This window comes from Paroedura picta, chromosome 6, assembly GCF_049243985.1.
Source record: "Paroedura picta isolate Pp20150507F chromosome 6, Ppicta_v3.0, whole genome shotgun sequence".
NCBI classification, from domain to species: domain Eukaryota; kingdom Metazoa; phylum Chordata; class Lepidosauria; order Squamata; family Gekkonidae; genus Paroedura; species Paroedura picta.
The window spans coordinates 83964550-84108728 of NC_135374.1; the positions used below are offsets into that span (position 1 = coordinate 83964550).

A 144179-nucleotide genomic window follows, 5' to 3' on the forward strand; every position below is an offset into this window, starting at 1 on the left:
AGAGTAAAAAAAATGGCAAGGAAAATATGGAAGTGTACATGGTCCGGAAGTTTTGGATGAACTTTCTACAAGATCCTCGAAGATTCCTGCACTGATGCACTTCAAGCCAATTGAAGAAGAGCTAATGTGTACAAATGCTTTCCATACTCAGAAGATGTTGACCTGAAAATTACTGATGAACTTTGGCACTTTCGCTGGCATGTGTGAGGGGCTTTACGCACCAGGATCTTTGTAGCAAATTGGTCACTGAATGAAAAATCGCCATTCAAAATAGTGGAATTCGTCGTTATGCATACCTGCCTTTGTAGTGGAATCCAGTTGCGTTTTGTAGCGTTTCCCACAGGCTTCCGGTCTCGGCAGAAATCGCTAGAAAGGAAGCGCTATTGCCGAGCTCGTCCCGCCCCTGGCCGTCAAGCAGCCAATGGGCAGCCGTTAGCATGCTCCCAAACAGCCCCTTTCCCTTTAAGGAAGGTTTTTTTAAAAAAAAAAACAGACCCATTGCAACGAATCTGTGTTAATTCGTTGCAATGGAGAGACCCATCCAACTGCCTGGTGTGTTTGAGCTGTCGTTTGATCGTTGCCACGCTCCCTCCGAGTGAAAAAAAAAATCCCCCCCCCCCTCACGGGCCCGATTTTCGGCTGAATGAATGTGTAAAAAATAAAGTGACTGCTTAGTAGTGTGCTTAGTGATTGAAGTGTGCTTAGTGACTGAAGGGGAGGGACTGAAGCCGGGGAAGCCTCTAAACTGAAAGAGGCTCGCTGGTGCGTTTATCCCCGCTCGCTCGGAGAAAAAAAAAATGGCGATCGCTTCGCCGGAAGATCAGAGAAGAGAGCCAGGGGGAGGGACTTTGTAGAAACCGCAACAATGTTCACGCACAGGTCTTTTTCGCTAGTGTTGCAGATTGGTTGCAGGACTGTATCGCTTTCCGGAGGGTGAATCCACTTTTGGGGATTTCCCTGAAAGCGCTACAAGGAAGCGCTTTTTGCAGATTGGTTTCAGGTGTGTGGCAGATTGTCGACGACGTTGTGCAAAACAGCAAATCAGTAGCGTTTTCAATTGGCAACCATTGTGCTATTTTGAAGGCGTGCAAAAAGCCCCTGAGAGAGGTATAGGCCTATAAAGCCTCACTCACTGTCTCATACAGACCTTTATGAAATGATATACAAGGAAAAAATTCAGATGGCCTTCCCTAATGTGGAAGCAATCGCGTGGCTGTTTCTTAGCTTAATGGTCACTAACTGAGGTCTTTTTCAAGAGGCAAAAGAATTAAAAATTAATTAAGGGTTACAGTGTCTCAAGGGAGATTGTTTGTACTGAGCATTCTGTACACTGAAAGTGACAAAGTTAGACAAAGACATTTTGATGAACTTTTAGAAGATGTTGCTATGAGGAAGGCTAAAAAACTTTCTTAGTCTTAGTGTATTTGATTATTGTACTTTTTTCTTAATTTGTATTTTAAAACTGACTTTTTAATGAAAACATAATGTAGGATCTTTGTCACACTCTCCCTGCCAGGATCATCTTGCTAACACTTCCCATGCTATACAATTTGTAAGCTCAATGGTTTTTTTTTGTTTTTAAAAAGAAAATAGCAGGAAATGTACAATTTCATGTTCCTAAAAATTCCTGCTTATTCCACAAAACTTTTGGTAATTACAAAAGTGTAATTTTAACATTTATGCTTTTTTCAATCATGGTGTTAACTATAAAATCTTATGTATTTTAAAGGAGGAATTGTGAATTATGGAATTTTACACATCCGTCATCATCCAGTGTGGCATAGTGGTTAAGAGAGGTGGCTTCTAATCTGGCGAGCCAGGTTTGATTCTGCGCTCCCCCACATGCAGCCAGCAGGGTGACCTTGGGCTCGCCACAGCACCGATAAAGCTGTTCTGTCTGAGCAGTGATATCAGGGCTCTCTCAGACCGTTTATGCATTGGGCACTTCACTGCCCCGGCTCTCGTGCAGGAGCACTGGGCGAAATGCTCCCCCATGTGGGTGCAGGAAGAGGTGGGGCAACCTGCCTTGACTAAAACTCTAGCCTGCAGCCCAGCATGAAACCTCCAGTGCGTAAACGGTCTCAGCCTCACCCACCTCATAGGATGCTTGTTGTGGAGAGAGGAAAGGGAAGATGCTTTGAGACTCCTGGTAGAGAAAAGCAGCATATAAAAACCAATTCTTCTTCTCATCTTTGTTCAGTTTTGTTTTAAATACTTTTGACTCTTCCATCTTCCTTTAGTTATGAGGGCTGGCAGATGTGGGGGGGCTCATGAGTGAAATAGCCTAGAGCCTCTCTTCATCTAAATCTGGCACTGGACATAGTTACCCATATTGTTATATTCCACGCAGTCACATGTTTTCCTATATTTTACTGGCTTGCCATAAATAAGATACAGAAACCCAAACGCAGCATGCTAACATCTCAAAGGCCTTGTTGTCAATGCCACCTTTTTGCCTGCTCGTTCCTGACAACTGCTGATTAACATAAGCAAGCGTAAAGGCTGAAGTGAGTTAGGAGGTGATTTCTGATTGCTTAGCAACGTTTTCAGAAACTTCAAGCCCTCCCCCAATTCCTCCACCCTTTTTTTCTGCTTTAAATACTGTTTAGGTAACTGGAAGTGAACATATGGGATGATTTGCGTACTGTACTCCCCGTTTGCCCACAGCTGCAGCCTTATCACATTATCCTTTATAAACTTGGCTCCAAGTCCAGAGGGACTCCGGCCTGCTTAATATTCAGTTAATTTCTGTTTTGATTGGAAAGGGGGGAAAGTAAACCATTCGCAAATGGATTCATCATTTCAAACCACATCACGGGCTTTATTGAAATGCCGTCTGTAACATTCTGGAGTCAGCCTCATCACAGAGCACAGGGACTTATCTTAATTATGGTTGGTTGTAATACTGTACTTATATTAATAATGTTCTTATGTTAAAGAGAATTTTTTGACCTTTCGGAGTGCAGAAATCAATAAGAAGTTGATAAAGCCAAGTTCATTGCTGCCTAAAGTAAAGCAAGCCTGATTTGTTTACTTACCTAAGCCTTCATCTGTCAGGGCCATTCGGAGATGATTTATAGACCTCTACCCAATGAAATCATTTAAAGTAGATTAGATTCAGGGAACAATCACCTCTAATATGACAAGCTGATGGAGGCTGACAGGTAACCAAGTTGCTCTCGATGGCAAACAAGTTCCTGAAATTCTGATTAAATTAAAATATTAATGGTACCACTGGGAAAATAAGATTGAATCATGTAAGGGGAATTCAACATTAGAACCAAAATGCAAATACAGAGCAGTGTGAAGGAAGCCAGCAGAGGTACCAGGGGAAGTTACCTCCAGTAAACTGGAGAGCAAGGAGTGAATTCAAATGAAAAAGCCTCCTGTCTAGGGATCACCTTCACCTCCCTGAGGTCTCCATGAGAACAAGGCCTAACAGGGTCCAGGGTTCATTTGAACACATTTGAGGGGTTACATATTTATTTGGACTCGCAGCCTAGCGCTAATGAACAATGCTTGCTTTCCTGGGGTGAGAGGGTTAGCCTTTGAAGCACTGTTTCTTTTTCCTTTTCATATTGGTGTAGCTTATGCTTTCAGTCCTGTATGCTAAGCGACACTGACTGCACTGTAATTGCTATATAACGAAGCTTATTTAGGCTGTCTGCTTCAGGACTAGTTCTAAATGTGATGTTCACAGTAATTAAACGTGCTGTTATTCTCACATGCATGAAAGGACAGCAGATCCTAAAACTAAAATCTTCACACCAGCAGCTCAAGAGTGATGACCATCATGGTAAACTGGTAGAACATATGAATGCCTATCATGGTGGCCGATAGCAGACACCACAGAAAGAGAAATATCATGACCTACAAGGAGTTCAGCCCACCGTCAAATGGCATGCGAAGGAACACAGCTTCACTCATGAATCCTAATAAAATCAGAGTCCAGTAGCACCTTTAAGACCAACAAAGGTTTATTCAAGGCATGAGCTTTCGAGTGCAAGTACTCTTCATCAGACTAAGAAATGACCATCATAACAGTAGGAATATATAAGCAAAAGTTAATCTTGTTACATTAGTAAACTGTGTCATAGCATCCAAACACAGCCACATGATAATTCCCTGCCAAACCAGCCAATCAAACTCCTTGAACCCATTTGTAGTTCACAAGGACATATTAGAAATAAAACTGTCAAAGCCAGTGATCCACGGCTCACACCCTACTATTTACTGCCGGGCCCCATCTGTCTCCATACCAGTGTGAAACTTTCTTACAAGTAGAAGCTAAGCTGGCAGCTATCTTGTCCTGGGACCAGAAAGTAGAATTCAAAATTACATTACATATTACTAACAGTCACATAATCCCAATTAAAATAAATTGTGAGGAATGTGGATACAAAAGTTATATAAAGTTAGCATGCATAGTGAGATAAAAAAAACCTTTGTCCTTGTTGAGTCCAGGGTATGTCAAAGTATTGAATGTTGTAATAACTTGTATTTCTGCAATCTCCTTTTCTAGCCTGTTCTTGCAAGTTATTACAACACTCAATATTGTGGCATAGCAGGGTGCCTATTTAAGGTGCCACGTGTAGGAGCTCACCCTCTTCCACCTCTGTGAACTGCCGAGACAGCTTCCCACCCACCCACCCTGTCATTATGGTTCTTGATTCTGTTTGTTTTGTCACAGCTGCAGAATAAAGGGGCACAAGGTGGAGTATTTTGGTCAGGGACCAGTCTGTAAACTGGGACCCTGGGGTACGAGGTCTCTTACTTGGCTGGGAAGGTCAGGAGCTTGGAGCCCGGAGAAAGGGATGGTTGGATGAGGTGGACGCCCAGTAACCATTTAACTGGCCTCCTTCCTGGGGAGGGTATCGAGGAGCAAGGGACCCACCCTCCTGTCTGGGAGAGAGGGGGACCCAGGGTGCCCCTCGAACCCATATCAGCAGCCAAATGGCTGTGTGGGGATTTACTCTACACCTCATGCTAGGCCAACCCTCAGTTCTTGTGAGTGAAATAAAAGATGTGGCCTTTCTGTTGCCAAAAGAAAAGAAATGACTTGCATCTTTATTGGCCAGATATCACACTGCCAGCCAAGATAACTGTATGAATTCTTGCTCAAGAGTTTGCAAAACTACATTAGAAAATATACTTTCTGCTCTTGGAATCCAATCCAAAGAAAGCCATTGAATTATGCACACTTGACTCTCTGCTGGATGGTGGCCCATAATAATTCACATATAGGTACATTTTGGTAACTCACATATAGGTACATTTTGATCACAGAATTAGACAGCAATATAGTATAACCCACCTCCTTTATACACAGTACTGCCATTCATCATCTCACAATAACATAGAATACCACTATAAGAGGACACATGCACAGTAATGTTGAATAAAAATCTGAACAAATTTGATTTTTACCCAATATTTTAAATCAAGGATTCCCAACCAGATGTCTGTGGGAGCTCCAGAGGGGGGTCTGCAGCCTTTCCCCTCCTGCTTTAAAGGACTTGGTCAGAAGCTAGGGAACTGTCCACCTCCACCTGGAGGGCTCAGTGGGCAGGCTGTGGGTATAAAAATCAAAGGGGGGAGTCAGTTTTGGCATGGTATGGGAGGTCCAGGCTTCTTTCCAACCTACATGAGGCACAACCACCATAATAACAGTAAAAGCGGGGGAGGGAGGAAAGGAATCGAAGGGCACTTGGGATTATGTCACTTCCAGGAGTGCGGCAGGGAGGCATGGCCAACTGACATCACTTCCCAGGGTCCTCAAAGCCTGAAAATTCTTTTCAGAGGTTCCTCCATGGTCAATAGGTTGAAAAGGGCTGTTTTAAATTCTAGAATTGACATTTGATTTAAAATTTTAATTCCAATTATCTTTTAAAATGCAAAATGTAACATTTAATCTCCCATAAGAATTAAATTTGTTTGTTCAAAACCTTTCCCCTTTGGTCATCAGTAAGTCTCAGTAAAGTAAAGCTCAAGTGAGCCTCAAGGGGAAGGGTGCTCCAGAGACAAGATGCCACCATTGGAAATGCCCTGTCTTTGGTTGCCACCTGCCTGACTTCTGAAGACTAGGGCACTAAGAACAGGGCTTGAGAGGCAGATCTTAATGGGTTAACTGTGTAGTAAGGGAGGAAATGGTCCTTCAGGTACCCTGACCTCAATCTCTTTAGGGCCTTACAGATAAGACCCAGAATTTTGAACTGTGTCCAGAAGCGGTGCCTTGATTTACTGTAAACTAGGAATGCTATCTAAATTATTTGAGATGAAACCCACATTTCAGATGCCAGCAAGTTTCTCAAAGTCCAGCCTACCTATATTCCATTGTCCTTCCTGACCCACAAAAAAAGACTCTGGGCACAAACTTTGGAGCCATAAATAAGGTTACCAATCTCCAGGTGGGGCTGAACATCTACTGGAGTTACAACTGATCTCCACACAACAGAGATCAGTTCTCCTAGAGCAAATAGTTGCTTTGGAGGGTGAACCCCATGTCATTATACCCTGCTAAGGTGCCTCTCCTCCCCAAACGCTGTTCTTTCAATGCTCTACCCCCAAATCTCTAGGGAATTAATAATGTGGAGTGGGCAACCCTAGTCAGAGGACAACTAGTAGGAAAAGCAGCTCATTTGCCTTCTGCCTGCCCTCAGCACCAGTTTCTTCTGCTGAAACTATGGTATGAATATGGAACATGATAGGTAGTAGCAATATTTGTTTAAAAAAAAAACGTTTTACTGCATTTTCCTCTTACATGTTGGGGAAGCTAGATTATATTAGGTAAATTTGTCCTATGTGAAAAATACACCCACTCAAAGAAGTCACAATGCAAACAGCAATGTCTGTAAAGGCAAAAGCCCCTTTCTCATCTCGGGCAAGGAGTCCCTCGGCCCAAGCCCATTCCCCTCTTTGAATAAAATTATTTAAAAAATCAAATTAATCTGGGTGAAAAACTGTAGTAGATCAATTCACTGAGATCTGCCTCTGGCTTTACAGTGTGCCTGGCTCTATGTGTGCTTGTGTTTGTGTGTGCTTGTGTGTGTGTGTGGGCTGGAGGTGATTACTTCAGAGTGGAATTGAAGGCCCAACTGGTGCTAAGCAATAGGAAAATGAGAATAGTATTTCTAACAAGAGCAATTTATCAGAAAGACAGGTGGCCTGGAGGTTGAAAGCTCTGTTACATGCACTGGACTATTTGTTGTAAATTTGCAGGCATTTAAATGTAATTTTAGAAGCAAATGTAGGGGCACTTTCACTTCTCATCCTTTTCAATACTCGGGTAAAGTAGTTGAACAGACTGCCAGCATATACATTACTCTAATGAGCAAATTCCTCAGTGCTTTTCTTTTCTCAATTGTGAGTCAAAGCAATGAAAACATATAAACCAAGGTTTCTCTAGCCAGGTCAGTACAGTATTGCTGTAATGAATTATGCGTTCAATGCATACCGTTGGGCTCCAAGGATTTTTGCCCTTCAAATTCTGAATGAAATTATATTCTAAATGATATGCTTCCTGACATAAACTGCAAGATCCTAGCAGTTTCTCCTAATCTCCCCAACACTTTTAATGATCTTAATATTCTTGAGAGAATTAAGTTAAAACATGCTCTTGTAAAATGCTTCTTACCAACATATTTGCCTGCCTTGCAGTATTGTGAATGAGACAGCCTGATTTTCCCACCTCAGATTCCACTCCAATATTATATTCCAAATCAAAAGGTAATCTGCTATAGCCAATTGACATGGTAGTTTTCAAACAACTGTATACAGTACTAACTACAGTACCATAATGACAGATGTTCCCCTTATAATCCTTGTGCAAAACCCAGAGCTAACTTGATGTATGTATGTATGTATGTATGTATGTATGTATGTATGTATGTATGTATGTATGTATGTATGTATGTATGTATGTATGTATGTATGTATGTAGCATTATTATTTGTTTGTTTGTTTGTCTGTTTGATTTATAAAACCACCACTCCCACACAGTGGCTTGTGACAACATTATACGAGTAATAAAAAAAACCTGTAAAATAGCAGGGGGGACATAAGGAATAGGTGGTCCCACAGATATATGGGATCCACACGGTGGATGGCCTTAAAGATTAGCACCAGAACCTTGAACTTGATCCAGGCTGCAACTGGGAGCCAATGCAGCTGCCTCAGCACAGGCTGGATATGGGCCCTCCAAGATGTTCCTGTAAAGTCTCTGGAATTCTGCACAAGTTGCAGTTTCTGGCCCAGAGACAAAGGTAGAATGAGTTGTAGAAATCCATTCTGGAGGTGACCATTGCATGGATCACTGTAGCCATCAATTTGAGGATAGGACACTAGTAGCCTCGCTTGGCAAAGATGGAAAATGCCAAGCAGGTTTGCTCCAGTGATCTGGGCCTTCATTAACAAGGAGGCATCCAGGATCACTCCCAGATTCCTGGCTGAGCATGAGATGTCAAGATGCACCCCAACCAGGGTGGATATGTGCACTTCCACATCTGTCACTTTCCTGCCCAGCCACAGGACCTCTGTCTTGGAGGGGTTGAATTTCAGGTGACTCTGCCCTAATCATAGAACTATGGCTTCCAAACATCTGGCAAATGAATCTTGGGGGGATTTGGGTGCCCATCCATCAGGAGAAAGATCTAGGTGGTTAGGAGCATTGACTTCTAATCTCATGAGCCGAGTTAGATTCCCTGTTCCTCCCCTACATGGAACCAGCTGGGTGACCTTTGGCTCAGCCTGATAGGGCTGTTCTGACCAAACAGTAATATCAGGGCTCTCTCAGCCTCACCTACCTCACAGGATGGCTGTTGTGGGGAGAGGAAAAGAAAAGTGATTGTAAGCCGCTTTGAGACTCCTTCTGGTAGACAAAAGTGGCATTTAAGGACCAATTCTTCTTCTATTTCAGGATTGTAAAAAAATGTTGTATCTGTTCATGGGTTCAGTCCCTCAATTTTAGTATCATCAGATCAGGCAGTGTTGGATGTTAGAGTATAGATTACTAGAAATGAGCACAAGAAACTGTTGCCTGTTTCTAGACTCTTGAGAAAAGGGCAGTTTCAGTACATCTTATGAATAAGCTAATGGAGGGGTAGTCAACCTGTAGTCCTCCAGATGTCCATGGACTACAATTACCATGAGTCCCTGCCAGTGCTGGCAGCGGCTCATGGGAATTGTAGTCCATGGACATCTGAAGGACCACAGGTTGACTACCCTGGGCTAAAGTATTAATTGAACTCAAGACTCCAACTTGAAGTGTGGACTAGGATTCCACCTGGAGGAAAGGGGCACTTAGGTGGTTCTAATGATTGGTTGCTTGCATAATGCACAAATAACAATCAACCAGTGTCAATAAATAAGAGACAGCTCAATGCTGATCTTGTGCCAATTTGGAATCATGGCCCAAATTAAGATAATTTATGTGAAAATAAGAGCCATCCCCCAATTCATTTCAGACTGTTTAGATACTTACAACCCTGTTCCTTGGAACGTTTGCAAGAAGTAGCACTTATTCATCAGCAAAGAAATCTTAAGATAACACAATGGGTCAAATTCAAATACCTTTTCCTTTCCTTGTTTTGAGAATTTAAATTAATAACCCTACATCTGATCTCTTGCTCTTAATTGTATGCATTTCAAAGGACTCAAAACACATTGCAAGGACGATTACATTTCCACTTGAACAAAACGAAAAATTCATCACCAAAACATATTAAAAAGGTAAGATCTTCCATTTAGCGCCCATGGTGCTAAAGTTTTAGACTAGTTTCAAACGGTGGTGGCTTTAATGAAAATTATACAGTGCACTTTGCTTCCAGCATCCTTTACAGTATTAAAAACTGGGGGAATAAAACAATTAGTGTTATTAATGTCTGCTTTCGAAAAGTATATCTACAGAATGTTTTTTTTCCCTCATATACTAGAGAACTTTTAAATTGGCATGCTGTTGGGAAGTCTAATAAATTGGCTGTGCACTTTTGTTTCCTTAACATTTCCCAAATATTCTAAATAAAGTTGGTGAGCTTCTCTAACTTCAGTAATTTTTTCTATTGGTCTTACATTGTATAAAATTAACATTAGAGCAATTTGTAAATTATTTTATTATTATTGTTATTATTACTTATTAAATTAGTTTTCATTGCTATTGGAAACCGTCTCCCAGTGGGTTAGAATCATAGAGCATAAAACCCCCAACATAACATAACCCCCCAATTAAAACCCACAGTTAATAAAACCTGCTGGCAGCATAAAACTCTCCTTTTCCCCTCACCCCCCAACCCTCACACACTCAGTGCCTCAAGGGTGGTCTCGGGTGCCTGACACACATGAACTGACATATATGTGGGTGTATGGAGGGGCCCTCTGACCTTCCATGCCCTGGCCTTAACCAAAGACATGGCAGAAGAGCTCCAATTTACAGGCCTTGAAGAACCCAGAGAGTTCCTGCAGGGCCCTCAGCTCTTCCAGGAGCTCATTCCACCAGGTCAGAGTCAGGGCCAGGACCAAAAATGCCCTGGCCCTGGTTGAGGCCAGGTGAACCTCCTGTGGGACAGGACCCACCAACCTCTTTGCACCTGCAAAGTGTAAGATGCTGTGGGGAATAGCATGCTCTAGGTTGGGGAATTCCTGGAGCTTTCAGGGAAAGAGGCTGGGGGGGGGGGCAAGGCTGGGTGTGTAAGGAATCTCTACAGAATGTAATAGCTTCCCCCGCTCCCCTTCCGCCCAAGTCCCTGGCTTCAGCGCGGGGCTCAGAGCAGCCCCGCCGCGTATTGTATGCAGTGGGGCTGTTCTGAGCCCTGTGCTGAAGCCTCCCCCGACTGCCCCCCTCTCGCCCGAGTCCCTGGTTTCAGCGTGAGGCTCGGAGCAGCCCTGCTGCTTCCAAGACACAGCAGGGCTGCTCCAAGCCCCATGCTAAAGCCTCCCCTGGTCGCCCACCTCCCACCCTGGCTTCAGCATGGGGCTTGGAACAGCCCCTCCGCATCTTGGACATGGTGGGGCTGCTCTGAGCCCTATGCTGAAGCCTCCCCCGGCCACCCCCGGCCACCCCCACTTGCCCAAGTCCCTAGCTTTGGGGGCAAAGGAGCACGCCTGCTCCTTTGGCCGCCCTGAAGCCTTTCCCCCTGCCCTCTGCCTCCCGAGACCCTGGCTGCTGTGTAGAAGGGATGATAAAAATGTTACTGTGTCAACAATAAGACATTGTTTCTGGGAGGAACCTAGAAATTACTTCACTCAACTCTAGGATTCCATAGGGACTGCTTCCACTGAATCTTAGAGCGGTATGACTGCACTTCTGGGTTCTCCCTGGAAATGACATCACACCATTGATGAAATGGCATCCCCCATGGTTCGCTCTCCCAAGTCTCCTGTCAGTTGTGTGGTGCTGGCTCGAGATCCTAGACGTTAAGTAGCTAAGGCTAAGGACTAGATGCTTGCAGTGCCCCCCCCCCCCGCCAGTACCAAGCCTACTTCACTGGTTGGTTGTTGGAGGACAGGAGTATGTAGTATGTGTCCCTGAACTCTTGTTTAGAGTCAGTTGCGTGGAAACAAAAGAGGTGTGGGGTACCCTCTCCTTGACTTTTGCACAGTGTCCTAAAATTGTTTCCACCACCCCTGAGGAGAAAAACCAATCATATTTGCAAGGGCCATCTCTTTTTATGTAAACCCACACAGCTAGAGCAAGTGTGGAGGAAGACTCATGATGAGGCAGCAAGGACATCTCACCACATGCTTATGAAAGTGTATGAGATGGCAGTGAAAATAGTGAAGCATGACTTCTTCTCTGCAGAAATCACATCCATGAACTCTCACCCAGCACAATTATTTAGAATAGCTAGATCTCTTACCGCCCTCGAGGAAGCATGCCCAAACTCTAGTCAATTGGATTTACACTGTAAGGCATTAGCAAGCTATCTCACAGAAAGTCTTCTTGCTCTGCCAGGATCTGCCCCACACAATTGATATAGAATGTGAACTGGGAGTTGCATGGCTGTCATGGGGAATAACATTTAATGGCTTCAGACAGTTCTTGTTAACTGAAGTGGACAAGTTGCTGGGGTCAGTAAGAGCAACTACTTGCTCCATAGATCCCTGTCCATCTTGGTTGACCAGTGGATAGGAGGCCCTCTGAGGGAGATTTTGAACCTCTCCTTAACATCCAGAGAGTTCCCCAAAGGCCTTAAGGAGGCACTGGTATGTCCTCTCCTGAAAAAAAACATTGCTGAATCCTCAGGACCCCACCAGCTACTGCCGGTTTCGCATCTTGTATTTCTGGGAAAGGTAGTTGAATGGGCCATGGTAGATCAGCTTCTAGCATTCTTGAAGGAAACTTCGGCCCTAGATCCATACCAGTCTGGGTTCCATCCTGGCCATGGGGTGGAGACCGCACTGGTCACTCTGACAGATAATATCCAGCACCAGCTGGACCAAGTTGGTTTGGCCATCCTCATGTTTTTAGATCTGTGAGCCGCATTTGATGTGGTCAACCATCAACTGTTAACCCTCTGCCTTGCCAGAACTGGGATTAGGGAGACTGCAGTGCAATAGCTGGTCTCCTTTCTCCTGAACTGGACAGTAGGGGAGGAGTTGTAGTGGGGGAGGAGTTATTGGAGCACTTTGGGCTCCCACAAGGAGTACCAAAAGGACCATACTTACTTAATCATGTTTTTAATCCTCCTTTCCAATATCTGCTTATTCTTTTCTATACTTCATTTCTATCAGGTTGCCATGAATGAATGTTGAATGCTCTTGTGTTACTTCTGCATGAAGCATCTCTGGCATTCAGGCATCCCAAGTGCTTTTCCATTCGTACAACCCCCTGGCTGTATTGTTATAAGCTCTACTTCTAATTTTGGACAATGGTCTGATGATCTCACTGTTTTTCCCCATCCTGTGTGCTGTTTGTGTTTCCTCTGGGCTCGTGAAACTCATTCTACCCAACCATACCAAGTCTGAATCTGTTACGAGATTCAGACCTTTCACTGTGTGACTTTCCAAGTAGTGTTTTCACAGGTCTGCTGAGCAGTTGATTAAAACCCATCTCATGTGTCTAACAAGCTCTTAATATTTCATTCTGCTAGCAAACTCAAGAAATAATGTTAAAGATACAATTGATTCTCATAATATGACTTATGAACACACTGTTACCCTAGTTTGGGTAACTGTTCTTGCTACACTTTGCTTAATAGACCTTATATTTTATGTTTTCAATGAACAACACATACAGGGTTGAGCCAAAGGCTTAATCACTCTTAATACAATAAAGCAGCACTTTAAAATATTATTAACCTCATCTGTCTAGATTTGGAACTAATAGACCATTGTGTGTGCATTGTCTTTATCCCTGCCAGTTATGTACATATTTATTAATCCACTCTTCCAGAGGAAAAAATTTCTAAAGGAAAACCAACAGTAACCTTCAAGTAAGCGGGCACAGGTTAGAAGGGCACTAATTAAATGTCAGACTTGACAGATTAAAATTATGAAATTTAAAATCACTGTGGAGCTCTTTGTCATTGTCAAATTAGGAGTCAGTGTGATGAGGAGAAGAGAAGTGAATGGTTTAATGGATTGAATGGGAATGTGGCTTAGCAGCAAGCTTTTCTGGAATTCAGATCAGCGGGTAGTTCAGATCAAAGGCTGCTCGTTCAATTTCACATTCAAAAAGAGTGGTAGCTTACCTGCATCAGTAATCAATGTGTGTATATGCACCTTTTTCTTTTAAAAAAGGACAGAGGGGAGGGAAATAAAATATATGTATGGAGGCAAAATAATCTCACTTTAGTCCACTGATCGGATGGCAATCATAATATTGCTTCTTAAGTATTGTAGGGATTTGATATTAGGTTTTTGAAGAGTGGTTTCAATATATTTACCTTTTATTTTAAAAAATCTCTTCCCTGCGTGATTTTTGGAAGTACTGGACTTAAAGCAGATTGGGGGAAATGGGGCATTATGGGAAAGGGAGTTAACCTTTCCCTTTCACCCAGTGTCATGGCCATGATCCAAGTTGTCCTTTCACAATTGCTTTTCAGGACCAAACAATACATGTATAATATTTGAATTCCAGCATATGTTACAGATTTTGTATTGCCCTTCACTACCATTTATCTCACTAAGAGATCCCAAGCTTTAATTCAGCCTGTGATACATTCTGGAAATGTTCTGGGCTTCTATTTCTAGAGGGTCTCTTAGCCCCACCTGCCTCACAGGGTGTCTGTTGTGGGGAGAGGAAGGGAAGGCAATTGTAAGCCTGACTCCTTCAGGCAGTGAAAAGAGGGGTATAAAAGCCAACTCTTCTTTTTCTTAACTAACCTACGGTGAAGCCACTACTTGCATGGATGGGTATTTATGACTATATCCCAATCAAGACAGCTGAGCAGGTTTTCCTTTCAGTTTTCAATGGAGATGCTGTGTACCAGCAATACAGTAAATCCAGAAACAGACCTTTATTAATCTAACAGTCTGAAGAACAAGATTGTTGTAGAAACATGAGGGAGTAGGGAGAAAGAACTACAATTGATTTAGTTCATATTTATATCCCACCTTATTTCTATAGACTCAGGATTGCAAAAAAATCATAGAAACATAGAGTTGGAAGGGGCCACACAGGCCATCTAGTCCAACCCCCTGCTCAACGCAGGATCAGTCCAAGGCATCCTAAAGCATCCAAGAAAAGTGTGTATCTAACCTTTGCTTGAAGACTGCCAGTGAGGGGGAGCTCACCACCTCCTTAGGCAGCCTATTCCGCTGCTGAACTACTCTGACTGTGAATTTTTTTTCCCTGATATCTAGCCTATACCGTTGTACTTGAAGTTTAAACCCATTACTGCGTGTCCTCTCCTCTGCAGCCAACAGAAACAGCATCCTGCCCTCCTCCAAGTGACAACCTTTCAAATACTTCAAGAGGGCTATCATGTCCCCTCTCAACCTCCTTTTCTCCAGGCTGAACATTCCCAAGTCCCTCAACCAATCTTCATAGGGCTTGGTCCCTTGGCCCCAGAACATCCTCGTCGTTCTCCTCTGTACCCTTTCAATTTTATCCACATCCTTCTTGAAGTGAGGCCTCCAGAACTGCACACAGTACTCCAGGTGCAGTCTGACCAGTGCCGTATACAATGGGACTATGACATCTTGTGATTTTGATGTGATGCCCCTGTTGATACAGCCCAAAATGGCATTTGCCTTTTTTACCGCTGCATCACACTGCCTGCTCATGTTTAGCTTATAATCCACAAGAACCCCAAGGTCTCGTTCACACACAGTATTACCTAGAAGCGTATCCCCCATCCTGTAGGCATGCTTTTCATTTTTCTGACCCAGATGTAGAATACCCCCCTGGGGTGTGAGTAGTATACTGAGTCATCTTGACCTCCTTCCAATCCCCTCTGGTAGTGGGGATGGGGTTCCTGCCATGTTCTGTGATTATAAAACATTCTTTATTGAGGTACATCAATTAATTGACAGATATTTTTGCCACATTCTAATTTATTCTGTAAACTTCTAAAGACTGCAGTCCTAAAAACACTTTTATGAGAGTAAGCACCATTAAATAAAATGGGACTTACTTGCTTAGGATTATTCCATAGAGGTCCAAAAGCCACTGTTTTCACTTGCAAAAGTTTTGTTAATTTAGAGGGGGGAACATTTAAACATTCTAAAACAAATTAATTACTTTTCAGCAGCACCTTGTCATGGGTATATATTTCAGGTACTGGGCAACTGTGTGTTTCATTCATTATCTAGCAGGTTTTATGGTTTCTTCAAGACTTAAGGATGTGTCAGTGACATGGTTTGGCTTGGTATTTATACCATGACTCACACATAGGAAGTTTTTGTTCTCTTTTGAAAACTAATTTTGATGAAGTGTGTATGGTGTCAACTGCGCAATGAGTTGTGTGCTTTGTGGTCCTGACCAAGACAGCATCTGAACCTAACTTGCTCCCCAGCTAAAAAATCTCATCCAGTACTGTAGATATATGATCCCATTCTTATATTCCAGCCAAGACAGCTATAGACATGTGTGTATCATATGGGCTAGTTGGCACCAAACTCCATTTTAGATATCCATCTGAGTACTGGTAGGAAGATATTCTTGACAGATAAGCTGTTGCTAATAACGGGCACAGTCTAGTTCTTCCACAAATAGTCTGGGACATACAGGAGCACTGCAATGTCTCAAACCCCACTGTCATCCCTCCAGGGTAATCTGTGCAAGAAATGAGCCTCTACCAAGAAGCCCAAATTTGACAAGGTTAGACAGTTAGGCCGGTCTCTCTCCTCTCCTCCTACAACACTTGCTTTTCTTCTCAATGAAACTATTTTATTATTTTAAGCAGCTGGTGCTATACTCTCTTGCTTATTTAAACTCTGCCAACAATGTTATACAACAGGCAGGAAAGATCTGTCCCAGGTCTAGAGGAGGAAGGGTTGGCAAAGCTGAATTGGGAAATTTCTAGAGATTTGGGGGTGGGGCCTGCAAAGGGCAAATTTGGGAGAGAGGTGATTGCTTAGCAGCAATGGAATGCCATAAAATCTAGTTTCCAATATTACGGTTTTCTCTGGAGAGGTGATATCCATAGTCTGGAGACCAGTTATAATTCCTAGCAAACCCCAGGCCCCACTTGAATAACTCTAGGAACAGTGCAGCAGGCTCTAGACTCTGCCATGCTTCAGAAGCTGTCTTTAGATACTTGCCACCAAGGCCTAGAGAATTTTAGACTTTTGAAAAAATGCTATTTCAGACAATGTGGTCATCAGGGCAGTATCTGTAAGGTGATCATTAAATAATCCAGACCTAAGACAATACCTGGAAATATGTCATTTTTTTTCTGAGGTGAGCTGTGTCATAGAGATGTCCAAATCTTGGCGGGAGTAGAGTATGCCCTGCTCCACTTCTAGGTTTACTATAGAGTTCCCAGTGATTCCTAGAGCTAACTTTATCTCTTCCAAGTATCTCCAGTAATTGCCAGTAACTCTATGGTAAGAACTATAGTACGATGCAGATGAGATATTTTTTAAATTATCCTGGGATGCTGTCACCCCTCCCCCTCTCCCCCCCCCCACACACAACCTGCCGTCCCCCTCACACACACACACACACACACACACTCCTGCTGGTTGTCTCATGTCAGAGAAAGCAAGCATGCTGCCATCACATCTAGCATATTACCCCTGAAGCCTGGATGCATCAAATGTGTCCAAATGGTTTAAATTGGAAGTTAAACCAGAGAAGATCATTGCCAATTAGCATTGATGACATTGGCAGTTATCTAATAGCTTTTTTATGGTTCCTCTGTTTGATATCACAGACAGCTTGCTTCTTCATCTACATTTGAATCTCACTTCTTTTTTTCAGATTCTGAGCATGTGCAGATGAAGTAAAGAAAGCAAATTACCTCTGACCCCTGGAGACAGTGATCCTTCCAAATCCAGACTGTGGCTATTGGTAAGGCAGTACATATCCGTTTGCACAGATGACTACTTGCTCCCTGTTTGACCCAAGTTTGAATACTGCAGTTTGCATGCTCCCAAGCATCTTCCTTGTTCTGTATGCCCTGACATAATATAATTCTGTATAGGTCCTCACAAAATAGCAATAAGAATAGGCATTGAAGTATTCATATATGAAGTCATAAACTTATTCCTTGATTACATGTAAAGAAAAGAAAGGAACATACCCCCCCCCCTGCTTTGCATGGAATTCATTTCCATCCCTTTTTGTTTGTTATGGCCAACATGGTTCAAAGCCCTCTACAAATACAAGGTCCCACTTTATTATAGGACAGTGAGGTTCTGCGCACAGCTTGCAATAAAGAAATTAGCAAAATCAGAAGCTCCAATTCTATGGAAACACTCAAAAACGAAAAGGATTTAAAGTGACAAGATCCAATTAAATTTAATTACCCAAGCTGTATTTTCATTTTAACTGACACTTTTTATTAAGGAGCCACATGTACGAAAGCTAGGAACCTGGGCCAAATTGCATCCCACTAATACACTTATCTTATGCAAAATTCTGAGTATCTAATTTTCTACAATGAAATTAGAGACATGGGGTTTGTAAGAGGTCTGCTTTGTCTCTTACCATAAAATGTTGTTTGCAACACACTCACAGTACTCTGTTGCCTTCCAATTACACAAAATACTCAATAGCACACATGGTGGTGGTGGGGGGCTTGAAATAACCCTCAGTTTTCATATGCAGAGATAAATGTAGTAAAGGAATAAGAGCTAACATGAGAATGTTTATTGTGGCAGCATACATACCCATACGAGTGCTCTGGTGCATACACAGAGTTCATTTGAACTCTGACACAAAATCATCAACTATAGAAAATGAAATCTAAGTTATTGTGTCTGAAGATAGATGACCAAATTTGTAATGTTATTTCTATATTTTGCAGTGCTCTATGGAAAACCATGGTCACGTTTCTGGATATAGTATTGTTAGATAAACTGCTTAATTACATCCCAGTGACAAAAGGAACAGGAATAGATATCCGAATGATGGGAAAACATTAAATAACATTACTCTTAGGTATATCTTCCAACAAGATGCAATTATAAGAAAGAACAAGAAAAAAATAAACCTTGTCCCAGATTACCTTCATCATTCTATCTCAAGCTGGTCATGGCAGAAGAACAGGAAGTGTGTGTGTGTGTGTGTGTACGTATGCATAAGCACTCACATATGTATACATACACACACACACACACACATAAACTGCACTCTGAACAAAAATATCTTAAGGAAATATACAAAATAAACCAGTTAAAAGTAGCATAATCAATAATTTACAATTGAAAAACAAAATAAACCATCAGCATAATATTGAATTAAATAATTGGTGACAGAATAAAAGCATTGATAAAAAACAATTTTATCAGCAGTCAAAATAAACAAATGGCAGTATATTATGATTATATATAGCAATAAAATGATTGTGTGTAATCCCCTTTGGGGAATTAGAAGGGTTATCCAGGAGGGGGAACTGAATCCATATTGTTCCTCTTTCATAATTTGCTAAGGGGTAAGTGAGAGGAAAGTGGGCAGGACCAGTCACCCGGACAGACAAGAGCTCCAGCCAGTCAAGTGAGGAGCCAATCAGAAGGCATGAAGTGCCTTCCGATTGGCCCATCACACAACTGGCTGGAGTTCCCACCAGTCAGGAGGCACTTCATGCCTCCTGACCCACCCACCCCCACAGGGGAGCGTTGCGCTCTGACAAGCCTTGCCGTGCAGGCAGCAGGACTGTTGCCCACTGCCTCGCTCCTCGCCGCGGTCAAAGGGGACCCCCTGGCCTCTTTGATCAAGAGGATGGGGAAAAGCCCCCTCAACCAGGCCTAAGAACAGTTGCTAACTTCTCCAGAGGCAGAGCGGAAAAGCGGGATAAGGAGGACAGAGGCTGAAAGGCGGGGGGGGGCACTCCATTGGCAACGATTGCAGCAGGCAGAGAAAAAAGCAGCGGCAGGTCCCCTCCATTGCCAGGCCTAAGAACAGTCACTGACTTTTCCTGGGGCAGGGAGGGAAAGAGAGATAAGAAGGAGGGAGGTTGAAAGGTGGGGGGGTGCTCCATCGGCAACAATCAAGGCAGGCAGAGAAAAAAGCAGCGGCAAGTCCCCTCAGCACCAGCCACCCCATCGCCGCGGGCAGCCCGCTGGGGGGGTTCCCCGGTCCTGTGGAGCACCCCCGCCACCTTGCGGAGCCAGTGGGGCGCTCCACAGGCCCACGGGCCCAGCGGCCCCCTTTCAAAGCTCGCTCTTATGAGTGGGCTTTGAAGCCTAGTCTTACATAAAGTCATGACCGTATGGCAGAGGAACATCCCATCTGCCTGCTTGCCTGCCCTGTGTACTACCGCCACTGCCTCCACCTCCTGCCTGCCCCACCAATGAATGGGAGGCACTGCCAGTGCTACTTGAGTGAGCTTTGGCTGGTTACATCACATGCTTATTTGATTTATTTATTTAACTTTTATGCCACTGCTCCTATGTGCCCATGAGTGATGCTGGATATGTGTGGGGGGGGGGAGGGGACTGACTGGCTGGCTAGTCAAATTGCCATGTTCCCCCCCCTAGCCCCCCAAAAGGGATGGAGGACTCCCAGCTTCAGAATGGTGAACTCACCTGGAGGTTGGCATTCTCACTCACCCCCCCCCCCCCCACGTTACCAAGCCACCCACCTACCCACTCACTTAGCCCAGGCACCAAATAGACTAGATATGCCACTGCTTATAGTCATGGATTTTAATTATTCTGGATTTCTCAATTAACATATAGTACTAAGGATAATAAATTCAAAGCTGACGCAGACTGGGGAAAAAACTGGACCTGAAGAATTCTATGTAAGGATGAGTTAAATCTGGAATGCTTTCTGATTTGACTAGCTCCATTTGAATTTCATTTCCCTTTTGAGAAACAAAACTGAATTTGTGTTTGTTTTCCTTTTTCTCTTTCCTCATACTGTATTTATTCTGTTAAAATTAAGAACATACTCATTTAAAAAATATTTGCATTGTGTGCATATAAATGGTTTATAAATAACATAAGCAAAAGAAGAACCACAAAAATGACATGAACCAAAGCCAAAGACTATGCAAAGTCATTACAAAAACCCAAAAATGGATAATCACTAGTAGGGATGGGAACAAACTGGTTCATGACCCCAAATTCCTCATGAATGTGGCTTGTTCAGTAGAGGCACCCTCCCCAAACACTTCCTTGGCTTTTTGTTTGGTTGGGTTCGGACTTTAAACCTAGCAGTTAAACAGGGTAGTCTGTCTTTTTTGTCATTCCCCTCCCCCCACTCCAAATGAAGGGAAGTAAAACAGACGCCCAGAATGGCTGCGTGCTATATATGATGGTCAATGATGGTGGCAGTATTTGTCCACATGATCACAGAGATTCTAATGGTACAAATACATACCTGGAAACTACATATGTACAGGCTTTGTTTGTAAATTATGCCAAATTAGGGGCAAAGCCCGTTGTATCCAAAAATACAACGGGCGCTAGAGCTTGGCAATGGGAAGAGGAAGGGGAGGAGTTGTCCAGTCTGTAAGAGCATGGGGTTGAATGTGTGTTTTGTGTGGGAGGTTGTGGTGGCATGGTGGCAAATGAGGGCATGGGTGTGGAGATATGGGTGTCAAGAATCTGTGGTGTGAAATGTTCATTGAGTGTGGGAGAGGAATGACCTTTGGGAATTGTGGTATAGTGGTTAGAGATGAGCTTTCCAGAGCCATGTCTTCAGATATGTGAAGGGAAAATCAGACTGGAGATTCTTCTTAGATTACATGGCGACCAATTCCCCCCCCCCCCCCCAGTTCTGCGTTATTTCCCTTCTTGTGGGAATTAGGCCAAAGACACCGAAATGCCATTCTGCCCTAATACACATGGGGTAGACATATTTTACATAGGTGTCCACCCTGTTCCTTCTTCTTCATTTTTTCACTGTTGATAAAATGTTATATGCCCACATGCTTCTTTCATGGTTACTCCTTAGAAGAACGGATTTTTATACCCTGTTGTTTACTACCCAAAGGAGTCTCAAAGCAGTTTACAAACATCATTTCCATTCGTCTCCCCACAATACTCAACCTTTGAGGTATGTGGGGCTGTGAGAGGTCTGAGAGAACTGGGAATGGGCCGCAATGACCCAGCAGGCCTCAGGTGTCCCAAAGCATTTTCTAATCATCTTCCCTTCCTCTCACTATTTACAGTTTCAGGGTGTAAGTATTTATTTAGATCTTCCTGCACTTTCCAGACTCACAGGACTGATGCTAGTCTGCCTGTCTGCGCCCCAGAATACAAACAGTTGCTGGTAAGGGCTGGCCATAACCCCTAGGCCAGGAGGGACACACCTGCACCACTCCCTCCCAACAGCAGGCAAAAATGGCTCCTTTGAAGGCTGGACTCTGAGGCATTGTACAATTTTGAATTCCCACCTCCAAACCTCCAGGAATATTTCCAATCCAGGGGTAGCTAACCTCCATGTGGAGCCTGGAGAGCTCCTGGAGTTACAGCTCACCTGCAGAGTATAAAGATCTGCTCCCCAGGCAGAAAGGGCTACTTTGGAGAGGGTTGTGGTAGAGAAGAAACATTTAAGGCCTCCCACACAGGTTGTTGTTGTTGAATTGAAAGACTTGAGGCCTACTGCACAGGGCTGAAAGACTTGAGGCCTACTGCACAGGAGACAAAAAAACAGTTTCATCTGCAGAATAACGCAGTGCAGTGGCCTCAAATCTGCAGAGAGTTGCAAAGAAGAAAGAAACATGGCTTGGCTGTGTCTAACCCCCGGCCAGAGCAGTATTTTAAGTGAGAAGGGACTTTTCTGTGGCCTCCCTGTCAGGCAACTGTTTGGCAGATGGGGAAAGTCCCCCCCCCCATCAAAAGGAATGCCCTCAGGCTCCCCTGCGTTGCTCTTGGAAACTCCTCCCTCCCCTCAGTCAGGGTCTGTCAGAGGCAGACCTGAAGGGAGGGGGAGGGAGCACACTCTCCAGCCTCCTGCCAGCTCTGTCAGGGTTCTGAGGCAATTTACAGTTGGGCATGACAGTTAGGATAGCCTTGGGGCGAAAAGGGCTGGCACAGCCTGTCCAAGCCTCTGTTCCCATCCCCTTGGCAGCCCTACTGACCTCCTCTCCCTTTAGTGGTCAGGGGCAGACTGGCAGCCATTTCTCCTGATTGCCCCTGGCTGGATGGAATTTTGGTCTGTCCTGGTAAGGGGCCAATCGGAAGGTGCTTCGCACCTTCCGATTGGCCCCTCCGCTTGTCAGTCCAGGGCCATAGGACCAGTTGTTGCCCCTCCCCATCACGGACTAAGCCCACCCCAACACTCCTTACTGTTTTATTAAGAGGGAAAAGATTTGTGTAAGAGGTAGGCTGTGACCACTGAGATCCTGCTCCCCCTCCATATGTCACTTTTGGTTTTAGAGTTGCTGACCTCCATGGGGGGCCTAGAGATCTCCTAGAATTACAACTGATCTCCATTCTACAAGGATCACTTACCCTTGATAAAGCACTTGTGCCGGAGTAGAAATCTATGGCAATATACCCCACTGAAGCCCTCCTCGGGTCCATCCCCAAATCTCCAGGGGTCTCCCAACCCAGAGTGGGCAACCCTGTTAGGTCAAGCCCATTCATAAAACTGTACTGCAACTGGTCATCTGAGTGAAGAAAAATCTCAGTCACGAAAACTCTCCCTTTAGTTTATCAGTATTGACATTCTTAATTCATATCCATCTGCCCTGTGTGTTTTAAATCTGGCTGTGTTCTTGGCAATAACCCTATCACCTGACAGGGAAAGTCAATAGAACAAGTTGCTTTTTGCTCAGTCTGAATTTGTGTATTCATTTTGTCCATTCGCCTTAGGGTGTCTATGAAATAGTTTTTTTTAAAAGAGAGAGAGAGAGAGAGCAGGGAAACAATGTCATGGAAATCCAGTGTGGTCCTTTTGGGCTAGGCCAAGAGATCAATTCTCTGTTCACCCGTGCTCTCGATAGGTGGCCTTGGTTAAGTCACTAGTTCTTAAAGTAAGCTTGTTACCCTCATGAATAAGGTCTTGCGTTTACATAACCCTTTAGCCCCCCTCAGTCTTCTGTTATTTCTGTAACTTGTAATATTTTTCTTTCACCTTTAAATCCTTCTGAGATGGGAATAGTTTCAAACACATTGAACAACCAAAGAGGATCCCTCCCCCTTCTCTGCCAGTAAAGGAATGTTGTGATATGATCAAACAGTTCAGGCACAATAAACCTCAAGTTGGGTGGCAAGCCAGGAAAGGCAAGCCAACGTACAAACCATGGATATTTTTTTCCCATGTTAATTTTGTACCTTCCAATTATATGGTCAGAAATTGGAAAATAATATCTTTCCCTACTAGCATATTTAGAAATAGGAAAACCCAGTCTGCAGGCTGGATATTAAGTCTAGCTCACAATTAAAGGTTTTGTTTTTAATTATGAAGTGCTTCTGCCCTCAACAATACACAACAAATTGCTTGAAAGCAGACAACTGATCCTGCCTTTTCTCTTGGGGGCTGATTGCCTACCAATGCCTCCGCTGCCACTGTAAAGCTACACATCTTTGGTATCCAATTCAAACAAAGAATTCCAATGGAAGGACAAGGCCGTGGAGGAACATGAGGAGGAGCATCTTAAGCAATGCACTGGAGGAAGAATCTCCTCAAATCCCATTGTTCCCCTTGTTAAGCTTTACTGTTATCCGGTGTTCCCTCTTTTGTACTAATCTTCCCTCCATCTGCTGCATGGTTAGGCCAGACTCAAACAGCGGTGTCAATTCAAGGGTCACAAAGGTCAGCAGTGACACCAGACTTAAGTGTTATTTGCTCTGATGCCATGACAAGATGGATATAGCATAGCCCGACTAAAGTGATATATGTTAAATTTGTTGCAAATTACTGGCCTGATGGATCTATTGATGACCCATTGCAGCTGTCAGGATGTCTCTATCAGCTTTGGCTCTCTCCCCTCATTCTCAGCCACCATCCCCCTTCGCTATGAAGCACAGGTTTCTTTCACAAGCTCCAAGCAGGTCTCGATGGAATAAGAAAAGACATGGCGCAGTGCATGAAGCTGCAATACCAGAGAGGTAATTTTTTAAAAGTCTTTTTGCCGATACAAGAGTGAATTTCAGTAAGTATCATCAGGTCGGTGGGCAGCCATTTTGTGATTGATGTACAACACATTATGTCCTCATGAAATTATTTCTTGTAGATGTTAAGAAACTGACCTTAGTCACAAGTAGTAAGGGGGATTTTAAAAAGATTCTTAGGCCCTATCAAAGATTCTTTAGGCGTCAAGATAACATACATAGGTGTTAAGTATGAAATTACTATTACACTATGACATGGGTTAACCAAGTCATTATTAACCCTTGTGATGAAAATTCTCGGTCTCTGATATCCATATGTGTGCCCACCTTTCACCACATGGAGGCGCATTTATACAGAAAAATCACATAAGTTTCATTATTAGAATGTTCTAGATAAAATGAATAAGTTTATAGTATACAAAAGAGCCACTGAATCTATATTCTAAGGGCATACAACAAGCTAAAGCTTCCCTTTTACTGGTGTAAAAGGCAGCATTCAAAAACATATAGTAAGAGCATTTATTGATAAAAAGCAAACCTCTCTCAGGGTTGCAGGGTTAATAAATTATAATGTTTCATAATATTAACACCATTATGTGCTACTCTGTTTCTTGTTGCATTACTAATTGATTTTACTAATAGATCAGAAGGCTCAGCTTATGCCACAACAAAGTTCCAATTTTAATACAAATTGCTTTAAGTGCATTTATATTATTGGCTTTCCTATCATGTCCCGAGAACATGCATGTATTATATTCTCGTCAAATTATAATGGGAGCATTAGAAAGAAATGTGAGTCTAGATTTCCTAACTACACATCATGTTTTACTATAGCTTCCCCACCCTCCCGCTAGTAGTAGGTAAAACTCTCAGGGCGGTTCACATGAAACATAAAGATCTCAGGTATGTGCATGTCACTTCCTCAGGTTTTTGCACCATAGAACTCCCTCCTTCTCTGATGCTCTGCAAAGGCACCCATCACTAAACTCATAGATTATTTCTGCCTCAGTAGCTGAGCAAAGCCTTCCATGTCAGAGGGCATCAAAACCAAAGAGTTCAAAGGAGAAACTTTCCAAAAACACTAACAAAACCATGGAGCACTTTGGCCATGGCTAGAGATTTCACAATTTGGGTTGTTGCTAAATGATGACTGCATCTACAGAAATAATGGAGTAAATCTCATGCAACTTACTGCTGAGTCAACTTGTTAAGCTTTCCCACCACCCATCCATACAGGAATCTGCCCAGATGGTTTAGAGCAGTTTTCTCTTCTGTGTGTGTTACTGTGTAAACTAACATGGAGCTCATGAAAATAGGACCTTTGAAAGCCTTTGGTGAAGGCTGTCACTGATGACATAAACAATGGTTGTAGTATAATCCACCAAAACAATTATGATGATGAATAGTACATTTTTGATCAAAAGGAACCCCATGGCAATCAGAAAAAAAATACATGATGCAATGATGGGGGCTAATCAAGAGAATATTAGACATGACTGTTACTGTCTGTAAATTTTGCCATTTTATTTATTGCTTAACCTATCTCTCTGTGTCATGATCATGTCTTCAATTCCATGTAAAGGTGCACACATGAATATACTTTTAGGGCTTTCAACATGTGGCTCCAAGACAGACAACCTCAAAGACTTATCAACCCATTCCCAGTTTCTGGTCAGCATTCCCTTACAATTAATTGCAGCCAGTTTCTCATATGAGTACTTGTTTCTTTATTATGCAGCTGTTTCCTCTGACCCACTAATGCCAGTCTAATAGGCATTGGAGCTTTTTCTAGCTGTTCTATTTCAGACCTTTTTCTTTGGAAATTCGAGGATCTGAATTTGTAACCCCCCTACTCCCTACCTATAGAGAAACAGAGAGCAGAAACAAAGCCCTTATTTGCCAGACTAGGTATGGGCACAAACCAACTCACAAACTAAAGTCTGTGATGAAATTTGGACAGTTCATCATTCAGAATGTAAAGCTCATGGCAGGTCAACCAGCATGAATTTTCTAAGACTGTTTAAGCTGTTCATGGTGGTTCATGAATGGATCCATTTCCAAACAGACTGTCTCCACTCAATCTACCAAATTGAAAGTAATGGGGAGGGGGGTGGCTTGCAGGACATGTAGAGGAGCATCCAGGAGAGGTCACCAGTGACTTTGATGTCTGTGCCTGTCATTTCATCAGAAAGCACTTTCCTGGTGGCACCTTCTTTGAAGGGCCATAACTCAGACCCTGTAAATCCGATCTTCACCAAACCTGGAGAGCTGGTAGATGAGAGTCAGTCAGAAATCTCCTGTAAGGTTCGTGTCTGTGGATTGCACAGGGTCCATTATATACACTCATGAAACTCATAAACCTGCACATTTCATTTTCCTCAGAAAGCCCTTTCCTGGGGCACCTTATTTGGGGGGCAATAACTCAGACCCTGTAAATTCAATCCTTACCAAACTTGGAGGGCAGATAGAAGAGAGTCATTCAGAAATCTCCTGTAATTTTGATGTCTCTAACTTGCTGGATGAACATCTAACCACATCACAAGCCTCACAAATGGAACCAGTTCATTAGACAGTTAAAAGTTGGTAACAGTTTGTGGCTCATGTACTGAGCACATCTCAAACCATGAACCAAACCAAATCTTCCTGGTTCATGCCCATCACTATGTAGGACTGCTGTATCTGGACTCATATTTAATAGACAAAACCCCTCAAAACTTGGTGCAAGTATTTGCCCATTTAAAGTTCCAGATATCTCCAATAGGCATATTCAAGCTGGGCACCTCGACAAACCAATTCCAGCAAACTTTGATAGTTGACCTAGGGTTCACAGTAATCTCAGCAAGCTACCAATCACAGCACAGCAGTTCTCTCATGGACTGAAATGTCTTCCCCCCTGAGCCCCAAAATTAATTTTAAAAGGAGACACTTCTGGCTTGCTATGCTATAATGCCACATCACAGAAGCATTTTCAATAAAAAAATTAACACTTCTGACTTGCTATGGAGAAATGCCAGAATGATACAGCACCCCCCCCCTTGGGATTTGTGGTGTTTTGGACTCTCTTTATTTCTGGGTAGATTTGTGAGAGGCTGGAATTGGTAACTGGACCCTGAAGAGTGATTTTGTGTAAATAGTGGGCTTAAAAACATAGCAGACAGATGCCTGTTTGATAAAGACAGGGTTGTTTCATCACACATGCCCCCCCTTACTCCATTCCCCACTGCCAGAAAACACAAATGGGACTGTGTTTTGCCTGCCTGATCCCAAAAAGACCATGGAGATTTTACAGAATATTTTATTTTACCTTTGACAAAGTAGCTTTGCAGCCCTGTAGCAACACGGACTGTGCCTTTTTTTTTTAATTCTCAAAGCAGGAAATGGAGAGGGAAGTGTGGGGTGTGAGGACAGGACAATGCTACAGAGACTATTGCACCTTTCCCCCTCCATACAGGCTCGCCCCTGATTGTTTCCTGATGAGAAGTGTGATAGGAGGTGGCAACTCCAGTTTTGTCAATTTCCCTCATCCCAAAACAAATCTGTCCAAAACTTGAGCAGTCTTGGAATCCAGACTACTTAATGTGGTGGGAGCGCTAAATCCCACCAGCAACCGGAGGCTGTCCAGAGGCAGATTCTTTGTGTGGAAATAATTGAAGAAGTGACCCTTTTACTGAAGTGCTGTTGCCTATGTGATATCTTGTACCTGTAATACTGGTGATATTATATTATGTTACATTAAGACTATAATTGCAACTGAAGAAGCACTAGAAAGTGGGATTGAATATCTGGGACCCCGTTCTGGTTGCAAAATTATTCAGGATTGCATTTAATAAATTTCAAGAAGAACTTTTTGCCGTTTGGTTTCATTTGCTTTGGGTGTATTTCTACAAGAAACCAACAGTGTTTCTTCATATGGCCTGGAAATAATCTGGGACAAACAGGTAATGAAAATCTTCAAGAAGCCAGTGCTGCTATTAGGGCCAGTCTTTCGGATGGAAGGGCTGGGTCTCATAAGCTTAGTAGGTTAAATGGTTCCCAAAAGTCAGCACAAGTGTACAAGGGCCCCAGTATGGCCATTAGATAGCAATTAAAATTATACAGCAGAACCATTGCAGGCGCTGAAAAAGTTGAGTGAATCCATGTTCAGTAACCCAAATTCGAATGTTCCAAGCAAAAACATAATTTCGTGGCTGGTCCTTTTAAAAGGAATACTTTTTGAAACTCTCTCTCTCTCTCTCTCTCTCTCTCTCTCTCTCTCTCTCTCTCTCTCTCTCTCTCTCTCTCTCTCTCTCCCCTCCCTCCCTCCCTCCCTCTCTCTCTTCCCCTCTGCCCATCCATCTGGTCTCCTACATGTACAGCAACTTCTCCCCGGATAGTGGGTATAGTTAGTATTTTCATTTGCTGCCTAAGTAGCAAATTACCCTGTAAACAGCCCACAAGAGCTGTTCTGTAATTGAATTGTAACTGTTGACTTTGGACATTTGGTATATTTGCTGCAAGAAGTAAATTTTCAAAACTTCATCTTGATGCAGTCAGACAAAATGAAAGGTAATATTCTTTATCTGCCACAGACTGCTGCAGATGAACTGCTTTCATATGAGCTTAAATAAGATTTAGAGTTATTCCATCCTTCAGCCGGCCACAATTGAAAGTGATCAGGATCAATATTGCTGCCCCTGCATGCAGCTCAGCGCTGTGCATTACAATAGAGGGAGATGGGTGTATTAAAAAATTTTCCTGTGTCAAATTAATTTCCGTGTTATCCCCAAATTCAATTAGATGGGAACCCCGTGTAACTAAAAAAGTGTCCAACATCCCTTAGTGACAAATTATGGTGCTTAGTGTGCATATCATGGCGAAGTGTTGAGCCTTGCTAATCTTCTCACTAATTCTCAATTACCGTAAAATGAAGCCATAAATCACACAGACAAGGAATCGATGGGAATGTTGTTTTCAGGGTGATTGGCAGCTTCCCCAAAGGTTTCCTGTAAGTTGGTTTAAGGTTACCATTCACTGAGGGGGGGGAGGGAGCAGCTCGTCTTGCTCAATCTCTATGATATAGGCCCATTGGGCCTTTGGGGGAAAGTGTGGAGGGACAGCACCAATTTCTGCCCATCAGACATCCAATTTTTCTCCTTTTCATACCTGCTGTAGTAAATGAGAAACAAATTAAATTTCACTCCACTATCTCCACAGAAACCATTTAAATTTTTCATGGAAACTAAATTGTCCCTAGACAAATAGCCCCCTGATTCTATGAAAATATACTGGAGCGCAGGGGGGACAGAAATAAATTTGTGTCACTCTGGATATGCCATTCTCTGTAATGTCATTCACTGCCAACCAATAAATGAGTCCCTCCCGGAACACAATGGTGAAGGCCTGCACTCGGGTGGATTTGCATTGTTCCCCCACTCCGGAGCAGTCTAATATTCTCCCTGTTATTAATTTGCAGCCTGGGTTTTACATTCATGAGGCCAAGATTGAAATGTAAATGAGGCACAAAATAAGTAGTCAGCAGTAGCCCTGGTCGAGCCTGCCTGAGTCATAGACTCATGGACTTACATGAAAATAGTTATCACTCAGAGAGATTAGCAGCTCAGAACATCAATCACAGGTGCAAGGAAACAATGAATAAAATCGCCTGGACATGAGGAAGGAAATTACAAGAGCTTTAGAGTGGAAAGGGAATATGTAATAGTGCTACCTGTTGTCAAAGCTCTAAAATGGCCGTAATAAAAGAGGCCCTATACTCTCTCTCTCTCTCTCTCTCTCTCTCTCTCTCTCCACCTCCCTGTACTTGATCACTCATATTTAAATTGTACAATTTTTGTCATCTCTATTTATCACCTAAATGAGCTGCAGTTCCCGAGCTTGGAGGTATATGAGTCCTCCGTTTGTGCCACAGGAATTCCAGGCACCCATAGGAACAGATGAGAAATAAATGGATCTTTCAGTGGTAGTGTAAATAACGAGAGCCATACCCTGGCAATTGGAGGGACTAGACACTCAAGATCATGGGATCAGCTACAGAATATAAGAGCTTTATGAAGTCCTGTACATGGAACAGACAAGAAGTCCTCTTCAGTTGTCAAGTAGCTGTTTGTGTACATGTACACATCTGCATAACATGTCTTCACAAACAATTGGCAAAGCATTACATTTATTTCATTTTATTACTTATTTAAAAGCGCACATCAAGCCATTATTTACACCCTGTCAGATCTCCAAGGATGGTTACAACAAACTTAAAATCAATAACTGTCAACGATGTATAATATCTAAAATAATCATTCAGTTATTTCAAGATATAAAGGTGGTTTCCAATGCATTAAAATATTAGCAAACATCATACACCCAAAGTAGTTGCTGCAAAAAAATAAAAATTAAAAAATAAGGCATTCTACAATCTAAAGGCCAGTAAAAGGCCAGGGATTTTGTTATACTATCCAAAATGCCTTAAGTCAGTGTTAAAAATGATAATGGACAACCCCTACATATGACAAGCTGCCAACTGAAGCAGGAATCCTTCGGCAGCACCTTCTGAGACCTTTCCTGCATGCAAGGATGGAGCCACTCCAAATGGTGTCTCACATATCAGATCAAGTCAGGTAACCATGCTAATGGCATCAAAAGCTCCTGAGATATCTAGGTAAACCATCAGGCATATGATTTTATCCTGCAGAGGATATTCAAGAACATGATGTGGCAGGTCATTTCTGTCAATTCATCCTTCCTGCATCACAGTTCCAATTTCTTCCTCATGCTGGGGAGGGGGGTAATCTCCTGTTCCCCCCCGCACTTGCATTTGGGGAGCCCATTTGAAAGAGGGATGAGGTATTCACACTCCACAGTCGGAAATCCCTTCTCCCTGTAGAATTGCCAGCTGTTCACTTCTGCCCCTGCTGACCATCTCCTAGTGTAGGTCATCCAGCAAAGTGGCCAAAGCAATTGTTATTCCAAAACTTGAGCAACAACAGATTGGAACTGATCTAATTTTTTTTAAAAAATCCTCTGATCTGTGCCACATTACACTTTGTCCAATAAGAGGATATTAAAAGCTAGGTAGAAGTTAGAAGGATCAAGAGACTTTTTTCCCATAATAACCTCACATTCTTAAAATGGCTACATACCCAACCTTGCATTTAACATCTCCTAATCATCTATTTGGTCACCTTTACCCAGAAGGAGAAAAGCCAAGGAATTATTTTAGTTGCCAAAATGGGTTGAAATGGTATTATTTAGTGTGTGTAAAAGTGGACCAATTCACTTCAAGCTGGATGTAACACTTTTTACAGATGGCATTCAGCCGTGCTTATTGGAAACCTTTCAGTCTATTTAGAACAAGTTCTTTGGATACCTCTGTTTATGAGTACATTTTGCTGTGCATTGAAAGTGGATTGAAAGTGTGTAATTTAGTGTGAAAGTGGCCAATGTAACTTTGTCTGCATGCTGTCTGGCAATATCATTCCAGCAAGTGACCAAAAGCTCTTCTAACCATATGCATCATGATTTGGAACACTGCTAGCCAATGCCCCCCATTGTAAAACAGTTAAAGGTACAAAAACCCTATCTAGTTGATAGCCTGTCTAGTTGATAGACTCCTTTTCTATCCCACTCCCATCTTCTACACATAAGCATCCACGTAGTTTCACCCACAAAACTCAGCATTTTTGTGATGCTCCACTTGTAGCAGTATCTCATATCCCATAATACAGCTTTGGAAAATCCTGTGCCTAGTGTCAATTAAAACATGTACCATTATTTCTGCTTCTCATTTCTCCTTGACATTCTGCCACACCTACTGAGGTATCACTAACACTCCTTATTTATTTAGCAAAACTTATTTGCTGCCTCTCCAGAGAACTTATTTGCTTACAAAATAAGACATAATATACAGAACAACATAAAAGCTGTTAACTATTAATAAACTAAAAACCCAGCACAGGAAACCCAGACACAGCACAAAACTATGAGCAGCTTAATATGAGTCCCCTGAAAGGAGTTCTAGAAGGCTAGAAGCAGGCAATTAAAATGATGTTAAAAGATCAACAGCTTCATTAAAAGCAAATCTGCCCCCTTCCCTTGAAAACCTTGACTCTCCTTCCTGTCACTTGTCTTTTCTATCTCTTCTCGGTCATCAGCTTTCCACTGTGCCAAGGTCCTGTGGGATGTTGTCATCCCAGAGGCAGCTAAAGTTTTACTTTCACGCATAGAAGCTGAACCGCAAACATTTAGTACCCCACCACACATCTAGTTTAAGCAAGCGATTGATGGTGAAAGATTCACAAGTACAATATAGATAATCCATATGAATTTCATTTGTAGAATGTCTTTTCTAAAGCTGCCCTGAGAAAATTACTTTATGCCCTGAGAAAGTTGTTACAAGTAATATGCAATGATAATTGTAAGTATTTCTATCACCAGTTTTGCATTAATAAACCCTAATGTATGCAAATACCTGAAGGGAACCGGTTTCGTGTCTATGAATATCCAATGCAGTCATACTCTGAGGTTATCCTCCTTTCTTCCAGTTTTCTTCCACTCTACTGAGTGCCTTGCTAAAATAAAACTATTCTTCTGACCAGCCTCTAACTTGCATCTCTCATCCTGCATCCATTTTTTGACTCTGCCTCTTATCGACATTCAGAAGGATGCAAAGAGCCAGGGAAGAAAACCACAGAAGTCCCATGCTGCCATTTGAGCAAACTCATATTACGAACCTCAAAGAAGAGAGCAACTCTGGCAAAGCAAATGAGCCAAAAGGACACAAAGATATATAGACAGCTACCATTAGAATAGAGATCTAATCCTACACCACTTTCAATATCATTCCTCAAAGGAAAGGAAAATATTCTTCTGTCTGACAAGCTCTTATGCTTGTGCTTCCCTCATGTCCAATGTGTTGAGCCACTAAGAGGTTTAAAATCCCCAGTAATTAAGACTATTTATAAGCAAAGTTGTTTTTGTCCATTTTAATGTACATTACACAGTTGTTTTCGTGTTAGCAAAGATTCCCCCCCTGCAGAATTATCTGACAAAATCATCAGTTTTATTTGCATACTTGTGGAAATAGAGATAGTTAGGCTAAATGTCTGTTAAAGGAGCCGAGATGCCCAGGAAAGGTTGAAACTGTTACTTTGAAGACTTAATTACCTTCTGTGGCAAGCAGCCTTTTGTCTCCTTGTGGTGGACTTTAGTGCACTCTTCAGAGAGGGGGGTATGTGTCTCCAACTCTGGTCCTCATACAAGTGTAAGCATCCAAGTAGTCTCCTTCTTGGTATCCTGGCCATGATTTAAGATTGCAAAGTGGAACAGTGTTAACTACAGAACAAACTGTTCACTATGCCAAGTCATTATATCCTATGGGGCAGGTGAGAACCTTTATTCACTCATTTTATGGGTAGGGGTGGTGAAGAAACAGTGACTCTCCAAAGACATCCAGTGAGTTTATGGCTAAAATGAGATTAGAACTGAGAAGTGGCTAGCATACAAGCTGCGGTTTGAGTCATATGTTTGCAGTTTGACCAGCCCAAGGGCTCCTCAGTAATGAGTAATAACTGGCATTAACAAGCATGCCAAATTATGTTTATTAGGCATTGTAGGTGCCTAATAGCACAACATATTTTGGAATCTAACCATCTAAATAAGCATAAACCGGAGTAAACACCACTGAATAGATTTAGAGTTAGGAGTCCCCTGGTCCACATGCACCATTTCTGGAAGAAGTGTGGGATGCTGACAGACTAGGTTCTACTACAGAAGTTTTCTGAGGGCCATGGGCCAGCCTATTTCTCCCAGCCCAGCCTACCTCACAAGGTAGCTTTTGTAAGGACTAAATGGAGAACAACCACCTCGGCTATCACGATCTACCAAGAAAAGCAAAACAAGCCCATCAACATGCTTTTATGTGATTGTTGGGCAACTGATAAATTTAATTGCTGGTAGAATACAGACTTTCTCTTGTCTACCTAAAATTTGAGAGGAAAGATCCCCTAAGTAATATAATTCTTGGGAATTCTATGCCATTTGAGAAGACATTGGGAATTTTTTGAGATCTTCACCAAGAGAGGCTTGAGATTAGGTTAGGTCAGTTAAGTAGAGAGGATCGGCCGGAGGACAGAGAGAGCCCCTGAGATAGGCGGGATCTCGCCCTGCGATCGGACCCCTCTCGCTAGCTACTAGAATTGGTGGGTGGGGGGAGGTGGGGTTGGGTGGGATAGTGTAAGCGGGCTGGGCGGGCTAGGGTGGGATGTAGTTGTAGGGAGAAGGACCTAGCTTAGGTGTATTAGTGCCCTCTCTTGGGGGGGTAGGTGGGAGGAATTATGGAGGGGGAGTTCTGGTCAGGGGGGGGAGCATTTAGAGGGGCCGGGATCCCGACAATCACAGGCCAGGGGCACTATGGCTGGGGGAGGAGGTTGGACAAGAGAAGGGTTGGGAGCACTGGTGTCCCGTATAGGGCCCGGCTGTGGAAACACGACCGGCGCTCTGGGTGTGCTCGATCCCCTTCTAACCTCTGTCCCATCCCCAGGGATGTGAGGGTGGAGGCTAAGGGGAAAGTGGGTCCGACATTGGTCTTGTGCAATGCAAGGTCGATCAAGAACAAGGCTGCGACTCTGCAACACTTCTTTGCGGAGTCAAAGGCTGACCTTGTGTGCATAACGGAGACCTGGCTGAGAGATGGAGAGGAGGTGGCCTTGAGAGAACTGGCCCCAGCAGGATACTCCGTTCTTCACCAATCCCGGACCCACAAGAGAGGAGGGGGGGTGGCAATCTTGGTCCAGGAGGCTCTCTCCTACAGGGCTCTCCCGGGGCCGGAAATTGGTGGGGTGGAGTGTGTCGGTATTGAGTTGGGCTCGGTCGAGAGCTTGGCTATCTGGCTAGTATATAGTCCGCCCAAAGCCCAGCCAGATGCCCTGCCCCGCCTGCTGGAGGCGGCGGCCGCCTGGGCGTTGCAGTTCCCCAGGCTTCTAATCCTGGGTGACTTCAACGTCCACGCGGACGCGCCCTCTTCAGGACTTGGCGGGGACCTGGTGTCATCCATGGCGACACTAGGGCTCTTGCAATTTGTTGCTGGGCCCACCCATTACGCCGGCCACACGCTTGACTTGATTTTTGGCTCCGGGATAGAGGTGGATATGGATACAGCTTTGGCTGTGCCATGGTCAGACCACTATGCCCTGCGGGCCCGGCTCGAGATGCCACCCCCTCCCCAGTTGGGCGGCGGGCGTATTTTTGCCCGCCCGCGGAGACTCATGGATCCGCTCGGTTTCCAGAATGCTCTGCGGGACCCGATGCCTCCTGGCGACTCACTTGCGGCCATGGTGGGGGACTGGCAGTCCCGCCTGACGGCCGCCATAGATGACATCGCCCCTAAACGTCCTCTCTGCCCTCGACTCAAACGGGCCCCCTGGTACACGGGGGTGCTCCGGGAGAAGAAGAGGGAAGTGAGACGACTGGAGCGAGTGTGGTGGAAGACTCGTGACGAGGCTACAAGAACATCTTATCGCACGCTTATGAGGGCGTATGAGATGGCGGTGAAAGTGGCTAAACGTGAGTTTTTTGCCACGGAAATCGCGTCCGCAAGCTCTCGCCCGGCCCAATTATTCAGGATAGTTAGATCACTTACCGCCCTTGAGGGGCGCCAAAACACTAGAGAATTGGAAATCGGCTGCGAGGCATTTGCGAGCTATTTTGCGGATAAAGTCTTGTCACTCCGCCGTGACCTTCCCTCCACAATTAATACAGTGAATGAACTGGAGACCTGTTGGCCGCCATTGGTAGTGAGGTTTGATGGCTTCAGGCGGCTCTCTTCTTCTGAAGTGGACAAGTTGCTAGGTTCAGTCAGGGCGACCACCTGCCCCCTCGACCCCTGTCCTTCTTAGCTCCTCAAGGGAGGTGGCCAGAAGATAGGAGGCCAGCTCAGAGACATCATCAACTCCTCCCTGAGTACGGGAGAGTTTCCTGAGCGGCTCAAGGAGGCGGTGGTCCGCCCTCTCCTGAAGAAACCATCGCTGGACCCGCTGGACCCTGTTAACTACCGCCCAGTGTCGCATTTAGCGTTCCTGGGCAAAGTGGTGGAGAGGGCGGCAGTGGACCAGCTCCTGGCTTTCTTGGAGGAAACTTCAGCACTCGATCCATATCAGTCTGGCTTCCGCCCTGGCCACGGGGTGGAGACGGTTTTGGTCGCTCTGCTGGATGACCTCCGTCGCCAGCTGGATAGAGGTGGGTCAGCCGTGTTGGTCCTTTTAGACCTATCGGCGGCCGTTGACATCGTGGACCACGAACTGTTGGTCCATCGCCTGGCCGGTACGGGGATACGGGGCACAGCCTTGTGCTGGATACGCTCCATCCTCCAGAACCGGTCCCAGAGGGTTGCTGTGGGGGAAGAGCTCTCGCGGCCCTATAGACTCCCTTGCGGGGTCCCTCAGGGTGCGGTCCTCTCCCCCACATTGTTTAACATCTTTATGTGCCCTCTGGCCCAGCTGGTACGGAGCTTTGGGCTGGGTTGCCATCAGTACGCTGATGACACCCAGCTCTATCTCCTAATGGACGGTCACCCGAACTCCCCCCCGGAACCATTTGCCAGATGTTTGGAAGCAGTGACAGAATGGTTCGAGCAGAGTCGCTTGAAACTCAACCCCTCCAAGACGGAGGTCCTGTGGCTGGGGGGAAGGGGGCGGGAACAGATAGCGCGTTTACCCACCCTAGCAGGGGTGCAACTTACCATTGTGCCCCAAGCTAGGAATTTGGGGGTGACCATTGATGCCTCCCTGACTATGGAGGCTCAGGTCAAGAGAGTAGCGGGCCAGGCATTTTTCTACCTTCGCCAGGCCCGGCTACTAGCGCCCTACCTGTCCCCTGACCACTTGGCCACAGTGATCCATGCGACAGTCACCTCCAGAATAGATTTCTGTAACTCGCTCTACGCAGGCCTACCCTTGTCCCTGATCCGGAAACTACAGCTGGTACAAAATGCAGCTGCCAGGGTCCTCACTGGAACATCTTGGAGGGCCCACATCCAGCCGGTGCTGAGGCAGCTGCATTGGCTGCCAATTGCTGCCCGGATCCGGTTCAAGGTTTTGGTTTTAACTTTCAAGGCCATACGCGGGTTGGGACCCACATACCTGAGGTTCTATGCCCCCCGCAGGGCCTTACGCTCTGCGGGTGAGAACCTGTTGGTCGTCCCCAGCCCGAAGGAAGCGCGCCTAGCCTCGACCAGGGCCAGGGCTTTTTCAGTCCTGGCCCCTACCTGGTGGAATGAGCTCCCGGGTGATCTGCGGGCCCTGCGGGATTTGTCAGCTTTCCGCAGGGCTTGTAAAATGGAGCTCTTCCACCAGGTCTATGGTTGAGGCTGGGGTCAGCAAATCAGGGACATCGCTCCCCCCCTAGGAGTTGGAGTATACGCTACTCCCCTATCCTTTCCTCTTCACCTCTTAATAATTGGGGGAGGGATGGGATTTTTAGCCGCCATGTTAGTAGAGTGATGTTTTAATGGGAATTTTAATGGGATTAGTTGTTGTGACCCGCCTCGAGCCTATCGGGAGAGGCGGGAAATAAATCTAATAATAATAATAATAATAATAATAATAATAATAATAATAATAATAATTACGAAGGATGGGCACGAACTGAGAAATGTAGTTAGGTTTGTGGTTCGTAGCATGCCTGGTTTGCAATCCACAAACCATCGCAAACGTTTAAGGGTCAAATAAACGGGTTCCGTTTGTGACACAGTAAAACAGCTCCCCTGATGTGGTAGAGGCACCAAACTTTCAAGGGACATCTAGCTGACTCTCCTCTATCTGTCTTCCAGGTTTGGTAAGGACTGGATTTATGGGGTCTGAGTTATATCCCCAGAAAGCCCTTCTGAGGATATAAACAGTGAAGAAAATACATATGCCAATATTAGAGATTAACAGGCAGATATATTCTTAATTGTGGAATGCTGAGCATGATTAACTGAGACCCGCCATTACACTCAAATGGGCACAAGTTTCCACAAACAGCTTGAAGTTTGTGCTAGTTGCCCTGCCATGAACTTAACTTCCTGAACCACAAACCACCAAAAAATTGTCCAAAACTTTAGTTTGTGCCCATCCCTAGGAATTACATTCAGAAATATGTTTTCTATTGAAACCAATGGAAATCATTTGATTGCCTAATGCAACTAATTTTACTTTCAATATTTAAAAACCCACTGAATATCTTTTTAAATGACAAGAGATATTTTTTTCTCCTGCACACTCCTAGAGGCCAGAGGCTAAGCTTGAAGGGGTGAAGGAGCTGAATAAGTAAGTAGGTATAAAAGCAGCCTTCATAATGGCATATGCACTGAACTGAATCAGTATTGGAATTAGGGTTGTGGGGCTGCTTTGAACAAGTATGTGTCTCTCTCTGTGTGTATGCTATAAACATCAAGCAATTTCTCTTATTGCAGGCAAAGTTTCTGACCCTTAGGGAAAAATTCTGATTTCCCTTAAAAGTTCTGTTAGTCTGCTCACAATTCTGCTACCAACTATTCCTGAGGTAAAAGAAAATGTGTTCTTCTGGTCATCTGGAAATCCTTTGATGGCCCCACACACTTCCCCACACTGGAAAAAAAATATCCTCTAAAATAAAATGTTGTTCCCTCACAGACTGAGCTGTCCTTGCAGCATGGTTTCCTTGTTATAAAGTAAAGCTGTCTCTCCTGCCCTCTTATTGTTAGTTCTCTTGGCTTTACTCTGCCTGGGAACTTGATAGGAAGAAGAGAAGAGTTGATTCTTATATGCTGCTTTTCTCTAAATGAAGGAGTCTCAAAGGGACTTACATTCACCATCCCTTTTCACTCCCCACAACAGACACCCTATGAGGTTGGTGAGGCTGAGAAAGCCCTGATATCACTGCTTGGTCAGAACAGCTTTATCCATGCTGTGGTGAGCCCAAGGTCACCCAGCTGGTTCCATGTGGGATCAAGCCCGGCTCGCCAGATTACAAGTCCACACTCCTAACCACTACACCAAGCTGGAAGATGCTGAGCCCTCATTTCTTGCTCCCTTTATAAGAATGGGACATAGAGGGAATACAGTAGATAAAATGAATTCAATATTTGTTATACATATCAGTTATTTTACAGTTTAAAGTTCTTTGTTACAGGCTTTAGGAATGTTCATAGTCTTTTCTTTCAGATTTTAAGTTTTATTTTAAACTGGGAGGTTTCCTCACACACATCTGTTTTTCTTTTTTCTTTGTGCATTCCACTAAACTCCATAAAGAAGGTGTATACTCTTGGTTAGTACCACAACTTTTCCTTCCTAGGTGTTCCAATATTTCTCTGACTACAGAGGAGTCTGAAGCACTTTCTCTCACACAAATCTGAGGAAATCCTCACATCTGATTTCCCCTTTTCTAATTGAGCAGGGATCTTCCTTTCTTTAGAAGAATTATCTTTCTAATTTAGCCTGAATTAGGAGTTATCACATCACTGCCCAAATTCCCTCTGCCAAATATCTGCCCCAGTTCTCCAGACACTGTGTAGATTAGCTTTTAGTAAAAATTCAGTTATCTAAATAAAGTTTCTCCTCAGCGCTTATGGTCAGTTAAGGAACAGACAGGTTCTGAACCCTAAAGACTTGAATCAGATTGAATTCCCCCCAGCACACAGCTAATATATCAACTCCCTCTCAGCTGTTGCTGTTGAATCAGAGTGCTCAGAGCAGCCTATGGTCTGACTCCCTCTGCCTAGTGAAGATTTTTAACCCTTCACTTACTGTTGCTGTTACTTTAGCAGTTGAATCCTGACTTCCAAAGTGCTGTTCTTCATAGCAAGCTTGAATTGTAATTACCTAGCATAAGAGCAAGGGCTACAATATAGTGTGAAGAGCAGCAAGCTCTGTTACTCAAACAGAGACAACAACAAGGCTCCTAGTATTTATACTAGGGCTAGCCAATCCAGAAGCTGGCCAATCCATCAACTGATCCTCCTAGCTTTCCCTTCCCTTCAGCCACCATTACTGACCCTGTAATAGTAATAAGCTCATGGATAGCGAGACTGCAGTGGGGAGGGGAAAGGTAGAGATATTGCTTCTTCCTGACTCTTGCATGGGTGAAACTTTGCTGATGGGAGAGAAAGGAGTGATTCCACCCTCTTTCCTTCCCTATTTTGGCCTCCCAGACCACACAACAGTTACTCTCCATAGGTGCCACAATCCTTGAAATAAACTGTTCCAAGGTCAGAAATGACTGCTGGAGAGAGGACCCTGGAGATCTATGCACAGACCTCACATAGTCCTTGCATGGGGGGGGGCTAATGTTGCCACAGGGGGCTGATGTTGCCTGTCCCTATTTTCTAACCACAGGGGGCTGATGTCGCCTGTCCCTTTTTTCCTTCTGTGCTAGAGGTTCTTGAACCTGACTGTATTCCATTTCACATTCTTTTAGGCCATGCTTCCTCAACCAGGGTTTCCTGAGGGCCCTGGAAGGGTTTCCCAAATGGGTGGGAGTTAATTACTTTTTTACATATTTTATAAATTTGTTAAACATTTATCAGGTGATATAACTATATATGGTCATGTCGACCACATTTCCCCTCCAAAATTGGCCAATGATGGGTCAGGAGGGGGTGGGAAGTGGAGGGGCCCTGGGTGAGCATGCACACAGCTATGCTTCTCAACCATAATCTGCACAATTGCACCACTTCCAGGGAATCTCAAAGCCTGAAGAATGTTTCAAGGGTTTTTCAATGGTAAAAAAGTTAAGAAAGGCTGTTTTAGGCCATGAGATTTTTATTGCAGGGCACAGTCTGTGACACAAGACTATAAGGATTACTAAAACTACGTATGTACATGAAGCACTTTAAACACTTTAAGTGTGCTAAATAAATGCAAAACATATTTATTATGCTTAATGGACAATCTTTTTTACTTGTTTTAGAAAACAGTGCGGGTACAGAAAAGAAAAGGGAAAAATAAAAAAATGGTTATACAACATAATTACATTTGTCAAAGACAATCATGTAATCAATAAGGTATAGAACAGAGAATATTTTCCCTTTCATCCCATTCATTATAATTTTTAAGGCATTATACATAAAATAATTGGGGTGCAATTTTCAGTTTCAAACTTCATAACTAATCTGTTTTGACTATAACACTGGTTTCATTATTATATATTCAACATAACATATTTTCTCCACTTCTACATATTCATATAACTTTTAATAGATAAGTAGCATCTCATGGTGTAAAAGAAAGTCTATTATATATCTCATATAGAAAATCCATTTATATTCAGGATATTACATTGGAACAGATTTTAATTCTACTTCTATTTCATTGCCATATATTTGTATATGACATTTTCTCGCTTTAGGTTTGTCTCCTGCTAGCATAATCCACATAATACATACTCATCTTTCCTCAAATTTCATAATAGACCTGTTTCTCAAATAGGTTCTTAATTTTGCCATTACATTAATGGCCAATCTTGAAGCAGTTAACTGGAATGCCTCACAAAGTGTCCCATTTTTATATTCATTGGTTTTAAGCTATGAGGGTTAATGAATGAGTGCTTATAAGACACCTTGAATCATTTAATGGAAAAATGCCACAAAATGCAAGGGAGAATATTCAATGTTTCTCTGATATAAGAAAATTGGGTGCTTTGGCCAAATTGTCTCTCAGGAGTAAGGCTTCAGTGAGGCGCAAGAAGCATTATCGTGCCTGTACTATTGTGTGTTGACGAGAGCAGGAAATCTACTCTTGCTCACAATGAGGCTGTTGCCCTTTTGTTCCATTCGCATTGGTGGAGCACAATAAAATTACTTCCAGTGGAAATGAGATATCTGAAAATCGGTTCAGTTTAACCTCACCCTGAGTGTTTCTGCTGTGCATTACCAAGGACAATGCACACATCCCATAATTTTAAACAAAAAAAACTTTACAAAATGAAAAATATAATGCAGGAGCAAGGATTTAAATTTGCTTTACTTTAAATCACTCACATATTTGCAAAGCAAACTGAGTGCAATGCATGGTGGGACAATGGAAACATATATCCCAGCCTCACCATCACATGTTATTATTATTGTTAACAAAAGTTATATCCTGCCTTTCTGGACTTAAAAGGTGGCTGAAAATTTTAAACGTGCATACAATGACATTATAAAACCATTCAAAGCAGTCAGCATCCTGAACTTTTTTTTTGCCATCAAGTTGCAGCCAAGCTATGGCAACCCCAAAGGGTTTTCAAGACAAGACACCTTCAGAGGTGGTTTAGTACATAGAGACCCTGGTATTCCTTGGCAATCTCCCATTCAAGTACTAACTGGCACTGCTTAGTTTCCAAGATCTAATGATATCAGGGCAGCCTGGGCTATCCAGGGCTGAATCTGCACAGAGCTTTTATTCCAGTTTCAGGTCAATTCAATCCCTGCTGTCTACACTGAATGTGATTTCCATTTTGATTTTGGGCAATTTAAATGTTTCATCTGCAACAAGTATGATTGATCCAGAGTGACCCTACCTTTCCCCCATGATATCCTGGAGTGGATATAACCCTCAATATTTGAAAAATTGGCATGAGTAAGCGTGCAGCTGACTGATTCCCCTGAAATAACTTGCTGCGAATCTCCAGTGCTGTAGAAAAGCCCTAATTAGCCAGGGCATCAGTTCCCACATTGCAAGGCTTCTCTTAAAGGGGAAGCCTTAATTTCTTGGCAGAAGCTCCAGAAGCCCTAACTTCTCTCGGCAGAGATTTTCCTCTTGGATTTATTTCCCTCCTCTGCTGTCTCCAATCCTCTACCCCCCCCCCAAGTGTTCAAGAAAAGAAAGAAGCTCCTGCTGTGCTTGGCTCCACGCCTCCCTTCTGACATTCCCTAATCATGTGCAGAGCACTTTCTGTTTCAATGGGGTGAGGTGGGGTGGGGGGTATAGAGGAAGACCAGAGTTCAAATCAATCTGAATTCAGCAGGATCCACAATAAACAAAGTAAGTGCAGAATCAGCACAAGTCAGGGCCTCTCATATAAACCTCAATAAAACTATTTTTAAAGGGATTAAAATATTAAAATACATACAAAGCAGTTAACAAATTTATTATTTATTTATTTATTAGATTTATTTATTAATTAGATTTGTTTGTTTATTTATTAGATTTAAACATGCATAACATGAAAACATTATTTAGGAAGGAGGGATAATTGAGGGAACAATAAACAAAATAGAACTTTTTTACCTGCTGGTGGAAGATGGTAACAGAAGGGGCAAAAATAATCTCTCTGGGGGAAAGTTCCAGTTCTTTGATGCCATGACCAGGAAGGCCATCTCCGAGGTTACACCTTGCTGTCCTCAGAAGGCAGTGGCACCTGAAGCAGGGCCACGAAAGACAACCATAATTGTCAGGTGGGTTCATATCCTTCTATCCATCTCCCTCTATCCATCAAGTCATCTACAAGGGCAACCAAGACTGTTTCGGTCACATACCCAACTCTAAGTCAACCTGTGGTCCTCCAGACCACAAACGCTGGCAGGGACTCATGGGAATTGTAGTCCATGAACATCTGGAGGACCACAACTTGACTACCCCTGGTCTAAACAATTTTTCTCATCCAGGAAAACATCCATTCTGTATTTATGAATAGAATTTTATATGCATATATCCTGTTTTTATCATCTTTCAATCTTTCAATCCTATCCCATGTTGTATGATACTGAGCTACTTGCATGTAAATTGATATGCATATTGACCATTTAGACCAGGGGTAGTCAAACTGCATCCCTCCAGATGTCCATGGACTACATTTCCCATAATCCCCTACCAGCGAATGCTGGCAGGGGCTCCTGGGAATTGTAGTCCATTGACATCTGGAGGGCCGCAGTTTGACTACCCCTGATTTAGACATTACAACAAAGATAACAAAAGGAGTCTTGCAGCTCTTAAAGACATGAGCCCATAAAAACGTTTGCTTCATTAAATCCTTTTTGTTTTTGCTGGATCATTCACAAATGCAAGAGTACTCCCATCAGCAGAAGAGGGGGATAATTTCTACCAGTTCCTGTGAATCCCCTGGGCATTTTGGAGGACACAGGAGCTGACACCAGAAAAGATGGATGGGAAGCCATGCTCTGTGGGTAGAACTCCACCTTCAGGTCATGGGATCCAACCCATAGCCAGGGGATGAGCCTATGATCCACAAGCAATGGGATTATCAAGTTTTTCTAAAAGTATGACTAAGCCTTGCATTATTAGGATGCATTTTCATGCTGCCCTGTGACTGAAATCTGGTTTGTTGAAACTCTGTAAATAAAACCAACAGAATTACTAGGAGGAGGAATGGTGGAGAAAATCCTGAGCTGACATTGCTCCTGATCATGACATTTAGACTGTGGTGCCCACTAAAATTAGAAATCTGGGCTGGCAGCCACTAGATCCTCATGAAAGAAGGCATGTGGACCACAAGATCAGGAGTGAATCTCTAATCCTCAAGCAAACTATTTGTACAGGCTAGAATGAGAGGAAAATACGATAGACTTTTTTTCTATCTAGGATATGGAGGACAAAGACTTATCAAGGGATTTTAAAGACCTCCAGCAAAGCAGAATTGTTGTTGAGGGAATAGCCACAATGCAATCTAAATTCTGGACTGGGGATTTCTGCTCCCTTTCCCGCTCCCTGCCGTCCATTTCCCATTGTCTTTCCTCTTAGTGTCTGAGAATATCTTTTTAATTGCTTATCAAATGGATAGTTATTGTATCATAAAATCTTCAAAGCCATCTCCCAGTCCTGTTCAGTTGGAGGAGCTGAACTTTTAGACGATGATAGATCACAATGGATTATGCTAATCAGCCTGTTAATAGCTCTCACAGTGTTAACTCCGAACATTAAAACAAACTGGTCTTTACAACAGCTTGGGAAATGTTTTATAAGACATGTGAGCTATGAGCAGCCATGACAGGGCTAGTAAATAATGGTAGGAGCTGGGGAGACTAAACAAATACTTTGTTAAATTATTGATGCATTAATCAAAAATACAGTTGTTAAGCAATATCATTAGTTCAGTGCTAATTGTTTTATGGATTTGCGATGAATGACTTATCTGCATGCAGAATGAACCTTGTCTCTTCTGTCAGCTTGCGTTGCCATTGGATTTTATAAGTGCCCCCTTTATCCCCAACCTGTTATTTTTATTTGCAAGATTTAATTTAGGATTGATGTTTTAGATACAGTTAATTTCTTTGTGTACACTGAATAACCTACTGAATAAAACTGTAATAATTTGGGTTGTAAGAGATAATACGTGTATCAGAAATAATACCTGATTTCCTTCAAGTAATTAGTACAATTTCTAGAATTTTGAGGGATAGAGATATTTGAATTGATAACATCAGTCATTGTGGATATGGTTATTGCTGTTTGTGATCCTGACATGAAATATCATTTCAGACCTATTTCAGGGCCATTTACTTGACACATTTACCAGGTATTTTAATGATATATACTTTACATGAAAGGCAGGGAATTATTTTTTTTCCCTCGGGAATATCAAAGGACTATAGTCACATCTCTAAACTATATACTAAAATAGTCTTTTCTGTCTAACCTCACATAAGTATGCAGACAGGAAATCAGTCTGGTGTTATTCATATATACGTCTCTCCTTTTGGGAGGGAGACGTATATATGAATGTGGTCAGAAAATGGTTTCAGGCAGCATCCTAATCGTAAGTAAATCTGAAACTATTATGGAAAAGCCTGACAGGGGTTTTCAGATATGTACCTCAGATTTGCTTCTATTTCTGCAATATATGGTCCTGGTACAAAAGAGCTGGTCCCTTGTTTCTGGACTTCTCATTTGTACACATTTAAAATCAGGTATATGAAGAAGTCAGGATCAACCAATATACAAATGCATAGAGAATGACACCTTTCTGTCTTCAAGGCCCTTTCTATCTTGCAGGTTGCACAGCTGGAATCTGCTATACTATACAAATGACAGCATCATTTTCCTTCTCATGATGGGCAGGCTAGAAAAGTAATTAGAAAAACGTGGACATTCTCCTGCTACTTTTCCCAGACTAGTTAAGACTTTCCTGTTTAAAAAAGCCTTCGATTACTTTCACTGCTGTCTCGTTGGAATCTTGGATTGTTTCTATTGTGTTATTTAACATGTATTTAATTGTCTGTATATTTAATATATTTGATTATACTGTGCTTTGTAAACCACCTGATTAAGTATTGCAGACAGGAGCACAATTTCAGATTTGACAAGGGCAATATTCACAGCAATTCCTATTACTAAGTTAGGGGTGTTTATGAAAAAATTCAGAGTGAGATTGTCTGGCATTTAAAAACCTGAATTAATATTGCTTTAGGAAATCAATCTGATCATTGCTGTCATGGTTTCAATGAAACCACAACAACCAATTGAGATGAAATTTAAGCGCTCTGAGCCTTTGGGGAGGGTGGTATATAAATATGAATGAATGAATGAATGAATGAATGAATGAATGAATGAATGAATGAATGAATGAATGAATGAATGAATGAATGAATGAATAAGGGACTGTACCCCTCACCCAAGAAGGGTACAGTCCGTTAGAAATTTTCAGACAGGGGGAAAGTGCTTTTGCTTTTAGGATAATGAAAGTCTCATTTCTGTGGTAACGAAGGACTGTAACTTGGCATGGAAGTAAGTTTTTCCTTCTTTTCCCTCAAAAAAGGAATAAAGGTTCTCTTTCTTTACAAAAATAGAATTGGAGGTGATGATGGCTAAACGTTGTCTCCTCCCACACCTTACCTTGCTGCATTCCCTTCCTTTAAGCATTTTTTGCCCAGATCATCCCACTTTCTTTTGATACGAACTCAGGCAGGCCTCTTCTTTTAATCTGAATAAACAAACAAACAAAAAAAGTGTAGCACATACTAGAAAATAAGCCCACTGTAGTATAAATACAGCGGGCGCTAGCTGTTAGTCCTGGGCTCTCCCCCCTGCGCCACAGCCTACCTCAGGCAGTGGAGTCTGATCGGGTCTGTGGGCGGGTGGGGCGGTGAGGTGGTGGGGTGGCAGGCGCCGGCTCTGCCAGCCCTGCTGCCACCACCGCCTATCCTGGCTCTGCCACCACCGCCGATCGCGGCCCCGCCACTGCGCCGATCGCGGCACCTCCTCTGCTGCCACCGATCATGGCTCCGGCCTTGCCGGCGCCGATTGCGGCCCCGCAATTGGTCTCTTGCCACCGGACTGACAATCAAAGGACCCAATCGGCAGGCGCAAAGCACCTGCCGATCGGCCCCTTTGATTGTCAGTCCGGGGGAAGGGGCCCTTCCTCATCCTGGACAGGGCTCGCCCTCGGGGCCCTTACTGCTTTATTTAATCCGCTCCGCTAGGAGCGGTTAAAGATAGTCCTGGTACCAAGATCTATAGTCAGATTGTAAATGTAAAATAAACATAAATGTCATTAAATAAATTATAAACGGAAATCCAAATCAAACGATTATATTTCTTTAATATAATTTGCATAAAATAAATAATTTTATTGCAATAATTTCTGATATTCAGTAACAATCAGAAACATTCCAGCCCACCATTATTTTAGTACTCTCCTGTCTAAATTTCATGGGCATCTGTGAAACACTGTGGCATGACACAAAAACCAACCAAAAATATTTTTTAAAGGGTGGTGTGGCAACCTGCATTGTATGGATGCAACCGACTGGATCCATATAATGCAGGTTGCCATTGGAAACTAGAAATTTTGTCTGTGCTGATGTAAAATGCTGCGAAAAAGTGAAGGAATAAAAGAAGACAACTTTTATATGCATCCTTTAAAAATGTTTTTGGTTGGTTTGTGTGAGTCAAGCCACAATGTCTTTTGTTTCACTGATGTTGTAACCGTTTCCTATGGCTGCCTATAACTACTTGCTAAATTTCATGGGCAGCATGGAAAAGAATGATATAGCAGCTTTGTGGGTGACAGGAACAACATCCAATCAGAAGAGTTTGTCAATGGTGCCCCCAAATAGGATCATCCTGATTGGGCTTTCTGTATGCCACATTTCCCCTTTCTATCATTCATAGCATCCATATAGTAGCTTTGGCAAGACAGAAAGTCTTCAGATTCAGCTGCCCTCAGTGGGTGTTAAGTGATATTTAAGCCATGAGACACGCTCCTCCTCCAAGCCGTTACCAGAAATATATTATGTGGAACATATTAGGCTTTGTTTGCATGTGTTATTTCTAGAACTGTACCTGGTAGGCCAAGGTTTGTTATACTCCCTAACAAGCAAAGATATACATATTCCCAGCCCTAGGGAAGCGTGCCTAGCCTCAACCAGGGCCAGGGCCTTTTTGGTCTTGGCCCCTGCCTGGTGGAACTTCAGGCCCTGTGGGAGCTTTCAGTGTTCTGCAGGGCGTATAAAACGGAGCTCTTCCGCCAGGTCTATGGTTGAGGTTGGGATCGGCGAGGTAAATCTATTGCCCCCCTGAGCCTCCAGGCCTTCGGGCTCGGAACGAACATTGTTGGACCTCCTTCTCCACCCCCCCCCCTTAGTTATAGTTACAGTTAGAGGGGTGAGGAATGGGGTTTTCTGCCATGTTGGGAGTGTTTTAAAGTCTTTTAATGGGAGTTTTAATGGGGGGGCTTAGACATTGTGACCTGTCACGAGCCGTTTAGGGAGTGGCAGGAAAATAATAATAATAATAATAATAATAATAATAATAATAATAATAATAATAATAATAACAACAACAACAACAACAACAACAACAACAATAACAATAACAATAACAATAACAATAACAATAACAATAACAATAACAATAACAATAACAATAATAATAATATGCTCAAGAAGAGGCTTAAGCTTTGCAATTCCCCAAAGACAGGCAATGTGCCTATCATGCTTAGATGACAAAGGCAAAGGCTTGTTTATACTGGCCAGCAGTCAAGATTGTATAAATGGAAAGATTTGTGTACAAACTAAGGTTTTGCCCTTTGCCAACAGCACAAACACACACACACGCACATAAGCTTGCTCCACTGATGCAACTGATCAGTGACAGGAAGGGATAAAATTTCTCCCATGTGAAAGAGACAAGCTGATTCAGAATCACAGATGTTTTTGCATCTTTTATTTCCATATTTTCATCCACTCAGTATGCCATAATATGGATCTGGGGACTCCGGTTGAGATCCCTACTCTGCTATGGAAACTCAGTGGCTGATCTTGGACTAGTCACCTCAGCATAAAATACCTCATATGGTTGTTGTTGTGAGGATAAAGTAGAGGTGAGGGTCATTCATGCTTGGAGTCCCCATTCATGAGGAGAACAGAGCATAAATACCTATCTAAATAAATAAATGTATTTAAAAATGACAGCCCCTTAAACCCTGTTGATGATCCTTGAAAAGAGGAAGTAATCACACCAGCTCACATCTCCCTGGGCTTGCTGGGCAAGTGACCATTTTAATTTGAACGTATCTGCCTGTTTGCCTGAAATCTGGGAAGAAGGCTCCCTTGGGTGAGGGTTACACACCCTAGGAATCCATTCCAAATGTATGAAGAACAATATAATTTCTCAATGAAATCACTAAGGGTGAACAAAGAATATTTTTTAAAGGATCCCACAAGGATAATTATCATAAAAATACAAATAACTATTTCTATCACATTTTTCCCCAAGTATTTTTCCATCCAGCCATTCCTGATGCCACAGAATCTTTCCCAGCACCTGCTGCCTAAGATCCTTTTAATTAGAAATGCCAGAGGTTGAACCTGTAACCTGCCTGTGATATATATGGACCACTTTTGAACTCCCTTGTGAGACAGAAGTTGCATAGAAATTATAAAAAGCTGACAACAGCAGGAGGAAGAGGTATATCATGAGGAAGAGTGGGGTAGAATGAGTCAATGAATGGTACCTTGTAGAGGCACAATGATCTAAAAGCGCTGTAGGACTGGGTTTTTTTTAATGCTCCAAAAAATGAACTAAGCTATCACTTACTATTACAGTCTGGAGATGGAGCCTGTGATGTCTCTGGGAACTCAGTCTAAATAAGGCCCTATCCTCTCGTCTCTTTCACATTATGAATAAAAACATGAAATTAGTTTTATGTCAGAAGAACAACCCTTAAGACACTTGTAACTTATAATTATAATTTCTAAGCTGTTTGGCTTGTCAGTATCAAGGAATTCACAGCTTAAGACTTCCAGGGCTTTATAGGCTGTGACATGCTGTGCTGGCTCTGAAAATTAACTATGAATCGCTCATCTGCATCCTGATTTATTAACTACAATGAAAAACAGAAAGTTAGCAATGTACTGTACATTCATCTGGAGCGAGCGCAGAGGAAGCACTTAGTTATGCTCAGCAGCAAGTTGGTTGCTCAATGAATTAGGGTTTTTTTTCTTTTCTTTTTGGAAAGGAAAAAGAAATATAACTGGAAGGACGTCAACTTCACTGGGGACCGTTTTTCAACATTCAGTTTAAAATTGTACTTGGTCGGCAATGATTTCACAACCACTATTCATTTTTCAGGGCAAAAGTGAGGAAATGATAAATGAGCTTTAAAGGAATTTTTTAAAAGAATCATGTCATCTGCTTTAGCTTTCTAGGATGGCAACATATTTCTTTATTTAAAACCATTTATATCCTGCTGTTTAAAAACATTGATAATCACAATTTAAAAATTAAAAAAAAACTAACCCCTGCCTAAAAACATCATACTCAGACCCAACTCAGTGCATACAAGATTTACTATCCACATAGCCCTCAGAGTGGCTGAGTGGCATAACGCTACATATAATTGCACCTCCTCCTCACCTTTCCTGCTGTCTGGCTCTTCTCTGCCGCCATTTCATGCTTCTCCCCCTCCACAAGTGCTGCCGGAAATGGCAGAAGAGAGCAACACGATTTATACGCGACTCTCTTCCGCCTGTCAATCATGCCAGGCAGCCCTATCTCCATGCTTTGAAGGGCCTGCGATGGCCGCTAATTTAAAAAATATATATATATAGTTCTCCATTGAAATGCCTATGCATCTAAACATAAATGCATTATGCTTCTTTATTGCCACCGCTTATAGAATCATGATGCTTGCTTCTTTTTAAAATAAATCTCGTTCCTGGGGAAAAAATCTTTTTTGCCTTTGCCTGCGCGATTGGATGCCTATACGTTGCTGCAGGCATTTCACTTGGGGAAAAAACCTCCCTTCTGGTGCCGCTACCACCCCCCTCGCATGCACACACACACTACCCAGTGAGGGCTCACTGCCACTGCCTCCCCTCCCCTGAACACACATGTGTGTATGCACTCTGTGGAGTTTCCTTCCTGCGGGCGGCAAGGGCACCAGCCTGGGGGCTTTTCTCGCTGGCTGTCTCTTGCTGTGGGCTTGCAGCACTTCACCCTGCCTCCGCCCAGGAAAAAAAATGTTCTGCCATCGCCTGCAGGCTTGTCTACCTTTTCCTTCCTCCAAGATGTCAGACATTTTTTAAAAGACATTCCTGTCCCCAGAAGAGGGGGGCGGGAGCAAGGATGGGATGAGGCAGGTGCCTTTCATGCATTTGAGCCTCCGTACCTTTCTTTGGCTGGTGGGCTGCTAGCTGCTCTCCATTAGGTAGTGCTACAAATGTTGGTGAATCCACTTTTTGGGATTCACCAACTATCACTTTAAAATGGAGGATGTAGCTGGCTGGTTACTGCCCAGACACTGCATGTTGGCGACCTCATGTGGAGAGGCTACTAATGGTAAGCATTAAGGTAAAGGTAAAGGTATCCCCTGTGCAAGCACCGAGTCATGTCTGACCCTTGGGGTGACGCCCTCCAGCGTTTTCATGGCAGACTCAATACGGGGTGGTTTGCCAGTGCCTTCCCCAGTCATGACCGTTTACCCCCCAGCAAGCTGGGTACTCATTTTACCGACCTCGGAAGGATGGAAGGCTGAGTCAACCTTGAGCCAGCTGCTGGGATCGAACTCCCAGCCTCATGGGCAAAGCTTTCAGACGGCTGCCTTACCACTCTGCGCCACAAGAGGCTCTTATGGTAAGCATTACACTATATTTAAAGGGTATGGAAATGCTGTCAGGATTTGTCAAACAAATCAAGAATGCTCTGTAAATGCAGTGGAGCCACATGAAATGTCTGATCTCCCTCAGAAGCTCGTCATACAAATTGAGAGGCAGGTAATGGAAAGAAATTAATAGTACCCTACTGTTACTGCTATTGTTACAGCTCTTCAGTCAATGGTGTGTGCCCCCATCATGTGTTTGGCAAATCTGATTGGGGAGGATGCAAAACAAAATGGACACAACAGCCTCTCCAGAATTCTTGGAGCATTTTCCTCCAGTGGCCTGAATATTTTATGCAAGCTATGCAATGTACATTGGGGGATCTTGTGGTGGGAGATCAGCATGATGTAACATGTAGAGTGTCAGGTAAGAACTGCAAAGGCTTGGATTCAGATCTTCAGTCATGAATCTCACTGAATGACTTTTCAATGGTCACACTTTCAATGGTTTCATGCAAAGAACATGCACTGAAACAATAAAAATGTGAGATAATTTTTTAAAAAGCAGTTGTTTTAATGCCATTGCTGCAAAGATGATGAGAGAGGCTGATGTGCCCACCACAGGGACACTAATTTAGAGAAAGGTACCTGGACCCGAAGCAACTGGGGAATGAAGTAACAGTCTGAAAAGGCATGTGGGTTCCCAGAAGAATAAGTAGTAGCCAAAGCACTGTTTTAACAGAGGGATCAGGAAATGTGCAACAGTTAATCCAACTTTTCATCTAGAACTGCATTGTCAATTGCTAATTTGCAATCAATTTCTAAGTAATAAGATTTCTTTTAAGCAACTGTTGACAGTTTATAGTGTTTTTCCCTCTTACTTTCCCCAGCTTCCTCTCCGAAGTACCATTTCTAACACATGCACAGGTTGATAATGCTTCTAGTCATGCATGCAAAAAACATTGACATTTCCTGTTATCTTGCAGTGCCAAAAAATTAGTAATGCCTTCAACACTACCATGCCTCATGCATGTATCTTTCTCTTTCTGAGTGCACACACACACACACACACGCCTTCCCTCTAGAGAAACAGATGTTTGACTCGACTCATGTAAAAGACAAAAATTGAGTTACAGCTCCAGAGTGCAAGATCTGCAATGTTTGCTACAGTTTATTAATGTTAACCAAATAAAAATGACATTAGTGAAAAAGATCTACATGAGACTTCAGAACTCCCAAGATAAGGCCAGATGGTCACTTCTAACTGATCTAATCTTGTAAACTCTGTTGAGAGACAAGCTATTGATTGAATTTCTGACTTTAAATGCAGGCCCCATATCTACACATGTCCAAACTGATATCAGTTCTTTGAAATCCAATACAGAGGTGTAGATTGGGAGATGATGTTAGTTGCTCCCTATTAAAAATGTCAACCCCATCTGTTGTCTACCATCTTAACATGGTCTGTGTGGATTTTAAATAGATAAGTATCAAACTGAGATCTTATATTTGAAGATTTGTTTGAACTGAAGAATGAGGATAAATATAAAATTGTTCAACAAGAGAAAAACAAGATATAGGCCAATGGACAGGCAGGAGAACATACACCCAATACAAGGTTGCAAAATCAAACAGTTTTTTAACAACAAAGGACACTGAACATCTATGGTTCAATGAACCTGATATATTCTGAACTAAGATATTCCTATTGTATGAAATCCAGCTGAATCAAAATCAATAGGAGTCTTTCTATTGACTTAAATGGTATATGGGTGATACCATAATTAAGGTGGCTTGTGATCTTCCAAAATAAGGAAGAAGCCTTACATGCATCCTGGAAAATAAGGGACATCTGGCAGTAGATCAAAATTCACATCAAACGAGAGGCAAGTGCTACAGTACCAAATAACAGAGATATCAGACTTCCTTTTTTAAAAGATTGCTATTGAAACTCTCTGGAGCCCCAGCATCTGATGATTAAAATGTAAAGGTATTATTATCTCGCTATGCACATGGTTCATCTCTGGATACTCCTGTGACCCCCTGAACATCTGCCAAACTGCCACATTCTGATGACATTCCCTGAAGTCCTGCTTCAGATGGCAGATGACAGCCCCATCAAAGCAGCTATTCTGGGACTTGATACTCCTGAAAGACCACCAAGAACTTTGGTAAATATGGCTGCTCTTTAGCAACACATGGCCAAATGGCTGGTAGAAAGTGAACACTCTTTTGGTGTGTCCCTAGCAAAATAGACAGTTTTCTAAAGTCTGAAGCAGAGAGAGAAAGGGGGAAATAAAGAGGCTTTTCCAGAATAGCCAATTTGACACCAAACAGCTGTTGCTGTTTAAATTTCAGCAACAAAGGAAAGGGGCCATATGGACCAGTGCTTTTTCAGGAAATAGATAATGAAGAGGGCCGGGAACACTGAAAATCAAACATAAAAAGGAGATAGGTCCGTGTAATGTAAACTTTGAGAAATTAAAATATAACTACATCAGAATCTGTAGAGGTTGAGGAATGTTTTCATAAGACTCAGTACTATTGTCAGTAATGGTAATAAAGACATATCTACACTATAACAGTTTTATTCCTTTTTAATTATCCTTGTTTTTTTCCTCACAAGGAATTACTGGGTAGTGAGGGGGTTCAGAGTTCTTTTAAATCCCACCCCCTCTCCCTGCCTCACAGAGCTAGTTTCCGGAGATGAAGCACTGAACTAGTTTAAAGTATAGTGAGATGCTGAGACAGGGAACAGATGTTATACTATTAATAATTGGCATTTCACAGTATATTTTAAAGGCTCAAAATATTCATAAGTAGTGGTCTATGGTTGTCAATAGGCCAGAAGAAACATGTTATGTTCCAAGAAGAAGAATGACAACAACAACAACAACAACAGAGTTGGTTTTTATACTCCGCTTTTCACTACACAAAGAAGTCTCAAAGCCGCTTACAGTTGCTGTCCCTTCCTCTCCCCACAACAGACACCCTGTGGGGGTAGGTAGAGATGAGAGAGCTCTGACAGGTCTGCTCGGTGAGAACAGCACTACCAGGACTAGGGTTGCATGCTCTGGCATGCTCCGGCGTGTTTCGGCCACTTTGGCAAACACCGCAGCCCAAGGCAGCCAGCACCACAGTGCAGAGGAGAGTGGTGGCAGCGTTGCACCAGCTGGCACTCTCACACAGGTGCAGAGCTATGCACCTGCATGCGGGCACTTGCTGGTGCACTGACACTACCCCTCCCCCCCACACACACACACCACAGCACTGGCCACCTTGGGCTGCAGTGCTCGCCGTAGCGCGCCGGAGCACACAACCCTAATCAGGATAGTGACTAGCACACAAAGCCTTAATTCGTTTTAATGAGCAACTGAAACATCTAATCTCATGGAGGTAAATATAATATCTGGGCATGTGCTGCTAATAAAACTAATATTAGAGGGGAAGTTAGAGGAACCAGTTTGAAAATTTTGTACCCTTATAACCTGACAAGAGGCCTGTAAACTTGGACATTGGTATTCTCAGCAATGATACAGGTTAAGTAAGTTGCTAAAATAACATTTGAACCAGGGAACTTCCCAGCATATTATTTACACTTTTGCATATTATGTTAAACCAAAGTGGCTTCTTAATTTTTCCAAAGTAATTTTGAAACAAAAAAATAAGACTCCCAAATTATTACTGCTGTTAGTTACTCTTGTGCACAACTTAAAGTGAATTATTGCTACTTCAAGAGTAACTTCACAGCTCTCTAAGAATTTTCTAGGATATAAGTGCAGTCATGGAGACAGTAAACTTATTAATACTTTCCACTGTTTACCTGAAGCTATAGGCAAAAATAATAATTTGTAAAACCATATGCTATAGTCAAGAATGAAGAAATTAAATTTAGGGGATATAACCCAAGAACAGCTAGTTAAGACTAACCTCCATAAAACAAGAGAGTTTACTAGCAGCTTACATGTTCTGGTTTCTCTGAGATCTAGTCAAGATTAATTTGTGTTGGACTGAGTCCAATAACCAAATTTGTCAACTCATCCTTCTCATCTGGCTCACCTTGTAAGAAGTTAGATATTTTGGAGGTATTCCTAAGGAATCTCTGTGAAAACATGAAAATACAAAATCTCAAGCTTTCTGATAGTTCCGAAACTTATCTCTATTTGACCAGCGATGGAAGGGAGAGATAATGGATAATGTGTCACTATGATACTGTCAGAAACTTCAGGCCTGTGTACTTGTTGGGTTCACCCATTTCTGCCATTGAACTTGTATCACCTAAATGGAGTAAGCCAGAAAGCATTGGCAATGCCATTTCTGTAGAAGCACCTGGGCCATAAAGTTGAAATGAGTAGGTTTGGGATGCTATGGGAATATTTGGCCTCAGCACATAACAGTTTATCATTTTTCCAGACGGAGGACATCAAGATCCAGATTCCTAATTCCACATTTCAGCAGTATCATTAGATTCTTACATGAGATTTAAAGTAGATGTTGAGTATCTTTTCCTACATGAATGTCTTATCAACAATCATATGGAAGAAAAAAGAAATAAAGGGCAAAGGACATTTTTGACACATGTAGGCTTTTTCCTGATTTTAGAAACCAATTGAAACAGCTACAAATTTAGCCCCATTATGAAATTATAATATTTGTGTATATAATGAAGCTGCCAGTAAATAATTAGGCAGGATCAAAACATTCTTGAATTATCTATTGTAATTACTCCACTCCTGAATTGTACTGTCTGAACACGAAAATCCACACATTGAATAGCATTCGTGAAACACTGAATAGCATTCGTGAAATATCCAGCAACATGTGGATCCTCTCTTGATCTGCATGTTAACCCCATGACATATTTGAAGGAATGGTACAAAAGTTGGGGACACTTGAAAAAGAAATCTGATGCTCACAAGCAAGCCCTTGTTCTTGCATGCCAGACTGACATAATTGTTCCTACACCAGAGTATAGGCAATGGATGGTCTTATACTGTCTCTATGCATGCTAGAGTTTGGCAATTGCAGATATATGTGTTGTGTTGATGAATGTCTGTCATTTCACAGTATGCTGATCACAGTGTACAAGAGATATAGTGCAATCCTAAAGAGATTTATACCCTTCTATGCCCATTGAAACGAACAGGCTTAGACATGTGCAACTATGCTTCAGGTGGCATAGGTAGCCCCTGATTCAAGGATATGTGGCATATCCATTGACCATTTAATTTGATACTAGAGCTGCTCACTCCACTCACTGACCTCATAACCTGCTGTAGCACTTACAATATTGTTATCCACTCCACTTTGCCTGGGTTCATACTGAAGGGGATGTTTGATCCTGCTTTTCTCACATAATGAAAGCATTTTCAATCCATTTTGTTTCTTGACAAATAAATGTCATTTAAAAGAAATAAGAATGTCCTAATTTAAAAACATATAGCGTTTGGATTTTAACTGACTTTATTAAGAACTCAGCAAAAGCATACTTTTCTTCAACACTACTCCAAATGTATGGTGCTTTGACTTCTCTCATAGTTATTTCACTGAAAATTCTTCAATTTGTGGTCTAATGTTCCTCACACAGCCTTCTGACACATGGAACACTCATCTCATACCTGGAATCTATGATCTTGTGGGGGGGGAAATTAGCTTGTGCTGCTTAGCCGCCAATATATTTAATGGTTGCTGCAAGTGTAGACAAATATATATACCTTGTACACTTTGTTTCCTTTTACAGCAGATGTACAACCTTCTCCGTCTGTGCAGCTGTGGCTGAGTCTTCTCTTCAGGTTGCAGAAAGACTTCCATCTTGGCAGAAGTCTGTGAAAACAAACACTTTGGTAATGGGTTGCCAAGACTACTGTTTCTAATCTTCAAAAAGCTTGGCTTAGTGCCTGAGAACCCATGTCTTCATCACTGGCTGGCCAGTACAGAACAGGATAGCAACAGGGTCTGTCCGGTTCCATGCCTTGCATGTGCTTTCTAACCCCTTAGACGAGCCTTTTTTGACTTTTTTACCATTGAAAATCCCTTGAAACATTCTTCAGGTTTCAAGAAACCCCAGAAGTGGTGCAATTATACAGAATATGGTTTAGAAGCATAGCTGTGTACATGCCCATGCCCACCCCCTAAATGTTTAAGAAACCCAATAAATGTTTAAGAAATTTTAAAAAACATATAAAAACTTAGCTCCCACCTATTCAGGAAACCCTTCCATCAAGAAACCCCAGGGTTTCCTGAACCCCTAGTTGAAAAAGTCTGTCTTAGACCTATCCAGAGGCCACCCTAAATCTAACCCTTCTGTCACTGCATCTAAGAGTAGGAAAAAGGAAAGGCCAAGATCTGTCTTTTGTCACAGCAGCACAAATGAAAATTTGTATAGATGAGGTAAAGAACAAGGGTGGTATAGAACTGAGCTATAGAACTGAGCTATAGAACAAGGCTGCTCAGGTCTTTTCTTAAAGCCTAAACAGAAATGTGTACATTGCAGTGTTCCTTGTAGAAGCTTGGGAGAAAACAGCAACTTGATGGCTAGATGAGCAATCATGAACTCTTCAAGCAATGAGCAAACAAAATGTTGTTGTTAGGTGCAAAGTTGTGTCCAACCCATTGCAACCCCAGAAGGCCAGATCCTGAAGATGAAACTCAAATACTTTGGCTACCTCATGAGAAGGAAGGACTCCCTGGAGAAGAGCCTAATGCTGAGAGCGATTGAGGACAAAAGAAGAAGGGGGCAACAGACAATGAGGTGGCTGGATGAAGTCACTGAAACAGTCAGTGCAAACTTAAATGGACTCTGGGGAATGGTAGAGGACAGGAAGGCCTGGAGGATCATTGTCCTCGGGGTCACGATGCAAACAAAATAGACAATGGTAAAAAATAGCCTCTTGTGGCGCAGAGTGGTAAGGCAGCAGACATGCAGTCTGAAAGCTCTGCCCATGAGGTTGGGAATTCAATCCCAGCAGCCGGATCAAGGTTGACTCAGCTTTCCATCCTTCCAAGGTCGGTAAAATGAATACCCAGCTTGCTGGGGGGTAAAACGGTAATGACTGGGGAAGGCACTGGCAAACCACCCCATATTGAGTCTGCCATGAAAACGCTAGAGGGTGTCACCCCAAGGTTCAGACATGACCCAGTGCTTGCACCGGGGATACCTTTACCTTTTAAAAAAAAAATAGCAGAGGAACTGCATCATTCCTTAGCACCAGAAGTCTTGCCTAATAGGTACCTATGATATTTGCAAAATGTAAACATAATCCCTTTAGCAACTGTATCACTTTCTTCACTTGTAATATATTGAAATCTAAGTACAACAGAAGTGCTGTCCAGAGTAAATATGAAGATTGCCTACAAGTAATAAATGAAAACTGTATTGGTTGATTAGAAAATGATTGTCACAAAACTTTTTCTGACGCACGTGGGAATGCACTGGTGATTGAGAGCTGGCCAAAGCAGAGTGGTGGCCTTTGGAAGTGCATATTTTTAGAAGGTGGGCTCCAAATCAGATACCTTTACATTAGAAAGACTGGTTGGAGCAGAACCTAACAGATTTTTCTTTGCCACCCAGCAAGCCTTTGGATGTTCATTTTATAAATGGGTGCATTCCTCACAATAATTTGACCACTGAGGAAGACCCCTCAGGGTTGAAATGCATTTGGTCCATTCTATGTTGTTCTACAGAGCCTCTTGTGGCACAGAGTGGTCTGAAAACTTTGCCCATGAGGTTGGGAGTTCAATCCCAGCAGCCGGCTCAAGGTTGACTCAGCCTTCCATCCTTCCGAGGTTGGTAAAATGAGTACCCAGCTTGCTGGGGGGTAACGGTAATGACTGGGGAAGGCACTGGCAAACCACCCCGTATTGAGTCTGCCATGAAAACGCTAGAGGGCGTCACCCCAAGGGTCAGACATGACTCGGTGCTTGCACAGGGGATACCTTTACCTTTACCTTATGTTGTTCTAGTTCAGCAGTGGAATAGGCTGCCTAAGGAGGTGGTGAGCTCCCCCTCACTGGCAGTCTTCAAGCAAAGGCTGGATACACACTTTTCTTGGATGCTTTAGGATGCTTTGGGCTGATCCTGCGTTGAGCAGGGGGTTGGACTAGATGGCCTGTATGGCCCCTTCCAACTCTACGGTTCTATGATTCTATGATTCTACTCCATGTGTAGTTAGAAATGTGATGTTTTTAAATTATGATGACTATGTTTTTAATATGTTGAATTAGTGCCTGTCACTCAAGGCTCTCTGTTTCTGTGAAGAATTAACCCTTCACAGTCCTTAGTTGTTTGTACAGCACTTCTAAGCTCCTTAAAAGGGATGTCTACCCCACCTGCCAAGCTGAACAAAATTTAGTAACCATGCGTTTGACAGCTTCCACTGGTCCATTGTTACAAAACTTCCTTCGGCCCGGTAGGTTACAACCTGTACAGATCAGGTATCCTAAAAAATATTTGTTGCAGGATGGATCCCAAACTTCCTGCTTGGTGAACGTCATTTGGAAGAGCTGACATTTTGCAGGCTGGGGTCAGTAATAACGGATCTATGGACAGCAAAATGCCAGATAATTTCATTTTTGCAGCTGATATGTATTTTCTGAAAATAGGGCAATAAATTCCTTAGCTAACTTCCCCCCTAGTGAAAATTCATATGTACATCTATGACTGACTACAAATATCCTGGTATAAAGCTATTTTGCAGGAGCTGGCTACATAGATTAGTTTTATTAGAATTTTGGGTATTCTTGGTTCTCAGGGAGCAATAAGAAATAATAGGGAGAAATAAAGGAAGGTCTTTCTGTGAGGTGCCACTTTATGTATCTGTTATGATTGCTGATCTAGACCAGTAAACCTCTGTTACAAGATAAAATGACCAGACTGAGACTTGATCAAATTATGAGAAGACAAGAGTCACTGGGGGGGGGGGGGGAAGAATAATGCTAGGAAAATTTGAAGGTAACAAGAAAAGAGGAAGACCCATCATGGGTTGGATTGAATCAATCAAGGGAACCACAGCCCTCAGTTTACAAAATTAACAATAGTATGTTTTGGAGGTCATTAATTCATAAGGTTGCCATAAGTCAGAAGTGACTTGTTAGCACTTAACACATCCACATGCATGTCTACCAGCCTTTCTTTCTTTTGCACTACAGAATAGTGAATGTTGTCCTCAGTAAAAAAAAAAAATGATATTGGGCTCTCCTTTGCCAGATTATTCTTTTCCTAGAGGCAAAATTTGTCACATTCTTCTGGGTCTCACAGTGAAAGCTGCCACACACATGCTCCTAAAATATTTTATGACAGTTGGTTACCTTATTAGTGATATAGTCAATGTTCTCAATTTAGTGAGGATCAAATCACAGATGTGATTGAAAAGCAAATGGTGGTGTGGGTTCCAGATCATATAAACAAGTAATGACTTTCAGATTCAGCATATTCCCTCTCTGATTTGTTTTTAAAGTAGCAAATAAAACTACTGATTCAGGAAACTTATATCTTATTGTGGTTTATCCTTAGTTTTTTTTTTTAATTTTTTGGAATCAAAATATGATTGTTATTATGTCATATATATCCCACCTTTCAGGGAACTCCTGACATTAGGAAATGCCTGGATATCTGGAGTGGAGCCTGGGGAGAATGACAATCCTGAACTCAAGGTACAGTACAAAGGTTTCCCATGAGTTCACCAAGATACTACAGGGCTTCTCACTTTTATATAGTTGCTGTACAATAAGGCTGCTAACTGTGCCCAGAATTGATCTACCTCAGTATTATCTGCTTGCAGTGACATCAGCTCTCTAGATTCTCAGACAGAAAAGATTTTCTCATCATCTGGTTACCTGAGATCCTCTTAAAACTGTGAGATAGCAGGGACTGAACGTGAGGCTTTACTCATACAAAACTATGGCTCTTCTCCGCAGCAGGCTCCAATGTAAGAACCATCATTGTTAGATTATTCTGAATGAGCATTAATAAGAGAGTTAAAGCCACACTTTGTCCAAAGATGCAAGGAAGGAAAGGAACCAAGAACACAGGAGATACCTGAACAAGACCTGTAGGTGAGCATCTGTTTCTCCTGTTTCTGTAGATAATTTGAGATTGAGCTTGTCCAAATTAAAGAACCAAATGGCTGTTGACTTTTGTCTATTACCATGCATATTTCAGTCTGTTATCCTGTATGAATCATGCTGGCAAAGTCAAAATCAGCGCAAAATCACTGCATATCCAATCACCAGGTGGAAGATTGTCTTAAAGTCATTTTTTCTACCGTATTTCTCTGTTTAATTGTTGGTGATAGGTGTGTAGGTATACATATTCTGCATGCTGTAAATCCAGGGTCTCCAACCTGAGGCCTGCGGGCCGCATGCAGCCCCCAACTTCTTTCTGTGCAGCCCTCCAACCTGCTTGTCTGCTGCTATCACAGGGCATTTTCCCTCAGACCCAAACTGTTCTTCCTGCTTCATGAGGCACCATCTAATGCTGTCCCTTTCTTGCAAAAAAGACTATAGCAACATTGTTTGTTTTGGACTTCATGGATCCTTCTGTCACCCCCCTCTTGTTCTTACCCTCCATAATAGCATTTTGGCCATTCTAGGTGCTTTGGTAGCCAACAAAGCTCAGGCACCCATATCACTCAGCTTTTTAACTCCCCCGTCCATGAATTACCACGTTGAATCTGTTGAAGGTAAAGTTTCTGTGTGAATGGGTTCAGGAGATGTTAGGCCTGCTTTTGCAAAAAAAAAAAAAGTGGGAAAAGAACAGAAAAAGGCTTGATATTCATGCAAAAAAAGGATACAAAGTGTTTTGTATACTGATCATTTCAAACCATCAAAGCAAATAGCTTCCAAAGTTAATGGTAAGGTTGCTACTCCAAGAAAAAGCATTCTTTTTCCACAAGAGCTGGTTGCTCTGACTTCTGGCCTTGCTTGCTTCTGCCTCTCCTCCCTTCCTCACTCCAGCTAGGAATCTTCTTATACATCTCTGATTGCAAGAGCAGGTAAGTGGCCTCTTGAGTACTCTCTTAGCAGGGAAGCTTATGACTAGGCATGTGCACCAGGGGCCTGATCAGGACTGATTCAGCTTTGGCGCCCATTAAAGTCAATTGTGCCATTGACTTAAATGGGAAGTCTGGCATTCCCACCTTTCATGGGGGGGGGGAGGTTTTCCAATTACAGCCTCCAAACTTTCAGGGTAGTTCCAGGAGGCTCTTCCCTGAAGCTCCTCCTCTGAATTTCACAACTGATGGACTACAGGGTCTATATCCAGGGTTTCCAAAAGAGGGTGCCCCCAGCCACTCTTTCTATCCAACGGGACGGACTCTCCATTGGATAGAATGGGGGACTCTTCTCTTTTTTGCCATGGTGAAATTAAAAATCCTCAACTAATAGCAACTATAGTGGAATGGATTGAATGGGAAAGTGCCCCTAAAATTATACTACTACTTTATAATTTAAATGTAGCTGAAGTCTTACCTTTTGTAAATGCTATAAATTTAACATTCCTCATGACGTCTTAAACAAACTGCAAAACTCCCGCAAAACTCCAGCAACAATTGGAATTTTATAGTGCTTAGGGGGAAATCTAGAAAAGTGGATTCCCCCTGAAAAAAACGCTACACTTCTGAGCACGAGCTGCAACACATCAGCAAAAGACATGTGCGTTCGCGAAATAATGGTAGAAAGAATGTCCCTCCCTAGCTCTCGCCCCTGAGCTTCCGGAGACGCGATTGCCATTTTCCCCCCTTAAGCCAGCTAAAGCAATGAATAAGCGAGGCTTCTTCGGCTGAAGTCCCTCCACAAGCAATTCAGAAGTGCTTCACAGTAAAACAAAGCTCCCTTCTGCAATTTTCTTTAAACTTCCCGAGCACAATATAGCCCCCTGTTCGACACTGCAAGTAATTTCGGACAGAAATTGCACCCATCAGGGGGGGGGGATTTTTTTTTACTTGAAGAGCATGTAAACGATTAAGCGCCAGCGAAAAAGGTCTTGAGACATTGAATGAACATATACTCGTTGCTACTGGTGTTTTGGAGTTTTTAAAAAACAGTTTTTAAAGGGAAAGTGGCTTTTGGGGAGCACGAACACAACAGTTCATTGGCTGTTCTGTTTGATTGACGGCCAGGGGCGGGAAGAAGCACGGAAAAATATCGCCTTTTTTGTTGCGATTCCGGTGAGACCAGAAACCTGTGGGGAATGAATGGACCACTACTGGGACTTCAATATTCCACTAGAATTGAAGGTATGCAGAATGAAGAAATTCCACTATTAAATATAGCGTTTCTGCATACTGCAAACATTTAGCAACATTGGTCATTGTGTGGAATGGCCCTAGGTTAGGGGTGAGGAGTAGAAGCTGCTAGGTTTTTTGTTTTATACCCTGCTTTTTACTATTTTTACTATTCAAAGGAGTCTCAAAGTGGCTGACCTTCTTTTCCCACCATAGACACCCTGTGAAGTAGGTGAGGCTATGAGAGCTCTGAGAGAACTGTGACTGACACCCAGCTGGCTGCCCGTGGAGGAGCAGAGAGTCAAACCCGGATCTCCAGATTAGAGGCCACCACTCTTAATCACTACTCCAAGCTTTCGAGAGTCAAAGGCATCTGACAAAGGGAACTTTCTCTCATAGCCTGGAAATCTGGTTGGTCTGTAAGATGCTACTGGATGTCATTCTATGTGATTTAATACATTTCCTGTTTCATTTCATTTCCGCCTTCAATTTTTTTTTTACTAATGTGTTCCAAAACATATGCTAAACCTAGAGCTGGTTTAGAGATTACATGAAATAGTCCTATGGATGAAATATCCAAACCTTGCCATTTGTTCTTACCCATTACCTCAGCCTTTATTTCCCCAATGTGCAAGTGAGCGGAGGCATTTACAGAAGATCTGCTGCCTGATCTTTTCTGTATGGACTGGGTCAGACAGCACTCAAGAGGGCCAACAACATCTGTAATTTCTAATTAACAATAATCATTAGGTTAAAAAAATAAACTGCAAAATGCAGGTCTGTTACACTCTGGGAACTGTGATACCCTTGTCCTACAGCAAGCTCTAATTACACAGCTGATTTTGATTTTTTTTTAAGTTGATTTCTGAATTTTTGCTCCAAGACTGAGCTAAAGGTAACATATCTGTTTTTACATAGAATAATTGTTTCTCACATTCTCAATTACGGCTTTCCCAGATATCAAAAATAAGGTTCAGATATCAATATCCATTGGCCTAAAATTTAATAAGCTTTTATCCTCTTGCCATTAACATTAAGCCGGATCTCCTGGGCTAGTTTCGGGTTAATTGCCTAAAGGTTTTATGATACATCTAATTGGTTCAGTCATCTCTCTGTGCCATGAACCCTACCAGACAGCCAACAGGCCCTGAACTCAAACACAAGGCCAAGGGCCTACCTGTTATTTAGTATGTGCCAGAAGTTTGCATTTTCCTTTCCTCTTCTGTTTTTTTCTTCGCTCCATGTGAAAATAGTTAACCACATTGAAAAAGTTCCTCCCCTCCATTTTGCAAAATGGTGAAATTAAATTTTCCATACAGCTACCAGGGGACTGCAGTAAATTATCCTGGTAAGAGAGTTTACGTTGATTCTGGGGGAAAAAAGGACTTGTCCATATGTAACAACGATAACCTTTTAGTAGGTTTGGAAAACAAATCTGACACCCCATTAAAAGGCAAATGATTTTTTCTCCACTCAAGAAAAAGAAACTTTTAAAATACAGAAGGCTATTAATAAATAATGGGGCTTTAAAAAAAAATAGGAAAGACTGACATGAAAGCTTAAGCTATAAACTGCATCAGAGGTAAGACTTTGACTTGTGTGGTTTATATGTCAAAGAAGTGAGATGGGACATCATTTTTATTAGCTGCACGTAAGATATTTTATTGAATGTCACATTGTAATATGATTTTTAAAGGAAGACAGAAAAATTACATTTTCTTAGGTGCATAATGCTGCAAAAACATGATCGCCTCACTAACCACTAACCACAACAAGAAATCATATAAGGGCTCCCCTTTCTTGGAAACATTCTTTGTTTTCTTTATTTTACTAGATGTATTTTCATGTATTTTCAGTTGTAAGTAAATACATAATAATAATAAAGTGTTTTTTTTTTACCCTGCCATTCCCTGGTCAGCTCAGGAAGGCTGACAACAAAATTAAAACCCATTAATGGATGGGTTCTCAGGCAGAAGGTAAAATATTTCTAAAATGGTTTTCTTGTTGTTATTTGTTTTCTTGTTAATTACTATGACAATTTAAAACAGCCTCTTGTAGAAGAGCTTTTAATTGTATGAACCTAGTCTGGAGATTTGGAGGAAGAGCCTGGAGAATGGCGGGCGTGGGGAGGGGAGGGACCTCAGCATTGATATAGAGTCCACCCCCCCAAAGGAGCCATGGACTCCAGGGAAACTCATCTTGGAAATCTGGAGAGCAGTTGTAATTCTGGGAGATCTTTGGCCACACCTAGAGGTTGGCAACCTACATAAATCGCAGCATAACAGAGTTTGAACCTGTTAATTGCATACTTATTGTTACCAGTGCAAAATGGCACATTGGAAGTAAACCTATAAGGGTGAAATTCTTACCCAGTTTGCAATCCTTACATTTTGGTAGAGGCATCCTGATGTGATTAGTTGCATTTGTATCTATGGGTGCTTGCTTGCCTGTGACCATGTTTTGAATTATAATTCCAATCTGTGGAATTTATTGGTAGAAGTCCTTTTGTTTTGCTTGAATTATTATGCTACATTGTCCCATTCCCATTTAATATGCACTCAATTGATTTTTTTCTTTGTCTTGAACACTCTGCTGTTGCCTTTTCTAAGGGGTCTTGGCAGCATACTCTAAACAAAATTCCTTAGATTGGAAATTATAGGTGGCAATAATTAGATTAAGTCAAATTAAGGTTCTGATTGTGAAAACTGGATCTCTCTCTCTCTCTCTCTCTCTCTCTCTCTTTCTCTCTCTCTGCAATATGACTACTCTGAACAAAATTATATAATCTGAGTTGTTGATAAATTGTTCATTTTCAAGTTGTACTAAATCCAATAGTTTTTGCAACCATCTAGTTATTTAGTACAGTCTGAGCCTTCAAATGCCTGGCAAAAATCCTCTTCACAGCTATAGTTCTACAGTACTTCCCATAGTGTGTCCAATGGTAATTCTGTATTTAATTAGATTTGGATCACACTTCTATTTTTTTCTTCCTTCTCATAAATTTATTGGGAATACCCAATCAAAGATAATGAGGATCAAAGCAAATGTCTTTATTATTAAATCACATAATGTGTCCCTGCACTGGGCTTTTCAGAGGGGCAAGGACAGAATAGAAATGTCTAAATATTAAATATTAAATGGTTTCGCATATTTTGTAAGTTTCCTAAAGATAATATGTGTTCTTTTCTTTGCACAAACAGAAGTTCTAATTTGGAAAGTGTGAATTAAAATGTATACAGTAGGGCTATGCAAATGCTACATTCACATGAATTTGGTAGTTAGCATATGCATATGAGGACGGTCTAATCTAATGGCCACAACGTACCTGATATGTATGAACTGAGTAATGCATTGATTTTCCATGTGCATCCTGGGAATTACCAGTTCACATGAATGTAACATGTAATAGCCCTACGGAGGGCTATTGCCCATACAACTTAAGTACTTTCAGAATCACTACCTCATTAACATAGAGATATTGACCATCAGAGAGCCTCTTGTGGTCCAGAGTGGTAAGCGGCAGAAATGCTGTCTGAAGCTGTTTGCCCATGAGGTTGGGAGTTTGATCCCAGCAGCCAGCTCAAGGTTGACTCAGCCTTCCATCCTTCCGAGGTTGGTAAAATGAGTACCCAGCTTGCTGGGGGGTAAAACTTTAATGACTTGGGAAGGTACTGGCAAACCATCCCATATTGAGTCTGCCATGAAAACGCTGGAGGGCGTCACCCCAAGGTTCAGACATGACTCGGTGCTTGCACAGGGGATACCTTTACCTTTTATTGACCATCAGTGATGCTTAGCATTTTCCTACAAAACAAAATTACTAAACCACTAAACAGTTGAAATATTTTATCTTAAAACCAAAATAATATTCTGAAAATATGGGGGTGGGGTGAGGGTCATTTAAACTGTCTTTTATAGGTAGGTCTCTTATAGGGTCTCGTTACAATATCAGGAGCATAGATAGGCTAGATAATATACTTTTCCCTACAATATTTTCTTATAATCTTATATAATTTTGGACTGAATTGTGGCTTTTTTTGTAAACCATATGATATCTAAAGGCGTTTTCTACCACTGTCTGAAAACCTTATTTGGAGAATTGGTGCAATGAAAGGTAATTAATTCAGTTTTGATTAGAAACGCATTACAATGATGTTAATTTATATTTTTTTTAAGATAAATTTGAAATAGATCACTGGAAATATTGTTTCCATTATTTATTAATGTAAAAAAAGTCAAATTCTTAGAGAAAATGGATAAAAGATATCACACCAAAAGCAATTGCCAAGATGGCTAATAATGCTTGTTGGAAATGCAATGTAAAAGTTGGTTCCTTTTTTCATATGTGGTGGAGGTGTGAGAAGGTAAGAAAATTTTGGAGAAAAGTCCACAGTATATTAGAATAAATATTTAATGTTAAGTTTTCTATGAGACCTGAATATACGTTGTTAAGCATTTGTCCTGACAAACTACCACCTCAAGCCAATAACTTTTTATTTTATGCAACAACAACAGCAAGATTGGTACTGGCCAAAAACTGGAAAGGAGCTGAAATACCAACTTTACAGTCTTGGTTTGACAAATTGACTGAACTATCAAAGATGGCTAAACTGACCTGTATAGTCAACAGAAAACCATTGGAAGAATACCAGGAACAATGACTCTTTTACACAAACTATCTTGCTAAATGGAAAAATGAAAAGAAGAAAGAAGATTAGGAGCATTTTAGGGTTGTGGGAGGGGGTACAGGGGAGAACATGTAATATAGCTTGTTTATTCTTTATCTATTTTCTTTCTGCAAAAATATTTCTGCAAAACTAAATATCTTATTTTAAAAAAAGAGTTCTCCAAACTAGGGCTGGAGCTCCAGATATACTGTTCTTGCAGCCCAAACCTTGGCTACTGGTCATATTTCTTACCCAGTTCCATTGCAGTTTGGGACAAAGAATAACAAAGGCAGCCTGTAAGCAACAAGATTCATTTTCCAAAAACCAAGTAGGGCCTAAAATCTTTTATAAGGGGGTCAAAGAGTATCACCTGTCCTGTTCTGGCCAATCAGGGAAAAGGTTTCCTTTGCTGGTCTTGTTGATTTACCTGCAGTTCCCTCCATCCACCAGCAGTGGTTCCTGGGCTCAATCGGTGCCTGCCATCCCTTGGGTGACATGACTAGTTCCAGACCCACTGCAGGCTCCAGTCCAAACACCTTCTTTCCTTCCATGGGCAATCTGCTTCAAAGGATGCGTGATTTAAGAATTGCTAGCAATGCAGGGTTGCAGAGCAAAATTCCCCCCTTCATTATCACTAAAGACATGCCAAGTATCTTTCAGGGAGCTCCTATTAGGTGAGAGCACGATTGAGGCCTAAAGACTCCTTTTGTCGTCTGTGTGATGCCTTGAAAAAAACTTTCCAAGTGATAAAATCAGCGAGGACAGGACCATTGTCATTGCTCATTTTATGACCTCAGGCATTGCTACACTGCCTCAGACTGTCTTGGCACCATTAGTCCCTAGACTGTTTCTGCAGATTTTAAGGAGGCTTTTGTTGGTAATCAGTACAGACTCTGGAATCCCAGGATACCCATAGTAGTCACACTGAGCTCAAATCAGAAGGCGAACAGGCAGTAACAAGCACTGAGGCCCAGGCTGACCCTTAGCAGCTATTTATTTGCCATAATAACTGAGCAAATAACTTTCCAAATGAAAAGGCATAATTTTGGAACTGATAATAAATCAATCTTTAAAGAACAAGAAATACTTATTAGCTTTATGCTCTGCCAAGTTGTAAAAAACAAAAAACACACACACAAGCCCAATAAGTACCTCGGCTTCAGAGCCAGACAGCTTTCCCCATCTATAGAGATTTAAAGGGGTCGCACATCAAAAGAGGGCATTTTAATAGCGTTCACATGACTGAGGAACACTACTTCGTTTCTGAAAGCGATATGCTCCAGTTTAATGAAATTTTAAACTTTTTTGTGGGCAGGGGGGGAGACTCCAACAACCTGTAGCAATTAGTAAAAACAAAAATGTGTCAGTCCTTGGTGTGTACAAGAAATAACAAATGGCCCACCTCGTGTGGTGTGATTTTTTTTGGAGGGGGAGGAAGATAAAGGCTCCAAAAACGTAAAAGCTGTGTTCTTATATCAAAAGGAGTTAGAATGTGATTAATAACAGAATTAGAGGAAAGAAACATGGAGGGAGTGCTGCCCCGTGCCATATAAGATAAAATAGCTTTGCTAAGCAAAACCGGCAGTGGGAAAAGAGGCCTTTGATCCAACTAACTCCTACAGAGGAAAGGTTTTTTAATAGTTCCACTAGGATTAAGCCCATACCTTGCAATCCATATGGTGTTTAATGGGAATACATTTGCTTGGGTAAAAAGGGGAAAAAAATGCATGCTTTGCATGTTGAAGGGCCTACCTTTCATCTTTAACATAGGGGAGTGCATATAGCTTAGTGGTAGAGCACATGGTCTACATGCAGAAGGTCTCAGGTTCAATCCCCAGGAACTCCAACAAAAGAAGACAACAGTGAACTGAACAGCACAATGGTCTTGCTGTATGTAAGACTATCTCCTGTGGGTGCAAGTCACACTGAAGAATATAGGCCAACTAATGTCCAAAGGATAAGGATACCAGAGTATTAGGATAGGAATGCCAGCCTCCAGGTAGGACCTGGAGATCCCCTGGAATTACGGCTCATTTCCAGGCAGTAGAGATCAGTTCCCCTGGTGAAAATGGTCATTTAGAAGGTAGACTGTATGGCATTATGCTCCTCTGAAGCCCCCTCCCTCCCCAAATCTCACCCTCTACAGGCTCTGCTCCCAAAGTATTCAGGCTTTTCCCAACCCGGAGATGGCAACCCTATCTGAAGATGAATGGGAATTACACCAAGTGACTTCATTGTGAAGTTTAGCCCATCCCTTGAAGGTTGCAGTTACTCCAGTATAAGTCCATTTCAATTTACTGCAGGGCCTCTTTACAACTTACTAAGTCTTTGTTTCAGTCAAGCAGTGACATGAGGACTTTGAAGCAGCTGTTCAGTGGGAGTTTTGGGCCTCTAAAACTCACAAGTGCCCCTTTCTCCTTGTGACCAGGGCACACATGCAGAAGCATCTGTAGCTCCTCCCTCAGCATGGTTTTCTCCTTCCTAAGGCAGAAGTCACTGGCAAGGACTTCTTCAAGTAGCGACAAACCATGATTTGAGGTTACCTCTGAGCCATCTTTTACTTTGAGGCTAATAATAAAGAACTAACCACATTTCAGCTACATACTTACTTTGGCATTCTTCAGGTTTCCATTGAGCAACTTAGCTTTAGTGGGATAAACTATATTACTTTATTGCATTTTGCCGGACCGCTCTCTTGCCTACCTCCTGCAACTATCCTCGCACCTAATCCTTTTTTACTACCATATTAGACACCGTATATCATTGCTGGAGCCTGTTCCTGCCAAGCAGAGCATAAATGCGAAAAAACACATTTGTCAAGTGTTCCCATTCAAATCTAATCAGTATCAGCACAATACAGAACAATAAAACTGTTATTGTATACAATACTGTTATCAGAAATAAAGTCATATAAAATCTGGTTTTATTCATACTGGCTCTCTATGAGAGTCAGAGTTATATGTTCATATCAAATGAAACAGCTTGTTGATTCTTAATAAAAGAGGGGAGAAATTAAAATTACACAAATCCAATCCCTATTTGAGGTGTATTTGTACACCCAAGTGATCACATGGCAACTGAAATAGCATATCTTCTATTTTTATTGTCCATCTTTAAATAAGATAAACCAGTTAAATTCTATAATAACAGGCAAAGTATAGAGATGCTTACAAAACAGTCTAATGGTTAATGGAGATAAGGGAAGTTTTTAATAGTAATGACAGCTGGCAGAATTTATTTTCAACATTCCAAACTAGGACCAAACCATGTAAAATTTGCTATAGAAATGCTACCGAAATGCCCAGCCCAGGACTTGATAAATTGACATCACTTTCCTCAGGATACAACTATGATTTATTTGAGAAACAAAAACTGAAAAACCAGTGTATATGGGGCTTAAATTGGGTCTTTTGCCTATTTATACAATAATGACTATAACAAAGAAATGTTGAAAACATTTTTATGTGAGGTTTCATTACTGCTTTATATTACACTAACTTCAAAGGCCATTCATAAGAACAGGCCTTGAAAAGGCCCTCCCCCCCCCCCTGCTGCAACCGCTTCCCCATAGGGCAGCAAATGTGGCCGAAACGATCCTTGGCCCCCTTCCCCCCGGTGAATCCACAGCTTCCACACGGCCCGCCAAGCACACCCAGCGGCTATTCAAGGTGGTGGGCATGCTTGGTGGGCCATGGGGAAGCCATCCCTGGCCCCCACCCCAGTGAGCGAGCATGCGGCTTCCTCATGCCATCCTCACCAGGTGGCGATGTGGCCACTGGGAGCAGGAACGTTGACTGCAACCGGCAGCTCTAGGGGCTGGCCCAATCCGGATGTGCCCAGCTTCTCTGGCCATGTCCGGATTGGGCCGCTGACCCAGACACCAACCGGACAGGGTGGCTGTCTGGAGCTGGACAGGACCGCCTATATGGCTCTTTAAAAAATATATGAGCCACTTATGATTAAGTTATCCCTTTGCTTGTTTCACTGAGAGTGTATGGTTTGATACAGTACAGTTCAAGGTCTGCTGCTGGTCGTTATTATCAGCCAGCCAGTGTTCCACTACTTTAAGGTGAACTATTATCAATGAAACTGAGGTCTGCACTTACAGTCTGCTGGTACAGACTGGATAAGAAGTGTCCATGTACTGATCAGTCTGTATGATTACCTGCATTTAAATCTTTTAAGGGAACCATATAAATGCAGCCATATAGATCAACAAAACACTATCCTGAGATTTAGCATAGATGAGGTGCGATGCATCCCCATTGCTTGCACGGCTTTGCTTCCCTGTTTTGCCTGTCTTCTCTCCCCAAGTGCCCTAACTGTTGTTCTGCATAGGAGTTTTTGCCCAATGTTGCTACAGAAGAGATGGTGGCTAAGGATAGGGATGTTTGGTAACCTTCCAGGAGTGAAGGGATTCAGAAAACAATCAAGAATATAAGATGGCACATTTGTAGTCGAAACTGATGTTAAATGTGAATCCATATCATGATTTTTATTCTGTTTTCCAGTTTGGGGACTTTTGAAATATTTAAAAGAAATATATTGTTTATCTTTAAACATACACTAGGAAATCTTGACATAGAATCATAAAATCATAGAATAATAGAGTTGGAAGGGACCTCATGGGCCACCTAGTCCAACCCCTTGCACTATGCAGGACACTCACAACCCTATCGCTCATCTACTGTAACCTGTCACCCCCTTAAGCCTTCACAGAATCAGCCTCTCCATCAGATGGCTATGGTGGATATGGTGACTGAACCCCAAAGAGTGATTGTGTGTAAACAGTAAGGCTTAAAAACAAAGAGTACAGATGCCTAGCTGATCAGAAGAGGTCTGCTTCATCACACACACCCCTTCCCCTGTTCATTCCCCACAGCCAGAAAACACCAATGGGACTGTGTTTTGCCTACCTGATCCCAAAAAGATCATGAATACTTAAGGGAACATTTTATTTTAACTTAGGCACAGTAGCTTTGTGGTCCCACCACAACATGGACCACACCATTTTTATTTTAAATTTCAAGCAGGAAATGGAGAGGGGAAGGCAGGTGGAAGGACAGGCAAAACGCTGCAAGGACTGTTGCATATTTTCCCCTCCACACAGGCTTGCCCCCAGTTGCTCCTTGATGTGAAGCACGATACTGGGTGGCAAATCCAGGTCCATTCCGCACGACTTTTAATATAGCACTAGTCTTGCATTTTGTTTTCGCCACTAAAACTATGTTCCACACGACGTCGTGAGCAATCTGCAACACTCCTGCCACACTAACGCGAAAATCGCTTTGTTGTAGCGATTTCCGGGGAATCCAGAAAAGTGGATTCACCCTCAGAAAATCGCTACACTCCTGCCAACAACCTGCAACACTTGCGGAAAAGACCTGTGCGTTCTCAATGTAGCAGTTGCAACAAAGTCCCTCCCCTGGCTCTCTCCTCTGAACTTCTGGTGAAGCGACTGCCATTTTTTTTTCTTTGGAGCGAGCGGGGAAAGCAACGAACCAGCGAGGCTTCATTCACCCAGCGAGGCTTCTCCAGCTACAGTCCCTCCACAGAAGTGCTTTAAAGCTCCCCCCAAATCCTCAAGCACAACACAGCCCCCTGTTTGCCAGTTCCCTTTAATTTCGGCCAAAAATCGCGCCCGTGCGGGGGGGGGATTTTTTTCCCATTTGGGGGAGCATGGTAAAGATGACTCGCCAGCTCACACACCAGCTAGATGGGTCTCTACGTTAGGAAGAATCAAGGCATATTCGTTGAAATGTGTGTGTGTGTGTGTGTGTGTGTGTGTGTGTGTGTGTGTGTGTGTTTTAACTGTGCTTAAAGGGAAAGGGGCATTTCGGGAGCATGATAACAACCGCCCATTGGCTGTTTGTTTGATTGACGGCCAGGGGTGGGAACAAGCACAGAAAAAATCGCTTCCTTTCTAACGATTCCTGCGAGACCAGAAATCTGTGGGGAACAAATGAAACGCTACTGGATTTCACTATAAATGAAGGTATGCAGAATGCCGAGATTCCACTATTTAAAATAGTGTTATTGCTTTGTGAAACCAATTGGCAACATTGGTCCTTGTGCGGAATGGACCCCAGTTTTGGAGATTTTTCTCATCCCATGGCAAATCTGGTTTAAACTTGAGCCTCGGATTGCTGACAATGTCATGTGGAAGCAGCACTAAACCAGAGGCTGTTCTATTGCCTGGAAAAGTTGACACCCTACCCCTCCTTCCTGTTGCCTAGTAATCCTGAAAAAACAAATTTTAAGACAGGCCTGAGGAACTTATTATGTCAGCTATAAATATTCCTGAATATTTCTGGAATTTGGGGTGGGGTGGGGCTGGGCCTATTCTGCACACAATGGATAATGCACTTTCAATGCACTTTCTGCACAGGAAAATCCAGCTGCCAAAGCACATTGAAAGTGCATTATCCTATGTGTGCGGAATAGGTACTGGTTGTTGGTATTCCAGATTACCCCAAAATTGCTATGACTACCTGAATATATCCAAAAAATACAGACATTGGGGGGTGGGGAAGTATATATAAATTCAGATTAGAAATATATGAATGCACATAATTCCTGGTTGCATAGAACAGAATCTAAGGACAAAAGCAGTGAGCCAAATATAGTATTTCCTTGCCCACGCTGCATGCTATATGACTGGAATGTACAGATCGCTCCCTCTGAACTTAGAGCAGTTGGGTAATGCAAATATGACATTCAGTGGCATGGGCTTATTATGGGCATGTCAGCATGAGCATGAGCATGAACGGAAAACCAAATCAATCATGCCAAAGAAGCAGGGTGAACCAGTATGAGCTCAACACACAAACACATATACAAATGTTCATAGGACTATAACCGGATGTGTGCACAATTTCTTTTAAATCTGTTTCCCTTTTAACATTATGTAATACTCCTTAATACATATTTGTAGGCCTAGTTTCTCCTGCAGGCCTAGTTTCTCCTGAGATTATTGAACCACAGCAGTATTGAATCATTCCTCTTGGAAAGCTCCATTAACATTGCAGAAGGGGGGGAACCCCTCTGTAGGACAGCTATTCTATAGACAACCAGGCTCTGTTAACAGTTCCCCCATTCTGCTCATTTTACAGTTATGCCTTTCATGTGGCTATTTTGCACGATTGCTAGGCACTCGGTACAGAAAGCTTATTATTATAAAACACATTAAGCAAAAAGTTTAGCAGCTAATGGCAACATAAGAAGGGATTAGGTTAAATATTAAGCATTGGAGAAAATACCTATTTAAGTCCCGGAGAGTGTTTTGCATATAAAAAAATCATCCATTTGATATTTATATTGGCTGTGGTCTGGAGCACACAAAATGGAAATTTCTCCACCCCATTATTGCATTTCTAATTTCAAGAGACATCCTGAATGCAAGACTTGACTTCAATGAATGTTATACTGAATGTTATACTGAAATAATAATATTTTTATATACACGTGAGGTCTATAATTAAAGAATTGCTAGGATTTGTTGAATAAAGAGGGCAAGAACTTTTTTTTTCTCCATTCAACACTATGGGTTGGGTCCGATGACTCCCTTCCTGCAAGTTTCCCTCCAACATTCCCTCAGGAAATAATTTTTCTCCCATCAGAGAAACTTTTACTCCATCAGAAAATTAATCTCCTTTGGAAGGTCTTTCACTCTTGAAGAAAAATCTCATATGACAGCTGTAGGATCCATTCCACTATCCTTTAAAAAGCAGAACTGTATATGAAATTGACTCACAAAGAAAGATGTGAGGAAAGGGATGAACGGAAGTAGACAACAGGTTAAAATAAGTACAATACAATACGATAACATTTATTGTGTTTAGCCAAAGGCCATTACAAAACACAATTAAAAACAATATAGTACAAATATGGATAAAACAATATTTCTCCAATATTGCATACATAAAATTGTAGACGAGGGCTACTGAGTTACAATTTAAAAGAAACACGGTGTATCAAGGTGGGGACACCTGTAAAACAGTTTTGGCTCGGATCTTCCTGGCGGCCAGAGCGAAAAGTGTCACCCTATATGAAATATAGGGGTTGACATCTGATAACAAGTGACTTTATCAAAATCAGAAGTGGGGTGTGAGTTTGGTAGTAACTTGACAAGGAACTGAGTTCAGAGTATAGGGGACAAGCCAAAACATAGTGGGGCAGGTCCTTCACAGATGTATTTCCACATAAACACAGGCGTTGGGCTGTGGGTATTTGGAGATATCGTCCAAAGAGCATGGCTGTTGGCATCATTTCAAACCGCAAAGATGTTAGGGCCATTCTAAGATTGCATGTTGTTATGTTTACTAAATATGATGCTCTAGAGCAGTGGTCACCTCGGCACTGGGCCGCGGCTCCCTCTTCCCGCCCCACCCCCCACAGCGAGAAGCTTGCCAGGCTGCGAGCAAATCGGCTGCTGAAGCGGCCGATCAGCTTGCGGCCCGGCAAGCTTCTTGCTTTGGGAGGGGGCGGGAAGAGAAGCTTGCCGGGCGGCAAGCTAATCGGCCGCTTCAGCGCCCGATTTCCTTGCAGCCTGGAATGGCGGGGAGAGGGAGCCGCAGCCGCCGGCATGCCGCCGGCGCAAACGTGCATGCGCAGACTTGCAGCACGTGCACATTTGCGTCCGGCGGGGGCGCAAACATGTACGCACGGCAAGTCTGCACATGCGCGTTTGCGCCGGGGCTGCCGCGCACACGCGGGGCCCCGGGTCGCCCTCTCCCCACACCCCGGCGCAGCGGTCCACAGTCTGACAAAGGTTGCGGACCACTGCTCTAGAGTGGTCTTTTTTAATTGTTTTATGCCATGGGGCTGATTGTGATAGCAGAATTGAAGAGTGGTCAATCAATGAATCAGCTTTGAGCACCCAATCACGTACATTAGAGATATTAACCTTCTAAACTCAAAAATCAGAAATACACATAAAGACCCTTCTTTACGAAAAGAACCTTTACACAATTTAAAAACAACAAATTAGAGGCTTGACTCCCCATAAGACTGCATTACTTAGAACTATGCAGCTCTCCCATTCCTAAACTAGCTCAGTTCCAGCAAACTCATGCCTGGGATCAAACAACTACACTACCCTACACTACCTGGGATCAAATAACTACACATTGTCGTGAGCCTTCCAGCAAGGAATCCATATTGTGGAGGACCAATCTGAACACTCTCCAGTTAGTAGCTGAAAGCAGGGGACTGTTGTGAATGCACAGCCAATTTGCAAGAATGCCCTGGCTGTGAAGAAGACACCTCACTCCTGCAGTCCCTAGGTACGGTTGTAATCCTCAAGGTGGGGCCTAGAGTTCTCCCAGAATTACAACTTATTTCCAGACTACAGGTATTAGTTTCCCTGGAGGAAATGCCATCTTCAGAGAGTGAACTGTGACCTTTTCTGCACCAGGAATCTGGCTCGGCGCAGCACTCGTCTGGTTCCCGGGCTAATTTTGGCTTCCTGACAACTTAGGGGCTCACCTAGGGCGGTCCCCAGCCTGGCACAATACAGGCCCTCATTTGCCCCACAGAACGCTACATTGTCTGGAAGCAGAAGCCCCATGACCGGACAAACGCTGCGCCAGGCTGGGTTCTTGTTGCGGAAAAGGCCTGTATGGCCCCACATCCCCTGCCCAAGCTCTGTCTTCCCCAGGCAGCTCCCTCAGTCCCCAGGAATTTACCAAGCCAGAGTTGTCAAAAACCACCAACTGGGATCTATCAAAACAGCTTTCTTGGCTACAGCAGCAAAAACCCTATTCTTCTGCCACCTCTGCTTCTATTAGTGGGCCTTGCACAGGCTGCTATTCCATTGGATTGTAGCCCAAAGCTTCAATGATTAATCTAACAATTAAATAAATTACAGCTCCAGCCTTAAGCCCGAATATAGTATTAAATAAAATCCTAGTGAGCACAATTGTCTTGGGTCTGAAAAGTAAGGTAAATCAGTTCAACTGGCAAAGGAAGAAAATGAGAAGAATTTAGGCTAAGGAGCTGTTTGTGCTTCTAGGTTTGTTTGTTTGTTTGTTTAGGAGGCTAATAAAGAACCTGGGCCTTTCCTTCTTTATGAACCCTCCCTGCACCTCATGAATGCAACATCTAAGACGTTTCCTTATTATGCTTTAAGCCCCACAGCACTAAAACTTTTGAGGCTACCAGTCAGGTTTTTAACAAATGTAACAAAATTGCTTACTTAAATGGCTGTGTTGGGAATGAAAGAAAAAGGGCCTGAGCAGGATTAACATGGGGAGAGCCTGTGTTAAATACAGTATATTACATTTTAAGACACAGAGTTAAGGCCATTGCTGTCTAGTTTTTTATCATTAGCAGCCCAATAGGCAATTTATTTTAGGGAAGAGTGATTGAATACCAGGTAATAAGGTTTTTTCCTAGTCTGTTATAGGAATTAAATTATTAGCAATCACTGGGGTTCTCGATAGTCATGTATTATGTTCTCAGTACACTAACTGTCCCTTAAATCAAGATGTATCTTTTAATCACAAGTAACTCCTATTTATAAAGGTTTCTGACCTGGCATAATTCAAGCTGGGTTTGTTTTTTAAGGAAAAGCTGTGTTGAGGGGTGAGCTGAACGCACGTGAAGATACAGTAAAACATCAGTGATCAATTCTAAAACAAAGAAAGGTCAATACAGCCAACCCAATGTGCCCATTGGTATAATTTACTTGTGACAGCGACTGTGCCATTTCAGGGTTCAAGTCCACAGGTTCTGTGTCTCAGCCTGACATATGAATCACAAGTTGGGGAAGGGCTACCTGAACACAGCTCTCTCCTAGGACTGATAAGGCTTACTGTGTCCTTAGATTACCAATTTTTTCTACATGACAAAATGGTGTCACTGATTTGTCAAAGGCTTTTATGGTCAGAGTCAACTGGTGGTTGTAGGTTTTCCAGGCTGTGTGGCTGTGGTCTGGTAGATTCAGTCCCTGAGGTTTCACCAGTAGCTATGGCTGGTATCCTCAGAGTGGGACACAGCAAGATGGGATCTCTCAATGCTGTTTTTCCTTAGTTATGTTCTCTTGGTTTTACAGCTCTTCTGCTTTTTTTTTTTTTTTTGGAGTAGCCCTTAACTTGTGGAGCCCAGTTTAGATAATTAAGTTCATTGTCAAGAAACTGAGTTTCACAAATCCATTTTGCATGACCTACTAGCATTTTGATAAACTGACAATTTGGTTCCATTACATGGATGATACTTTAAGTATTTGGAGCCATGGCGAAGGATTGGTAAAATTTCTGTATCATCTTAACAACAGCCACCCAAACATGCAGTTCATCAGAGAAAAAGAAATTGAGGGAGACCTTCCATTTTAGATATCATATGCAAAGAAAACCTCTCACAAAGTCTAGAGAAACCAATTCACACAGATTGATATCTGTATACGAACTCCAATCACCACCTATGGCAAAAGAGCAACATCATTAAAACATTAGTAGATTGTGCAAAATTGACATTGAATCCTTTTTGAAGACAAGATATACCAACCAGACACTAATAACTACTATGTTAAACCATACAGGAAAGACACTGAAATTCACAAACACTGACACAGTTTTGACAAAAAAAGAAGAGATATCCTGAAAACCAATAAAACTGGCTACCAGCCCTAAGAAAAGCACCTGAATTTTTAAAGGACTCTAAAAATACCTCACAATTGTTTGATGAGACACGCAAGACATTGACTAATGGACTTTCTAATGAACTCTACCCAGGCACAGAAAAAAAACTCTTCTTAATGGACTTGCTAGTGAGCTCTACCCAGACACAGGAAAAGCACTTTGTAGTTCCAGTCCATCCCCTCTGAGACTCCCGGGTAAGACAGGAACTTGATATATTACCCTCACACATACACACACTGAGAAGTAAATAAAATGCCAGCAACTGTTCATAACCTCCAAACTCTGGAATAAAGAAATTCCCAACTTGCTGTGTCCCACCTCTGAATATGCCAGAGCTATTGGAAATGCCATAGAAGATTGAAATTATATGAGTACAGGCATCATGAGGAGCAACCCATGGCCTTATGTATAAGAATTTCTCTGGCTAACCACACAGCACAGGAGAGAACAACACTTGGTTGCAAAAACATATAATATTCTCTGAATGTGTGTTATGTATATTAAGTGTATTTGTAACCACTGAAGAAGGCTGTAGAAGCCAAATGCATCTGGTTTTATGTGGTTCGTAGGATATATTCGTCTACCAGGAGTGTCTATAAATTGTATAGCCTGATATTCAGACCCCTAATGTTTTTAATTTTATAGTTGCACACTATAAAATAAATGTATATAGTTGGAGTTGTTTGACCCTTTTGACACATACTAAAACTACCAGACCATGACCCCACAGCCAGAAAACCCACAGCAACCAAACTGTGTCATCATAATGCCAGAGCCCTATGACAGTAAAATCATCTCACGGTCACTTTATCAGGACTAACATTAATATAAGAAATCGAATCCATTTCAAAGAGATCACAAAGGCAGCAAGAGCCTTAGCAGTTGTCACATTCTAAAAGATTGGCTGTTTCTGGAGAATTGTACAAAAGAGCTGGGAGTTTCCAAGTCTTGTAAACAAATTCTGATCCTGGGATTTTAAAAGGTTCCACATTGCAAAAAAAAACAAACCCAAACCTTTAGCTGACTGTATATATGACTATAAATGAGATTTCCATAATCTTTTCTCTCACTCATCCTCCCCACCCCACCCCCACCCCGGCCAGGCATGGGCATGAACCAGGAAAATGCAGTTTGGTTCATGGTTTGTGGCATACTCATGAACCAAACCATAAACGCTCAGGGACAAAAACCCACTTGAACAACCTGAACTGATGTGAAAATTTTGTGACATGGTCAAACATCTCCCTGGCACCAAACTTTCAGCAGATCCCCAACTGACTCTCCTCTATCTCCCCTATATGTATTACATTTATGGGATCTGAATTACATCCAAAAAGTGCCTCAAATGAAGGTGCTTTCTCAGGGGGGGGGAGTGCATGTTCACAAGTGCATTGAATACCCCTCGGATGTGCTAGAGATGTCACATTCACTGCATATCTCCAACTGACTCTTCCACCTGCCCTCCAAGTTTGGTGAGGAATAGATTTGCAGGTTATGCCCCGCTCCAAAGAAGGTGCCCAAATACTTCATTGTTTCCAATAGAGGAAAGGGAACAGCAAAACGGGCAAAGACAGAAGCCCAGGAGAAGACAAATCAGAACAAAAGTCACTGAGAAACTCTCAAGTAGAAACTGAAGGTGGGGAGAAATTTTGCCAACCCAGCGAACCAGAGCAATGTGCCTTGAGACCACCTGAGTCATAAACCCAAATCAGCTTGTAATGATATGATATATGTGGATATGATAGCTCCAAATCCTGAGATGCATGTAAACATGGTGGCTCCAAGCCCTGAGAAGTAAGTAGATGTGATGGCTCAAAAGCCCTGAGCAGTAATTAGACCTAGCAAGATGCCAATCCGATCCCTGATTCAAGAAACCTCCCAAATACTGACAGCAGACAGACGAGATCCCTTGCGTGGGGGAGATATAAAGGCACCTCAATAGCTAGGCCTCTGTACACAGAAACAAGGTGCCGGTCTGATCCCTGATTCCAAAAATCTCCCAAACCCCAATAGCAGACAACAGACAAAATCACTAGCGGGGGGGGGGGGAAGGGGGAGAACAGAAAGGCACCCCTGTGCTAAGCATGAGTGCAGGAAGAGCAGACCCAGATCCCTAGTTCTAGAAAACTCCCAAAACCATAGCAGAGAGCAGAGCAGATCACTAGCAGAAGGAGGGGGGGGAGGCACAATATCTAAACTCCTGTGCTGGAAGTCAGAGCCCAAAGCATACTGAACCCTAATCCCAAACCCTGCACCAGGCAGCAGATCAAGCCACAAAAAAGCAAAGCAATGAGTCAGTTCTGCTAGCTCCATGCCTCTCTTTCACTTCACCAGCCAACAAAGGAGGATGAGGAAGGAGAGCTCATTCAATTTATAGCCTTCTGAGGACACATGCAAGGTGAGGCTTGCTCTTGGAATGATAAATCACAGGGCCGTTCCTCATTCGTCCAAAATAGAGGGAGGGGGATTTTTTTTTTCACTCAGGGGGAGCGTGGCAACGATGAAACGGCAGCTCAAACATCACCTGCTAGCTGGATGGGTCTCTCCGTTGCAACGAATCGACGCATATTCGTTGCAACAGGTGTGGTTTTTTTTAAACCTTCCTTAAAGGGAAAGGGGCTGTTTGGGAGCATGATAACGGCCGCCCATTGGCTGCTTGATGGCCAGGGGTGGGACACAGCTCAGCAATAGCGCTTCCTTTCCAGCGATTTTTGCCGAGACCTGTGCGGAATGGCTCACAGTCTGTCTTGCTGCCTGCAGGAGGTTCATACCCATACCAAGCACCAACAAATATGCCAGTCCAGTTATGTAACACAAATGCAGCATCTGACCTCAGCTAATCCTGTCTCAGTAAGGAATTAGTGCTGTGGAAAATACATTTGCAGAGGGAGAGAAATCCAAAGGGAGAATGGTCTAGAAAACAATCCCACACTGGCCCTTACTGGTCAGTGAGCTTTAATACTGGTGAAAGAAACAAAGAGGACAAGGCATCTCCAGACAGCTACCACAACTTTAACCGTGGGGAGGGATACACATTTCCCAACTACTAGCATTTCCTTTTATCCTCTTTTAGAGTTCTTAAGTTCGAAGGCAAATCTTGGCTGTCCTGTTGCTTGTCCCAGATGCCCTTCTTGAAAGGCCCCCTGCATGTTGCTCACTTTAATAGGTCTAATTATAAATAAATGCACTTTTTCAATCAGGACTGAAGTACCAGTCGGTTTCTTCTCTAACACGCCAACCAGCTGTTTTGAAACATACATCCCTAATCTCTTTCCCTCCACATGTTCAAACAGATGAAAGTAATTTTGCGCTCAACTGTCTATAAGTAATTAGGCTGGGATGTAAAGGAGTCTTTATATATCAGTTCAGAAAGAGCTACACTCTTAGCATACAGAATAATTATCGGCAATCTTCTTCATCTGAAAGGTATACCTAATGCATTTTACATGAGTCCCTATTATTAACATAACCTGGCTATCAAAGTGCTATTGAATCTGGTGTCTTTTTCATGTAACTGACTGAAATTTCCCAGAAATATAATTTGAAAACAGTGTTGCTGATTATTTGTTTCAGTTGTAATTTGTTATTTTCTTTCCCCAGCCCTTCCCCATCTTTGTTGTTTTCTGGGTAAAGACCTAAGCCAGTGGGGCTTCAATAGACATAAACAAGTGTTCCTCTTTTGATACAAGATGGATATTAATATTCAATAAGGGTCCTAGAATACTGCCTTTTCTCAGATTCCCAGGCTAAATTCCCTTAATATTATTAATTAGGAGGTCACAAAAAGAATACATTAATGGGAAACAAATTGGTACGTACCCTAAAGATAAGGCTACGCCAGCTTCACAAAGTCATGGTGAAGCATCATGCAGGTTCCAGGCAGGGTGTAGGACCCTGTAGGGGTTTTCCTGTCAAGACATCCTGGTGTCAGATGCTTGAACTCTGCCAAGAGATGAAGGGTAATTACTTCTGAGTCGCAGGAACAGGGGCAGCTTGTTAACAACAACTGAGTTATAAAAGGGGTTGAAGTGTGCCTTGCTGAGGGAAAAGAAATAGGAGATAGAACTTCCCAGTTGTGGTGTACAAGCTTGAGTAGTGAAGCCAAACCACCTTGTAAAGTTGTGTGACTCTTTTGGGGGTTCCCAGAGCATGGCTCAGACTTAAGCAGTGAATTAGAGGAGTGGATCCCTATACTGCTAATAAAATTCAAGCTATACATTGAATGTAGAATACATTATAAACATGTATAATACATTAGGTCCCCCAAATGTTTGGGTTTTTTAATTGGGATGTATTATTATTATTACTAATAATAATTGTATTTGTTACCCATCCTTTCTCTTCAGACTCAGGGCAGGGCACATCATAATAAAACATACATAATAATAAAATATGTATAAATATAGCATACAGTATATAATTAAAATCTAAAACATCTGAAACAGTGCCAGTCTTCAGAACAATGGTAAGGAAGGAGAAAGGAGGGCAGAGTTTTTCCAGTCACAAATGATGTATAAGTGGGGGGGGGGGGAGTTCAGTGCAGTGATGTTTGTAGGCATTAACCACATTAAGTTTTCAAATAATCCCCAAAATTCTTGGGTGGATTGTCCTATGTTGAAAATGCTGTGATCCATGCTCGTAAATAAAGTTATAGTTACATATTAGTTTTAACTGAAAGCCTCAATACAAGGACCTTTTAGATTTGGAAAATGAGTACATCCTATTAATATTTCGCTAGAATTAAATATAGTTCTTGAAAAGATAAGTGCTGAAGCCATCTCCTTTTGCCATCCTTAAGGACATCCTGCTAACAAGTGAACCTACCCAACCACTATGATCATCTTTGGAAGCTTGGATTCAAGTGTCCAGCCCCCTCAGGTTACAAGGGTGGCAAAAGGAGCAATGGCCTTCATTGTGGTGGCACCAGTATTATGAAATTATCTCCTCAGTGGGAATCAATTGTCTCCTTCCATCATGATCTTCCAACAGGGGGTGGTGATTTTTCCTGTTTTATCTAGCATTGTATCACTGATTCTCATTGATCCTCCTTCCTGTTTATACATCTATGTAAGTGTTGTTTTGTATATATACATATGTTAAGGTGACCTGATTTTGACATTGGTATAGTGGGGCACCATTGACCAAGGGGTGAGTCTTGATTAAAAATTTGGTCTATATGGAGCAACAAAAAGTTTCATTGAATTCATAGAACGCAAAAATAGTATTGTAATATATATTTTTTTTAATTTCAACATAAGTACAATTTGCCAGGTACCCCCAGATGTCCCTCCAAAAGTGGGACAATCTGGTCACCTTAACATATGTGTTTTTAGTTTGTTTAATGCTTTTACCAGTTGCTGCATAGGGTATTTTAATCTGGATAGAAAGGCAGCCAAGAAATGTTTCAAACAAATAAATACAAAGTTTCAAAGCCTGCTTTGTAACACTTTCAAAAGAAGCCCAAATCTGAATTTCTGTTGCAAGGGAAGGCAGTTCCCATTCCAATATTAAGCAATTTGTGTGACTATTGTTGTAATGTGTCACTCTGCAAAGCTTGCATTCATTTGACAGAAACTTTGATACAGTATTTGCATTGGGCCTTCTTGCTGGGTTCAATTCCGCACTCCCCCACATGCAACCAGCTGGGTGACCTTGGGCTTGCCACAGCACTGATGAAGCTGTTCTGACCAAGCAGTGATATCAGGGCTCTCTTAGCCTCACCACCTCGCAGGGTGTCTGTTGTGGGGAGAGGAAAGGGAAGGCAAATGTAAGCCGCTTTGAGCCTCCTTCGGGTAGAGAAAAGCGGCATATAAGAACCAACTCTTCTTCTTCTTCATGCTTCATAATGTATAAAAACTGTGGCCTTTCCATACAAGAAAAATGTTCCTGGACAATTTCAGGAATACAGAAAACTGGATTTAACACCCTATATCATGTGAACCACTGGTGAGCAAACAGTGAGCAACCAGGGATAAGACTATTTGGAGGTGGAAACGCACGATAGTTTGACCAGCTTTGTCCCACCCTTGTGCCCGCCCTCCCCTCTCCATTTCCTGCTCTGAGTATTTTTTTTTTAATGGTGCGGTCTATGTATGATGCAGCACAACCGCAAACCTACATTGTCAACGGTGAAATAAAATCTTCTTTAAAGAGTCCATGGTCTTTTTGGGATCAGCCACACAAAACACAGCCCCGTTTCTGTTTTCTGGAGGTCAGGAATGAGCTGGGAAAGATGGGGGGGGGGGCAGGTGATCGGGCTGCCTTCTTCTGATCATACAGGGGTCTGAACATCTTGTTTTAAAGCCAACCATTAGCTCAAAATGTCTTTTTGGGCTCCAGTTATCTTGTTCAGGGGCTCAGAAATCAACCTAGACAGAAATAAACTGGAAAAGAATGAATTCTAAAATTTTATCATTCTGATATAAATTTATATAAATTCTAAAGATTTATCATTCTGTAATTTCTACATAGCAATGGGGCAGTGTTGATTTCTATTTAAAATGAATCTGTGTTGTGGCATTACCAAACAGCAACATGGAAGTGCCTTAAAAAGAAATTGGCGGCTTACTGTGATGCAATTGGTGGCTTACTGTGATTGACAAGCCAAGGAGCGGGGAGGGGGAGAAGTTTGTGTTACTTTCTCTTGCAGCCTCATCAGGAGGCAAAAACCCATGATGGAGCAGAGAGGAATGTTCGTTGAATGTGGGAGAGGACTGACCTTTGGGAATTGCAGCATAGGGGTTACAGATGATCTTTACAGAGCCATGTCTTCAGATATGTGAAGGGGAAATCAGACTGGAGACTCTTCTTAGGGGGAAATTACATGGCAACCAATTCCTTCCCAGTTCTGCATTCAACATCATTTCCCTTCTTGTCCCCCTGCCCTAATACACATGGGGTAGTCACAGTACACAGGTGTCTACCCTGCTTCTTCTGTCTCCATTTTTTTTACTGCTGATAAAATGCTATGTGGCCAAATGCTTCTTTCATGGCTGCTCCTTAGAAGAAGAAGAACTGGATTTCTGTACCCTGCTGTTTACAACCCAAAGGAGTCTCAGAGTGGTTTACAAAAACCTTTTCCCTTTGTCTCCCCACAATAGACAACCTGTAAGGGATGTGGTGCTGGGAGAGGTCTGAGAGAACTGGGAATGGGCTGCAGTGACCCAGCAGGCTTCAGATGTCTCAAAGCAGTTTCCAATCGCCTTCCCTTCCTCTCCCCATAGCACACTCTCCATGAGGATGGTGGGGTAGAGTCTCATTTGGAAGATGGCAACCCTAAGAGGAGGACCTCTGTGCACAGCAGTCTTGACATTAGTCAGGTTTATGCACACCTAGGTAGTGTGGAATTCCAGAAGATGAATATACACCAATCTGGCAACCTTACCTCCTCTCTACAATGTTTTCTTGACCTAAAATAGGTCAGGGGGTGCTAGGTAGCTGTGGGGGATGACACACTTTTGAGGCCCCACTTGCAGACTTCAAGGAATATGTTCAGACCAGGAACAGCCAACCTCCAGGAGGGGCCTGGAATTGCTGCTCATCTCCAGACTATACATACCAGCCCCACAGGTAAAAATGGCAACTTTGGAGGGGTGAATGTGTAGCATTGTATCACCCTGAGGTTTATGGATGCCAGCCTCCAGGTGGGGTCCGAGAACCCCCTGTCGGTACAGCTCATCTCTAGGCAGTTAAGCTGAAGAGAAATCTCTGTCCCCTCACATGCATCGTTTCAAAAGGAATGCATGTGGCCCCAGAATCCACTTGGCTGCTTGGCTGGTGATGTCTGCCCTTCTGAAGCCTGAGACCTACTGCTGGCAACTGCAGTCGCTATTGTTGTCTGCAAGACCAAGTCATTGCCTAATAAAAGTGGATCACCTAGTTTTCCCCAAAGTCTCACTGTCTACTTTCCTGTAAAGCTAACTACACTTGAAATTCTGGGCCATTTATGTCTTTGAGTACATAAGGAGTTTTTATTTACCAGGCCAAGGTTGAAAAAAGTCACCCGGTTCCCACGTCTCTCCAGCCATTTACTTGTTCACTATTTACAGTTTTAGACTGTAAATATTCTTTATTTAGATCTTCCTGAACTTTCCAGACTTGCAGGATTGATATTGGTCTGTCTGTCTCTCTGCACCCCAAAATACAAACAGTTGCTGGTAAGGGCCGGCCAAAGCCCATAGCCCAGGAGGGGCACACCCGCAACCACTCCACCCCAACCACAGTCTGTGAGCCTCTACCATCCTCTCTAGATCGCTGCTCATCTCTGCAGGCAAAAATGGCTACTTTGGAGTCCGGACTCTGAGGCATTGTATGATTTTAAGGCCCTCCTCCAAAACTCCAGGAATATCTCCAACCTCCAGGAATATCTCTCCAGGTGGGGCCTGGAGAGCTCCTGGAATTACAGCTCATCTGCAGAGTATAAAGATCAGCTGCCCAGGCAGAAAGGGTTCCTATAGAGTTTGGACATAGCTAAGGAGAAGAAACATTTAAGGTCTCCCACGCAGGTTGTTGTGGAGTTGAGACACTTGAAGCCTACTGCACAGGGTTGTTGTGCATATGAAACAGAAGGCAAAAGAACATCTGCAACAGCTTCCAGTTTCACCTGCATAACAACCCTGTGTGGCCTAAAATCTGCAGAGATTGCTTGGCTGTTTCTTCCCTCCAGCAGCATGGCCGTCCACAGCAGTATTTTAAGTGAGAAGGGGCTTTTATTTATTTATTTATTTATTTATTTATTTATTTATTTATTTATTTATTTATCTATCATACTTCTATACCACCCTCCCCAGAGGCTCAGGGCGGTTTACATTATAACAGAGAACCATACATAAAACAGTCTGTAGAACATGTACATCGATAACCAACAATTGCAACCAAACACAACACAGTATAACAGCAAACAATCATAATACAAACAGGTCCAGGGCTTGTTGATGGGATTCTGAGGGGGGTGGCTTATTGATTGAATTCTGAGGGGGGTGGGGGGGAGCAGGGACCCTTGGTCGCTGTAGATTACGTCTGGTCTCGGCCAAATGCCTGGTGGAGGAGCTCCTTTTTGCAGGCCTTGCAGAACTGTTTAAGCTTATGAGGCCTCCCTGTCAGCCAACTGTTTGGCAGAAGGGGAAAGTTCCTCACCCCCCCTCAAAAGGAAGGCCCATACCCATGCCCTCAGATTCCCCTGCATTGCTCGCGCAAATGCTTTCCTCCTCTCAGTCAGCTGCTGTCAGAGGCTCCCTCGTAGCAGGCCTGAAGAGAGGGGAAGTGAGCGCGGTCACTAACCTCCTGCCAGCTCTGAGGCAATTTACAGTTGGACATGACAGTTAGAACAGCCTTGGGGCAAAAAGGGCTGGCGCAGCCTGTCTAAGCCTCTGTTCTCATCCCCCTTGGCAGCCCTACTGACTTCCTCTCCCTGCAGTGGTCAGGAGCAGACTGGCAGTGATATCTCCAGATTGCCCCTGGGTGGGCGGGCCCTGTCAGAACTTTGGCCCAATGATTGGGCCTCCCGACTGGCTTCAAGCCTCCCGACTGAACTCTGGCCTGTCTTGGTGAGGGCCCAATAGGAAGGCTCTTTGTGCCTTCTGATTGGGCTCTCACCCGGTCCGGCCCCGCCCACTCTCCGCCCACTTAGCTCGTCAACAAATATGTATACCGCTCTTTAAAGCGGTTTAAAGATACATAATTTTTTAAAATTAATCTTTTTAAAAGTTACCCAAAGGGTCAATGAAACCTTTACAGAATACAGTGTAAAACTGTACTACAACCAAATGTCTAGATAATCCAACCCTACAATGGGAGGGATTTAGTCTTATTCATGATGTGAATGTTGTTTTAGACTGAGACTAGCATTTGCAGAATGCTCCAGGATGAGCATTGTTCTGAATTTTTGCATTCAGTTGTTCTGTGGAAAGAAAGCATTCTACATATGTATCTTATATTCTAATAGCCACCTATGGCCTCCATCCATTAATAGCTAAATCTACAGTTTGGAGCTACATAGAGGCTAAACAGATTTTTCAGCAAACTTGGCACTTCCCAGGTTTGAAAGAAAACAGCATTTGTTGGTGGTACAGGGAAAGTACCAAGAATGGGAAAGGAAGCCTCATCAAACCCATCCAGCTCCGGTCAAGCTGCCAAAAGTGGTAAGGGAGATAAAGCCTTGGTGAGCCCATCTAGACAGCTTTTTGTGAGTCATTGAGAGCAGGGGTGAAGGCTGGGACCCAGTGGCTTCAGAGAAGTAAAACTGATGGGAGATGTGAGTATTGTGAAGAGAGGAGATGATTTCCCTTCCCCACATGTATTGTGGGCCCTCACTTGTATTAGTATATTTTCCTTCAATATGTACTGTATCACTTCTAGACTATGTTTGAAACTATGAGATAAAGGGAACTCAACAGAGAAATATTTTAATTAATTATATACAATAGTGCATACTATACCATGGCCTGAATTCGACTACCATATTGTTAGCAAGGGTAAACCACCAGGGGCATATTTCTCCTATTTGGCTTCATCTGTACAAGTTGCCAGATAGTTTCTGGATCTAGTCCAGAGTTCTGAGACTGTCCAGCAAAACTCTAAAAAATCAACCTATATTTATTTACTTTATTAATATCCCATCTTTCTCCCCAATGGGGAGCAAAGCGGCTTATATAGTTCTCCTCTCCTCCATTTACCTTCCTAATAACCTTGTAAGGGAGATATCTGAGAGGGTGTGACTGGCCCAAGGTAACCCAACAAGCTTCGACAGCAGAGAAGGGATTCGAACTTGGGTTTCCCAGATCCTAGTCTGACACTTTAACCACTGCACCACATTGCCTCTCTTCTTCTGTAGAGATCTACCCAGACACTGTGGTAATCTTTGGAAGTCCTTCCCTCTATATCCCATTATTTTATTATAGGAAATAATATATAATATAATTATAAGAAATAGGGTCTTGTTGGTAGCAATATTATAGCTGGGGAATTGTCTCTCAAAGGCAGTGCATATGGTCCCCAGAAGTTCCAGGATTTTCAGAGGCTTGGGCTTGGGGTACGCTTGACATTGAATTGCTCCAGTGGCAACTCCATGACTGGGTTGGGTTGCATGTTTGTTGTAATTTTCTGGTTTTACTACTGTTTTATTAGATCTGTCATTGTATATTGATTTTATTTTTAATGGAAGCCACTCTGGGGATTCTATTTTTTAGAATAGGGAATGGTGTCTGATGTGTTTGAAATAAGAAAATAAATGGCCTTTGTTACGAGCCTGCTGATCTATGTTGTGCTAATGATTAATAAACTATTTATAAACTCAGTCCTATTATTGTATCCAAAGATCAGCACAGAAGCATACACATCACAGACTAGTGTAAGTGTTTCAGAAATGCTGTCCTGCATTAAAACAAAAAGGAAGCACTGTTGGGGGGGGTTCTTCCCTTTTACCAACGAGGACAAAAATTTCATTAAAGCTTAGTCTCTCCAGATGCATACATGGTTGTGATCCACAACATGGGAGTGGGGGTAGGAAAAATGCCTTGCAATAAAAATAGTTTCTGAATACCACACACGCATTTACCCATTAGAAACTAATTAATTTACATCTACCTGAGAATTTCTCAAATCATCTGACATTATACATAATGCCTAATGCATTCATGACAATAGAGTAAGTAGCCCAGAGGGACAGGAAAGATATGGAAGAAGCAAAGAACAAGAAGTGCAATTGTGCCATGCTCTTTTACTCGTGTATGTATGGTTTATCTTGGTCCTCTAACTTTTCTTGTAATCAAATTAGTGCTTTCTAGAAAGGTGGTTCAAATCTTTGTTGAATGCAACACAATGAAAATACTTACCTTACCTTATTTATATACCTTATAAATGGGTGGGAAGGCCATGTATAATTGAGCTTTGAGGAAGAGCAGCAAAGCCTTATTTTCTAAGTAGGGCTGCCCTGTCTCTTGGTAGATCTCCAAAGAAGTGAACAGACAATAGAAGCTTCTGTTACTTTTGAATCCCTTCCCTAACCCAAGGGACCATGTGTAACTTAGTTTGTCTGAATGGTTAGCAGCACAAACACTTATCTTGAATAAATAAGTTTTTGCCATGATACTGGACAACATATTTCTAATTTGAAGGCAAACAATACTGAAGCAATGAGTATTTTGCACTAGTTGAAGGACACTTCTATGGGCAATTTTAACATCCTCTTCCCATTGCCGATGCTCATGTTTCCTAATACTATTCCCGAGGATCCCTGAATCCCAGGGATAACATTTCAGGAGCACAGATGACTGCATTGGGATAGTGAAGGCAGAAAAGCTCTGGTTCTCAAATGGAGGATCACTCATGACTGGTTGGACACAACACATAATGCTTTTAAAAGTTACACCAAAAAGATTATTTGCATTTTAGTATTATATCCTCTTGAAGACTTTATAAGTTTTATCTGGCAACCTGATCACCAAGAAGAAAGAAGAACTGGGTGACAAATATCCTTCCTGGGCCTTGGAACCTACCTCAGGATTACAGAACGTAAAAGCATTAATCCCTGTTAAAAAATATGTCTACACTGAAATTGTGGTTTATTTGGGCCTGTATTTATGCCATCATTACTGTGCCGTCCTAAGGAGAGGTGAGCCCTTGTTAGTCCTCTGAAGTCAATGGGTAAGGTTTAGGATTGCATTATTCTTCACCTTTTCAACCAAGTTCAGGCAGGGTTCATACAACACCCATTTGAGGCCACTTTCAGAGGTACATGAGTTAAGCAGAAATATTATGCCACATCATGAGCTAATTTCTTCAGATGGTAGAGGGCACCATTTGCCCTTGAAACCAGTTTCCACCACTGTGAGCTGGGAGAGCAATTCCAGTTCTTAGAAACTGACTTACATAGCCCCTGGGCCAGCCATGATGACCCATTAACATGATGTATAATTTTGACACCCCACAGTGCAGAGGAAACTAATGGATAATTTACATTCTATTTAATATGCACTAAGCAGTAATGATAATGGATTTGTGACTTTTTGGCTCTTTGTCTTTTTAATTTTAAAATGCATCTTTAATTAGGTTTCTTGCCTGTCTAAAAATAAAGATTATGAATAAAGATTGATGAGAGCAGCAAACTCTGCATCTATTATTTAAGCTGCCCTCTCTTCACAAATGTCGTCCAGGCGTTTGTTTGGTTTGTGCTGCTTTTCTGGGCCATACTTTGCTCTTTGTGTCAGGTCAAGCCCTTGGGTCACCACGAGTTCCTGGAAAGCCAAGTCGGCCTCAAGAGCAGACGTCTTTCTTCTTACATTATGCTTTCCTAATGATTTTTAATCATTATTATTTTCACAAGGCAGAAGAACAGAGCCTGAGAAGCATGAGCAGCTTAATCTGGCAACGGAGAGCCACTTGTGGAAACAGGTGTCTGTATGCACAGGTGGGGCAGGTAAGGATCTGCATCTCCCTTGGAATACAAACATAGGCAGGCTCTCCTGGATGCACTCCAGTGTTGGATTAGAAGAGAAGAAGAAGAGTTGGTTCTTCTATGCCGCTTTTCTCTACCCGAAGGAGTCTCAAAGTGGCTGACAATCCCCTTTTGGAATTCATGTTCTTTCCAGTTTATTTCTGTCTAGGTGGATTTCTGAGCCCCTGAACATGATAACTGGAACCCAAAAGACATTTTGAGCTAACGGTTGGCTTTAAAACAAGGTGCTCAGACCCCTGTATGATCAGAAGAAGGCAGCCCGATCACCTGCCCCCCCTCTTTCCCAGCTCATTCCCCACCTCCAGAAAACAGAAAAGGGGCTGTGTTTTGTGTGGCTGATCCCAAAAAGACCATGGACTCTTTAAAGAAGATTTTATTTCACCTTTGACAATGTAGGTTTACAGTTGCACTGCATCATAGACAATACCATTAAAAAAAATACTCAGAGCAGGAAATGGAGAGGGGAGGGCGGGTGCAAGGGTGGGACAAAGCTGGTCAAACTATCATGCATTTTCACCTCCAAATGGTCTTATCCCTGATTGTTCACTGTTTGCTCACCAGTGGTTCACATGATATAGTGTGTTAAATCCAGTTTTCTGTATTACTGAAATTGTCCAGGAGCATTTTCCTTGTGTGGAAATGGCCACAGTTTTTATACATTGTGAAGCAAGAATAAGAAGAAGAGTTGGTTCTTATATGCCGCTTTTCTCTACCTGAAGGAGGCTCAAAGTGACTTACAGTAGTCGCCTTCTCCTTCCTCTCCCCACAACAGACACCCTGTGAGGTAGGTGAGGCTGAGAGCCCTGATATTCCTGCTCGGTCAGAATAGCTTTATCAGGGCTATGCCGAGCCCAAGGTCACCCAGCTGGCTGCATGCAGAGGAGGAGCGGGGAATCAAACCTGGCTCTGAGCTCAATGGAACTTCTGTCAAGTAAACACACAAGGCATTTGATGGTTGGAGCTGCATGAGAGATGGTGTGACTATTTTAAGGTCATTGAAGATGTGTCGTCTATTGCATTTACAGCATATGCGTACAAGGATGGCTGATACCACAATTGTGGACTGAAGGTAGACAGGGTGACCTGACCTGCCTTTGTACATGCACTGATTTCATGGGCACACAACAGAGTTTCTTGGCAACCTGAAAGAAGGGAACTATTGACTGATAAATGGATTTGGTCATCCTAAAAATAAGTTTTTATAATTCATTTAACTGACTACTTTATGTATTTGATATTTTATCATTGTATATGTGTCTTAATTAGAACTCTGAGGAAGACCCAGTGAGAGTCGAAACATGTCAGGCCTAAGAAGGTCTAAGACCTAATATTGTAAAATGCACAGGATGACTTTTCAACTGTGGCCTGTGGACCTTGTATGTGTTTTTAACTTGATTTTTTTTTAAGTTGCAAAAAATAAATGCTTACATATTTTTGTAATTTATCTAGTTCACACAGGCATTCAGCCTTCTAGGTCCTAACTATTCCAGTGAGGTTTTTTTTTGTTTTGTTTTCTGAACATAAGATCAAAGCAGAACTCCTACACTATTAGTCCTATGTCAGCTATGAGTAAAAACCTAGTTTAAAATTTCCTATTCTTCCCAACATGAAAGAACCAGTCTTCTTTTGAAAAAGACTTGGTTTTCATATCCCACTTTTCACTACCCAAAGGAGTCTCAAAGTACCTTACAATCACGTTCCCTTCCTCTGCCCACAGCAGCCATCCTGGGAGGTAGGTGGGGTTGAGAGATCTGATAGAACTTTTCTGTGAGAACAGCTCCAACATAAATGTGACTGCTCCAAAGTCACCCAGCTGGCTGCATGTGGAGGAGTAGGGAATCAAATCCAGTTCTCCAGATTAGAGACTGCTGTTTTCAACAACTACAACAAACTGTTTCTCTCTGGACATGAATATGACTAATGATGCAGTTTATTAGTACAAAAGGACATAGGATGCCATAATCTGAGATCAGGAATGTCTCTGAAACCCTTGTTTTGTTATAACTGAGGTGAAAAAAATGAAGACAAAATATTTCACACCTTTAATCTCCTTGTCTCCTACTCTTTCTCCTTTTTTGGAAAATAGATCTAAGGAAAAAAGATAATAGCACTCTGGACCCCACCTTAAGCCACACACCTTATGATCAATACAGCAATTGGCATAAGGTAAAATATGAAAACAAAGACAAATGAAAGCAAACCATTCCAGTTACCTCTTTCCACTTCTCATTCCTCCCTAGCTTTTCTCCTTCCTTTCCTGCAGATGGCAAGTCAACAGCAACAGTGCAAAAAAAAAATAGTGCTCCTTTGAAGTCCATGATGAAATGTTTAGCTCTTTATAGAAAAGGATTGTTGGGAGAATAAAGACACAGTTCACTAATGTTGTGTTGAAAGACTTTTTAAAAAATCAGCCCAAAGATATTTGTTCAGAGGATATCTGCTTGTCTTCATCAGTTTAGGTTCAAGCTCCCTTCCCAAACAGATAATTTGTCTCTTCTTAAAGATTTCCTTAGCTCTGTTTCTAATTGAAGAGCTCTTTCAACAGAAAATCTACCAATCTGGAAATTGAAAAGTTGAACCCAGCATTCAGCATTGCAGTCCGATCATATGCATGAGGTTTGGTGGGTAAGTGTGGTTAAAAGTGTGGCCTAAATCTATTTTAGTTGCAAAATAAACCCAAGGGCTCTAACCCTTCTTCATTGTCTTCAATGTTCTTCAATATCTCTTTCAGCTATTTTAAAATGGAATCCCCCATTTTCCCCCAAAATCTTTGGTCAACCAAATCATTTATGCAGAGTGCCCTAATCTTTGCTAAAAGCCCCAAACTCATGATTAATTTAATTTTTATTACATTATTAGTACTCCTTAATTATTGTAAATATTGCATCTAAAGGGCTACCGAGTTTTGATTCTAGCTTGATGCCAGATTGGTGTCCATTCAGCCTTTGGCATAGGGCTTGACCTGTTTTCCCCAGGTAGAAAAATGAAGGCACCAACATGAAAAATCACAAGATTAAGAAAACTGTAGGAGAACACTTCACCTTCCAGAACATTCAATGGTATCCTCAAAGTCTTATTGCAAAAGATACTTTAGGAACAGACTAGAAAGGGAAAGTGCTGAGTAACATGTTATTACAACACTCGAAACAATGGAACCCTTAGGCCTTAACAGAGATATTGGTTTCTTATCTCACACTACCAATCCTTTTCAGTTAATTTGGAATAATTTGTAATGTAATAAAAAGAAGAATGTAATTTGATGATTCCAATATGATTTGCAATGACTGATTGGAACGTATTTCAAAGCAGAGGATTCTATACTGTTGCCTTCATGCTAGAGAGGAAGACTGATGGAGCATAATAGCAGGGTCTCTGTTTAACTACTCTCAAATTCCACGGTTAAGGTTACAACTGCCCATCAACCTCCAATTTTAATATTTTTATTTCCTTCACTAAGTTTTTCCACTAGAATTAAACTCAAACAAATTGTGACCCTACCTTTGTTATTCCACTTTGATCCTTGCATCTGTTAAACACCTTTACCCAAGGGTTCTAACGTATATGTTAATTTGCTGCTCACCCTCTACTTATATGTACGGACTAGTCATTTCCATTTCAATGTATTTGAAGTATGGATGTCCATGAAAGCTTATACCTTGAATACAACTTTGTGGGTCTTAAGGATGCAAATGGGTCTTAAAGGTGGCAATGCACTTGACAGTTTTCCATTATGGATATCATTTGTCTCTAGGAAAAATATGTATATACTGCAGGTATTTTACTGCATGTGTGAACACTGAAATAAGTGTACTCCTCACACATTGTAGTATGTGATATACACACTTGTACACTTTTTTCTGCCAAAAGTGACATATGTAAAGAGCAATTGAGTTGTGTGAAACAACCCTAGAGAGTATTCATTTAAAACCAAACACTGAAAGCCTCTTTAGGAGAGCTAAATGGATTTTGTAATTTTCTTTGTTAAATTATTGTGAGTGTCATTCACATAAATATTGCTAGTAGAATGATTTACCTCATCTGGACAACTATTAATGTTGAATAAATTAGGCCCACCCATAAAATGGCATTTATTTTACCATTAACTGGGGATTATCTTCTAAAATCTATTTTACCCTGCCTTTTTAAAATACAAAAATCATACATAGTGAGAATACAAACTCCCTCATTAACTCTTCTCATCAGCCTATTGATGGTACTAACAAAACATACATTAAACATCATTATTTTATTCAGGAGACTAATTTAGATAATATCTAGTTGTGTTTTTTTTAAAGACATTATTTATGTGTGTAAAAATGTATCTTTGTTGTTCAATGTAAAACACATGTTTCTGAGAATACCAGCCATTTTCAGACTTTCATTAGTAAAGCGGAGCTCTGGAAGATCTCACTAATTTCAAACGATATGGGAATTGACATTTCTTTTTTTAAAAAAAGAGAGAGAGCAGCAAACAAAATATTTAATATCTAGATTAAATTGTTGTCCATTGAAAAGTGATGGAGAGCATGAAACAGATGTAGCAACTGCAATCCTGATAACCTTCTTGTTATCCTGGGCTGTGCATACAAAAATAAAAGTCCATGTAGGTTAATAAGATCGATCCTAGGTAATGACTTCTTCATTTTCCATCCTGTACTACATTTTTAGAACAGTTTTATCTGATATAATTAGCTTTGTTTGCTGGCAGGGGCTCATGGGAATTTTAGTCTATGGACATCTGGAGGGCCACAGTTTGACTATCCCTGATCTTGTGGATTAAGGTCTATATTGTCAAATATATGATGTGGCAGCCATCTATACAAGCTCACAGATTGCTAAATGTAAGCAGTAGTTTCCAAAGACACTGCAACACAACAGGTCCCACCTGCGACATTTTATACAATGCTCACATGTATACAAGATAAGCACAGTGAATGTTCAGACCAGCAGCAACAAGTGATAACACTATCTTCCTAGACCTGCTACACTAATTTAATATCTGTCGTGTGGGAGGATAGCATTATTACGATAGAGCCCTAATTGGACAGTGTTGAGCTTCCTGATCATTTTTAATTCAGCTGTTTCATGTAGAACTCTGCCTTTGAAGTTCTTCTGTTGGATAATGGTGACTTTCATGTCAGCAACAGAATGTTCAGGGAGACTGAACTGTTCTCTCAATGATCTCTGACTGCTGCCAGTTTTTATGTCAGATTTGTGCCCGTCTTTCTTTTGCCAAAGATATATTTGATACAGAGTGCTTTTTGAAAATATAACGTCTTCAAATGGGAACTAATTCTTTTAATGTAGACTTGTGCGACAGTAAAATCAGGACAGACTTCAAACTCTGGCATCTGAGAAGTCTAAGCCTGCTTAAGTTCAATATTGAATGTTATAGAAATCATGTGTTTTTACAGTGAAAATTTCATGTCAGGGTCACTTTTTGGTTGTATTCCTAGGCCAATTGCATGCATAATAAAGATAAGTGAATGCAACCATGAAGGACAAGATCCATATATTATCCACACAGCATAAAATAAGATGATTTACCTTAGTCCTAAACAGATTTACTTACAATGTAAGCTTTCATTCAATCACAGTCTTGCAATCTAATATGAGAAGTCACCAAACTGAGACAGTGGTAAGGTCTTTGATGTAACATAATAGTAGCATATTACAATAGTAGCATATAACAATCTTCTCAAAAATTAAAAGAAAACCTTGTCTCTAAGAATCTAACACATATTACAACTCATGACCAACCATACAGCTATGACAGACACCTAGATACTTGTCCACTCTGAATTAATTTTTTCCTTCCAAAATAAAATGTTTTTCCCTCACTGCCCTTATAGCATGGTTTCTTTGTTATAAAATGAAGTTCATGGTCTCACCCTGTGACTGACAGATCTTTTTGAGTTTACTCATCCCTGGAACGTCTTGGGAAAATGCTAAGCTCTCTTGTCATTACAATGTTTGTCCAAAAACACATCTGTTTTTATTTTTTTTATCTTTCAGTTCCATTGAACTCCCCTGGCTTCTGGAAGGTAGTACCACCAATTTCTTGCTTTCTAGAACTACCAGTATCTCACAAATTACTGAAAAGTCTGAAGCACTTTCTCTCACACAAATCTGAGGAAATCTCCATGTCTGTTTTCTTCTTTTTTAACTGAGCAGGTAGCCTCATTCTCTTCTCAGTAGAACTCTCCTTCTAATTTGGCCTGAACTGGGACTATAAACTCACTGCCCAAATTTGCTCTGACAAATATCTGTCTGTTCTCAAGATACTGTGTAGATTAGCTTGCAACCTAAATAGAAGCACTTTTTCTGTGACTAAAACATCTCAGAGAAGATGGTCACAGCTAAGCACAGACAGGTATTGTCAGAGTGCTCTCTCTCTCCCTGAACCAGCATCAAAATAAACCCTCTTCAGCTAGTCTATCAACTCCCTCTCAGCTGTTGCTGGTTAATCACAGTGCTTTGAGCAGCCTGTTGCTAAAGCTCCCTCTGTCTAGTGAAGATTTTTAACCACTCACTGTTGCTATTATTTCAGCATGCAGAACTTGGCTTTCATAGCACTGTCTGTCACAGCAGCTCATCAACCATGTATGAAAGCCTTCCAGAGGTTTGATAAATCTTGAATTTTTGCTTCCTGCCTGGGACTACAGATATACAGGCATTACTAAGAGCTCAGCAAGCTGCAAAAAATGGCAGGTGAGTGTGTTAATTATGGCATTTGATCAAGAAACCAGCATGGCCTATGCAAACAAATGGAGGCCTGAGACTCAGAAATAGGAATGTACATCGGGAGGAGGGGAATCAGTATTTTTAAAATTCAGATATTGAAAAGAACATAAATACTGGTATTCTGGGTAATTTGAATCCTCAAATATCATTTAAGTATTTGAATTTGGGGGTCAGAATTCCAATGTTTTTACTGTCCATTATTCTTGGAGGCAGGAGCAGAGCTGAAGTAATTGTTTTTCAAACATATAATACCAAAACTAGGGAACTTAGTCCTACCTGTCCACTGAAGACTTCTCCCCCAAGTTTCATGTAGATTGGTTTGTGGAGTACAATTCTTTGGGTCCCAGAACCAGGTGCCCTGAGCCATCCTACTTGTCTTCAATACTTTGTATTGGGAGGGGGAATTCCATACTTTCTCTAGGGCAAAAAGCCAATAGCCAAACACACTATAGCAGACAGCCAAGGTTCAAAAGCCTCCCAGTGCAAATAGAATCAACAAGCCAAACAGAACCAATGACAAGCCAGAGAAGCTCAGCAGAATCACTGGTCAGTGTGGCAACCTGACCATAACCCATGTCAAACCAAAGAATCCATGAAAAATCAACTGAAACTGTTGTGAGGCCAACTGAATGAATGTCAGACCAGGCACTCCAAGGCAAACTAACCTGGTAAGCCAATACCAAGACTTAGCAAGTAGATAAGACTAAAGAAAAAACAGTCCTGGAAGCCTTAAAATGCTGGCCCTACATGTTCCCATATCTTCCCAATTATTTCTAGAAGTTTTCAGGACCCATTCACCAGCATCTCAAAACAAAATCCCAATAAGTTTTTTTTCTAATATATATCCACACTTGAAATATCCAAATACACATCCCTAATCAAAACCTGGATTAACAGGTGCAGGGGGAAGGTTTTGTTCCCATCCCAGTAGCTCTCTTGGATATTTTCATTTGATTCTTTCCATATAAGAAGAGGAGGAGGAGGAGAGTCCCAGGGAGACCTACAAACATCTTTCCCTTCTTCTTCCCACAACAACTCTGTGAGGTAGGCATATCTGATAGAACTCTCAGAACTCTGAGAGAACTGACTGGCCCTAGATCACTCAGGTGGCTGCATGTGAAGAAATGGGAAATCAAACCTGGTTCACCAGATTATTCTGTTTGTAACCTCTAGAGAATAGCATGATCTTGCACCTGGAGATGGAAGGTCTGTTGCCAGGGCAACCATAATGTCCTTTATCGATTTCCTTCTCCTTTTTCCCATGAACTCCTTGGCCCTTCTCATTCCACAAATTCTGGCTATGGACATGAGACTAGATAGAAGGGCTGGGAATAGAACAGAGATAGTGCTATTTCTAGTAGCAATCACTTTCTGCCAGAGGGATGGAGTATTCTTCATCCCACTTTCAGTACAGGAAGTTGCTGCTGTTATTTTAATTGTTGTTTTTTAAACAACCCCCAGTGAGTTGACTTCAGTGGTAATTTCTTCTGACACAGTACTGTATTGCCCCCCTGTCCCTCTGCAGCCCAGAATGCTGGCCTTGGGGAAACAGTCTGAGAGGGGAAGTCAGAGGTCTGAAGAGAGAGCAGCAATCCCCTTTCTTTCCACTGGTTGAAATCTACTGGTAGATCGAGGCTGATGGCTAGAGTAGTAGGCACAGAGGAGAAAACCCACATTCACATATTTGCTCCTCTGTGATGTTTTCTCGGCTATCTTGGGCCTTTGTCTCCACCTGCCTTGCCTCACAAGATGCTCATGAGGCTTAAATGCTTCCCTGGATTCCAGGTAAGAATAAAACATGTTTGTATTTCAAATTGTCATTCTTTTGCTGCTTCCCGTGAAGTCCCAGAAGACTGTCAGCATCGTTGAAATCAGCTGTATTTTAAACTTGTGTTTCTCAAATGTCACTGCATCTAATATTCCTATGATATCTATGACAGAAGTTCAGATTTAGCCTTAATTAATGACTGCCACCCAAGATATTTGTACTTTGGATTACTGGCAGCTTGCATCAGAGTTGCAGGATGTGCAAATTACTGCGATGCCATCCCTTAATGAGAACAACATGTGTTCTTGGCCTTCGTTACCTGGCCTTCATTACTCACACAGCACTAAAATTTATGGACGACAGCGAGTTAATTGGAAGAACAAGTGGGAGGGAAGAATAGTGTGTGGACTGCAGACAGATCAGACCTCGTTGTTCAGAATGGTCTTTATAAAAAGTATAGTGGGGGGGGGGGGGGGAAGCTTAGGACTGCCAGTCACTGAAGTTCAGTTAAGCTAAAGAAAAAGTTAAATTTGAGATAGGTTGCTGTGTTAGTCTGTTGCAGCTAAATAAAACAGGGCCCAGCCTTAAATACTAATCAAATTTATTCAAACATAAGCTGTCCTGAGTCAGATCTCACTTCATCAGATGCTTGGGAGTGTAGATCCATGCTTTCCTGGATAAGGAATTCTGTTCATCTGATGAAGTGAGTTCAGACTCACGAAAGCTTCTGCTGGAATTTGGCTAGCTTTAATGTGCTTCTGGACTCCTCTTCAATTTTCATACCAAGTTCAAGTCAAAAGGCTGCAATGGAAAAGAAATATATTTACAGCATTATCAATACCTGTGTGCATGCAATCAGGCACACAAAACTCTCTGGGCTCTTCAAATACGTAAATCACTTAGAGGGCACAACCAGAGTTACCACTACATTTCCCTTTAAGCGAACTTCAAGGTGAATTTGTGTGCCTGTACAGGTGATTCAGCTGGGGATTTTTAATCATGGTCTTTTAAAAGGATTTTGAGGAGATCAGCCACATTTCTTGGATGGAATTTATACCTCCCTGAGTTACCACTGAGCTTCAAAACACAGAGCTATACTGCAGCCCACATAAAAGTCTACGCAGTTTGACATTCTGCTCCAGCAATAGTTAGCAAGATGCCTCTCTAAGGAAGATGCCTCTCTAAGGTAGCAGTCTTTATCCATTGTTTGTTTATAACATCTAGTATTCCAAGATACATTCACTGTCTCTGAGCATGGAAGGTATTCAGCTTTGGTGGACTGAATGATCAATCCTTCCTGATTTTTGTAACTGTTTAAAATAATTCACAGTTTCATCCACAGAGATGTTCTGGGAAAATTAGGAGAGCTCTACTTGTACCTTGAGGTCATCTGGAAAGGCCTTGATCCATGTTCCTGTGACTTTGGGAGTTCTGCAGGTGGATCGTTTCACAGTGCAGCAGCAAGGCTTGAAACTCCTTAACTTAAAACTTGTTTAGCAGTTTCCCTATTGATTTTCCATAAACTTGTTCTTTTGAAATAGATTTTTTATCTTGAAATTCATGTTTTACGCTCAGCTTGAGTAGTATAGTTTTGAGGGTTTCCATTTGGCTGGTATTAATGTTTGTGATCACTGGAGTAACTACATTTTAACTAGCTTGATTAGTACAAGCCATTTTTAGTCTCTAAATGGCAGTGTGCAGGAGTGGGTAAGTTTATGTGCCCCAATTCCAAGTGCTACTGAGAGCCATGATTCCACCTGCCCTCTATATGACCCTGATCCTAATAAAATGTCATGACAAAAAACTCACTTGGCTATCTGTTACCCACGCATGTATAATAATAAAAGAATCCATATATCTATCTGACTGTCCATTTGTGAATGGCATCATTCTTTAGGAAATAAAACTAGTAATCTCAAAATTGACCACCAGCAGAATCAGAGTAATTCCAGTTTACTGTGCTCTGCCTTCCCTGCACCCCTGGTGTCTGAGGGGCAGAGTTACATGAAACACTTTTTTAAAATGAATTGCATTCCAAAACTACAGCATGACAGGACACTTCAGGTAGGGTTGTCAGCTCTGGGTTGGGAAATACCGGGAGGTAGAGCTGGGAGTGAGTTGGATTTGGGGTGGGGAGGAACCTCAGTGAAGTCTAATGCTATGGACTCCACTCTCCAAAGCAGCCATTTTCTCCAGGGGAACTGAATTTATCACCTGGAGATAAGCTATAAAACCAGGGGATCCCCAGGTCCCACCTGGAGACTGGCATCCCTAGCCAGGAGCCCTCCTGCTGACTTTTCCCCCAAGAATTTTGTCCCTCCATTTCCTCTCTTGGAAGTCATGCTAATTCTTAACAAAACTCTGTTACTGTGCCTTCCTGTACCGTCTACAGAATTCCTTGATGTTTGTCTTGTTTTCAAACTGTCTCATCTCACTGAACATGGTGTGAGTTGAACCTGCATTGCAAAAACAATTAACGAGGCTATTATTTAGTTTGAGTGCAGTGTGATATAGTAATGAGAATGCAAGGTTAGAGCTTGTTTTAAATTAAGGGTATATGCTTCAAATTGTTTTGATTTTGTTTCAGTGACCAAACAATTCCAGTTAACCTGATATTTCAAGAATGTTCATGCTGTTTCAGAAACCTGTTCTGGGCATTTTTTTTTTCAAATTTGGGAAATGTTGGTAGTATTCGTTTTTAATGGGCCATTGTGACATCTAGACTTTGAGGTCAGGTCTGTGCCTTACTCTGGAGGCCAGGTCTACAGTCTATGGGCAACAATTGCTCATTATTTAAACAACAGTGTCTTTATTTGTTTGTTTAGGAATTTTTTATGCCACCTCTTCAGAGTCCTGCCCAAAGCAGCTGACAATTAAAACCCTACTACAATATTAAAAAGAGCCTCTTGTGGCGCAGAGTGGTAAGGCAGCCGTCTGAAAGCTTTGCCCATGAGGCTGGGAGTTCAATCCCAGCAGCCGGCTCAAGGTTGACTCAGCCTTCCATCCTTCCGAGGTCGGTAAAATGAGTACCCAGCTTGCTGGGGGGTAAACGGTAATGACTGGGGAAGGCACTGGCAAACCACCCCGTATTGAGTCTGCCATGAAAACGCTGGAGGGCGTCACTCCAAGGGTCAGACATGACTCGGTGCTTGCACAGGGGATACCTTACAATATTAAAAACAATCCATTGCACATAAACAACATAAAAACTATCCATAAAACAGCAGAACCCATGAAAAGCTGATGAGATAAAACCCCAATTAAAAGCCTGGGTTAAAAGTTGTGTTTTTTCCTGTGGCCTAAAAGAAAGTAAAGTTGGCTCCAGGCATACTTCAAAGGAGAAGGCTTTCTAGATAATAGCTGCCACTACATACACAAAAGTCTGTCTCTTGTCCCCTCCTCACCCCTGAAGGCAAGGACACAGAGAGGAGGACTTGAGAGGCAGAACTTGTGGTATGTTTGAGATGGGAAGAGATGGTTCTTCAGGTGCCTTAGCAGTCATGGCATTGCAGCCCAAGAGGTAGGGAAGATGCTTTCTCTCTTCCGTGCTGCTCCTGCTGCCAGGATGGCTACCATCATGGTATTCCAGTTGGTTCTCCTCTCTTCTCCACCAACAATAAATCTAAACAATCCAAAATTGGTGGGGAGGGAATAAACTACTAATCAAACTACTAGTGCCCTACCTGGCCCCCAAACACCTGGCTACATTTATCCATGCTACAGTCACCTCTAGGCTGGACTTCTGTAACTCATTCTGTGCAGGCCTACTCTTATCCCTACTCTGGAAATTGCAACTGGTCCAGAACACAGTGACCAAGGTCCTTACCAGTACAACCTGGATAGCACACATTTGACCTGTGCTCCAACAACTGCACTGGCTCCTAGTTGAATTCCAGATCAAATTTAAGGTTCTGGTACTTGCCCATGAGGACATCGGTGGTCTGGGCCCTGCATATCTGAAATACCACCTTTTCATCTATACCAACTGAAGAACATCATGTTCTTCAAACACCAATCAGCTGGTAGTCCCTGGCCCCAAAGAGCTACATCTGGCCTCAATCAGGAACAGGACATTTTCTGTCCTGGCCCCTACCTGGTGGAATGAGCTCCCAAAGCACATCCAAGCCCCACTAGCATTGGCTCAATTCCCTAGGGCCTGTAAGATGGAGCTCTTTTACCAGGCCTTTGGTTGGGGCCAAAATAAACATCTACTTAACTACCTATTTTATGGCCCCACCCATTCTATCCCACTTTATTGTCCATCTTTATCAATCTGTAAATCCTGAGACCAGTCTAATTTTGGGGGGATAACTGTAATGCACATTGTATGGGGAAACTGTTGCTGTTATTTTTAATTTTGAATTGTAATCACATCATTACCTATTTTAAATTTAAATTAGTTTTAAATCCAATTTTTATTTATTTAACTATTGTATTTTGCCCATTTGTACACTGCCCTGAAGTGGCTTGCTGGGAGGGTGGTCTAAAACTCAAAGAAATAAAATTAATCCATCCCAAAATTTGGAGCAGTGTTTTGTGCAATTTGGAATACTTTTGACCCCAAAACAGGAAATTTGGGGCATCATTCCAGTTCAAGAACCTAATTCAAATCACTATTGTCCCATAAAGCACACTGGGTGATTGTGGGTCAATCATCTTCCATCTTCCAGGCTAAGCTACCTCACATGGCAACATGGCAATGGTAACATATGAATGCGGCATAGTAACATATGAACTGCTCTGGACACCTCAAAGGAAAGATGAGATAAGAAGGAATTGGAGGGATTTATTTTATTTTTGCATTTTGCCATCAAATCATAGCCAATTTATGGCGATCCCATAGAGTTTTCAAGGCAAGAGACATTCAGAGTTGGTTTGGTATTACTGGCCTCTGCACCTGACCCTGGTATTCCTTGGTGGTCTCCCAAGATGGATGGCTGGTCACATACTATTACAGAGTTGTCTTGTGTTTAGTAATCAGAGAGTTCTTTAATGTGTCCCAAAACCAGTGTCAAAGAAGCTGATTTGGATTCACTGATGGTAATGGACATTGTATTTGAGTGGTTCAATCAATGACTGTTTCCGCATAAGAGATATACCTTGTTTTAGCCACACTTTGGATTTCCTTGGGATGCTGCGAAATGATTCTTTGCTTCCTGCATTTGGGCTTTCCTTCCTTGTTTTCCAGGCAGTAATTCAGAGTTCAGGCAACTGCCAGATCGCATCAGGGAGGGGAGATGTGGAGTTCAGGTGGCTGCCAGATCACATCAGGGACGGGAGGCGCAGAGATCCCACATCAATCTTCCCCGATGCAAGCCAGAAGCCGGGCTCAGGAAAGATCAGGGAAAGGGGCGGGGGCAGAGAGAGAATGAAGGATGTGCAGATCCTCCTGAAGAGGCCTCTTTTGGTGAAACGCTTTGGGAATTTTTTTGAGGTTTACAGACTGAGTAATAAAATAGCCTTTATCCCCTTATTCTCAATTACTCATTCTGAAACAACTTCTGGGGAGGGGAATGGCATAATAATGCTATTATAGCTTATTTTTGAAAAAGAAATGGTGAACAGGGCAGGAGAGATGGAAGTGATGCTAGCAAGGGGGTGGGGAACAATGGCGGCCACAGACTGCAAAAGCCTAAATGCTACGTTTCCACCTTGGCCAGCCCCAAATTAGACCCTAGTAGACCCTGCTTCAGAAAATGAAAACTGGATTTCTGGGGATTCCTTTGCTGCAGGGTCAGTGAGGGGGTAATTCAGGTCTGTGCCCAAAAAGGGGAGTTTCAGTGTGGAAACAGACAAAAAACTCGACCCTTTAGAAGTACAAATCTAAACAATATCCCTAGTGTGGAAATGGTCAGTGTGAAAGGGCTGGTTAAGCTGCTGTTGCACCCCTAGCATATAAGATAGACCCAGACCTTTCTGCTTCATCAAGAGGCAAGGCTCATAGCGATTAAAGTAATCAATGTATTAATCAATTTCATTGCATTACATTACCCTAATTAGACTGGTGAGATTTTTTTTTTTTTTTACATATGGGCTTCCATATGTATCTGTAGGCTTACAACCACATCATAAAAGGAACTAAAAAAAAATGTGCCAATACAAATGTATATAGATGCACTATTATTTGGTGAGTGTCTCAAGAGAAAAATTAAAACTGAAATAATACATTAAAAAAACAGGGTGACATTTTCAAAGTATGTATTTGGAGATGAACAGATGGAGCTTGTGTGCCTTTCCCAAGATGTGTTTTGAACTTTCTGCTCAAAAGGCCTAGGGGTAAAATTAACACTTAATAAATATGGTGCTTTCAGATATTCATTACTTTGCAGGAAATATCTCCCAAATGTAAAAAAAAAAACAAGAGAGAAAGAGTTGAAACCATTTAAAACAATCCCAAAGAAATGCCTTTGTCCAGTTTTGTGCATATTTCGAAAAGTCTTGCTATTTTTTTTCTCTTTTGTCTCCACCCCCATGCCATTGTTGCTTTTTCTATAAGAAGGTATGATCATGGATTGCAAGGGAAGAACTCTGTCATGAATCCAGCTGTGAAAAGTAGTCAAAGATGTTGGATGGGAAAGGGACATGCTGTACCCACCACAGCCAGCCTCTTATTTCTGTCCTCCGTAAAGTTGCAGGGCGCTAGCCTCACTACACACTGCGATGTCCTCAAACGTGTTTCAAAGAAATCAGTGATAAAACAGAAGCACCTATAACCCGGCAACTCTTTCATTGTCTATGATTTGCAAATATTAGAAATACATAAAATACATAAAAGTAATGCAATTACTTAGCATTAGCAATGGCCTTAAATAACTAGAAATTTTCTTGTTATTCCTCTCCTCTTTATTCATCCTGCCATGTTCACACTGATAGTAGGTACACCATACCCCCACCCACCCCACCCCCGGCTATCATCACTTAGACATAACAAGGGTCAAATAATCTCAAAACATCCACACTTAGCAGGACAAATTTGCAGTGAATAGTACTGGCTAGACCTGGTGGATGGAGAGTGGGGGTGAGAATTATAGAACTGCCCAAATTCAAAACTAACAATTTGTTCTCTGACTGGAAGCTGTTCACCATTCACCAAGCTTGCAAATGAACTTCCATGTCACAGGCCATTAAAAAAAACTGTCCAAATTTTTTGAACAGTTGCACATTGAAAGGCCTACCTGTACTGAGCCTTCAAACAGTTCACTGCCCCCAAATAATGCATATTATTTACACTTATTTCAGAAGCTGGATTCCTTCCTTGTTTCCTGAGATGGCCACTGAATGTTTAGAAATATATGCCTATCATTCTCATTCATGCATTTCCAGCATTAAAAGGTAGAACCTGGCTGCCACGTAGAACCCAGTAATGATAACAAGGTTAATATTTAAACTGCATTCACCATCTCTGGATTATCAAGCAGAAACGAGGCAATTAAATATTAAGTTCTTTTGTGACACCAGTGTGTGTGCGTGTGCGTGTGCGTGTGCGTCCTGATCCAGTTTGACTCCACTTGGGTTTGAGTCTATTTGTGAAAATGCATTCTCAAAACTGAATAATGGTCTTTTAGAATTGAAAAGGGGGCTTCCAGTTTGTATTTTATCTGCTTTTGGTAGGTTGGAGAAGTAAATAATATAACATTTCCTAAATTTTGGCAGAGTTCAAAGATTTGAAGAAGGTCAAACCAGCAGGCTACTTAAAATAATTCAATCGTTTTATTGTGAAGAGAAGCAACTTCATGTAGAAAGGACAGAGAGACTTAACTTGCTGTTCTAATGGTTGTCTTCAGTCGTTCTGTCTGGGAGGCAATTGGGGAGGACATATGCTCAATGGAGCAGGAAGTCTCTTAAAAGCCAATCAGGACACCAGAGGAGAGTATTTGAAAAATTCCAGAAAGTTCATATTCTAACTATGCCTCTCATGGCTTACAAGGTGGAAGCCTGGAGAGGGTCTGGGATGTCGCTAGTTTAAGCCTTCGAGTTTGCTACTATTGAAGCAAGTTACAACTTCCCTTCACATACAATTGTAGACAAGCTAAGATAAGGGGAGGCTATTTTATGCAGCTCAACATCAAGAAAACTAAGATCATGGCATCCGACCCGCTCAATTCCTGGCAAATAGATGGGGAAGAAATAGTAGTGAAAGATTTTATTTTCCTGGGCTCCAAGATCACTGAAGATGGAGACTGCAGTAAAGAAATTGAAAGATGCTTTCTCCTGGGAAGGAAAGCTATGGCAAATCTAGACAGCATCCTAAAAAGCAGAGACATCACCCTGCCAACAAAAGTGTGTCTAGTCAAGGCTATGGTCTTCCCAGTTGCAATGTATGGCTGTGAAAGATGGACCATAAGGAAGGCCAAGCATCAAAGAATTGAGGCTTTTGAACTCTGGTGCTGGAGAAGACTCTTGCGAGTCCCTTGGACTGCAAGGCGAACAAACCGGTCAGTCCTAGAGGAGATCAACCCTGACTGCTCTTTAGAAGGCCAGATCCTGAAGATGAAACTCAAATACTTTGGCCACCTCATGAGAAGGAAGGACTCCCTGGAGAAGAGCCTAATGCTGGGAGCGATCGAGGGCAAAAGAAGAAGGGGACGACAGAGAATGAGGTGGCTGGATGGAGTCACTGAAGCAGTAGGTGCAAACTTAAATGGACTCCGGGGAATGGTAGAGCAGGAAGGCCTGGAGGATCATTGTCCATGGGGTCGCGATGGGTCGGACACGACTTCGCACATAACAAATAAATCAAGGATTTTGGGAAGCAGAACATGACTAAGGTGTGAGAGCCATATATAAATAGCTAGTTGTGCTGTTCTGCATGGTTAGGAAGGAGCAGAGTGAAGGAATACAGTGAAGTAACCTGCTGAACGTTAATGAATAGACTGATGAACTACTGAGCTAGTCATTGAAGCATCAGGTCCTGTCCGCATCCTGTGAGCAGGACACGAGCCAAATTGCCAGGACTTCAAGCACCTCTAATCTAAGGCTCAGCTCACAAGTGATTGTGGGGATCAAACAGGAGATCAGCCCTGACTGCTCCTTAGAAGGCCAGATCCTGAAGATGAAACTCAAGCCAGGTCCTGAAGATGAAACTCAAATACTTTGGCTACCTCATGAGAAGGAAGGACTCACTGGAGAAGAGCCTAATGCTGGGAGCGATCGAGGGCAAAAGAAGAAAGGGACGACAGAGAATGAGGTGGCTGGATGGAGTCACTGAAGCAGTCGGTGCAAACTTAAATGGACTCTGGGGAATGGTAGAGGACAAAAAGGCCTGGAGGATCATTGTCCATGGGGTCACAATGGGCCAGACACGACTTCGCAACTAACAACAACAAATTTTATGCAGCCTTGTACTTGGAGCTAGAGTAGAATTACCGTTAACATTGCAAGGCTCTGGCAGTCCTTGAGGTAGGGTGCACTCTGAGGGGTGGGATTAAAAAAATAAAATCCTAGTTGAACCTATGCATTTTGCATGGCATCTTTTAATTTGGGGGTGGGGGTGGGAGGGAGCAATGGAAGAGCTCTCTGGAAAAAGCAATTCAGAATAGGTTAAGAATCAATTAAGAATTGTTTCTAACCATTATTGTTTTCAAGAAGGACACAACAATTTCTACAACGAATCCCTTCCAGAAAATCCATAGTTGGTATTCTGTTACTAATTCCCCTATGGTTTCATTGTGTGGTTATTATTCTGAAGTGGTTGACAACTAACAGAAATTGATTTGAGTTATACATGTTGTCCAGTACTCACAGTGCCAGATTTATTGATTCTGTCCTGAAAAAAATGGACCGTTGTTTGTTTGTTTTAAAACTGGTGACTCTCTAGAATAGAAGTTAACTTTAGCTTTCCTGTCCCAAATGATGCCTATACAACTAGTCATCACGTAGAGAAAATAAGTGCTGTGATCTCACTCAATAATAACAGCACAACCAATCAGGGGGGGGGGATTAAAGAGCAGGGTCTGGCAATCCCATGAAGGTTAAACATGCAAATTGCAGCAAATCCTAGCTACAGTTCAACAAGAAAAGCAATATTTGGGGACAAGTGTGCCGCCTTGGTAATGAGCCTGTAGGATTCATTCCATGGAAATGGTTGCAGATATATTATACCCCATGAATTATTACAAAATTAAACTTCATAAGCAATATGCCAGGGCTTTGTGTGATGCATTTGCTGGAGGAGTTTTTTGATTTATCCTCTTTTGCTGAAGCATTATGAGAGACAAGGTCTGAATAAAACTCATTTCATTAGGCAGCCTTATTACACAGCAAGTTAAGATCTACACACAAGAAACCTTATTCCATCATACCCATAATCGTTCTACCTGACGAAGTAAAAACCTGGCCCTTAGAAAGATGGTCCTGTGACCCTACACTAATGGCTTTTAAAGAATGCATTTTCTTTAAAGACTTTATGGGCCCAGTCTAAAGGTCTTATAGCACATTTGCACATCTAGTAGCTGCATGTAGCATCACTGCTCTCACCTCTTCTGAAAAAACCTGCCCCGTAATGAATCAAATGGCCTGTATCTAGCCATCAGAACGAACTGTGGAAATGCATTCTCAATTCTGTATGTGAAATCATGCACAAGTGCCAATGGAAGTGTGATTGCACAACCTCATATGGAATTCTGAATAGGAAACTCAGCCAGCATCACTCTATACAGCCACCATGATCATCACCAGTATTGCATTAGTGGGAACTTGCAGAAGCTTGCTGAGAAGAACCTCATTTCCCCAGTATCTCCCTCCCCACACAATTTTCTCTTTCTCTTCCTATTAATGCACGTATCTTTGCCTGTTCTCCCCGCTTCTTCCTTTTCTTCCCAGCCACCAACCTACCTACGTTTTATCTTCCCCCCCAATCTTCTGGTATGTTTTTTTTTTTCATTTATGGTTCTCCACAACAGGGACCCAAAGCAGTTTACATCATTTTTCCCTCCTCCAAATTTAGGTAAAGTAGATTAGGCTGAGAGTGTATGACTGGTCCACCCATTGAGCTTCCATAAAAGGCAGGAAAGGGGGGGGGGGGAACAGGAGTGAACTGGGAGGTCAAAACATCACTCAGTAGCACTGAGAGGTCAAAATATCACTGCCCATTCCCCTGCTTTTTAGTGACAGAAATTAAGGCTTTAAGGCTGGCAGTTCTCTTCACTGAGATTTCAGAGGGCATTTGTTTCACTCGTTGTTGTTGTTGTTGTTGGATTTATTAACCCCTATAAAAATACATTTGAAAATATTCCGCAAACAAAGTTTTTCTCAGATTTCTTGAAAGACCTGTCTTGTCTGTTTATGGCTGCAGATCCCAGATTTAGTGTCCAGAGATTGGACCAGGTTGAGAATTAGAGTGACAAGTGGGAGATCCACATAGACTGGCAGGAAGCACCTCATTTTCCTCTTCCACTGTTTCTTCCTTCTTTTCTTTTGCATCCCCATAACATCTTCCCTTTTCCTGCTTCCTTGTCTCTTTTTCTACCCACCAGCCAGCCCATCTATCTGCCCTCATCTTTAAGAATCTTAAATCCATATGAACATGTTTACAAGTCATAAAGTAGTTGCTAATGTTGGAATTGGAACTTAATTGGATGTGCAATTCAGATATTAATCCATATTATTAATTTGCTAATTTTTATGCAGGTTTTCTGGATGATATTTTCTTAATGTTCAGTGACAAATTAGTCATAGAGTCTTTAAAAAAAGGGCTAATAAGCAGTACATTTACCGCCATTACTGATACAAAAGAAATACCTTTTTTAGGCACTTTAGTTTTGCTTTCTGATGAGGGTTCTTTAACCATAGAATCATAGAATTGGAAGGGATCTCCTGGGTCATCTAATCCAACCCCCTGTACTATGCAGGATACTCACAACCCTATCCTTCATCCACGTAAACTACAGAAAACACTCCTAAACTTCAGATCCTACCACCTGTTACAACTCAAAAGAAACTTAACTTTTGTGACAAAAAAGAATTAATACAAATCAAAAGTAAAAACAAATCTGCATTCACTGCTTGAATGGGGTTACCTGACTAAAATCATTAAATCAGCTAGAATCAGGGCAAATGAGACCCCTCAGGAGTCCCTTCTTGGGTATAAGGCTGAGGAACCTAAAGACAGAATAATTTTTTTCTAAATTTACCAATAAACTTAAATTGATTATCCATAAATATTGTCATTTTGTCTCCAGCATCCTGGGCTATAAAGAACAATCTTTAAAGGGACTAAGGCAATCTAGAAATATAGGGGATATGGTCACTCACCTCAAACAAAGGAGTTCACAGATAATAAGATTTCTTCCTAAGGGCAATTTTTACTGTGGTTGGTGCCAGGTCTGTAAACATTTAATGGAAGTTGATACCTATCACTTTAAGGATGTTAACTTTACAGTATATATTAAAGAATTATAGATTCTTTCAGACATTGGTTCAGAAAGATACTTGGTTACACATATCACTTTCTAGAGTATTTATTTGAGTAAGTAACTCGTAATAATGACCATGAACACTTCTTGCGATTTAGTTTTATTTTAAATTTATAAATGTAATGCTTTATCTGTAGTTGTGCCACTGAGGAGAACGTCATTGAAAATTCTTAATAACTGGTCTACATTTGGGCATAACACAAGCTTCTGAATAAAGAAGAGAATCTTTTTGATAAACTTTTGTGGCCTTTCTGTCAATCCCCAGGTAGAGCCAGGAGATCTCCTGAAATTTCACTTTATCTCAGCCTAATCTTCCTCACAGGGATGTTGTCAGGATAAAATTAGGAAAAGAGAAATATTCTGAACAAACATTCCAACTAACATGACTCTGAGATTATGCTCCCCCCTTAATTTGCCAAGAACATAATTCCAAAATAGGAGAAGATCTTAATCTGCTCAACACTGAACCTATGAATTGACCATTGAAGTAGGTCCCATTTCCTGGTCTTGATGAAAACTAAAATGTTAGATTTAACCAATAAACTGAAAACATCAACCACTGTAACAACCTGGCCTAAGACAGGAAGGGAAAAAGGCACTAACTAGTAACCAAATAATTATAGTCAGCCACAGGAAATGGTTACAACATCAGCATTGGAAAAAACACTGTGGCATAGCTGGCAAAGCCAACGAAAAATTCAAAGGTGCATATAAAAGTTACCTTCTTTTTTATTCCAGTCGCAAATGTTATTCTGCAATAAAATGCAACAAAGTTCCAATACTTAAAAGTTATGAAATATGAAAAATACAAAAATATAAACAGAGCCATTACAATATCCAGGAGAACTGCCCCCGTGCATTTAATACATTCTAAATACTTACCAACAGACAAAAAATGTTGCATCCAAGCAATATAATAACCTGCATTGCATAGATCCAGTCTGTGGATACCATAGTGAAAAACATCTTCGCTAATGGTACCCAGCTGAATGGAGTAAGAGTTAATTGTAAACAGCTGAAGCCAATTACATGAGCTCTGACTGCAAACTAGCTGTCAAACCCATTGACATTAGATCATCTTTGACAGCTGTCAAACCACTAAATTATCAGATCATCCTTAACAGTTGTCTGTGATGGCAAAGCTAACAAGTGTGGTAAACAGAAGACCAACTGAAGAATTCAAAAGACACTGGGATATTTTTCTGAAATGTTTGTAAAATCCAGTAACTTTCTGTTTTTTTTTTCTTTTCTTTTTTGTGTATCAAAAGACAATTTTAAAAAAAATTAAGAGGGCTATACTCAAAAGTTTTAGATCTTCTTTAACAAATCTCCAATACTAAGTCATTACAAAGGGAAATCTTCATAACTAAGAAACAATATTGAGCAGATTAAGACCTTTTCCTATTTGGGGATTTTCTTTGAAAATTGATCTTGGACACACACACACACACCAATTAGATCAACATTTAACAAAACAAAACCATGTTCAAATGCTATAAGGGCCCAGCCCTTAACATATTTTTAATGATTTTTTGCAAAAAGGCATGCATGCTTGTTGCAGCTGAAGTTCTTGTACATGGTGATCTTCCTGCAGTCTAGTAACAAGAGACTTGCTTAGTAGAAGGCACTAAGAGAAATCAATTTGTTTTCTCCCTTTTTGAAGAGCACAGATTGATTTCTATTGTTGTGTAGCCATGAGTGAAATGGGCAGGTCAGTTTTGGGAGCAGGCCTTATCTGCTTGATGGACAACTTTTCAGACTGGGCTGGACAGCCAAAACTGGTGCTGAGAGCAGACAAGTTGATCAAGATTGTGGAAGAAGAACCTCCTGTAGCTCCAGATGCAAGTGCCTCGCAAGCAAGAATATGAAAACTGGACATAGAAAGATGCAAAAGCCCCTACAATCATCATCTCATGCATGAGTACAGCTGAATAGCTTGATTTACTAAGACAAATATCTACCCATGACATGCTAAAGCTTTTGGAGTTAGCTCTTGTTAAAAAGGGATGGACTTACTCCTCCATACTAATTAGGAAATGGTACAGCATGTGTTATCAAGGAGGATCCTTTGATGAGCATATATTGGAAATGAAAAGACTCTTAAAGGAGTAACAAATCTTCAATGCTACGCTATCAAATGTAAAAATTTCTATGTCCTATGACTTTCATCTGCACAAACACTGAAGTGATCTATTGCACAAACAGTACCACAAAAAAGACAGTGGACCATGTTAAAAGCACGCCAGAACAATATTTTGGAACTCTAAATGTAGACTTACTTGCAGCTCCTCTTCTCAGGATATCTCCCCATGTGCCCAGCAAGTTTTATGAAGCTTCACATGCCTGGGAGAGGCACTGTGAATTTGAAACCTATAGTTGGCCCAGGGTTTGTTCTGTCACCTCTTAAACCCAAGAACATCATCTAGCCAGCACCTCTCCAGAAACCTCTGCTCAGTTTTGGAATGGAGCCACTTAATTATGGAATACTTCCCTTCCCTCCATTCTGGAGGCATTTTGGCCTGAAAAAAGTAAATCTGTGTACAGTATTTCTGTGTTTTGATTTCCAAAATATTGTTCTGGAATGCCTTGAATGCATCCTATTGTTTTTTGGAGGTGCTATGGTTTGCTTGATGTTCATTCCAGCATGTTCTGGAGTGTTCTGGAGATATTTTAGCCCCAAACAAGTTAATGTGCACAATATTTCTGCATTTGGAATTCTAAAATATTGTCCTTGAGTGTTTGCAATGCATTCTCCTTTTTTGTGGTACTCTTGCTTGTTTAATGCCAGTTCCGGTATGTTTCATTTGCACTTTGGCCTGGAACAGGTTAATAAAGGGTTGAATTCCACTTTTTCATTTATAGAATATTGTTCTCAAGTATCCATAATTCATTCCACTGTTTCTCATGCTACTCTTGTTTGGTCAACACCTGCTCCAGCCTGTTCCATGTGTTCCAGAGGCTTTTTGGCCTGGTAAGGGTTAACAAAGGTGTGGGATTTCTGCCTTTTCATTTCTAAAATATTGTTCACAAATGACTGTAATGCACCCCACTGTTTTTTGTGGTTCTATTCTTTGTTTAATGCCTGTTCTGGCTCATTTCTGGGCCATTCTGGCTTTAACCCTGTCTCAAACTTGGGTGTCCCAGTTCCCAGTCTGAAATTCTAACCACTACACAAGATTGGGTTTCATGAGGTGGCTGCTGTTGAGTAAGTCATGCAATTCATATTGTAGCATGTTGCCTGGCAGATACTGCTAGGCCTAGTCCACATGAGTCTTCTCTTAAAGGACAAGCAGCCCTGGAAAAGGTCCTGCGCCCCCTCTCATTTTTTCATACAGCCCATTTGCAAGGTGAGAGTCCTTTTTCCTCCAGCATTACTTTTCTCCCTTTGGGAAAAAATGCTTGCAGCTGCTTCTCCCTTCTTCCCCCACTCATCCTGGTGCCTCTAGATCACCTGCCCGACCCCAACTGTCTCTGCACATGGAGGTAAGGTGCCCCTGCCAAGGAAATCCTCCAGGGCCTCTTAAACTTGCAGGGACTGAGAAAGGAAAGTGTTTCTAACAAACATGCGAGGGAGGGCTAAAATTGGATAGGATGGCCATGAGGAAACACTTCCAGGAGGTCTCCAGCCCTCACCTGGAGGTTGGCAACCAGGGATGGGTCGCAGCATGTCACTTCTGGCGCATGTTGCAGGGAAGCATAGCCAGTTGATATCAGGGTAATTAGAAGCCTGAAAAATATTTCAGGGGCTCCTCCACAGCTGAGAAAGGCTGGCCTAGAGGTTTTAGGGCACCAGATTGGAAGGGGACTGTGTCTGATGTTGCCTAGCCTTTTCCTGTTTCCCTTGCATGTATGCTTTTATTTTAAAATTTAAAAATTAAAGATATTCTCCCTTAATTTCACTACATTGTCTGTTGTTTGTTTGTTGTTCCAATGCATTAAGGTCTTCATTTTCTATCTGTTAAAAGGTGTATGAGAACCAGCAGTATGTCTCTGAAAGAAGGGCATGTGATTAGCCTGGAAAGGAGCAGTATAAGCAATGCAGAGAAAGATTCCTGAGTCATACAGCTCACATCACGGAGTAGCATTGGATTTTATAAAATCTTTAAGTTTTCCCTTGGGGGTACAGTGTTGGGACTTCATATGAAAAGAAAAATAAAGCTTGAAAGGGTGCAGCCAATAATAGATCTAAATACAATGCATAGAACAACCAGTATTGTTTCCTAGTTCTTTCAGCAAAAATTCAAGGAAAAATGGGAGGGGAGAAATATTTTTAATATAAAGCATAATTTTTAATAACAGTAATAGAGGGTAGAGCTCTGGCTACTTGTACAATGACAAGGTTTGGTTTGTTTCCATCTTGGTTTAGGGAATGCTCAAGCGGTTAAGATTCTGGCCTGTGAACTGAAAACACTTTGGCATGCTCAGACTATAATTTCAGACATCATGGTCTGGTGGATATATATCCATCCCAGGAGACATTAGATGACACTGATGCCACAGATCAATTGAAAATGGGCCCGTCATTGTTTTGATGTATTAAGTCGCATTTTTGTTTTCCTTGGGGCAGAAAGGGAATGTCTTTTTCTCCAGACTGCTAGGACAATGATGGTAAGTGTTAAATTACAAGAGGGTTATTCCAACTGATACAGCTCAGCATGACCCAATCAGAGATCACGTCTCTATCACTTGGCACCGGAAAGTTATTTAAATGTATTGGTAATTGATTACTAAGTGGGCTCTGTTTGCCAGAATGATCGGGAAGCTCAGGGAATTGGTAATGGGACTGCAGCTTTAGAGAACCTACACTAATAGTGTCATCTGTGTCCCTCTGGTAGAAAAGAAGTCTAAGACCGTTTATGCACTGGGAACTTCACTGCCCCACCTGCTTGTCAGGAGCACAGATCGGGGGTGGATGAGGTGCACCAGGCCAGGAAGAGATGGGGCAACCTGCTGCGACTAAAACGCCAGCCTGCAGCCTGGCATGAAGCCTCCAGTGCATAAACGGTCTAATTTTTGGCATTACCAGGACTACAGTCAAGTTGGAAGAGGAGGAGGATGGATGGAAGGAAGGAAGGAAGGAAGGAAGGAAGGAAGGAAGGAAGGAAGGAAGGAAGGAAGGAAGGAAGGAAGGAAGGAAGGAAGGAAGGAAGGAAGGAAGGAAGGAAGGAAGGAAGGAAGGAAGGAAATGCCCTCTCTCATTGGCAGAAGACTTGTGATAGATTTCACAACTCCTAAAGCTGGTTGGAGAAGTATGAGGCCCATTCCGCACAAGGACCAATGTTGCCAATTGGTTCCTGAAAGCAGAAACACTATTTTTAATAGTGCAATTCGGCGTTATGCATACCTGCCTTTGTAGTTGAATCCAGTAGCGTTTCAATTGTTTCCCACAGGTTTCCGATCTCGCAAAAATCGCTATCCAGGAAGTGATTTTTTCTGTGCTTTGTCCCACCCCTGGCCGTCAATCAAACAAACAGCCAATGGGCGGCTGTTATCATGCTCCCTTTCTCTTTAAGAACAGGGTTTTTTAAAAAAAGAAAAACACATATTGCAACGAATACACCTTGATTCCTCCTAATGTTGAGACCCATCTAGCTGGCGTGCGAGCTGGCAAGTCATCGTTATCACGCTACCCCGAGTGAAAAAAAAATCCCCCCCCCCATGCACAGGCGCGATTTTTGGCCCAAATTAAAGTGAACTTGCAAACAGGGCTGTGTTGTGCTTGGTGACTTGAGGAAAGCTTTAAAGCAGCTCTGTGGAGGGACTGTAGCCGGAGAAGCCTCGCTGGGTGAATCAAGGCTCGCCAGTTCGTTGCTTTCTGCTCACTCAGAGGAAAAAAATGGCGATCGCTCCACTGGAAGTTCGGAGGAGAGAGCCAGGGGAAGGGACTTGGCTGGAACCGCAACAATGGGAATGCACAGGTCTTTTTCGCTACTGTTGCAGATTGTTTGCAAGAGTGTATTACTTTTCGGAGGGTGAATCCACTTTTCTGGATTTCCCTTTAAGCGCTACAACGAATCGCTTTTTGCAGGACTGTTTCAGGAGTGTGGCAGATTGTGTGCGATGTCGTGCATAACTTCAAATTAGTAGCGTTTACAATTTGCAAGCCTTTTGCAACGTTGAAATTGTGCAGAATGGACCTGACTAATGACTGGTGGGGACACACTTGTTTGTGCACAATGATGGCTACAGCCCTGTAGATACAGTTCTGTATACACAACAGAATACTTGGGGGGGGGGGGGGATGCTGTTCAAGCAAGGAAGTAATCACATTTTAAATACTGAGAGTTGTACATGCTTTATCTCCTTCCATTTAAATCACAGCTTGTTTACAAAGTATGAACAGGAGATTTGGACCTTCCTGAACATGATGAAATTGAATTAAAATTATGCTGTGCATGAGCATTCTTATGCTTTTCTCATGCCAATCTCTCATCATTATCTTTGTTGTACATTGCAAAAAATTAAAAATAAGTTTAAGACAAAGTACTCCAGACTTGGTCAGAAGACAGAGATCAGCAATGCTTGATTTTTACTCTTTACTCTTACAATTTTACTCTTGTCTGTTTGCCTTTGGTATCTCCAGGTTTATTGGGAACAGATCCTCAGTGTTTTTGTAGTCTGTTCCCCTTCCCATTCATTCGCCCAACACCTTCAAGAGTGGGGGGAATCTCTGTGAACACAAGAGGTTGTTTCCTTTGTTATCTCTATTCTGGATTGTTTGGAATGAGAAGCTTCCTGGCTTGTCTCTTTAAAACCACTCAAAGTTATGGTAATTGTGAAGTGAAAGCAAATCATTGTGGCGATCCCTTGAGGTGTTCAATTCAACACAAAGAAGTATTGCAACTGGGTAAGTTGGAACGAGGATGACATTTGTTTAAATGTTTACAGTACCCTTAATTGCAACAAGAGTATGTATTGAAATATCCGGACTACATCTAAAATACCCTTGTAAAACTGTAGGGCTCAGCCATCCAAAATACCAATAGGTGCCTCTTGCCACACATGATTAATTTCTCCCTGAAGCTTTTAAAGCAATACACATGATTGCAGCAGTAAATATTGAAGACTTGTGATCAGTGTTAGACTGACAGGTATACAAGATTTCCCTTGTGATAGCCAGGGATGCTGAAACTCTACAGTGACAATGTTTGACAGGTAAACATACTACATTTGATCCCCACAATCACTTGTGAGCTGAGCCTTAGATTAGAGGTGCTTGAAGTCCTGGCAATTTGGCTTGTGTCCTGCTCACAGGATGCGGACAGGACCTGATGACTAGCTCAGTAGTTCATCAGTCTATTCATTAACGTTCAGCAGGTTACTTCACTGTATTCCTTCACTCTGCTCCTTCCTAACCATGCAGAACAGCACAACTAGCTATTTATATATGGCTCTCATACCTTAGTCATGTACTGCTTCCCAAAATCTTTGATTTATAACTGTTCCCTTTAGCAGGCAATTGTTTAGACCAGGGGTAGTCAACCTGTAGTCCTCCAGATGTTCATGGACTACAATTCCCTTGATCCCCTGCCAGCAACCACAATGTCCATGAACATCTGGAGGACCACAGGTTGACTACCCTGGTTTAGACAATTAGATCCTTCATACACCATAGAAATTCATCATGAATAAATATTGTTTCAATACAATCTTACACTTCAGTGGTCATCAAATAAGTCTTTAGAGACTTTGAATTTGCCAGGACTGCACAAAAGACCACTCGATGAGCAACAACAGTTACAGGGAAGTGCAACCCTGTTCTCTTTGGACTTGTGCAGTTTTACAAAAGCCCAATGCAAACCAGTTTGGCATGGATTCACCGCTGTTTGAGATGAACCAGACAGATTGGGTGATCAATGCACAACTTTGAGCATCCTGAGTTTGACTGTCAACTATGTCGTGAGCAAATTTGAAGCATCACTGCCTTGGAACTCCTTGCTTTGCCACTCCCTGACTCCCTCCAACACCTTTACAGCTGTGCAGTAGCCATGATGTGATTTCTTTCTGCCATGCACTTATTTTTTCACTGGAGCAACAGATAAAATGGATTCCATTCCCCACTCCCTAGAGTCCTGGATTGCTTGAGTTGGGTTATTAAACTATGCTGGTGTGGGGAAACTATGACTCCCATATGGCTGAGTGAAAATGTACAAGTGTCGATAACGCAGAATTAAAGAGAGACTTTTTAAGACTTAAGCAATAACATGCTGTGCTTCTTTATCTTTACTAGCTGGCCATTTATTAACCTGATTCTTTCCCAAGTACAGTGAGGAAGAGGGAAAGCAGGACTCCCCTTGAGGTCTATAAGAATGTCCAAGCATGAAATACTGCTGGTTGCACTGTGCTGTTCTGTGTTCATACGCAAAGAATTATCCAAAACACAGAGCTGAGCTGTTCTCAGAGAGCTGAACTGCTTGGTGGAAAATTAGCTCCCTGCTTGTCACCAGCAACCAGAACGATTGTTCTGCTAAAGTGACTATTGTGTGAGAATAATGAAAATAGCCATTTGTGTAGCCGCCTAGACCGTTTATGCACTGGAGGTTTCATGCTGGGTTACAGGGTGGAGTTTTAGTCGTGGCAGGTGGCCCCACCTCTTCCTGCACTCACACAGGGGAGCATTTGGCCCAGTGCACCTCATCTGCCCCCTATTTATGCTCCTGCACGAGAACTGGGGCAGTAAAGTGCCCAGTGCATAAACGGTCCTAGAGAGGTTTGTTCTTACTCTCACAAGCCTCCCGTTAGCTCACTTTCAGATTACAAAGAGCACTTTTAAATGGCCTGGGTCGAGGACCTGAATTTTATGTTATAGCACAAAACTTTTGAAATATCCATCTAAGAAAATTTACTTTTGTAGCTTACATTTTGTCGAAAGTACAAAGGATTGTATACTTTCTGCCTCAGGATATTTTCAGTTTCTTTTTCATTCTTCAGAGGGTTTTTTTTTTGGGGGGGTGTACATTTGCATGGTAGATCAAACACTTTCAGAACACTGAAATCCCCCAGAGTTAAAACATATGTACAGGAGCACCGCAGCTGGTACTGATGCTAACCTATAGCTGTTGCATCGAAAGAGCAAGTGGGTGCTTCATTTTCCTTTGCACACTTACCCTTGAAAATACCTTAGCGTTCACTTAGGAAATTCTTACAAGAAACATGGATATCTGTTTTGTGGGAAAGGGCCAGGAGGTAGTAGCAGCCTCAACATTTTGTTCTTGAATAAGTTCCTAGCTCTTATGCTTTGGAAAGTGCTCAGAGATAGGTGTCTATTAGGTCCCTTTAAGCAGGACAGGTTCACATCTCCCCAGCGGATATACTGCTATCAGTGGGAAGAAATAAACCACACATGGTTAACTAATACAAATTTAATGTTTTATCGAGATTAAACAGTCTGATTAATCAGGGACATTGTTTCCCCCCCCCCCCCAGGAGTTGGAGCATATGCTACTCCCCTATCCTTTCCTCTTCACCTCTTTGAAAATTGGGGGAGGGATGGGATTTTTAGCTGTCATGTTAGTAGATTGATGTTTCAATGGGAATTTTAATGGGGTTAGTTGTTGTGACCCGCCTCTAGCCTGTTGGGAGAGGCGGGAAATAAATAAAATAAAATAAAATAAAATAAAATAAAATAAAATAAAATAAAATAAAATAAAATAAAATAAAATAAAATAAAATAAAATAAAATAAAATAAAATAAAATAAAATAAAATAAAATAAAATAAAATAAAATAAAATAAAATAAAATAAAATAAAAATAAATGGGGCCGGGATAGGTGACATTTTATAGCCTGATCTTATCAGATCTCAGAAGCTAGGCAGGGTTGGTCCTTGGAAGAAAGGCCACCAAGGAAGAGTCTGCTGAGGAAAGCCAAGACAAACCACCTCTGCTTCTCACTTAACTTGAAAGTCCCTTCCTGGGGCCAACATAAGTTGGCTGTAACTTGGTGGCACTTTACTCACACACACACTTTGGAATTAATAGTATGAAAAGGAAGGTCTAATGAAATCTGAAAAGCTAGCGAGGATGTGGAAGCTTTCTAGTAGTTAGGGACAAGCACAGCTTCATGGTCTACTTTCTTCTTTGGCATTCCCCATAAGTAACCAAAACTAATCAATAATCCAAAACTATTCAGGAAATGAAAAACTATGTGTATATATTAGCTTCAAACTAATCCTGTCAAAAGGTTTCCCTACATTATATAGGTATCATACTTCGCCCACAAGCAGCAGTGAAAGAAGGACAGGACTAACACTTTCCAGAGAGAAAATGTCAGGAGAGGAAAGGGTTAAAGTCTTTCCCTCCTTCACACGCACACAAGCTGTCCTCTTCCACACAGCTAAACTAAAAAAAAAATACATTTCCTTCAAAATAAGCAAAGGAGAAATCCCAGTGGGCAGTTGCATGTTCTCTAGATCAATGGTCCCCAACGTTTTTATCACCGGGGACCGGTCAACGCTTGACAATTTTACTGAGGCCCAGGGGAGGTAGTCTTTTGCTGAGGGACATAGCCGCCACTTGAGCCCCTGCTCCACATGCTTTCCTGCTGGTGCCCCTGACTTCCCGCCGCCCTCTGGGGGGTTCTGCCAGCAGCAGCTGTGCAGTGCCAAACCGAGGGGGAGCCCCAGCCATGGCGGCTGCTGGAGAGCACCAAAGGTGAGATGGTGGCATAGTGGCAGGGCAGCCCCCAAGGCAGCAGCCAGTGAGGAGGATGAGGAGGAGCCACGGCCCAGTATCGACTGATCCATGGACCGGTCCTGGTCCCTGAACCAGGGCTTGGGGACCACTGCAGATGACCTTGAGCAAATTTCTCTGTCTTTCCTTCTCAATATGGAGAGCTGTGTAAGATAGACTAACAATTATTTTTTATGGTCCCAGGAAAATTCCCTCCTCACTACTTTTTTACTCCTGAGTTGTCAAACAACTATGATGTAACATTAGAAAATTGAAGGCCTAAAGACATCATTTCATTACTATTTTCAATTATCACCATCCAATCCTCAGCCTGTTATTACCCAACTGTTGCTTCCACAGCTGCTCACAGCTTAAGGGAGAGGGGAAGGTGATACCTTTACCGTCAGGTAATGGGAGGAGCCAATGAGGCTGCATTAAAATATGCATATTATCCAGCCTTGCCAACCATCGATTTGGTTTTCTCCTATCACACTTCTCAGCAAAACTGGAAGCCTTCCTCTAGCCTCAGGAGCCTTGGTCCATGGAAGAGCCATTTTCTCTGGTGGAAGAGCTACAGGAAGCTTGCAGGAAGTGAGATACGTGTTTTCTTTGAATAATCAATACCTTGAATGTAAACCACACATAAAAGAAATGGGAACCAAAGATTGTGTTTGTGTTCCCTTCACTGGTGTCTACATGCACGCTAAATGCTTTAGTCTGTGAGTACATCCTTGCGTTATTAAGAAACATGACGATGCTTCAACTGAAAACAAGGACATGCCTGTTAGCTGGTAACTCATAAATTAGAAAACTGTGCTGTAATGCGGATTGACAGTTGTGTATACATTTTTTTTCCTTCCATTATCTCCTACACATTCTGTCAAAGGCAGAGAGTATGACAACTGTTCAGAGTTGTAAACGAAGAGAGGAATTATCATGTTTGACTGCTGCATCCAGTCGTTCTGGCTGGAAGCTGCAAACTCCTGACCTCTGTTCATCTATGGCTTGAGATTTTTGTTCATGTCTAAAACACAGCCATTTTAAAAGTGGGTTTAGATTGTATTTGTTGATTAAATGTATAGACTGCCGTTCTCTGTAAGTGGGCTGGACAGTTTGCAATATGTTAAAACTAGATTTAAAGCCCGTTGTATGTTTAAATACAACGGGTGCTAGAAAGGGTGGAGTGTCCTTGGTGGCTGGGTGTTTGTCTCCTTTCTGCATCTTTCTTTCTTTCTCTGCTTCTGTCTCTGTATCTCTCTGTCTCTCTCTCTGTCTTGCTGTCTTCATTCCCTCTATCCTTCTATTCCTCTATCCTTCTATCATGCCCCCATCCATCCATCCTTCCCTTAATCTCCTTTCTGTCTGTCATGCATCCCTGTATCTTCTAACCTTCTGACTTTCTGTCTGCGTTTCTGTCTGGCATCCGTTAATTTCCCTTTCTCTCCTGCCTTCCTTCCTTGGTACTGTTGTGTCTCTCCTTTCTTTCTCTTTCTCTCTGCCTGTATGTCTCCAGCTCTCCTTCTGTCTCTCTGTCTTGCTGTCTTCCTTCCTTGTATGCCTCCACCTAACTATCCATGCATCCCTATTTCTCCCATTGAAATAGTGTGCTTCTAGAAGTGCCATTCACAAATTTTACCTTGGAATAGGCACTTCGTTACCTACATGTGGGAGCAATGAGCTGGCTGTGGTTATCCAGAGCCTTTCTAGATGGTCAGTTTATTGATCAACAGATGCACTGTTGCAACAAATACAGACATCTTCCTTCAAAGAAGCAGTTGGTCCTGACGTAGGTGATTCAGATAACAATTCAGGCACTTACATATTGAGGATGAAAAAGTGGGATGCCTAAAGCACCATGAGAGTAATGCCCAAGCACTGATCTTGGGCATATCTGCCTATAATGTGAACCATATGCAGATGAAATATCCAGCTGAAAATCTGTTGCATCCATCTTGAACAGCAGCAAATTTGGTGCTTCTTTTACTGAAAAGAGCAGGCAGAGGACATATGTACAAAGAATTTGTCATAAGCACAATTCTCAATGGCATGCATGCATGTCAATAGCCAGACTCCCCTCTCGCCTCCCCCCCCCCCCGCCCACCTCTCCATAAACTATCAGAAGGATCAGGGCACAGCCACCTGCATAGTTATTGCAAAAAGAGACAGCAGACATTTAAATATGCACAGTTGGTACTGCTGCAAATACTATTTTTTGCGGCAGAGTTCAAAACATGAAGCGGAAGTATCTTTATACTGCTTATGTTTGTGCGTGCAGGGCTGACCGTCTCTTTTGACATTTCCGTTAGCAGCAAAAAACAGCTAAGGGGGTGAAGGAAAAAGCAGTGAAGATTATTCAGGGTTGGGGCACTACAGGAGGAGAGATGCTTTAACTCTCCATCTGCCCTGGAAGTGCTGGAAATTACTGCATGGAGTGTTCCCATAGATAGATGGAAGGCACATGATATAGCAACTTTCCTGATGCTAAGCAAACATGTATACAGACAGTATGGGAATCCCATAGGGGAATCGCTGCGGCGAAGGAGCGCCCGGCCCCGGCAGAAGCCGGGAGAACGTCGGAGGTGGGCGGGGGCGGCTTCTGCGGGGCCGGGCGCTCCTTTACTGCGGCGAAGGAGCGCCCGGCCCCAGCAGAAGGTGGGAGCGAGTGGCACGGCCGGAGGACTTACCCCGCGGGCTGCGAGGGTGAGCTGCGAGGTGAGTCTGCGGCCGGCCTGGCGAGGCTGGGCCAAGCCACCAATGGGGAGCCGTGCTTCACGCGACTCCCCATTCGCGGCTTGGCCCTGGATGGACACTCGGAGGGACCAATCAGGAGCCGCTTTGCGGCTCCTGATTGGTCCCTCCAAGTTTTTATCCTGGACAGGGCCCACCCTAACTCCTCCCCGACAGGGCTTACTCTTTTATTTAGTCCGTGGCGCCCCGTGGGCGCCACGGGATGTTTAAAGATTCTGGTTAAAACAATAAGATCCCATTATATTCTGCTTTTCCACTACTCAGCCACATGCCCTGGCTATTATATTGTTGGTCGGGGGGGGGGGGGAGATTTGATTTGATTTGCTTACTCTGGCCTCAACCATAAGCCTGGTGGAATAGTGCTGTTTGACAGGCTCTGCAGAACTTAGTCCCATCAAGACCTGGATCTTAGCTGGAAGCTGTTTCCACCAAGAAGGTTGAAGCCAGAAACACTTATTTCAGGCCACAGACCACCAATATGTTGATATTAGAAGATTGTAAGATTCTTCCAGGAGCATACTGGGAGAGGCGATCCCTCAGATATGAAGGGCCCAGACCACCTAAGGCACCCTTTCTCAACAAGAATTTTGTGAAAGCCTGGGGTTTCATGACAACCCTGGAAGGGTTTCCTGAATAGGTAACAGTTATAACCAAGCCACCCCTCCCAAAATAGCCAATGATGGTTCTGGAGGAGGTGGGAAGGGGAGGGGCCATGATTGAACATGTACACAGCTGTGCTTCCCAACCATATTCTGCATGATCTCACCACTCCTGGGGGTTCTCGAAGCCTGAAGAATGTTTCAGGAGTTTCTCAATGGTAAAAAAGTTGAGAAAGGTTGGCATAAGGGCTTAAAGGTTAGGACCCAAACTTTAAAGTTTATCCGGAATTCCACTGGCAACCAATGCAGCTGCTGGTGAAGCATGAATTGTGTTTGTTATGAAGAAATCACACAGCCATTTTAAGCTTTACCCAAGTCTGTTCAAAATTAATATTCAATTTGGCCAAATGCATTGGCCCTAAAGCAGTGGTCCCCAACCTTTTTATCACCGGGGACCGGTCAACACTTGACAATTTTACTGAGGCCTGGGGGGGGAGTCTTTTGCCAAGAGATGCCGCCACCTGAGCCCGTGCTCCACTTGCTTTCCCGCCGGCGCCCCTGACTTCACACTGCCCACTGGGGAGCGCTGCCAGCAGCAGCTGCACAGTGCCACACTGAGGGGGAGCCCCAGCCATGGTGGCCACTGGAGAGCACCAAAGGTGAGCTGGCGGCAGATTAGCAGGGCAGCCCCTAAGGCAGCAGCTAGGGAGGAGCACAAGGAGGAGCCACGGACCAGTACCAACTGATCCACGGACCGGGACCAGTCCCCGGACCGAGGGTTGGGGACCACTGCCCTAAAGGACACAGTCACATATCAAAAAGTGTTCAGCATATATAAAAAGAGGTTTGTAAATGGCCATTTGTCTGTGTTTAGTGAGACTCATTTTCACTTGAACAGAGAAGCTTTGGAAATAATTGAAAATAATTCTCATGGGTAGAAGCCTATATATTTACCCGGATTGGTTAATTTTGTCTGACCGGATAAGGAGTGGAAGTCATAATCAAAACTGGCAAAGCTGTTTATAGCAGAGATTAGTTGACTTCATGTAATGTTATTGGAATTTATGTTTATTTACTACATTTATACCCTACCATTCTCCCAAAACAGCTTCCATTTCCACAGCAAGGCTATAAGGAAGATTAGGCTGAGAAGGTGTGATTGGTCCAAGGTAACTCAGCAAGATTCCAGGGCAGAGTAAGGATTTGAAACGATGTCTCCAGATCCCAGTCTGAAACTCTAACCACCACACCACACTGACCGCAGTTGAACAGTACCAAGCAGCTGGGCCTGGGTAAGTCATGACAATTGTGCGGAAGCAAGTCACCCAATGGTTGCATTGGGCATGGCCCCAATGACTCCTTCCTCAAAGGTCAGAAAGCCATGCAAAGAGCCCTTCCCTATCACTCTGCCTTTTACTAACAGAAACCAAGGCTTCGTCTGGCAATACTATTGTTGTTGCCTAGCAAAGGCTACAGAGGGCATTTGTTTCTTAAACATCCAGGAGCTGCTTCCATTATTTGGGCTATAACTACTCCCAAAGTATGTTTTTTATTTTTAGATTTCAGATTTTTCTGCAAACCTGTGGTGTTTTTCAGGTCCATAGAAAGATTCTATTCATTGTTCCAGTCTCTAGATTTAAGTATCCACAGATTTGGCCACACTGAGAGTTAGATATTTTAATCGAAGGATTAAAATAGATGTCCTGTGATAACTGTAATGTTTGGAGCCCAGGTCTCAATGTTACCTGGAGCAGCAGCTCTGTTTTCTTTCATGTAAAATGATGTCATTTTCGGTCTGAAAACTGTGCTGAAACATGCAGCCTGATGTACTGTCATCAAGTCCTAATTCTCCAAATTCAACCAGTAATTATGTTGAGATTTCTTTTTTTGTCATCAGCTGAGTGATGAGTCCATTAGACAGTTCCACTTGGAACTCTCCCTGGCCCGGCACAAGAGTAAGAAGACAAATAGGCCTTTATGGAATAAGCGCTATTAACTCTATTTGTTTCACCACCAGTTGACAACTTTAGTAAATTGTTCATAATTGGCTGCTGTGTAAAAGCATAGAACTCAATGCCATTATTATGATATTGATTTTCAATAATTCCTTTTCCCCGCCTCTCATCGTTCTTCTTTTTAGTTGCTTTTGTGTTGCTGCCATCAGGACCTGTAGAGAAAGCGGCTGAACAGGGTCTGATGTACATCTGGCAGCTCCGTTTGGGAAGAAACCCATAAACGCACATCAGGAACAGCTGAAGTTGGTATTTTTTCCCCCTTGAAGAGTTATATTTTCACACTAAAAAGAATAGAATTAGCATGCAACTAAACACAGTAGCAGCCCCTGTAGGATATTCATGTTAGCTGAAGACTGAAATGTATTACCATTAAAAAAAAACCTCCATGGGGTTGTTTTAAATATTCATTAGGTAACATGTAAGCTTGTGTGTGATGGTTGATGACTCCAGTGTTTTTGCTCTTGGAAAGCGACCGACTAAAGCCATTCTCAGCTATGTGGATAAAAGAAACCTTCTGTCCAATACCTATCTCAATGTTAATTCTTGATCCTATTAATTGTTTTCTAGGAGAAGCCAAATGAACAAGCACACCGCAATATTGTTATTTGGCACCGTTCATTACCTGCTGCTGCTCTTTACATTCTTCCTCCACACACATACACACACACACACACACACACACTTTTTATTCAAAGCATATGCAACATGCCTGTGGCCCAAATGATACAATACTCTCCTGTTCCTCCCCCCCCCCCCTGCAGATGAAAGGAACAACATAGCTCAGAAGAAATGTAAAGACAGCCTAGCTGGTGCTTCTCAACAGGTAGACAAAAAAAAAAATGCTGACAATCCCAAGCATTTAACAATAAATGCCGAAACACTGTCAGGGAGCCTGCCTAGAGATCGGATCCACCATTCCATTGGCACGCAGTCTAAGATCAGAGGCTGCTGCTGAAGGCAGCTTCTTCAGTATGTTTCACATCATAAACTTCAGGGTTAGCTTGATTTTCTGGTCAATCTTTTGTGGGGGGGTGGGGGAGGTCACAACAGCACTGCTTGAATTCTCTCCTCATCACTTTCTGACTCCCAAGATGTCAAGCCCGTACAAGGAAACACTGGAAAAGTCAAGTTCTGAAGATTTACCCCTCCCAGGAGATTTCTGCCTAGATCTGCTATAAAACTCCATCCAATCTTTGATCTTCCAACAACTTGTGCTCTTCTCTGTTACACGAAACCCAGCATTATTGCTAAGCTTAAGTCAATGGTTTTAAACATTTTCAAATATTTACTCTCCTGCCTTCCAATGGGATGTTAACAATAAAAAGAGTGAAGGACTTCTACATTTGTTTTTACTTTACATGAATGAATTATGTCGTTTCGACTAGTCTCGTTGGGACCCTCAACAATGTAAACTTAGGGACATAAAAGGGACTCGGCACCCTTTCTTGCAGAATAAAAAATGGTGAGATTTCAGGAAAGTCTTTACCTTCTTTCCCATTCTAGATGTGAATAAATGCATGTCTCCGTTTTTGTAAAGGAAACATGCAACGCTAACAGCCAAACTATTTGCCTTCATATTTAACCACACACACACAAAAAAAAACTTCAAAGGGATTTCACTTGATTATATGCTTTCCCCACCCCCATGTTTCATCCCTCATAACCATTGTTTAATGAATTTTTATTAGAAAAGCATGGCTATGCTCAAGGAAAAAAAAACCTGTTCTTTGAAACCACGGGGAGAGAGTGTTTTCCCTAGCATTAGCCTGTTAGTTTTTAATATCAGGTTTGCACTGGGGTTGACTCCTGGTGCAATTTGGAAGCATAAGCCAACAAAATGAAGCTAATGGGAGAGGAAATAATGCAAGCAGGGGGAAGAAAAGAGTCCCTTTTGAAGTGTGGATAGGAAATATGTGCTACTTTCTCCTTCTTTCACTTCCCTCCCCCCTTCATGCTCCACATCTAAGAAACAGTCCTTGTGCCATTGTTTTGAAATAACTAAGTCATAACTGGACTTCAGATAAACCTGAATAGCTCCAATTTTATGGCTTTGCTTGGAGGACATGACTACTGTCTAGCCACATGGTACATTTTCATCCAACCATTAAGGAGCTAAGGGGACAGCATACAGGGACTTCCCTCCTTGCTTTTATCTTCCCAGCAAGCTAGCCCAAAAAACTTCTTGTTATAGTGGGGATTTGCATCTGGATAATCTGGATCCTAATTGGTACTCTAACCATTATGCTGTACTGATGCTTATCCATGTGTGCGGTTTTTTTTGGGGGGAGCCTAGTAAAAATATGAATATGAAAATTTTCTATAGTATTTTAAAGCACTTCAGGTACCTTGCAATCCTTATAACTTCCCTGTAAGGCCAACTTTACCCCTCGTTGTGGAGGCTGCTGAAACAAGGAAAGACTGGCTTTCTGAAAGCTCCTTATCAGGACTCTTCTGTGATAACTCCACAGGAGGGAGACAGACCCTTCCCCTGAGGACAGAGGAGATGAGCTAGTTGGGGTCCATGGGGGATGCTTACTTAGACAGTGTACATGGCAATAAGGTATGATGGCATCTTACCATATTACAGTTGCACTGTGTATTGAAGCAAAATTTGTACTTTAATAATCCTGTTCCTTTTCCTTTAGTTTTTCTTACCTAATGAACAATTATTAGTCTATTTCTGGATGGTAACTGCAAGCCAGTATTGTTTGGTTTTGATCAGAGTTACATGGGGGGCCCAAATGAAAACTTTCTCTGGGGGCCCAGGGTGGCTCTTGGCAGCCCTACTGTTACTGCAGTTGCTTCACTATATTGCTTCTCGTGCTTCAACATGGATGTACAACTGTCTTTTAAAAAATAGTTTTGATGGTTAAGAAGACCATTTCCCCCTGCCCAATTTTTAAAATCAAATTCACATTTATGTTTGCTGTATGCCTCTTTTATGCTTCATGCCATTTATACAAAATTAATGCAAAAATAGGTATCAGTTTTATTTGTTTGTTTGTTTATTATGGAATAGCCGGCTCTAGTGGTGTGGTATCAGGGTGGATTCAGTCATCCTTTATGAAGGTACAGCCACTTAAGTTACAGGAAGTCTTCTTAGATGAGAGGAAGACTCCAAACTTGAGTGGAAGGAAAATATTGGTATGTATATTTGAATGAATGAACAAATTAACAAACAAACCATACTCAATGGAGTGGCAGGATGGAGTGATAGGATAAGAGTGGGATTTGCCACAGTATTTCTACTAAATTTAATTAATATGATCTGGGCAAAGGATGAACTTTCAAATAGGACATAGGTATAAAATCTGGTAACATTCCCATGCTTGCCCTGTCTGTTTGGGAAGATGAATCTCTCTGTATAAGCATGAAATGTTTTGATGGGAAACTAGAGCCCTGAGGCCCTGCCAGAAAATACCATGATTTATCTAGAAACCTACCTTGTGACACTGGAATCAATAGGAAAAAAATGTATTTTATCCAGTGGCATTAAAGACTTGCCTACATGCCTGATGTTAGTGGCAAAAAATGTACAGCCAGGGAACATATGAAGGGGCTTTATGTTGTCAGATCTGTACAGGTCCTAACTATGCAGGAATGCAAAACTACACTCCCAAACATGTCTCCTTCAAACCCAATTCACTTTACACTAAGATGTGATATGGAACATTCTTCAAGGCCTTCATTGTGATATAAGGGCTCACTTGCACTCTGGCACATCTGATCAACTTGTCTACCACCTTGGAGCTGTCCATGGTTAGGGAAATCCTGCATCTAGATCATCTTTAAAGGTAAAGGTATCCCCTGTGCAAGCACCGAGTCATGTCTGACCCTTGGGGTGATGCCCTCTAGCGTTTTCTTGGCAGACTCAATACGGGGTGGTTTGCCATTCCCTTCCTGAGTCATTACCGTTTACCCCCCAGCAAGCTGGATACTCATTTTACCAACCTCAGAAGGATAGAAGGCTGAGTCAACCGTGAGCTGGCTGCTGGGATCAAACTCCCAGCCTCATGGTCAGAGCTTCAGACAGCATGCCGGCTGCCTTACCTCCCTGCGCCACTAGAGGCTCAAGATCATCTTTATGGGTGAGCAAAAAAAAAATCAGTATTTTTCTGGTTTATGTATATGGGATCCAAAACATAGATATTTATGATATTCCCAATTTTTTAAGTACAATATTTGTATTATATATATATATATATATATTTGTATTCAGATTAGGGGAGGTATCTGAAAGTTTTGGCTCCATTATTCCTTTAGAAAAGTTCTAAATGGATCAGAAATTGTTTTTAAAACTATAGTCACCAAAATTGCAATGGTGCTGCTGGTGTCTATTCTTTATGTATCCCCAAGTTTCAAAAAGATTGGGACCAAGGGCCCAGTTCTATGGATCCCAGCCATCCTCTATTATTTCCTATGGAGGGAGTAAAAAGAGGGGAAACCATCCAAGCTGCCTCCAAGGCAAAACCATACTTGCAAGGAGCAACCACTGGTCAAATGTCTTCCATGGAAGAATTAATAAGATCAATAGAACCATTGAAGAATCTAGTAATCCAAGTAGACCTATGAGCCAATTTACCAAGCCCAACAAAACCAAGGTCCAACCAAATAATCTTTACAATAGAAACTGAAGGGGGGCATCTTTACAAGCCCAGTAAAAAAATAGCAATATACAGAATGTCCAGCAAAACCCAATGTCACTGTGACAGTGTAACCTCAGCAGGACTAATGTCAAACCAAAGAATTGCAACAGAACAAAGAGATGATGTTTGCAAGCCCAGCAAAACAAAGTCATATACAGAGTGCTCTGCAGAACCCAGTACCACTATGACAGTGCAAGATCAATAGGACTAATATCAAACTACAGCATGACAAATCCAAGCACTGAGCAACAAACAGTAAAAACTGTGATGAGGACACAAAACAACTCCAGAGAAAAAGAAGGAAGAAAATCCATTGAAACTGACAAACACACTTTAAACCAATACCAGTAGCCTGGCAAGTCTAGAGAATGCCCCCCTACTCCAAAAATGAAGGAGGGGAAAGGGAGAAAGAAAAAAACAGTTTCCAGGAGCCTGGAAAAGCTGGCTCCCAGTCTTCTTGATAAATCCCAAATATTTCCAGGGCCATTATTCCATATTCTGAAAAATTCCAAGATATTTTTGGGATTATGAATATACCCCAAAAAGTATTTTTTAGTTAGATTTTTAGCTTGGGTATATTCAAATGCACACCCCCAAGTCATGTTTTCTCTTTGCTTCCTGTTTCTCAATACCCAACCACCATTTACTGCTACTGGGTCTAGTTACCACAATCTGGTGAATGCTGCTTGTATTTTTGTTGTTTGGGGCCAGGTTGTTTCTGGTATTGCAATGCAGATGTGGAAACCATGCAACATAGACAGCATGTAGTGAAAATGGGATTGTGTTGCACATTGCAATACCCATTGCAATGAATATGCTCATTCGAAGGCTCATCTGCAACAAGTCTATGTATAGTTTCTCAGTCCAGCAAGAGAAACTATGTGCAGAATCTGCTGCTACACTGGTGTCTCTCTTTATGGATTGGAGCAAAAAGATGTATCAAACATTATCTCATGTTTTTTAAAGAGACAAGTATGAAAAGGTAATCCAAATGAGAAAAAAAATGTTGCCTCATTCCCCAAGGAATGAAAACCCTTCAGAAGAGACAAAAGGAGGGAGGGGTTACACCCACACACATGAAAGCACCTGAAAAACTAGATGATATGAAAATGTTTTAAATCAAAGCAGCAGGTAAAGCTGGAAATAAGGTTATCCTCACTAAGGATCTGATGTACCACATTCACATTAATGCTTCATTTCCTGTAGACTGAGAGTAAATCAAAGCCTACTTTGGGTTTCCATATCTGTCTAAGATCTCATCTCCAAGAATTTATTATTTTGGCATTTCCCACATCAGCCTTACCTCTGGACCAAATTTGAGTAATGGAATATAACAACATATTAACCCACAATAAGCGGAAAAATTTTATTCTGGATACTGAAGTGCGAAAGAAAACAAACATTTGAAAAGTGTAAATGTTTCCACAGTAACAGGCAATTGAGAACAGGAGGGGGGGAGGCTTCAGTCAAAAGTGGGAAACGAAAAGTCTTGCTAATTGGTGGCACTTTTGTTGCGAAAGAATGTGAGGAAAACTCCAAAGCTTGCTGTGAAAAGCAAAACAGATGTGTGCAGTGTCTGGCTGAGCTATTGTCTGAGCTATGTAATCACCAATTGCTGATTTGACTTCATTTTTTTAAGGGATTATGTGAGCAGGCAGTTTAGATTAACAGCAAGACATATAAATAAACAGGTGTGTCTCCCAAAACATAACTATGACACCCAGAAAAGCCCAGGCCACATGTACTAAGACAGGGCTGATCATAATCATGAAACTCATCCCGCAAGATATCTTTCAAGTCCATCAGTCCAGCCAGCACACACATTCACTAAGAGGGCGCCATTCTCAAAGACAGAACAATGACTTGCCCAATGTCCTGTCCACCACCCAAATCATTCAGTGTATACAATGAATTGGGAGATAACAGATTGAATGCCTGCCTGCTTCATATACAACTTCACCGGCCTGATGAAGGGGCATGGTGCTCATTTTCAAGCGGGGATCCAGGGGCATGTGGTCAAGATAGGGTAGAATCTAACCACGTAATAACACTTTTTTCAAGGCGTGAGCTTTCGAGTGCTAGCACTCTTCCTCAGACTATGAATTGACCATCATGACAGTGGGAATGTTTAAGCAAAAGTTAATCCTGTTACATTAGTAAACTGTGACAACATCAAAATACAGCCATATGATGATTCTTTGCTAAAACAGCCAATCAGTCCCCTCAAATTCAGTTGTAGTTCACAAAGACATAGGAGAAATAAAACTGTCCATGTTAGTGACAAACGGCTTACACTTTACCATTTGTTGCTTGCCCCATTGTTTTGTTGTGCTGCTTCAGACCAACACGGCTACCCACTTGAATCCACTGAATAATATAGTCCTGTTATCAACCTGCCCTGGGTCCTAATCTTCCGAGGAAGGATGACATATGAATATCTTCATAAATAAGTATTTTATTATTATGAACCTGTTGTCATGAGACTCATGGGCTTAAGGTCTATGATTCTATGCATAGACATTTAATGCAATGTTTTTTAAGACCTGTATTACAGAACCAATTTGTATATTGTTTTATATCGTGAATGCCATTAAAGGTTTTGTATTGTATTGTATTGTTGCATAGACATTTCAATGGAGATGTATGAATTTTTTAAAAAAAATTAGCGGGCATTGCAGGACCTTTAAAATATGGAGAAATTAAAATGGTCATAACCACACAAATGGATGCATCTGAATTAATTTGGACATGTCCAAATAACTCACAAATGACTGAGAAATAAAGGATTCCCAGCTCGTGATTGGTAAGCAGGATGTGAGCCAAACTGCCAACTGTTCAAGCATAGCTGATGATGATGATGTTAACCATTCAATCATGTCCAACTCTTGGTTATCCAATGCGTCAACTTTTACCACATTTTTCAATCTTGCACCACTTCTTGAATAATTCTCTGGCCTGTGTCCATTTTGATCATATCTAACCACAATGTTCTTTGTTGGCCTGGTTTCTTTTTACCACTGGCCAGTCCTAGCATAATTGCTCTCTCCATTGAGTTTGATCACATGATATCCTCCTATCTGATTTCTTCCTCATCCAACTTTCACAGCCATAAGTAGGTACTGGAAATATAACTAGATTCTGGTAACACATTGTGAGACATATAATTCCATAAATCATGTTTGGGGGGGGGGGGGTTCTTCTATCCTGAATAGATTTCCAGTAGTTTAATTGCATGATTTCAAGTTCAACTGAAGAAGACAAAAAACGTATAAGCATGAATCTTTCCCAAATTTATAGAAAATCCTTTAAATTATAGCCTTTGTTACAATGCCTTCCTTAGGAGTGATTAATCCTTTGGGTTTGTTTGTGTAATACTGAACAGCTGAATCATTTACTTATACATTCTTTAAGTTGTACATTCCATCTTCCAAACAAATGACAGCCAGAGGGACAAAATCATGCTTTAGGATGCTTTGGGCTGATCCTGCGTTGAGCAGGGGGTTGGACAAGATGGCCTGTATGGCCCCTTCCAACTCTATGATTCTATGATCTGGCACAGTAAATCTATTACAGAATTATGAACTAAAATAGAAATATATCAACCATCTTGTATTGCAGACAAAAATACCCTTTTTGTTCCTTTTCATTTGTATGTGGGGCATGACACATCTGGCAGGACAGGACATGCCCTTGGGCCCAGCAATAAGATTCATATGAGCTGAGCAAGGAACAAATACAGAAGGGTGCAGCCAGGGCTTCCTCGGCAACAGGGCAGCTTTATGGATCCACCAGAAAGCAAAGAGGTATCAGACAAGGGTAACAGGAGCTGGCTAAGGAGCACGGACCAGAAAAAAGGAGGTAGAGCTTAATGCAAAAACAAGGTGTGGACCTGGGACTATAAACAGGGAGGAGGAAAGATCCAGGATAGATGGAGAGACAAATGTAGAAAAAGAAACCAAGCCAGGCAGCAGTAGCAACAAAAAGAAGCAGAAGGAAAGGAGTTGTCTCCAGGAGGCTGCCAGGCAAAGAGGTGGGTTACAGCTTTCTGACTCTTCTCCCTCATAATGAAGTGTAACACTGTGGTGGGTGAAGCTAACCAGGTGCTTGGAATGATTGACTTGAAATTAAATCACCCATGGAAGAAAACAGTGACTGGGCTGGTGCTTTCAAGTCCCCATAGACTCTAGTATGAAGTTCACCTGCCCCCCAGAGGGCATCACAAGGGGTCAAAAACAGAGGAGCATAGGGTGATCATGGCTGCAGTAAGAGTTACAAAATGGGGACATGTCTTTGGATTAAAATTGAAAAGTGAGAGATTCTGTTTTTGCTCCCAAGCAATTTTGTGGTTCAAAACCAACTTTAATCTTTGCTGTTATCAAACCTCTGAAAAAGAGAGAGGTCCTCTCACTCCCCTCACATGGACCTGTTAGCATTTTAAACACTGAGAGGATCCAATCATGGAACTCCCAGTATGAGCCAAGGAGAAAATATATTCATGTCCTTAACATGATTAATATTAATATAATGAAAGACTTCCTTTGCAATAATATAAAAAGAACATTTACTGTGAACCTTTTTTGGGAGAGAGAGAGATTTAAAGGTTTAATATACCACCAGGAAAAGTGAAAGGCACTTAACAGATTCTGGAAGAACAGGAACAATAAAGGTTCACAAATGGTCAGTGAAACTCCATAAAACAGCTGGAACTTATTAATAGCCCCGCCTGACCGTGATTGGAAATTCAGGAACCTAACAATAGGATTTTTTTTACCGATGCTCTTTGAGCCGGGCCTTCTTCCTGCCCTGGTAATTTGGTATATCCAGAAAAATAATTTTTATATAGGATAACTTTCCGACATGTGGCTCCCCTCCCCTCCCCTCCATTTGAAATGATACGGCTTAGTTTAAAAAGGTGCCTTGACTGTTCAGATTGTACAGTTCAAAGATTATTTTAGAAATGACTCCCATTTATGAAATACTTCTTATACATGTATAAGCCAAGCTTGCTAAGCTTATAAGCATTTTAGGAATGCTGAGTAGGACATTTGGTTCCATCACAAAGAAGTTGCCATGAGGAGCCCTCTCCAACTCTACCCAAACAGCCTTTAAAAAAATAAATAAACATAGTTATTTACTTCATTTATACTCCACCCTTCTCCCCCATGTGGACTCAAAGACCTTATATTATTCTCTTTCAATTTATCTTCACAACAGCTCTATGAGGTGGGTTAGACTGAGAGTGTGTGAATTAGAATGGGACAGATAAAGGCATGCCGGAAGAAAAAATTTGTTATAATTTTAGATTAGGGTGTGTGTGTTTAACCAAGATTACATATTTTCAGGTAGGACATTACTGGTTTGGGATTTAAATCTGTATACTTCTGTCATTTTGGGATCATTATCTTTAATTTGGAATGTATATGTGGGTCTGTGGCAGCTATTTATAAAGAAAACGGCATCAAATTTCTACAGCATATGGTTCTCCAGGTAACCTAAAGACCCCCCAAAAAACAATTTCAAGCACATTGGAGAGGGGGATTCAACTTTACAGACCTCACAAAGTAGGTTACTCAGCACATCTGCTCTTCCCCTTACTGATTCCAAAAATAGCAACCAAGCAGCAGTCTAGCAGGAGAGCCTGGACAGGTCACTGAATTTGAGGGGGGGGGGAGATATCCAGTCTGCATTTTTCTGCTCTTAATGACTGACTGATGATAAAAATTTCTTCTCCACTAAAAACTCTGCACTGGCCATCTTTCCTTATGGTGATCTGATGGTTTTCTTCATAAAGTAGAAATGGCTTCCTTTGCAAAACTCCCCCCATACCTTCCTGTTATTCTCCTATTATTTCCTATTGGGGTGGGGGTTCAGAAGAGACGGAGTAGCTGTTTGCAAATAAATGACACCCCAACTGCAGATGAGTGTTTGGTTCCCATCCTGTAAAGAATTTCCAAGTTAAAAGCAGGTTGGACACTGAGCAAGGCTCCCTTGGCTGTCCGTTTACGCAAGGGGGGGGGGTAGAGAACCGTGGCTCTCTGTGTCTTTCTCCACTGATTATTGGATGGAATTTCTCTGTGTTCCTGCCATGCAAGGATCTGATTGGAAGAGAGAATTCAGGAAAACATAAGAATTAAAGAAAAACAAAAGCATATTCCATAGCTAGCTAGCATCACCCAAAGATGAAAAATAACACAAAAATAACACAGTGCTTTTTCATCCTACCAGACAGACAGGACCAAGCTGTGTCCCCATTGTATTTTATGTAAAGCTACTGCCGGGATTTCACAGGAGGTGTCTGGAGCTCTGTGAGAACCAAGGAGGACTGTGAGGTGCTCCAGAGGCCAGACAAGAGGGCATCAATGTGGCAAATGAGGTTCAATATGGGTAAGTGCAAAGTAATGGAGCCAAAAACTCAAAGATCAATATATGCTGATCGAATCTAAACTGGAGGAAACTGACCAGAAAAGACAGCTGGCAATTGTGGTAGACAATTCACTGAAGATGTTGATTCAGTGTACAACTGCAATTTAAAAGGAAAATGCTGTTTGGGGATTATTAGAAAGGGGATTGAAAACAAATCAGCCATTATCATAATACCCCTGTAGAAACCCACAATGCAGTTCATTTGGAAGACTGTATACAGTTCTGGTCATCACTCCTCAAAAAAGATATTATACCATTGGAAAAAGTCCAGAAAAGGGCAACTAAAATTATTAAGGGGATGGAACACTTTCAAGAAGAAGAAGAAGAAGAAGAAGAAGAAGAAGAAGAAGAAGAAGAAGAAGAAGAAGAAGAAGAAGAAGAAGAAGAAGAAGAAGAAGAAGAAGAAGAAGAAGAAGAAGAAGAAGAAGAAGAAGAAGAAGAAGAAGAAGAAGAAGAAGAAGAAGAAGAAGAAGAAGAAGAAGAAGAAGAAGAAGAAGAAGAAGAAGAAGAAGAAGAAGAAGAAGAAGAAGAAGAAGGGTTTATTCTTATATGCCACTTTTCTCTATCTGAAGGAGTCTCCAAGTGGCTTACATTCGCATTCCCTTTCCTCTCCCCACAATAGACATCCTGTGAGGTAGGTGAGGCTGAGGGAGCCCTGAGATCACTGCTCAGTCAGAACACCTTAATCAGTGCTGTGTCACTGTCTAAAGGTATAAAGGTTAAAGAAGTTAGGACTCCTTTAGACTGGAGAAATGACAATTATGTGTGTGTGTGGGGGATGATATGATAGAGGTTTGCAAAATTGTGCATAAGAGCTAGAGATAGAAGTTCTTTTGTCTCTTTCTCACAGTTCGAGAACTCATGGCCACACAATGAAATTAATGAGCAGTAAGCTTTCAACAGATAAAACACATGGAATTCATTGCCGCTGAAAGTGGTGGCAGCTACAAACATAGACAGGTTTACAGGGGGGTTGCATAAATATATGGAACTGAAATCCACAATGGCTATTAGCCACAAGATATAGATGGGACACTATGTCTGGGACAGTGATGCTCTTTATTCTTGGTGGTTGGAGGGCAGCAATGGGAGGGTTTCTGGACTCTAGCCCCACTGGTGGATCTTCTGATGATACCTGGGCTTTGGACACACTGTGAAACACAGTGTTGACTGGATGGGCTATTGTCCTGTTCTCTTATGTTTTCAGCTCCTCGCCCCAATCCTGTTTTCCCCACTGCAATCTCCCCAATGTACTGTCACATTTAGGACACCTCAAAGCAATACAATACAATACCTTTATTGGCATAAAGCAGATTAGGAGGCTATACAAAGATAGTCAAGATACATCGGACAGTTTAAGTTTAAAAACTGAGGACAGAAATTTAGCCATAATAAAAGTGACGTCGGCATCCTTGTCACTCAGTAAAAATTGGCAAACCAAGTCTCTTGAATGGTTTCTCCATTTTGGTATAAGAGGTATGATATGCCTTCTCTGTTGAGTGAACAAGGGGCAATCCAGTATGATATGTTGGATGGTGTCAGGAGAACTCGATTCACAGGTGCATAGTCTATTTTCGAAGGGGATCT

The 144179-nt window shown here is 42.0% G+C and overlaps 2 long non-coding RNA genes across 2 annotated transcripts; both read right to left on the minus strand.

Annotated features, from left to right (window-relative positions):
- Positions 1 to 47398: 47398 nt before the first annotated feature.
- LOC143840719 (uncharacterized) lies at positions 47399 to 85023 on the minus strand. The gene is made up of 4 exons (XR_013232347.1): positions 84934 to 85023; positions 69903 to 70033; positions 58302 to 58410; positions 47399 to 47469 (listed from the first exon to the last, which is right to left on the minus strand). It is a non-coding gene; the product is annotated as an uncharacterized LOC143840719 (long non-coding RNA).
- LOC143840720 (uncharacterized) lies at positions 85015 to 116412 on the minus strand. Its single transcript, XR_013232348.1, has 3 exons — positions 116375 to 116412; positions 115332 to 115402; positions 85015 to 85056 (listed from the first exon to the last, which is right to left on the minus strand). It is a non-coding gene; the product is annotated as an uncharacterized LOC143840720 (long non-coding RNA).
- Between the last annotated feature and the right edge of the window lie 27767 nt (positions 116413 to 144179).